At 37.7% G+C, this 120,156-nt stretch overlaps 1 protein-coding gene across 1 annotated transcript; it reads left to right on the forward strand.

The window, feature by feature from the left end:
* The first annotated feature begins 23,623 nt into the window (after nt 1–23,623).
* Nucleotides 23,624–100,353, forward strand: CCDC150 (coiled-coil domain containing 150). Its single transcript, XM_035726912.1, is given in 28 exon segments — nt 23,624–23,821; nt 30,521–30,684; nt 31,956–32,176; nt 32,298–32,476; nt 35,532–35,600; nt 40,355–40,471; nt 41,572–41,701; nt 44,329–44,372; nt 45,677–45,769; nt 49,381–49,488; nt 54,588–54,712; nt 54,976–55,153; nt 55,687–55,755; nt 70,374–70,487; nt 75,073–75,156; nt 80,747–80,854; nt 86,673–86,801; nt 87,451–87,620; nt 89,208–89,301; nt 90,125–90,294; nt 91,266–91,302; nt 91,304–91,399; nt 95,830–96,018; nt 96,462–96,530; nt 96,621–96,782; nt 97,460–97,546; nt 99,570–99,689; nt 99,977–100,353. Coding segments are annotated over 28 exon segments (3,255 nt in total). The 5' UTR covers nt 23,624–23,809; the 3' UTR covers nt 100,094–100,353.
* Nucleotides 100,354–120,156: the final 19,803 nt, after the last annotated feature.

A 120,156-nucleotide genomic window follows, 5' to 3' on the forward strand; every position in this document is an offset into this window, starting at 1 on the left:
TTTATAGAGAAACAATGAAGAAAGAAATGTAAATATGGATTTTTCTATTTGTTGAGAGCCAGAGGAGAAAAAATTCTACTTTGTAATGTAATCTTATTAAATGTTCTATAAAGATTAAGCCTTTTACCACCCAACAATTGTTGTACCAAGACATATAAGTGATACCTTAAGCTCAACCGAGCATTTTTAATGGAATATGTATATATATATATTAATATTCTGTAAGGGGTTACCACTATTGTAAGAATAAGGTACCAATTGCATTCAAATATAATTAAGAAGGATCTACAAAGATCTACAGAAAACCTTAGAAATAAAGAAATAGATCCTGAGAAATAAGATTTATAAATTGGTTGTTTAGAATTCAATGTCTGGGTGAAATGTTATGTTAATTTTCACTTTTTCACCTACCTGATACTTTCTATATTTTGGATGAGACACATTTCTGTTGTAGTGTTGATCCATAGCCTTGTTCCCTCAGAGCCTTGTATTTTGAAGGGCTGGACTAATCTTTGATGACTATAACCAGGAGCATTCTTATTCTTTTCGGGAATACTTATCGAAATGCATTACTTGCATTTAACTCATCAAATCAGTTCTTTTATTTTTAAGATTTTATTTATTTATTTGAGAGAGAACACAAGTGGGGGAAGGGGCACAGGCAGAGGGAGAAGCAGGGAGCCCAAAATGGGGCTCGATCCCAGGACTCTGGGATCATGACCTGAGCTGAAGGCAGACGTTTAACCAACTGAGCCATCCAGGCGCCCCTCATCAAATCGGTTCTTTAATGTATGTATGTATGTGTATATTTTTAATGAGCTTTTAAGAGAGAGATGTGATTTTTCCCAAACCACAGAAAAATAAATAATGTTATCCTTTTCACTCCATAAATAAAACAATTTTAGGTTATTCATCTGATTTATTGACTCATGGAATTCAAGGACGTACTCAATATCTTAGAATGTAACTAAATCTCGGAAACAATTGAACCAAGGTCCTGACTACAGTTACGATAACATTTCACCCAGACATTGAATTCTAAACAACCCTTTATAGATCTTATTTTTCATCAGTTTTCCCACTATTGCATAAGTTCTCTTGACCAAAAATCATGTGGAAGAGAATTCTATACTGGGGATATACATACAGAACCATGTATGAAAATGGAAATCCCCATAGTCACCATGGGGATGGGGCATAGGTTGTGAGGAAAAGGAGCAGAGCTGGGGAGACCCTCAGTGGGCCGATCAGTGATATCCTTTACCTTCCCTCTGATTTACTAAAGCAAGTTGCAGTTTACCCTTTCTTTGTATGTAAAATGGCACAAATTAATTGGAAAATAGGCAAAAAAAAAAAAAGAGATATAAATAAAAAAGCCCAAATAACTATGTGAGGATAATAGTTATGTTCCCAAGCCTGCAGGTTAGGCATACAGAGCAAATCAATCATTCAATTCTGATGCATATGTTGTTGACATTTAGAGTTAACTATATAATAATTATCCCATTTTCTCCAATAAAACTCAGGTAATCCCCAGTGCTTATGGATTGACTCATTCATTTATTCAACTGTGTACATTGAGATTTTACTATATGCCGGGAATTTTACCAGATTATGAAGTACAGTAGAAGTACATTAGAGAAGTACATTTATTTTATTTTGTGAATAGATCATACAACCAAATGATTTAGAATCAAGGGGCGCCTGGGTGGCTCAGTCGGTTAAGCGACTGCCTTCGGCTCAGGTCATGATCCTGGAGTCCTGGGATCGAGTCCCGCATCAGGCTCCCTGCTCAGTGGGGAGTCTGCTTCTCCCTCTGACCCTCCTCCCTCTCGTGCTCTCTGTCTCTCATTCGCTCTCTCTCAAATAAATAAATAAAATCTTTAAAAAAAAAAGAATCAAAATAATAAGAGATATGCACTGTAAAGTTTTGTTCACAAAGAAGTTCCCCTTTTGTGCTTTTTGTCTTGGTTTTATTATTAATAGTGTCCCCTTTATTTTCAAAAGTGTTTTGGTTTAAATAATAAACACAAGAGAAAAAAATCTATAAACTTGAAAACAGAAAATAATAGAGAAAATCAATGAACCCAAAAGCAAGTCCTTTGAAAAAAAATCAATAAAATTGATAACTTTTACCCAGATTGACCAGAAAAAAAGAAAGAAGACAAAAATTACCAATATTAGGAATGAAAGAGAAACTATCATGACAGATCCACACAGAGAGTGAAAGGATAATAAAACAAGACCACCACCAACTCTCAGCCCATAAATCAACTTAGATAAAATGGACAAATCATTAAAAGATGGAAACTACAAGGGACACCTGGGTGGCTCAGTCAGTTAAGCATTTGACTCTTGATTTTGGGTCAGGTCATGATCTCAGGGTGATGAGACTGAACCCTGAATTGGGTTCCGCACTGCGCGTGGAGTCTGCATGAGATTCTCTCTCTCCCTCTGCCCCTCCCCCCACTCATGCACTCTATCTCTCTCTCTCTCTCAAAAAAAAAGACGTAAACTACCTAAACTCATTCAAACAAAACAAAACAAAACCCAAACAAAATTGCAATAGTCCTAGAACTATTAAAGAAATTGAATTTGTAGTTAAAAAACGTTTCAACAAAGGCTGTTTCAAGCCTAGATGCTTCACTGGCAAATCCTAAGAAATATTTAAGAAAAACTAATGTCAATTCTATACAATCTCTTTTAGAAAATATAAGAAGAGGAAACACCCATACATTTTATGAGGATGGAATTATCCTACTATCACAGCCAAACACATTATTATAAAAGAAAAATAAAAACCAATATCCCTCCACAAACACAGACACAAAAATTCTCAACAAACTATTAGCAAATCAAATCTGGGAATATATAAAAAGGATAATACAGATTGACCAAGTGCGGCTTATCCTAAGAATGCAATTGGTTAAACTTGTGAAAAATCAATGTAATTCATCAGATTACCAGACTAAAGAAGAAAAAAAATATGATTATCTCAATAGTACTTGATAAAGTTTAATATCTCTTCACAATAAAAACTCTCAGCAAACTAGGAATGGACAGAAACTTACTTAACCCGATAAAGGACAACTATAATAACCCTACAACTAAAATCAAATTTAGTGGGAACAAGGCAAGGATATCTTTCTTTCACCACTCCTATTCATCATCAGAGTAAAAATCCTAGCCAATGCAAGAAGTGAGAAAAATAAAGTTATTCAGATTATAAGGGGGAAAAATATTTGTAGATGACAGGATTGTTTATGTAGAAAATCCCAAAGAATAGGTAAAAAAAAAAAAAGTTCCTAAAACTGATAAATGAGTTTTGCAAGGCCATAGGATAAAATATCAAAATACAAAAGTCAACTATATTTCTATACAGTATTTCCATATTCTATATATTTCTCTATTATAAGAATAAACACTCAGATTTGAAATTTTTAAAAATGCTAGTTTAAATAATATCCCAGGGTGCCTTGGTGGCTCAGTCGGTTAAGCGTTCAACTCTTGGTTTCTGCTCAGGTCATGATCTCAGGATTGTGAGATCAAGATTGAGCCTTGTGTCGTGTTCTGCACTCACTCATCAGGGAGTCTGCTTAAGATTCTTTCTCTCGTGATGCCTAGGTGGCTCAGTCAGTTAAGCGTCTGCCTTCAGCTCAGATCATGATCCCAGGGTCCTAGGGTAGAGCCTCACATCTGGCTCCTTGCTCAGTGGGGAGCCTGCTTCTCCCTCTGCCTGCCACTCCCCCTGTTTGTGTTCTCTCTCTCTGACAAATAAATAAATAAAATCTTTAAAAAAAGAAAAGATTCTCTCTCTCTCTCCCTTTCCCTTTCCCTCTGCCCCTCCCCCTACTTGTGCACACACACTCTCTCTCAAATAAATAAATAATCTTAAAAAATAAAAATAAAATCTTACAAACTATGTACAGGACCTATATGCTGAAAACTCCAAAATACTGATTAAAGAAGTCAAAGAAGACCTAAAGAAGTAAAGAGATGTATCATATTCATGGATTGATAGACTCAATAATATTAATGTTAAATTCTCCCAAATTTGATATATAGATTCAGCATATTCCCAGTCAAAACCCTAGCAGAATTTTGTGTAGGTATTAACAAGTTGATTGATTGATTGATTGATTTTACTTCGAATAATTTTCTTTGTTGTTAAAATATGGAATTCTGAAATAGTTTTTTTTAAGTTTTCTTTTTTCATTTAAATTCCAGTTAGTTAACATAGTGTAATATTAGTTTCAGGTGATTCAGCACTTTCATACATCACCCAGTGCTCATTACAACAGTGCACTCCTTAATTCCCATCACCTATTTAACCCACCCCTCCACCCACCTCCCCTCTGGTAACCATCAGTTTGTTCTCTATTATAGTGTCTGTTTCTTGGTTTCCCTCCTCTCTCTCTTTTTTTTTTTCCCCTTTGCTCATTTGTTTTGTCTCTTAAATTCCATGTATGAGTGAAATCATATGGATTTGTCTTTCTCTAACTTATTTTGCTTAGCATAATCCTCTCTAGCTCCATACATATCTTTGCAAATGGCAAGATTTCATTCTTTTTTATGGCTAATATCCCACTGTATATAAGTATACATACAACATCCTCTTTATCCATTCATCAGTTGTTGGATACTTGGGCTGTTTCCATAATTTGACTATTGTAGATAATGCTGCTACAAACATCAGGGTACATATATCCCTTTGAATTGGTATTTTTGTAATCTTTGGGCAAATACCTAATAGTGCAATTGCTGGATCATAGGGTAGTTCTATTTTTAACTTTTTGATGAACCTCCAAACTGTTTTCCACAGTGGCTGCATCATTTGCATTCCCACCAACAGTACAGGAGGGTTCCCCTTTCTCTGCATCCTTGCCAACACCTGTTGTTTCTCATGTTGTTGATTTTAGCCATTCTGACAGGTGTGAGGTGATATCTCATTGCAGTTTTGATTTGTATTTCCCTGATGATCAGTGATGTTGAGCATCCTTTCATGTGTCTGTTGGCCATTTGTATGTCTTCTTTGGAAAAATGTGTTGTCATGTCTTCTGCTGATTTTTTAATTAGATTATTCATTTTTGGGGTGTTGAGTTTTATAAGTTCTTTACATATTTTGGATACTAACCCTTTATCATATACGTCATTTGCAAATATCTTCTCCCATTCTGTAGGTTAACTTTTAGTTTTGTTGATTGTTTCTTTTGCTGTGCAGAAGCTTTTTATTTTTATGAAGTCCCAGTAGTTTATTTTTGCTTTTATTTCCTTGCCTCAGGAGACATATCTAGTAAGAAGTTGTTACAGCCTGTGTTCTCTAAGATTTTGATGGTTTCAAGTCTCACATTTAGGTCTTTAATCCATTTTGAGTTTATCCTTGTGTATGCTGTAAGAAAGTGATCCAGTTTCATTCTTCTGCATGTTGCTGTACTGTTTTCCCAACACCATTTGTTGAAGAGACTTTTTTATTTTAAGATTTTATTTATTTATCTGACAGAGAGAGACACAGCGAGAGAGGGAACACAAGCAGGGGGAGTGGACGAGGGAGAAGCAGGCTCTCCGCGGAGCAGGGAGCCTGATGCGGGACTCGATCCCAGGATGGTCTTGGGATCATGACCTGAGCCAAGGGCAGATGCTTAACGACTGAGTCATCCAGGCACCCCAAAGAGACTGTCTTTTCTCACTGGATATTCTTTCCTGCTTTGTCAAAGATTAGTTGACCATAGAGTGTGGGTTCATTTCTGGGTTTTCTATTCTGTTCTATTGATCTATGTGTCTATTTTTGTGCCACTACCATATTTTGATCACTACAGCTTTGTAATAGGACTTGAAGTCCAGAATTGTGATGCCTCTAGCTTTGCTTCTCTTTTTCAAGTTGCTTTGACTCTTCAGGGTCTTTTGTGGTTCCATGCAAAATTTAGGATTGTTTGTTCTAGCACTGAAAATGCTAGTGGTATTTTGATAGGGATTGCATTAAATGTGTAGATTGCTTTGCGTAGTAAAGACATTTTAACAATGTTTCTTCTTCCAATCCATGAGCATGGAATGTTTTTCCATTTCCTTGTGTCATCTTCAATTTCTTTCATAAGTGTTTTATAGTTTTCAGAGTATGGGTCTTTCACTTCTTTGATTGGGTGTATTCCTAAATGTCTTAATGTTTTTGGTGCAATTAGAAATGCGATTGATTCCTTAAATTCACTTTCTGCTGCTTCATTATTAGTGTATAGAAATGCAACACATTCCTGTATGTTGATTTTGTATCCTGCGACTTTACTGAATTCATTTATCAGTTCTAGCACTTTTTGTGTGGAGTCTCTTGGGCTTTCTATATAGAGTACCATGTAATTGTAAATAGTGAAAGTTTGACTTCTTCCCTGCTGATTTGGATGCCTTTATTTCTTTTTGTTGTCTGATGGCTGAGACCAGTTCTTCCAGTACTACACAAAATAACAGTGGTGAGAGTGGACATCCCTGTCTTATTCCTGACTATAGAGGAAATGCTCGGTTTTTCCTGTTTGAGGATGATATTAGCTGTGAGTTTTTCATCTACAGTCTTTATTATGTTGGGTTATGTTCCCTCTAAATCTACTTTGTTAAGGGTTTTTATCATGAATAGATGTTGATGCTTTTGCTGCATCTATTGAAATGATCATATGGTTCTTCTCCTTTCTTTTATTAACGTGGTGTATCACTGATTGATTTACAAATATCAAATCACCCTTGCAATCCAAGAATAAATCCCATTTGATCATGGTGAATGATTTTTTAATGTACTGTTGGATTCAGTTTGCTAGTATTTTGTTGAGAATTTTTGCATCCGTGTTCATCAGGGATATTGTCCTATAGTTCTCTTTTTTAGTGAAGTCTATCTGTTTTTGGTATCAGGGCAATGCTGGTCTTATAGAATGAATTTGGAAGTTTTCCTTCCTTTTCCATTTTTGGAATAGTTTGAGAAGAATACGTATTAACTCTCCTTTGAATGTTTGGTAGAATTCTCTTGTGAAGCCATCTGGCCCTGGATTTTTATTTGTTGGAAGTTTTTTGGTTACTGATTTTCTTTGCTGGCTATCGATCTGTTCAAGTTTTCTATTTCTTCCTGTTTCAGTTTTGGTAGTTTATATGTTTGTTGGACTTTTTTCCATTTCTTCCAGGCTGTCCAATTTGTTGGCATACAGTTTTTCATAATATTCTCATGTAATTGTTTGTATTTCTGTGGTGCTGGTGTGTTATTTGTGATTCTCTCATTTGTGATTTTATTTATTTGGGTCCTCTCTCTTTTTTTTTTGATAAGTCTGGTTAGAGGTTTATCAATTTTAATTATCAATTAATTGAAAAAATAATTAAAATAAGATAAATTAATTAAATAAATGGAGAGATGTATCATGTTCATGGATTGATAGACTCAATATTAATGTTAAATTCTCACCATTTTGATATATAGTTTTGGCATATTCCCAATCAACACCCTGGGAGAATTTTATGTAGGTATCAACAAGCTGATTTAATTTCTAAGGAAAGGCAAAGGAACTAGAATAGCCAAAAATTTTTGAAAAAGAAGAACAAAGTTGGAGGACTACACCTCCTGATTTCAAGAATTACTATAAACTACACTAACTGAAGACAGTGTAGCACTGATGGAGAGAGAGACACAAAGATCAACAAAACATAGTTGAGAGCCTGGAAACAGACTTGTGATTTTTAGATAGATTAATTGATTTTTGACAAAGATGCAAAGGCAATTCAGTGGAGGAATGATGCATAATTTATTCCAACAATAGTGTGAGAATAATTAAATGTCCATAAGAAAAAACAAAAACAAAACCCCCACAACCTATACCTCATACCTTCTTTTTAAAAATCTACTTTAAATGGATCATAGACGTAAAGATAAAACAGAAAATGATACAACTTTTAGGAGAAAATGTAAGAAAAAAATCTGCATGGCCTAGGATTAGGGTAGGAGTTTTTAGGTATGACCTCCAAAACCACTGTTCATAAAAGAAAAAACTGATAAGTTGTACTCTATCAAAATTAAAAACTTCTGCTCTGCAAAAAACAGTGCGCAGAGAATGAAAAGACAAGCCACAGATGGGGAGAAAATGTGGTCAAAAAATATTTTGATAAAGGACTTGTGTCTCAAAACATTTATTTGAGAAATAAATCACACTTTATTTAAGAAAAGAAACCACTCGATTTTAAAAGTGGGCAAAAGATATATATGTGTGAAAATATGTTCAACATCATTAGTCATCAAGGAAATCGAAATTAAACTGCAGCAAGATACCACTACACACTTACTAAAATGACTTAAAAAATGCTAACAATATCACGTGTGGACAAGGATGAGGAGCAACTAAGAATGTCATACATTTTTGATGGATATGCAAAATGATAGAGCCACTCAGGAAAGCAGTTCAGCAGTCTCTTACAAATTTACCTAGTATATAATGTGGCAATCCCACTCACAGGTGTTTATCCAAGAGAAATGAAAAATTATTTTCTCACAAAAACCTCTATGTAAATATGGATAGCAGCTTTATTAATGATCACCAAAAACTGGAAACAACCCAAATGTCCTTCAACCAGGGAATGAATAAGCAAACTGTGATGTATCCATAGAGTGGAATGTTAGTCAGCTACAAAAGTGAGTCATTATTTTTTTTTAAACAACTACAAAAACCCACTAATTTCTCACAGTTCTGGAGGCTGGGAAATCCAAGATCAAGAGGCTAGCAGATTCAGTGTCTGGTGAGGACCCTCTACCTAGTTTTCTGTTGGTTGCCCTGCTGTATCCTCACATGGAGGGGAGGGTGGGAGAGATCTTGTGTCTTTCCCTTTTTCTAAGAGCATTAATCCCACTCTAAAGGCCCCACCCTCAGGATTTAGTCTAACACTAATCACCTCTCAACAGTCCCACCTCAAAACACTATTATGTTGGGGATTAGGGCATCAATATATGAAATCTTGGGGGAGATCCTCAGTCCACAGAACATTCTCTCTGCTACATTATGTTGTCTTAAGGTTTGTCAGTGAGAGAATGAGGGAGATATTGGTAGGCTGTTAGGGAAGCAGTGTCAAGTCAATGTGTTTTTTAGGATGGTAGAGACTTTGAGTCTAGTTTTAGGCCTATGAGAAGGAGCCAAGTGGAGGGTGAAGGTGGGTAAGTGATGGAGTAAGGTCCCTGAGGAGGTAGTGGGAATTAGAGTATGCCTGTGTCTCTATAGGACTAAGCAATTCTGGGACGCCTGGGTGGCTCAGTTGGTTAAGCATCTGCCTTTGGCTCAGGTCATGATCCCAGGGTCCTAGGATCAAGCCCCTCATCGGGCTCCCTGATCAGCGGGGAGCCTGCTTCTCCCTCTCCCACTCCCCCTGCTTGTGCTCTCTCTCGCTCTCTCTCTCTCTGCCAAAAAAAAAAAGAAAGAAATGTTAGGAATAAGTAATTCTATGTACGAGTAATTATTGATTCAATTTGCTCTTCCCTGGGGCCTTCTTGTGACATCATTATCAATCTTTCAGTAACCTTATTCATTTAAAGAAGTAGGATGCTTTAAGTAATCTCCAAGACCATGTTTTATCTTTATAGCTTTTTCTATAAAGTCTACCATCCCAGAACTGAAAAGAATTTTCTGTTAAAAAATGAATTATTGATTCATATAACAACATGGATGAATCTTAAATGCATCTGGTCACTGAAAGAGTTTAGACCCCAAAGTGCTATGACTCCATTAGTATGACATTTTAGAACAACAAAAGCATAGGTATGGAAAACAAATCAGTGGTTTCCAGTGGCCAGGAGGTGAGGGGTGGGGTTGACTGTAAAGGGGAAGTGTGATGGCATTTTGAGAGTGAAGAAACTGTTGTGTAAACAACTATGGTGAGAGAATAAGTCTCTAATAATTTGCCAAAAGCCATAGAACTGTACACCACAAAAAGTGAATTTTACTGTATGTAGATTAAATAAAATCAACCAGGATGTAGGCAGAACACAAGATGCATGCAGACTGGCCCACGTGAATCTAACTGTATTACAAATAAATCAAATAGCCACACTGAAGCAGGTGGAGAACAAAAGGAGCTGATCTAAGTCACTTTGGAGAACAGTGTTTTGACTGGATACTCTAAGGCTAAAGCAAAAAGAACAGTGCTAAAGCAATATACTCTAGTTTTCTTGTTTTTAAAGAATTATTTATTTATTTTAGAGAGAGAGTGAGCAATAGAGGGTGAGAGAGCGGAGGGCAAGAAGGAGAGGGAGAAAGAGAGAACCCTCAAGCAGAACCCCCCAACCCTGGGGCTCAATCCCAGGACCCCAAGATCATGACCTGAGCCAAAATCAGGAGTCAGCCACTAAACCAACTGAATCACCCAGGCACACCCATATATGCTCTAGTTTTAAATTTGTTTCTCTTTGGGTATGGCTTAGCGATTTTAAAAACTACTTTATATGTATACTAGGATTGAACAAATAATATATTGTGGATAATGAGAGTCAGGATTCCTACAGTCATGGAAGTTAAAAGTCATGAAAGACAAAGGTTAGAATAAGCTGTGGTGCTGGATTTGAGTGGCAGTATTGGTAGGAACTCATGTTTTGTTTATGTATATATATATGCAAATACATAAATAAATAGATATAGAACTATAGATATGTATGTATATGCATGGGTTGATATATAAATGTGTGTTTCCTATCTCTATCTTTTGAGAGGAACTATCAGCACTGATTTTAAATATCATTACTTCATAAAACGGAACAGGTCTCCTTGGAGAAATGGTTGAATCTAGGGCTGAGCAGGGAAAATACAAGATGAGCATGGAAATCTTGCAGTGACAGAAAGTAAGGAAGTGCTCAAGAAAATTTTTTTTAAAAAGGAAGAGGGGACACAGCAGCTCCTTCATGATCTCTGAATGGCCAAAGCTAGAACAATTTTATTGCTAGAGCAATAAAATGATGATCATATTGAATTATAATCCAAAGAACAAAACAAATATCCATAAGCCCACACTGATATAAAGAAACAACTGAATAAATCTGAATAAATCAATGCGAGAAAATATACAAGTCCTCTCTACAAAAGAATTCCAATTAATAAATGAGGAACATGGAAAGTTGCTCTTAGCACACCATAGTAATAACTGCTCTTGGCAAGATAAACCAACTATCTTACTGTCAGTAAGAGTAAGATTTTACTGGAGAAATCTAGTAGACATCACCTAAGCGAGTGATGGACCTTAACTTTAACAGTAATAAGACATATGCGTTACATACCCCCAGGCATCAGGCACCAAGAAGTGCACATCACTTCTGTGGTATTCATCTCAAAATGCATAATCTTGTTCTAACCATGAGAAATTATTACGAACCCAAACTAAGGGACATTTACAAAATAACTGCCCAGCAGTCTTCGAAAATCCCAAGGTCATGAAAGACAAAGACTGAGGATATTTGGCAAGATGGAGGAGGAGTAGGAGACCTGGATTCCGTCTGGTCTCAGGAATTCAGCTGAATAGGGATCATACCATTCTGAACACCTACAAACTCAACAGGAGATCGAAGAAGAGAGTAGAAACAACTCTCTGAACAGAGAAGCGATCACTTTCTGGAAGGTAGGACATGCGGAGAAGTGAATCCGAGGTGATATTCTGGAGGATAGACGGCAGGGGAGGGGGCCTCCGTCAGCTGCTTCTAGCAAGTGATAGAGCTGGGGAGCACAAAATCGGAACTTTTAGAAGTCGGCTCCGCTGAGGGACGTCACTCCAGTGGCTAAGCGGGGGTGGAACCCTTGCGGGACAGTGTGGTCCCAGGATCCTCGGGGTCACAGAAAGACCGGGGCTGCCTGAGTGCGGCAGAGCTCCCAGGTATCGGAGCGGGGAAGCTGGCTGCAGAGACGGAGCCGAGGCGCAGGCTCTCAGCTCCGGGTGGCCATAAACTGTGATCCGCGGCCCAGTAGGGCCACTGCTCCTCCAGCAGGAACCCAACAAGTGGCAGATCCGGGGAGACTCCCCTTCCTCCCTCAGGAGGGGTGGCGCGGGAGCTCACCGCAGGGATCTGCTGGGTTTGGAGACTCCACACGGGGTCGGGTGCCAGAGATAGAAACGCTCGGTCACAGGCCGGGTGAGCACGGAGTGCGGCCGGAGACCCGGGAGACGGGAGTGACTGACTGCTTTTCTCTGGGGGCGCACTGAGGACCCGGGCCCTGAGTTCTCGGCTCCTCCGGGTGGAGAGTGGGAGGCCACCATTTTCACCCTGGTCCTCCAAAGCTGTACTGAGAGCTTGCAGGGAACAAAAGCTCCTGAGAGCAAACCCGAGCAGCTTGCTCAGCCCAGACCTACAAGGGCGGGGCAATTCAGCCTCAGACAAAGACATTTGGGAACCATGGCAGCAGGCCCCTCCCCCAGAAGATCAGCACGAACACCCAGCAAGCCAAGACCAAGTTTACTGATCAAGGAGAACGGGAGAACTCCAGTGCTAGGGGAATACTGCACATAGAATTATGGCTTTTTTACCATGATTCATTAGTTTTTCAAAGTTAATTTTTTTCTACCTTTTTTTGAATTTTTTTTCCCTTTTTCAACCAACATCTTATCAATCCCTTTTTTTAAAAAAACATTTTTTATTTTTCATTTTTAGAGTCATATTTTATCCCTTCATAGTAGTTACCCTTATTTTTGGCATATATATATAAGTTGTTCTCTCTTTTAAAATTTTGAGGTACAGTTTCTTCTAACAGATCAGAATATACCCTACATCACTAGTGTATGGCTTTGTCCTAGTCTCCTGCCTGATCACATTCTCTCCCTTTTTTTTCTTTTTTTTTTTTAAATCTTCTTCTTTCTTATTTCAAACAACTTCTTATCTTATCGATTCCCTTTATAAAATCTTTTATAATTTTCATCTTTATAGTCATCTTCCATCCCTTCATTGTATCAACCCTTATTTTGTACATATATAAGTTGTTCTTTCTTTAAAATTTTAGGAGGCACTTTCTTCTAACAGACCCAAATACACCCAAAATCTAGTGTATGGCACTGATCTATGCACTAGCCTGATCATATTTGATCATATTCTGGTTTTTTTTGTTTTGTTCTGTTTTTGTTTGTTTTTATCTTTTTCTTTTTTTTTTTCTCTTTCTTTTTTCTTTCTTTCCCTTTCTTTTCCCCTGGTTTCAGGTCTTTTCTGATTTGTATAGAGTATATTTGCTGGGAACGTTGTTAACCTGTTACCATTTTGTTCTCTCATTCATCTATTCTCCTCTGGACAAAATGACAAGATGAAAAAAATCACCTCAGCAAAAAGAACAAGAGGTAGTACTGTCTGCCAGGGACCTACTCAAAACAGACATTAGTACGATGTAGGACCTAGAGTTCAGAATCATGGCTTTAAAGATACTAGCTGGGCTTGAAAAAAGCATGGACGTTATTAGAGAAACCCTTTCTGGAGAAATAAAAGAACTAAAATCTAACGAAGTTGAAATCAAAAAGGCTATTAATGAGGTGCAATCAAAAATGGGGGCACTAACTGTTAGGATAAATGAGGCAGAAGAGAGAATCAGTGATATAGAAGACCAAATGATGGAAAGTAAAGAGGCTGAGAAAAAGAGAGATAAACAACTACAGGATCACGAGGGCAGAATTCGAGAGATAAGCAATATGATAAGACAAAACAACATTAGAATAATTGGGATCCCAGAAGAAGAAGAAAGAGAGAGGGGGCAGAAGGTATATTGGAGCAAATAATAGCAGAGAACTTCCCTAATTTGGGGAAGGAAACAGGCATCAAAATCCAGGAGGCACAGAGCACCCCTCTCAAAATCAATAAAAATAGGTCAACACCCTGACATCTAATAGTAAAACTTATGAGTCTCAGAGACAAAGAGAAAATCCTGAAAGCAGCTCGGGAGAAGAGATATATAACCTACAATGGTAGAAACATTAGATTGGCAACAGACCTATCCACAGAGACCTGGCAGGCCAGAAAGGACTGGCAAGATATCTTCAGAGCACTAAATGAAAAAAAGTATGCAGCCAAGAATACTATATCCAGCTAGGCTGTCATTGAAAATAGAAGGAGAGATAAAAAGCTTCCAGGACAAACAAAAACTAAAGGAATTTGCAAACATGAAACCAGCCCTACAAGAAATATTGAAAGGGGTCCTCCAAGCAAAGAGAGAGCCTAAAAGCAGCATAGATCAGAAAGGAACACAGACAATATACAGTAACAGTCAACTTACAGGCAATACAATGGCATTAAATTCATACCTTTCAATAGTTACCCTGAATGTAAATGGGCTAAATGCCCCAATCAAAAGACACAGGCTATCAGATTGGATAAAAAAACAAGACCCATTGATATGCTATCTGCAAGAGACTCATTTTAGACCCAAAGACACCCCCAGACTGAAAGTGAGGGGGTGGAAAACAATTGACCATGCTAATGGACACCAAAAGAAAGCTGGGGTGGCAATCCTTATATCAGACAAATTGGATTTTAAAACAAAGACTGTAATAAGAGATGAAGAAGGACACTATATCCTACTCAAAGGGTCTATCCAACAAGAAGATCTAACAATTGTAAATATCTATGCCCCTAACATGGGAGCAGCCAATTATATAAGGCAATTAATAACAAAAGCAAAGAAACACATTGACAACAATACAATAATAGTGGGGGACTTTAACACCCCCGTGACTGAAATGGACAGATCATCTAAGCAAAAGATCAACAAGGAAATAAAGACTTTAAATGAAACACTGGACCAAATGGACTTCACAGACATATTCAGAACATTCCATCCCAAGGCAACGGAATACACATTCTTCTCTAGTGCCCACGGAACATTCTCCAGAATTGATCAAATCCTAGGTCGCAAATCAGGTCTCAACCAGTACCAAAAGACTGGGATTATTCCCTGCATATTTTCAGACCACAATGCTTTGAAACTAGAACTCAATCACAAGAGGAAAGTCAGAAAGAACTCAAATACATGGAGGCTGAAGAGCATCCTACTAAAGAATGAATGGGTCAACCAGGAAATTAAAGAAGAATTTAAAAAATTCATGGAAAACAATGAAAATGAAAACACAACTGTTCAAAATCTTTGGGATACAGCAAAGGCAGTCCTAAGAGGAAAGTGTATAGCAATACAAGCCTTTCTCAAGAAACAAGAAAGGTCTCAAATACACAACCTAACCCTACACCTAAGGGAGCTAGAGAAAAAACAGCAAATAAAGCCTAAACCCAGCAGGGGAAGAGAAATAATAAAGATCAGAGCAGAAATTAATGAAATAGAAACCAAAAGAACAGTGGAACAGATCAACAAAACTAGGAGCTGGTTCTTTGAAAGAATTAACAAGAGTGATAAACCCCTGGCCAGACTTATCAAAAAGAAAAGAGAAATGACCCAAATCAACAAAATCATGAATGAAAGAGGAGAGATCACAACCAACACCAAAGAAATACAAACAATTATGAGACCATATTATGAGCAACTCCATGCCAGCAAATTAGATAATCTGGAAGAAATGGGTGCATTCCTAGAGATGTAGCAACTACCAAAACTGAACCAGGAAGAAATAGAAAACTGAACAGACCTATAACCACTAAGGAAATTGAAGCAGTCATCAAAAATCTCCCAACAAACAAGAGCCCAGGGCCAGATGGCTTCCCGGGGGAATTCTATCAAACATTTAAAGAAGAATTAATACCTATTCTTCTGAAACTGTTCCAAAAAATAGAAATAGAAGGAAAACTTCCAAACTCATTTTATGAGGCCACAATTACCTTGATCCCAGAACCAGACAAAGACCCCTTCAAAAAGGAGAATTACAAACCAATATCCTTGGTGAACCTGGATGCAAAAATTCTCACCAAAATACTAGCCAATAGGATCCAACAGTACATTAAAAGGATTATTCACCATGACCAAGTGGGATTTATCCCTGGGCTGCAAGGTTGGTTCAACATCCGCAAATCAATCAACGTGATACAATACATTAACAAAAGAAAGAACAAGAACCATATGATCCTCTCAATAGATGCAGAAAAAGCATTTGACAAAGTACAGCATCCTTTCTTGATCAAAACTCTTCAGAGTATAGGGATAGAGAGTACATACCTCAATATCATAAAAGCCATCTATGAAAAACCTACAGCAAATATCATTCTCAATGGGGAAAAGCTCTCCTAAGGTCAGGAACGTGGCAGGGATGTCCACTATCACCACTGCTATTCAACATAGTATTAGAAGTCCTAGCCACAGCAATCAGACAACAAAAGGAAATCAAAGGCATCCAAATCGGCAAAGAGGAAGTCAAACTCTCACTCTTTGCAGATGATATGATACTGTATGTGGAAAACCCAAAAGATTCCACCCCAAAATTGCTAGAACTCATACAGGAATTCAGTAAAGTAGCAGGATATAAAATCAATGCACAGAAATCAGTGGCATTCCTATACACCAACAACAAGACAGAAGAGAGACAAATCAAGGAGTCTATCCCATTTACAATTGGACCCCAAACCATAAGATACCTAGGAATAAATTTAACCAAAGAGGCAAAGGATCTGTACTCAGAAAAGTATAAAATACTAATGAAAGAAATTGAAAAAGACACAAAGAAATGGAAAAACGTTCCATGATCATGGATTGGAAGAACAAATATTGTGAAGATGTCAATGCTACCTAGAGCAATCTACACATTCAATGCAATCCCCATCAAAATACCATCCACTTTTTTCAAAGAAATGGAACAAATTATCCTAAAATTTGTATGGAACCAGAAGAGACCCCGAATAGCCAGAGGAATGTTGAAAAAGAAAAGCAAAGCTGGCGGCATCACAATTCCGGACTTCAAGCTCTATTACAAAGCTGTCATCATCAAGACAGTATGGTACTGGCAGAAAAACAGACACATAGATCAATGGAACAGAATCGAGAGCCCAGAAATGGACCCTCAACTCTATGGTCAACTCATCTTTGACAAAGCAGGAAGGAATGTTCAATGGAAAAAAGACAGCCTCTTCAACAAATGGTGTTGGGAAAATTGGACAGCCACATGCAGAAGAATGAAACTGGACCATTTCCTTACACCACACACAAAAATAGACTCCAAATGGTTGAAAGACCTAAACGTGAGACAGGAGTCCATCAAAATCCTAAAGGAGAACACAGGCAGCAACCTCTTCGACCTCAGCCGCAGCAACTTCTTCCTGGAAACATCACCAAAGGCAAGGGAAACAAGGGCAAAAATGAACTATTGGGACTTCATCAAGATAAAAAGCTTTTGCACAGCAAAAGAAACAGTCCACAAAACCAAAAGACAACCGACAGAATGGGAGAAAATATTTGCAAGTGACATATCAGATAACGGGCTAGTATCCAAAATCTATAAAGAACTTATCAAACTGAACACCCAAAGAACAAATAATCCAATCAAGAAATGGGCAGAAGACATGAACAGACATTTTTCCAAAGAAGACATCCAAATGGCCAACAGACACATGAAAAAGTGCTCAACATCACTCGGCATCAGGGAAATCCAAATCAAAACCTCAATGAGATATCACCTCACACCCGTCAGAATGGCTAAAATTAACAAGCCAGGAAATGACAGATGTTGGCGGGGATGCGGAGAAAGAGGAACCGTCCTACACTGTTGGTGGGAATGCAAGCTGGTGCAGCCACTCTGGAAAACAGTATGGAGGTTCCTCAAACAGTTGAAAATAGAGTTACCATACGATCCAGCAATTGCACTACTGGGTATTTACCACAAAGATACAAATGTAGGGATCCGAAGGGGTACATGCACCCCAATGTTTATAGCAGCAATGTCCACAATAGCCAAACTGTGGAAAGAGCCAAGATGTCCATCGACAGATGAATGGATAAAGAAGATGTGGTATATACACACAATGGAATATTATACAGCCATCAAAAGGAATGAGATCTTGCCATTTGCAACGACGTGTATGGATCTGGAGGGTGTTATGCTGAGTGAAATAAGTCAATCAGAGAAAGACATGTATCATATGACCTTACTGATATGAGGAATTCTTAATATCAGGAAACAAACTGAGGGTTGCTGGAGTGGTGGGGGCTGGGAGTGTTGGGGTGGCTGGGTGATAGACATTGGCGAGGGTATGTGCTATGGTGAGCGCTGTGAATTGTGCAAGACTGTTGAATCACAGATCTGTACACCTGAAACATAATGCAATATATGTTAAGAAAAAAAATAAAGAAGAAGAAGTTAGCAGGAGGGGAAGAATGAAGCGGAGTAAGTCGGAGGGAGAGATGAACCATGGGAGACGATGGACTCTGAAAAACAAACTGAGGGTTCTAGAGGGGAGGGGCGTGGGGGGATGGGTTAGCCTGGTGATGGGTATTAAACCCACGTTCTGCGTGGAGCACTGGGTGTTATGCACAAACAATGAATCATGGAACACTACATCAAAAACTAATGATGTAATGTATGGTGATTAATATAACAATAAAAAATTTTTTAAAAAAGACAAAGACTGAGGAAGGAGTCAGGACAAGTAAAAGCAATGTAAAATCCTGAATTATATCTTGGCTTCAAAAATCCCAAGGTCATGGGGGCGCCTGGGTGGCTCAGTTGGTTGAGCGACTGCCTTCGGCTCAGGTCATGATCTTGGAGTCCCAGGATCGAGTCCCGCATTGGGCTCCTTGCTCAGCAGGGAGTCTGCTTCTCCCTCTGACCCTCCCCCCCTCATGTTCTCTCTCTCTCTCTCTCTCAAATAAATAAAATCTTTAAAAAAAAAATCCCAAGATCATGAAAGACAAAGACTGGGGAAGGAGTCAGGACAAGTAAAAGCAATGTAAAATCTTGAATCATATCTTGGAACAGAAAAAGGACATGACTGGGCAAACTGATGAAATCCAAATGAAATTTGTCATTTAGTTAATTGTATCATACCAGTATTAATTTCTTTGTTTTGATCATTGTATCGTGATTATGCAAGATGTTAACATTAAAGGAAGCTGGATAAAGGGTCTACAGGAATTCTCTGTGCTGTTTTGCAGCTCTCCTGTAAATCTAAAATTATTTCATAATACAAAGTTTGTAAGAATTAGATAAGATGGAAAATTATATGGCTACCCTACCTGCAGAGGTAATAAAAGGTATTATTTTATTGGTTTCTTGGATATCCTTTCAGTGATTATTCATACAAATACAAAATTCTTATCTCTCCTATTTCCACACACCTTGCTTTTTTCATTTAAAATATATCTTAGAAACTTTTCATATACATACACAGACTTGCCTCATTTTCTTTTCATATTTTGTATTATGAAAAAATTTTAAGACATACAGAAAATTGGTATGGCTTGGCACAAACACCCACATGCTACCACCTATATTTCCTCACTTTCTTTCATAAATGTATGGTATTCCATTGTGTGGAGTTAATGTACATGTATTTTTTTAAGTGGGTTCCATGTCCAGCATGGACCCGAATGGGGGGCTCTGAGATCAAGACCCTGAGATCAAGACCAAGATCAAGAGTCAGACCACTTAACCAACTGAGCCACCCAGGCACACCAACTCACATGTATTTCTCATCTCATACTTAAATGCTGAAATTTCTGTCTTGACTGTTGTCAAAATGGAGTGGAGAATTGGTAGGAGATGGAATCAAATTGAAGAGCAAGACTTTGAAACCACATAGAGCTTAGTCCAGATAACCATTCTGTCGCTTACTGGCTGCAGAGCCCCAGGCAAGTTACTTAACTTCCCAAATCTCAGCTGCCTCATATGGGAGGATCATGTGAGATGGTATATATAAAGCACCAATTCATCAGATGATACACATTGTTATTGCTATTATTCAATCAGAAAACTTCATAAATATCAGGCAGTTGATCTGTGTGAGCCAATTTAAAGAACACTCATGTTTCTTATTTTTTTATTTGACAGAGACACAGTGAGAGAGGGAACACGAGCAGGAGGAGTGGGAGAGGGAGAAGCATGCTTCTGGCTGAGCAGGGAGCCCGATGCGGGGCTCGATCCCAGGACTCTGGGATCATGACCTGAGCTGAAGGCAGACACTTAACGACTGAGCCACCCAGGCACCCCTGTGATTCATCAGTCGTACACAATTCACAGAGCTCACCATTTTACATACCCTCCCCAGTGTCCATCACCCAGCCACCCCATCCCTCCCACCCCATTCCACTCCAGCAACCCTCAGTTTGTTTCCTGAGATTAAGAGTCTCTTATGGTTTGTCTCCCTCTCTGGTTTTGTCTTGTTTCATTTTCCCTCCCTTCCCCTATGATCCTCTGTCTTGTTTCTCAAATTCCTCATATCAGTGAGATCATATCATACTTGTCTTTCTCTGATTGACTTATTTTGCTTAGCATAATACCCTCTAGAAGAACACTCATGTTTCTTCCTCTTGCTGATTATGTATCAACCTATCAAGACAAAAAGAGTAATCTTAGGAAACATAAAATAGAGCTGTAGCAATATCACCATGTCCTTGATTGTTCTTAAATTCGGTCAATAGAACAATGTGAAAAATCTACTTGGCCACAAAATTTAGTTGGTAAAACTAAGTGACAGAGACCTTATAAGAAGTGTTGTTACTCTCAGCTGATTCAAATAACAGATTTATCTTCCCAGCCCTGGGCCAAAGCACCAGTTCATTAAAAAGTCTGAGACTCCTCCAAATTTTAATCTCTATACCGAGAGCCAATACTTTACCAAAAGGTCTGGACTGCCTACAAAAGTTGTTGGACCAGTTAGTGAACTTGCCATTTTTATTTCTCCATTGTACCAACAAGATAAGAAAACTTTGAGTTTTTGTGTTTGCATTTCTCTATCCACAGAACACATTTCCAACCCCAAGGGGAAGTGGTTGCAGGTAACTTTGCTATCACTTTTGTAATTGCAATGGCAAATCATTGCCAGGTCTGGAAGAAAGCAGATGCCTTTTTTATTTTTTTGGCCTACAAATAGAATGTGTATATAAATAATCAAGAGAGTGAGAAATAGCCTCTGTCAGAAGATTTCAAAATTTATTTATTCATTAATTCACTCACTTAACAAGGAGGACTTAACCAAGCTTCTATTGTGTGCCAGGCACTGTGCTTGGTGTTGAAAACAATAAGCTCAAAATAAGAACAAAACTCTTGTCTTCAAGTTACTTACAGCCTAATTAAGGGGCGATAAGACAAACTGATAATTATAATGCAGTGCAGTAAGTACTTTGGGAGGTAATAGAATGGCATCACTGAAGAGGTTAAATTTCTGTTAGGTTCACTAGACAGACAAGAGAAAGGGCGTGCCTGGCAGAGGATGCAGAACCTGCAGGCACAGACATGCTGGTAGGCTTGAATTCACAGTTCCCTTGGGCTACTAGGTGCAGACTGGCTGGTAGATTAAGCTGAAATCATAAGCAGTTTCGGTTTCATCCTGTTCAGTGGAAAACTACTAGTTCAAAGGGAGAACTATGTTTTTTTTTACATTTCCCAACTAGATTGTATTTTTTTGTTTTTTAAATTTTTTATTATTTTATTTTATTTTATTATGTTATGTTAATCACCATACATTACATAATTAGTTTTTGAGGTAGTGTTCCATGATTCATTGTTTGCGTATAACACCCAGTGCTCCATTTAGTATGTGCCCTCTTTAATACCCATCACCAGGCTAACCCATCCCCCTACCCCCCTCAAAGGGAGAACTATTAAATGTTTTTAAGCAAGGGACTGAAATGATTGGATTTACAGTTGACTTGAACAACATGGGTTTGAATTGCGTGGGTCCACTTATATGTGGATTTTTTAAAAATAAATACAATACTGTAAATGTATTTTCTCTTCCTTATGATTTTCTTAACATTTTTTCTCTAGCATACTTTATTGTAAAAACAGAAAATATGTGTTAATCAACTCTGCATTATCAGTGAGTCTTCAACAGTAGAGTATTAAGGTTTCTGGGGCGTCAAAAGTTATACATGAATTTTTGAATGCAGGGGGTGTCAGTGCCTTTAACCACCATGTTGTTGACAGGTCATCTGTACTTTTTAAGATCATTTTAGTAGCTTTAGTAGCTGTATCATGTAGTAGCTGCATTGGGAAGGGTGATCAGAAAACCAATTAGAAGGCTACTGTGGTATTCTAGTGAGAGAGGAGATGGTTTTCATGGAATCTTGAGATTTCCATGACTAAAAAGACTTTATCATGGGTCAAGGAGTATAAAAACCATTTATCAATCGAAAATTAACAGTGAAATCAGAAAAAAAATCAACATGTTTACGCACTTAAAAAATAAAAACAGACCGTTTATGTAATGAATTCTCAGGTATCCAGGACTGATTCTCTAGCAGATGAATTAGTTTATCGAAGAATTCAGATTCTTTTTTCTAACTTTGTAATTGCTTGATTTAAGTTCTTATACGGTTTGCCAGGTGGTCGAAAGACAAAAGGAAATGAAAAACAGTAAATTTAATCAATTTGGCTCCCTGACTGCTGCTTAAAATGGAGATTCAGGAAGGTGAAATGCTCATTACGTTGAAGTGTGTGGGTATCTGTGGAGAGCAAACACATATCTCTCATCTCCACAGATAAATCAGAGATCATTGAAAGAGAAAGTGTACATACTGAGAGAATAATTGGCTGTTCGTGTTGACGCTCTAAAGTACTCTCCCACTTTTCCTATTAAAAGCTTTATTTGGTCCCTTCACCTGAATAATGTAGGCAGCACTCATTTCTCTTTCACCAGATGGGCTTACAGTTTAATGAATACATCTTACAGCTGTGGTTTGATAGACACTATCTCGTGTGGAGGATTGGCTAGCAGAAGAATCAGAACAGCCAGATCATTTCAATCACTTGCTTAGCAAATGAGGACTCATCTGGAATCTGACTCCATTCATCTGAGGGCTAAAGTTATTCTCAGCTGTGCCCCCAAGGAAAGGAGAGAAACGCATTAATCGCCCTGATGGTGGTAACAGGTGTTCTCTTCAGCTACCTAAATGCAAAGCCGTTTTGTCTTTTCACTGCAGAAGGCTTCTCGTCTTTAAGTGTGAATTCCCACTCTTAGAGCAAAACAACTCTGAAACGACTGCACTATTATTTTCAATGCTTTCTTGTTTCTTAGCTATTTGCAGGCATATTTAGAAATACCTATTCACTTCCCTGTCGAGAAGGCAAGAAATATATTATGCTGATGAGACAAAAGACAAGAGAGCAGAAAACATGTGTTTTACTCTCCACCTGGCCATCATGGACGAGGATGAAGAGGCTCTTGGCTTTTCCTTCAAAGAAAAGAATGTTTGAACTTTGTATTTTTACCATTTCTTATGCTCATTAATGAAATCTGTTATTTTCCTATCGTTCAAAAGTTACCTGATACTTTAGTCCTCCTAAAACTAAAAACATTTTCTAATCATGGACTCTCTCCCGTTGCGGGGTTTGTTTGCCAAATTCCCCAAACGCCACACGTCCACCCAGGTGAGACCTGTAACCGCAAAGCGGACAAGACCATCTGGGAGGCGAGCGGGAGGAAACTACATATCCCGCCATGCCTCGCTCATGAGCACAATGGAGCCCTGTCGTCATCCGGGTCACGGGGTTGCGCGTTCCGTGCGCGCCGCCGGATTCCGGCCTGGGTGCCGCCCCGGGCGGAGGGCCCTCCTGGGCCGGGAAAACTGCAATTCCCGGCATGCGCTGCCACGGCTGCGCCTGCGTACAGGAGCTACCGCGCCGGAGCGGGTTGGTTTAAAGCGCTGTGTTAGTTCCATGGAAACCGGCCTGCCTGCTGAGGGGTAGAGCTACCCGCGGACAGATGGAGTGTGAGGTAAGGCTACCGGCGGTGGACGGGGTGCCGGTCCTGCGGGGGAAGTTGGCGACTCAGCCAAAACCACCATGATCTCCTCCTGCCGCCCTCTCTTTCTCTTGGCGGTGCTTAGTCTCGCTCTCCCCACCCCAGGATCCTGATTTATGGCGCTTCTGCGCTGGACGCAGGTGAAAACCGTTTAGGAGCTAAGTTTGCGTTGGACTGGCTGCAGCTGAGGGACGGAGGATAGCCACCAGGGAAGGCCTTCAGTTAAGCCCCAATACCACCTTTTCTTTATATGTTAGGTTGGAGGTTATAGGTTCTTAGGAAAGCCATTTCGACGCGTTGGTTGGTTTTGTTTTGTTTTGTTTTAATTTTTGTCACCAGTTATATTCCCCGATCTGCTTTTTAGAATGCATTCGTCCTTTGAAGTTTTCCCATTACCTGACACTTGTGCTAGAACAGAATAGATGTTCGTTAAATTTTTGTTGAGTTTTCCTTTTGTTTGCCAGCCACAGTGCCCCATTCACTGTGCTAGGCTCTGAAGATAGGGAGAGATTAACCTGGCCGTACTTCGGAGAACTCAGTCTAGCTCGAACACCCACACACTCCTCATGTACCCAACTTGTTAATAGTGGAGCACCCAGGGACACTCAGTTCCCTGAATCCTTTCTGTTCTCCGTTAAGACAGTCTTGTGGCTTTACAAGTGGCGTGTGCGTTGACAACTCCAAAATTTATACCGCCAGCCCACACTTCTTCCCTGAACTCCGAATTAACAAGTTCAGTCTTGTATTGGTCATCTTTTCTGTTTTAAATTTAACATTTCCAAAACAACTCAATCTTTGCTCTAGAACTAATTCTCCTGACAGGCTTCCATTGTCTCAATTAATGGCAACACCATCCTTCCAATTATTTCCTTGTTCTCATATTTCATATCTAATCCATCAGCAAAGCCAAATCTTTAAAACACATTTGGACTCTGACCACTTCTTACTATTCTTTTGCTATCACCCCGGTCCTAGCCAGTGGCACCTCCTGCCTGGATTATTGTAGCAACTTCCCAACTGGTCTTTCTACCTCTGTGGTTCTCGTCCTACCCTCCTGGGAGGGTATCCAGAGTGATCCAGTTAAAAGGTAAAGTTACATCCCAGCACTCCTCCGCTCTACACAGTCCAATGATTCTGAGAGTCACTGAGAGTAAAAGCCAAAACTTTACAATAGCCTTTAAGACCTAATGTGATCTGGTCCCTTTATTACTTTCTGACCTCACCTTCTATAGTTCTCTCCTTCACTTACTCCTCTCCAGCCAGACTGACCTCTAAGGAGTTTGTAAGGATCTTTGTACTCACTGATCTTTCTACTCACTGTTTATTCTTTCTGGACTATTCAGTCACCTGACTTTTACTAGTATTATTACTTAAGACATTGGTCTTATTCATGCCATCCTTTCAGTGAGGTAGAAATACTCTCCCTAAATGCAGAAACAGAATTGTATTAATTTGATGATACATTTATGAAAGTAGTTATGAATGCACTTTTTTAAAACTAAATTTTATATCTTAGTATTTTTATTATTGTTACGATCAAGCATCAGGCCTTGGGTTCAAGACTACGTTCAATGATATTTGCATCTTTTCAAAAACTGCAAAGCACACATAAGACAAGCCATAGCCTCTTTGCTGCAATATTAGCAATTAGAGCTAGATTCTTTTCTTGTAAGATTGTACTTCTTAGACTACGATCTTTTGAGCTATGGCTTCTGAGGATATGCCACGTGGCCAGTGGACTGTGTGTGGGGCCTGCCAGATGAGGGAGGACAGGCAAGGGTATACTGCAGTGAAAATGAGAATCTCTCCCGACTCAGCAGATTTACTGGATCCCAGGTACTTACCTCACTCTTCCTTTAACAGGCTCCCAAGTATTCCAGGACTCTCCCTGGTGGATATTAAGGCTGTCTTAGTCTTGCTATTCATCTACCATTGCTTCCTTCCTTGCTTCCTCCGGTCTCCTGACCTTGACCTTTTTTCTTTTTCTTTTTTTTCCCATTGCAGGGGAGGTTTGTGGAGGAATGGTTTTCAGTTAATCCTGGGACCTGTTTTTAATCTCCAAAGGGTAGATTGGCTTGTTTAGTTTTCCAATCAACTTCTTGGATGATTTGCACATATTCATCCGTGATTCACTAAGAGGATATTTCAAGAACACCACCATGTTCACTTAGAAGCTTTATCCCCTGCCCAACATCAGTCTGTCCCAAGCATCTCACTCTTTCCTTCCTTAGGGTGAATTTTCTTTCCAGAAACCTGAATTGGCTCCAGTGTAGATCAGGTTCAGGTAGGCATGAGTGATGATGGGAATCAAATTCTTACTCAAACATATATAAACTTTCTCTTTAAAAAAAAAAAAGAATGTAATTGGTTTTAAATTTTGTTTTTATGGCCAAAAGTGCACACAATACTGTAAAGTAAGTATGAGCACCTTATACATATCATAGGTACCTTAGGAAAATATCAGCAAAACTGTGACATTTCAACAATACATGAAAAAATTTTATTTTATTTTATTTATTATTTGACAGAGAGAGAGACACAGCGAGAGAGGGAACAAAAGCAGGGGGAGTGGGAGAGGGAGAAGCAGACTTCCCGCTGAGCAGGGAGCCCCACTGTGGGGCTGGATCCCAGGACCCTGGGATCACGACCTGAGCTGAAGGCAGATGCTTAACGACTGAGCCACCCAGGCGCCCCTACATGAAAAAATTTTAGATGGGAATCTGTATCCCATTCAAAATATGTGGGAAACTTGTATTCCATTTTCTGTATTTTTTCCCCAAAATGGACTAATGTTTGTATTAGTATTTTATGCTTGGCTTTTGATATAAATTAATAGAGGCCATCCTTTATATTATAATCAGCCTAACAAGTTGCCAGGGAAATTGTCCTCCCTCACATCTCCGGTAGTATTTGTCCTTTCTTTTACCAACCCTTCTACTTGTTTCTCCACCAACTATTGCCTGGGGTTACTGTGTTTCAGGAATGTTTTTGCTGCAAGCAACAGAAAAACATGACTAACACAAAAGGCAAAAGCTTATTTTTCTCAAGTAAGCAGAGGTTGGATGTTGCTAGTTTTGGGCTCCCCCCCCCCCCCAAAAAAAATCAGGTTAATCTGAACTTCTCTGGCCTTTTCCTTGTATTTCTCAGATGCTGGTGATCCCTGGCTCTCTGTATCTAAAAGTGAGGCACTGCATGGCTGACTAAAAGAGAACTCTCAGAGCTCTGGGCCTCATACGGGGAAGTAAAGACCAGCGCCATCATTTCAGTTTTTTCTATCAGAAAAACAAAAGCCTTCTCAGAAGCTCCTTGCAGACTTTTTGCCTAAAGTCTCATTGGCCAGAATGTGTCACATGGCTGTGCCAGCTGCAAGGGAGGCTGGGGACATGAACTCTTCAGCTTCTTTTATAGAGAGAATAAAGGAGTCAACTCTGTCTACCCCAAACCTTGTTAAACACTTTACATTTTCTCCCCACTTCAAGCCTGTTTTATTTCTAGGTGGCAGTAACAAGACAGCAGGTGATAGAAAATGGAATGGAGGGTAAATCCATGTGGTGTTTCTCTGTTGTTACCCTTCCATTTTCTCCCCACCCACACTATTGGTGGTTCCCCCAACCCTAACCCTGGTTTCACGGAGGTTCTTCCCTCTATTACCTGAGGAACACTATGCTGGTACATGTGGTAACACGAGCAGGAGTCTCCAAATCTGGCTTTTTTTTTCAGAAACATGGTTGAAACTTACTTCAAATCTTTGTAGATCCAAAGACTCTGTTACTGTCTATATATACCTTTGTCTTTCTCTTCAGGAAATTTTAAAAGCATGGAAGGAAATTAATAATAGCTTCTTTGCCCCCATGTCCTTAAGCTGATCATTAACAGAAAATCTTTTAACAAATTCAAATTATATGGGTCAGAAATGCTTTCTGTTTCATAGAATAAAAGAGAGAAATCCTGGTCAGAAGCACTAACATAAGAGTAAAAAGAAAATTTGTACTCTTTGATCTACATCATTCAATTTCCCCTTCCCTCCACCTCATTCTATTCTGTTTCTATGAAATCAACCTTTTTTTTTAATTCCACATATAAATGATATCAGACAATATTTTTCTTGCTCTGTGTGGTTCATCTCACATAGTATAATGCCCTCTAGATTCATCAATGTTGTCAGTGGCAGAATTTTCTTTCTTTTTATGGCTGAATAATATATTTTATTATATATATTATATATATGTATATATATATAATATATGTATATATATATAAATCACTTTTTATCCATTCATCTGGTGAATGACATTTAGGTTGTTTATATTGGCTATGGTGAATAATGATGCACTGAACATGAGTGAGCAGATACTTCTTCAAAATCCTGTCTTTGATTCCTTTGTATATATACAAAGGAGTGGGATTGCTGGATCATATGATAGTTATATTTTTAATTTTTTGAAGAACTTCCATACTGTTTTCCATAAATGGCTGTACCATTTTATATTCCCACCAACAGTGTATGAGGGTTCACTTTTCTCCACATCTTCACCAACATTTGCTATCTTTTTGATAATAGCTATCCTAACAGGTGTGAGGTGATATTTCTTTTTTTTTTTTTTTAAAGATTTTATTTATTTGAGAGAGAGAATGAGAGAGAGAGAGCACATGAGAGGGGGAAAGGTCAGAGGGAGAAGCAGACTCCCTGCTGAGCAGGAAGCCTGATGCAGGACTCGATCCCGGGACTCCAGGATCATGACCTGAGCCAAAGGCAGTCACTCAACCAACTAAGCCACCCAGGCACCATGTGAGGTGATATTTCATTGTGGTTTTGATTTGCATTTCCCTGGTGATTAGTGATGTTGAGCACCTTTTAATTTATCTATTGGCCATCTCTTTGTCGTCTTTGGAGAAAATGTTAAGATCCTCTGCTTATTTTTTTTTTAATTAGTTTCTTTGCATTTTTGCTATTGAGTTATATGAGTTCTTTATATATTTTGGACATTAATTGCTTATCAAATCTGTGGTATGCAATTATTTACTACGATTCTGTAGGTTACCTTTTCAAATAAGTTCTGAGGATCTAATGTACAGCATGGTAACATAGTAATATGTTGTATAGTTGAAAGTTGTGAGAGTAGATCACACACACAACACACACAAAGTTAACTATGTTATCTATGTGGGGTGATGAATGTGTTAATTATCTTGATCTTGGTAACCATTCTACAGTGTATATGTATATCAAATCATCACATTGTACACTTTAAATAAAATTATAATCAATTACTCCTCAGTAAAGTTAAAAAAAAAAAGACTAGACCATTCTCTGGGAATGGGGAGATAAAAGGTGATTGGAGAGCTATTTCAAGATGAAGAAATGTTCGGGGTGCCTGGGTGGCTCAGTCGTTAAGCATCTGCCTTCGGCTCAGGTCATGGTCTCAGGGTCCTGGGATTGAGCCCCGCATTGGGCTCCCTGCTTGGCGGGCCGCCTGCTTGTGTTGCCTCTCTCGCTGTGTCTGTCTGTCAAAGAAATAAGTAAATCTTAAAAAAAAAAAAGGTAAAGAAATGTTCTTGATATTGGCAAGAAACTCAGTCTTTTCACTGCCCCCCATCATGCTTCTTACCCCCTTAAATCCTGCCATCAGTGTTCCCACTTCTTTAATTCTTGCCTTGAGTGATGGAGACTATCAATTACTTGGACCTGAGGTAGTCACCACTTCCACTGCCTGGGAGGCGAGGGGAAGAGAGATTCTGATTACACAGCAAGGGGGGAGGGAGAAAAGATGTGTTCCTAATATCCAAAGTGGGATCTTTGTGAACATTTCCATGGGATCACTGTTGATAGTAATTGTTAAGGTTTACAGTCTGGTTAGTATAGAAATGTCTATACAGGTTGGAGTTGCAGGAAAATGTCCTTAAAATTTCTTTCCCCAATGACCTTGTCATTGAACTTTGAGTCCATGATTCATCTATATGTTGGGACTGCTTCTATGCTAATTCTGCCTAATTCTGTCACTAATATTTCAAAATATTAGGAAAGAAGAGAAGTCTGGAAATTTTATGTCCATAGCTATAGAAGAGTCTTTGCTAGGCTATGAAGTTAAGTTTGCAAATTATTTTTTAAAATCACCGTTTCAATGTAGTTGGTAAATTTATCTTATAACAAGTGCTCAGAAATCTAAGTATAGAATGTTTTTCTGAAAGGTTGGTTATAATATGTTAAAATGATGATGGCTAGTAATGAAAGAAGTAATAATTCCCTTAGCCAAGTCATAGGTCCTAGTATGTGTCTAATATTAGCAGATAGATAGACTAGATTATGATGAAATAACAAAACTACTCAACAATCTCAGTGGCTTATAGCAACATAAGTTTATTGCCCACTCACACTGGATGTCATGGACAAGCCATAGCTCTGCTTCATGTCTTCTTCACTGTGGGATTCTTGGCACACTAAGCCAGCCCTATCTGGGTTGTTGCTCATCTCATGGAGGGGAGAAAGAAGGAGATGATGAATGACAAGTTGGCTCTTAAAGTTTCCACCCACATTAAATTGACCAAAGCAAGACACATGGCTATTCCTGATCTCAACAGAACAGGGATGTGTAATTCTCCCACAAGAAAGGACAGTGATTATTTTGAACCATAATAGAACCTACTATACCAATATTGTGACTTTAATCTCAGGTGCATATGGAAACTACAGTGTCCAGACCGGTCCTCTCTCCAACCCACATCAATGCTACAGCTTCTGAAACATTCACGGTACTTCAGGAAAGGATGAGAATAGTTGAGGAACAGACCAGTTCTCTGAGGGATGACCTAATAATGTTGGACTTTGGTGAAAAAAGGTAACAAATGGAAAATGAACTAGATCTTTGTAAGAATTCTTAGGAGTCGTAATACAGGCGGTTTGGCAGATGAAATATAGGTATTTATAAAAGAATTGAGAAGAAAGTTTCCATTTGGACATTAATTAGAAAATATTTGCGAGATAGAGTTGTCCTCCTGTAATAGAGCTACTACCACTATTCCCCTGAACAGATATTTATTTAAAGTGAGGAGGTGGGTCGGGGTTGGGGTAACTGGATGATAGGCATTAAGGAGAATCCGTGATATAATGAGCACTGGTTCTTATAGGTAACTGAATCCCTGAACTCTACCTCTGAAACTAATAATACACTATATGTTAATTAACTGAATTCAAATAAAATAAAATAAAATTTTAAAAATGTGCTAATTAGGTGCACAAACTGTTCACCTTCAAAACTTGATTGAAAACAAATATGGAATTTTTGTATAATTAGAAAAAATTTAGTTTGTATTTTTTAAATCAAAAATAGACTTTGATATTAGTTAAGGTGAACATCTAAACTTGATTCATGCCATTGATATGGTCTTCATTTTCTTTCCCCAGACTTATTGTAAATTAAAAGAAAGGTTTTAAATCTTAAAAGAAATTTCATAATTTAGAATGAGGTACTCAAAAAAAAAACAACCCACCTTTTTTTTCCCTTGGCTAAAGAAGGTATTGCCACTAAAAGTTGGATTATTAATGGCCTATGGAATCTGGGTGCTTAAGCAGCCAATATTAAATTTGCTGGTGTGATTTTCTTTAAGATTACAATATATTTCTTTAGTGTCTCTCATGAAAACCTAAAATTATTATAGTTGGTATTATAGCACCCATAGAATGAATAATTCTTCAGTAGTTAGAGATTAAATTTGTATAGATGCTGAGTAAGTTAGAATAAAGTAGGAATGTTTTTATTATGACCTTGTTTAAAAATTTTCTAAAAATATGTGAATATATTTACTCCATGCTAACTTTAATTCTTTATAATTATAGATTTAGCATTTAACATGTTTTATGTACCACATAAAACTTTACAAAAAATTCACATTAAAAGAAAAAACCGTTATAAAGTCAGTGGTCTTTATCCATCTGACATTAGTCTCATTCTCTTTACCTAATGGTGCTCTCTATATTTAAATTTGGAGAACTAACAGATGCTTAACTAAGGAATCTAATTTTTATTCTTGGTAGAAATGACCTGATGGTTGGGATTACCGTAGTACACATTGCATTGCATAATGTTGTTAAATTGGAATCTTTGTCCAGAGGCCAACTGGAGACTCCAAAATGTTTAGAAGAGCCTGTGAACCAGAATATCATTAGTCCCATCCAGAATGAAATGTTTTGTTCAGGAAAACCAGATATTCTATGGAAGAACTGTGAGTTTCTGGTAAATCGAATGTGCCATCTGGAAAGCCTCATCCAGTCCTTGAAGATGAACATCTTTCGTCTGCAAACCGAAAAGGATTTGAATCCACAGAAAACAGGTACAGAGAGAAGAGAATCATCAGAAATTTGGTCCTATATGGGTGCTTAATGAGTTTATGATTCTTTTCCTTTCCTGACCTTCTTTCAACTGCTCCATGACCCTCCTGTGCTGTTGGGTAGCTTTTCTGAAGGATCGACTGAATGCAATACAGGAGGAGCATTCCAAGGACCTGAAGCTGTTGCATCTTGAAGTGATGAATTTGCGCCAGCAACTAAGAGATGTAAAAGAGGAAGAAGACAAGGCACAAGAAGAAGTGCAAAGGTTGACTGCCACCCTGGAGATTGCCTCAGAGACAAAGGTTTGAATCCAGATTTCTGAAATACAGATTCACTGTTATCTGTTAACTGGAGGAGGCAACAGACCCATAAAATTGACTTTTAAAATTGGGTGATATGATGTGAGGATTCTTGACATTTCAAAGTTACCTACATTGATAACCTAAACTATTGTGTACTCTCAGTAATGTGGTGTTATAGAGCCCTTACCCTGTATGCATGAGAGTGGGAGTCCAAAGGTATAAGGTAGAGTCTCTGCTCTTCCAAGAGCTTATATGCTAGCTGGGGGAACAAGGGATAGCATGAAAAACTGAACAGAGAAAACAAGGGCGTGGGAAGTGCTAAAGAACAGTGTAGGACAGTAAGGGAGTATTGATGAGTGTTTTGTGTTCAGGTGGGTTTGAGAGGGTGCGTATGCTCTATCTACCTAGAGTAGATTAGGGTAGGCATCAAGAAAGAGATAAGACATGAGCTGAATTTTGTAGAAGGCGAAGTAGAGAGGTGAGGACATTTCAAGGAGTACACACAGAGGCAGGAAAGAATATAGAGTAGAATAATAAACTGACAATTTCATTCTCCCTTCAAGGGCCAGGCAGTATAATAGATGGTCAACATGTTATTTTGTTTAATTTTTGAAAAACCTCATGACAGGATGATACTGTCCCCATTTTAGTAATAAGAGCATTGGGCCCCAGAGAGAACTGATTTCTCTAAGATGACACTTCCCCTGTTTTCTTCCTGTTACCCAGCTTTGAACTTAGATCTTTCCACTGATACCGTTAGAGGAAATGCCTAAACTAGCCTGAGAGGAGTGAGGATTTTGGGGACTGTGGGGGCAAATAAATTGGACATTAGTGAGGGATCACATTATAGAGGATTTCAAAATCAAGAATAATCAGTAGTTAGGCTTGATACTTTGGGGGTGATTATCATTTTTGATAAGGAACTGACATAACGAAAATAAGAAAATTAATCTGGCAGTGGTGTAGAGTTTGGGGAAACCAATTAGGAGTCCATTGCATGATTTGAGCCACAAGCCTTATTAGGTCTGACTTAGGGTGGCATTTTGAAAAGAAAGAGGGATGTTTTATGAAGAAAGATATGCTAGAATATGCTACTGGACAGGAGCTGAGTATAGGAAAGAAGGCAAAGATGACTGAGGCTTTACATCTTGGATTGGGGTGCCGTTAACAGTGATAGAAAAGAGAATAAATAGTGAAAGCTGTATTTTTGATCCTCAGCTCCTAAGCATGGATAATATTTGAGGCAAGAAGAGATTGAATACTTAAATATATATATATATATATATATATATATATATATATATATACACACATATACACACTCTGTAAGAAAAAGTTCTGTCAATTACCAGGTTCTCTCATTGAACTTTACTTACAAAATGAATGTGTTTGGGGTCCCTTGGTGGCTCAGTCAAGTGTCTGACTCTTGGTTTCAGCTCAGGTCATGATCTCATGGGTTGTGAGATTGAGCCCTGCCTGGGGTTCTGTGCTGGGGTAGGGGGGTGGTTTGCTTGAAGATTCTCTCGCTCTGCCCCTCCACCAACTTGCACATTCATTCTCTCTCTCTCTCTCATCTTTTTTCCTTTTTTTTCTTTTTTAATATAAATTCAATTAATTAACATATAGTGTATTATTAGTTTCAGAGGTAGAGTTCAGTGATTCGTCAGTTGTATGTAACACCCAGTGCATCACCCTACCCATCTTCCCTCCAGCAACCCTCAGTTTGTTTCCTATAGCTAAGAGTCTCTTATGGTTTGTCTCCCTCTCTGATTTCATCTTACTTTATTTTTCCCTCCCTTCCCTTACGTTCATCTGTTTTGTTTCTTAAATTACGCATATGAGTGAGATCATATGATTGTCTTTCTCTGACTTATTTCGCTTAGCATAATACCCTCTAGTTCCATCCTCTTCATTGCATATGGCAAGACTTCACTTTTTTGAAGGCTGTGTAATATTCCATTGTGTGTGTGTGTGTGTGTGTGTGTGTGTGTGTGTGTGTGTGTGTGTGTAGCACATTTTTTTTTTTAAGATTTTATTTATTTGACAGACACGGCAAGAGAGAGAGAACACAGCAGGGGGAATGGGAGAGGGAGAAGCAGGTTTCCCGCAGAGCAGGGAGCCCAACCCAGGGCTCAATCTCAGGACCCTAGGATCATGACCTGAGCTGAAGGCAGACACTTAACGACTGAGCCACACAGGCGCCCCTATAGCACATCTTTATCCATTCATCTGTTGATGGACATCTGGGCTCTTTCCATAGTTTGGCTATTGTGGACATTGTTGCTATAAACATTGGAGTGCAGGTACTCCTTTGGATCACTACATTTGTATCTTTTGGCATAAATACCTAGTAGTGTAATTGCTGGGTCGTAGGGTAGCTCTAGTGTTAACATTATGAGGAACCTCCATACTGTTTTCCACAGTGGCTGCAGCAGTTTGCATTCCCACCAACAGTGTAAGAGGGTTCCCATCTGGCAAGGTTCTCCACATCCTTGCCAATATTTGTTGTTTCCTGACTTGTTAATTTTAGCCATTCTGACTGGTGTGAGGTGATATCTCATTATGGTTTTGATTTGTAGTTCCCTGATGCTGGGTGATGTTGAGCATCTTTTCATGTGTCTGTGGGCCATTTGTATGTCTTTGGAAAAATGTCTGTTCGTGTCTTCTGCCCATTTCTTGACTGGATTATTTGATTTTTGTGTGTTTGGCAGATATCTTCTCCCATTCTGTCGGTTGCCTTTTGGTTTTGTTGACTGTTTTTGCTGTGCAAAGGCTTTTTGTCTTGACGAAGTCGCAATAGTTCCTTAAAATAAATCTTTTTAAAAAAAGAAAAATGGAAAATAATAGAAGTCATGAATCAAAGTGGTAAAATAACTTTCTTTTTAAATATCTCATTGTAATAATTATTTTAGACACAATAAGAAGTATTTATAACCATATTCATAATAGCATATATAGGTTGCTAGAAAAAAGTCTAGATTTAGACTGATGTGCCTATAGACAGTTTCTTCCTTCATTTCAGATTATTTAGAACCTTCTCCCCTTGTACTTTTAGAATAATGCAGCCATTATTGAAGAGGAATTGAAGACCACAAAACGTAAAATGAACCTGAAAATTCAGGAGGTAAGATAAAAAGAGGTTCTGGAGGGGGCACTGGAATTGCTGAGGGGAAGTCAAGAAAGTAGAAAGAGTGAAAAACTTTCAAGAAAAAATATGTTACTGTGGAGTAGGAAGATTTTAAAAATATGCCATGTGAAATTCAAGTGGAAGTGGCTACGCTTATTTGACATTAAGAGTTCCTTTTGCCTCAGTATGGCCCTACAACCAGAAATAAACTAAGTGCTTTGTGAGCCAAGAAGGAAAATAGGTACCACGAAATTCATATGCTAGAGCTAAGTGAACACATTCATCCAAAGACCTTTTAAACTAAAGTTGTGTTTAAGTTTCAGCCTAAGTTTTAGTAGATAACAGATTGGGATTTGTGAAGTAGGTGGCTACTAAAAGTTGCTGGACTAAAAATTGGCAGCTGAAAACAGTGTAAGAGTCAGGAGAATTAGTAATCCAACACACTCTGACCTAAAAACCTCAATATTCCCTGACAGAGTAATCATTGATGTTTATCCAAATCAAAAGGATCCAAATTATATTTAAAATACCAAGAAATAGATATACTTTTAAAGAAAATTCTCATGCAAAATTACTTCTTTAAGTTACAATTTTTAGTGCTTAAGGTGTTAAGTATAGCTATCTGGAAAATTCTCTCATGTACTTATTTGCCAGTAGCTACTGATAAAAGCATGATTTTTCATAGTTAGAATGTATTACATTTCATGTATTTTTTTAGTAGACTATTTTTTTTTAGAGAAGTTTTGCATTTATAGAAAAATTGCACAGAAAACAGTTCTCCTAAACCTGCTCTCCCCATCCCTCCAGTTTCCCCTATTATATTAGTGTGGTACATTTGTTAAATTTGATGAACTAGTATTGTTCATAAATAAATTGATAAATCATTATTAGCTAAAGTCCACAGTTTATATTAAGATTCACCCTTTGTTCATTACATTATCTTACAGAATAGTATCACTGCCCTAAAAATGCTCTGTGCTCCATATACCCATCCCCCCTCCCTTCCTGAGCCCCTGGCAACCACTGATCTTTTCACTCTGTAGTTTTGTTATAGTTGGAATGATTCAGTGTGTGGTTGTTTTGGACTGGCTTCTTTCACTTAGCATATGCATTTAACATACCTCCAAGCCTTGTCATGGTGTGGTAACTCATTTTATTGCTAAACAATATTCCAGTTGTATGGATGTACCACAGTTTGTTTATCCATTCATCTACTGAAGAACATCTTGGTTGCTTCTGAGTTTTGGCAATTGTGAATAAAGCTGCTATAAACATTCATATGCAGGTTTTTGTGTGGACATGTTATCTACTCATTTGGATAAATACCTAGAGCACAATTGCTGGATCATCTGGTAAGCTTTTGTTTACCTTTGTAAGAAACTGCCAACCTGTCTTAAAAAATGGCTGTACCATTTTGCATTCATACCAACAATGAATGAGTTCCTGTTGCTCCACATTCTCATCACCATGGTGTCTTGTCATTGTTTTGAATTTTTGCCATTCTAATATGTGTGTAGTGGTATCTTGTTTTAATTATAATTCCCTAATGACATGATATTGAATATCTTTTTATATGCTTATTTACCATCTGTATATCTCATTTGGTGAGGTGTCTGTTAGATCTTATGCTTATTTTGTAATTGGATTGTTTGTTTTCTTATGTTGAGTTGTAAGAGTTCTTTGTATATTTTTGGATACTAGTCCTTAATCAAATATGTGTTTTGCAATTTCTTTCTCCATTCTGTAGCTTATCGTTTGCAGAGCAGAAGCTTTTAATTTTAATGAAGTCCAACTTACTAATTTTTTCTTTCAGGAATTGTACTTTTGGTGTTATAAGTCATCACCAAACCCAACATCACCGAGATTTTTCTCCTGTGTTATTTTTAGAAGCCTTATAGTTTTGCATTTTAAATTTAAATGATACATTTCAAATTAATGATGTGAGGTCTGTATCTAGATTCTTTGTGTGTGTGTGTGTGTGTGTGTGTCCAGTTGTTTCAGCACCATTTGTTTAAAAGACTATCAGTGATTACCATTTATCATTAATCTTTATTAGGAAAGTCTTAATTCTGAGTGCTGTGATAAAATCTTGAATTTTTTATTTAACCCTGTCAAGGATCCTTAGAAGGACTGTCCTTGTCAAAATGCATTTTGGTATTCAAGCAGGAAGGATGTATTAGTTTGCTAGGGCTACAGTAACAAAGTACCACAGACTGGGTGGCTTAAATAACATAAACTTCTTATATTTCTGGTGATTTGAAGTCCAAGATCAAGATGTCAGCAGATTTTTTTCTCCTGAGGCTTCTCTACTTGACTTGTAGATGGCTGCTTTCACATGGTCCTCACGTGGTCTTTGCTTTGTGTGTTGCACATCCCTGGTATCTTCGTGTATCCCTGTTTCCTTCTCTTACAAGGACACCATTCGGGTTGGGTTAGGACCCACCCCAACAGCATCCTTACCGTTTATTACCTCTTTAAAGGCCCTATCTCCAAATACAGTCATATTTTGAGATACTGGGGTTAGAGCTTCAGCGTAATATTTTTGGGGAATACAATTCAGCCCATATAGGGGGCTGTATAAAAACAGAATAAATGTGGTATACATCTTCCTAAGAGGTAAGAAATATATGTAGAATCTGGTTCTGATAAACATAAAACATAAACTGGTTGCTTTTAATAATACTTCAGAATTAATACCTCAGGAGTATAATTATCAAAGATTCCTCTATAAAGGACTTAAATAGTATCTCGAATACATTATACTATATAATTTGATCCAGAGCTTAGAAAAATATAGTAAGCTACTCTGTATTACAAAGTAATTATAATCTGATGGGGTGCCTGGGTGGCTCAGTCGTAAAGCATCTGCCTTCAGCTCAGGTCATTCGGTCCTCGAGGACCGAATCAGGCTCCCTGCTCCGCGGGAAGCCTGCTTCTCCCTCTCTCACTCCTCCTGCTTGTGTTCCCTCTCTCACTGTGTTTCTCTCTGTCAAATAAAATCTTTAAAAAAAAATAATTATAATCTGATACTGTAGTTAGTATTAGCCAAAAGTAAAAACTGTGGTTCATCCTTAAATAAGATTGTAATACTTAAAATGATGAGGAAGAATGAGGAAGGAATTTCTAAACTTGAAATGAAGGAATAGAATTATAAAAAGTTCAATAGATTTGAACACATAAGAATTAAAAATCCTACATGTAAAGAAAGGGGGGGCAAAAAGCAAAACTAGTAAAACCTAGCAAAACTAGATAGAGTTAACAATCTTTCCTTTTAAAGAACTTAAAATTGACTAAAAACAAAAAACAACCTCCCCCCAAAAAACAGTGGTCAACTAACATTTCAAAAAATATATAATAGCTCAGAAAATATACAGAGCTAATAACCATATGAGAAAATGTTGAATCTCACTAGTAACCAAAGAAATGAAAAGCTGTCAAGATGTTATTTTTAATTTATTAGATTAGCAAAGATTTAAGAAAACAACAATACATAGTACTGATGGGATTTATTCTAATACTACTGATAGGCTAAAATTGGAAGGAAAATTATATAACAAATTTATCAAAAGTCTAAACATTATTAAACCTTTAACCTAATGATTCCTCTTGTAGGAATCTATCCTAAGGAAATAGAAATGCAAAGAAAGATTTATTCACAGGCATGTTCAGCAGAACAATATTTAGAATAGTCAAAAATTGGAAAAACCTAAATGTTTGTTATTAGGGGTATGATTAAGAATACTATAGAACATTTGCAAAATGGGCTGTCATGTAACAGTTTCATGCCAACACACTTTTCATGTCTTTCAATGTTTTAAAAAGTATTTAAACATAAAATAAATCATCCAGAGAAGACACATGTAAAACATATATGTACAATTTAGGAAAAGAGCTATAAAGTGTACTCTTAGGTCATCTTCACTGGGGCTTAAAAAGCAGAATTTCTTTCAACTTAACATCACTTCATAAAAGGAATAGCATTCTGCAATTCCCATGTAAGTTTGAAAGGATCTCTTTACCGCATGAGAAAAGAGATTCTTTTTTATATCTTTATCTAACTCATCATCATTTATTGAGAGAAACAAGGTTAGTGTACCCCAATTCTTGAGTGGTAGTTTTATTGACTACTTAACAGTTGCTTCATTATTTCTTTAGACCTTTAAATTCCAAAACAGAATTGGAACAGCTTTCAAGGGTATGTTTATAATCCTATGGGATAAAAAATATTTAAAAAAAAATAGGGAGATGAAGTAATCAAATATGGAAAAAGTTAAAAGTAAAAGTCAGAAAATTCAGAAAGTATATACTAAGGTGTGATATTAGTGTTTTTCAACCTTCTTTTTGACAAGTCTATTGAGACATACATTTTATACTGTAACACCATACATAAATAATATACACAAACATTTCATGAAGCCTTACTTACCTACTTCTTTATTACATGCTCTGTGCTCTGATATTTTTTTTCCCCTTTTGAAAGTGCTGCTTGCAACTTACTAACACATCTTGACCCACAATTTGGAAAAAAAGAATTACACAATGGGAAGACAAGGGCAACAGATTTGACTCTTCGTTTCTTAGTAGTTTATCCCTTAGGGAGAAACACAAGCTTGTTTCTGAGTAGTCATTAATGAATGAAGAACGTTTGGGAGTGAGATGGCATGTCTGGTAAAGTTTTCATGGTGAGTTTGATCTTTGGCAAACTGCTGTGATGTTCCCTTGGTCTTGCCTAACTGCAATTTGTTCTGTAGCTAAGGAGACAACTGTCTCAGGAGAAGCACCTGAAGGAATCTCTTGAGAAATCTGCATCAGCCATGCTGTTCAAAATACAAGAAATGGAATCAACAGTGGAGGTGGAACGGAAACAGGTAGATTTTTCTTTCCTTATGTCAAGGAAGTGAAACCAAAAAGAAAGCTGATATTTTACCTATAAGTCTTTAGTTTTGCTAATTTTCTCTAGATTTATTAAATTTTTGCCTGTAGTATTATTTGAAATACCTACATGTAACTTAGACTATTCAGTTCTAAGTATTCAAGGCAATTAGTAGTTCCAAATTCTAATACCTGTATTTGGATTACATAATCTTTATTTTAACCAATGGCTGTCCTTCATAATAAAATTATAAAAAAGATTTTACTTAAGGACTTTTTTTTTTAAGACTTTATTTATTTGACAGAGAGCACAAGCAGGGGGAGCTGCAGGCAGAGGGCGAGGGAGAAGCAGGTTTCCCACCAAGCGGGGAGCCCGATGTGGGGCTCAATCCCAGGACCCTGGGATCATGACCTGAGCTAAAAGCAGCTGCTTAAGCACCTGAGCCACCCAGGTGTCCCCCCCCCCCACTTTTTTATTATAAAAATTTTTTTTAAATTTATACAACTGCTGTTTTTTAACCTCTTTCCATTCTTTTTTTTTTTTTTTTCAGATTTTATTTATTAGAGAGCACAAGCAGGGGGAGCAGCAGAGGGAGAAGGAGAAGCAGGCTCCCCACTGAGCAGGGAGCCCGATGCAGGGCTCGATCCCAGGACTCTGGGATCATGACCTGAGCCAAAGGCAGCCATTTAACCTACTGAGCCACCCAGATGCCCCTACTTGAGGAATTTGTAAATGATCCTTTATTGCTATAACTTGCACTACCAATATAGTGGCTACTAGCCACATATAGCTATTTAAATTTAAATTAGTTAAAATTAAATAAAATTAAAAATTCAATTTCTCACCCACTCTGGACACACTTCAAGTGCTCAGCAGTTACTTGTGCCTGGTGCATGTTGTGTTGGAGAGTGTATAGAAAGTTCTGTCGGACAGCCCTACTGTAAAACACTGCACCCTGCTGAAATCTTTAACATAGAAACTCCCCTTCTCCCTTCAGTGATGTTAAGATCAGAAAATCTGCCTTACACCTGTGCTCTGAGGTAGTTTGGTAGAAATCTTTACCTTACAGAAAGGAATTTTTCTTACACATTTCAGGTGCAGATCTTGCAGCAAAACTGCATTGCCCTACGCAGGTCTATGCAGACCACCCAAGAACTACTGGCACAGGAGCAACAGAAAAAAGGAGATTTGGAGACTTCTATCTCACAGCTCAAGTCTGATCTAAGTATGAAAATAGATGCTAGAAATTACATTTCTGTTAGTTTTTTTGAGATTTCATGCAAAAACTCTTAAGATCCGAAGTTCTTGAAGAGGTTATTGTTACTGAGATTTACCACAGGACCAAATGTAAAAAATTGTTGATTGCCTTTTTGTCTGTGGCACTGAAAAAAAAAAGTAATAAAATAGAATTTGATCCTCTTAACTGTAAACTATTCTGTATTTAAATTTTTTCTCAGGTTTATTTAAGTGTTCATGGACTTGGGAACATTGGGTTTCTAGAAATCTAGATTGAATATTGGATAATAGAATATTAATAAGGAAATAAGTCCTTTAATAGTTGCTAACCTGATTCTAACCGTTGATCATGTCAGACTCCCATTTTTCAGGTTACCATTCTATTGACCTGTATTTGTAGCAATGGGTGGTTGTAAGTTATCTTAGAGTTTAATGTCCTCATTTTACAGATGAGTATACAGAGTCCTTACAGGTGATTGAGCTAGGAAATGGATGAGTCTAGTCATGATCCCATGTTGTTCAGTCGTGGTTCTTCCAACCCATCAGCCCTTGTCGTATTTACTGTTGTTAATATATAAGTGGAAAGCAGTTTCAGCCAGTATCAAATATAGGGATCACAGTGCAGTGCTTCACATGAGTAACACTTTATGGTTTACATAGAGCTTTCACATAAACGATCGCATGTAACACGCTAAACTATCCATACTTCCCAAAGTTAAAGCGATGCCTGAGCCTGTATCTTCTACCTCTGGTGTTCCTGCCAGTGTGCCTTCTATGCTCTCTGGCTGTAGTGAGAGCAGGGAATACCAAAAGGGAGATGAAAATTATAAAAAGCATGGAGCAAAGAGTAATCTGTCAGTGTTTTGTTCTGCTTTTAACAGAAAGTAGTTTTTCCTTCTAGTTGTTGAGTAGTGAATTATCTGTGGAGTTCTCACTGATAATGCCTCAAGATAATTTTCCATCTTCCTGTGATTGTGTGGCTACAAAAAATACACGTTATATTTTATGGTGCTGCCACATTATCTCATTTGACCTTATAATCTTGTGAGCAAGATAAGAAAATATACCCCATTCTATAGAAGAATAAAAAGGTCTGTATCCAAGGACCTACGGCAAATAGGATAGCTGGGACTAAAACACAGATCTTTCTACTATAGTAGTAATTTTTTTCAATGTCACTTTCTGATTGGATTAATGCTTTAGTTTTGAATTTTGTAAAGAATATATGGAAGACTATTTAAAAGATGAAAATTACACATTTATTAAAATTAACATAAGGAAAAGGAAGCCTGTCTGAATACCAACTATATGCTTCATATTGAGTAACAGACTCTTTACATGCATGCAGTTTGATTACTTTAAGGTACAACAGTTAGGCTAACTAGATTAATAAAAGGAATGCCTCTAGATATTTGCTTTAATGAATTTAAAAATGTAATTATTAGCAATAAACTTTTGTACACACACACTAAAGTGATGAAATTGTTCTCCTAAGTAAGATAAACACTCTCCTTTCATTCTTACTTTGATTACTGGAATTTTTAGAATAGATCACATAATTATCTTTTATCCTTCACATATTTTAAATTAGCGTTTATTCTATTTGAAATGAGTCTTGGACTTAATATACTCAAAAAGTATAGTTTTTCTGACTATATCCTACATAAAGTGTGAGTTTTTATGTGTTTTGTAATTTTCTGGCTTTAGAATGTTTAAGTGAAACAAAACTAATAAATCTTTATGCATTTTTCATGAAGCCAAAACGTTACTCTCAGAAAAGTTTACTTTAGGCTATTGGTATACAATGCCAAACTGTTCCCTGTTTCTATCTTTGGTTTTATTTTCACTGTATATACTCTCTGGGTGGTTTCAAATCTTTTTTTTTTTTCCACATAAAATCATCTTTCTGAGCTCCAGATGGTATCTTACTGCCAACTAAACATCTATATATGGATGCCTTACAGATACCTCAAAACACACGGTGAATACTTAAATATTGCAATCATTCTTACTCATTCTATCCCCCAAGCCTGCTCCCCGTCCTGTGTTCCCTATTTAGTTGAAGAGTCTGCCACCCACTCCATTGCTTAAATCTGGACCCTAGATATTCTCCTTGACTCATCTCTTGCCTTTAACCCAGCAGCCAGCCACCAAGTCCTGACAGTTCTCCCTTCTTGTTATTTCTGGAGTGTGTTTTCCCTCTGCATCTTCAGTGTCCTTCCCTTAGAGCCAGCTTTCATTGGTTTATACTTTGGTTACTGCACAGCTACTAAACTGATATCCCCTTCCTTACTGAGCCTCTGTTATTCTAACAAAAAGCTTTTGATCAGGTGCCTCTCCACTTTAAAATCCCTCAGATGCATCAGCCTCTATGCCTGGAGTAAAATATGTCTCATTGACAATTGCACGTGACTGTGGACTATTTTCTTGATAATTTCATAACTTAATTTCCAGTCTATAAAAATATGGTAGAAATACTTGCATTCTCCTTATTTACACAACATACAGACTGGGGAAAAAAAGAAAACAAGCTACTCCGGGAGAAGATACTGTGTGATTTCAATGTCGCTGTAGTAAGTTATTATTACCATAGTTATGTGGACTCTTTGTTTTTAGTTTCTAGAGATGAACTCATTTCCAAGTTGGTTGAAGAAAATAAGGTAAGTTTTGAGGCTGTAGAGTTCAGAGATGTTCTTTCCTCTCTCACTAAGTAATATTTCCTCACTCGTGTTGGTTTACAATTGTTCTTATTCTCCTGGAGCCTTTATTAGGAAAAAGTTGCAGTGTAAATGAGTTGTATATTCAGACCTGTTGTCAACTGGGTATTAGGAAATCATTTCAGGCAGGTTATTGTGGTTTGAAAAAAAGATGAATTAGCAAAAATTATGAGACTTAATTTGCATTTTATCCTTATTGCAAAATAATTGTTATAAAAAAGTTTTTATGAAATATAAGAAATAACTACTTTTTGGTAGTGATGGTTGCACAACAATGTGAATATACTTAGTGCCACTGAACTTAACACTTAAATATTCTTAAGTGAACTGTACACATAGAAATGATTAAAATGGGAAATTTCATGTTTATATTTTACCACAATAAAAAATGAAAAAAAGAACTATTACCACATTTATATCTTAATACATTTCTAAATCAACCTTAATGTGTAGATCCTGTTTGGAATAATTTTTCTGGGTTCTATCTAATCCTGTAGTAGGTGATGTTTACTTTAAGCCTTGAGATGCTTCTCCTGGAAAAATAAAAGTCCTCTCTCCATAGGGAGAGGACTTGCACTTTGCCCTTCCCCATTTCAATAACTACCTGTTAGGGAAAACCTAACCCACAACTCACATCCCTGTCACCTGTTTGTTTGTTTGTTTTTAGAGCAAAGGTGTTTTCTTTTGCTTCACACCCAGGTATTCCTTGATGAAAACATCTTCACGTACTTAAAACTTTAAAAGATCTTTGAATGTGTTTCTTTGAAATCACAAAAAATCTTAACTGCTTAGGGAAAATAATGTGTATATAATATAAACTGACAACTATTCATCTTAGCAGAACTTTCTTGACTTGATGCTAGTTAAATATTTACATTATGGTTTTAGGCAAATTCTTTCCAGTTTGAAACTCCATATAAGAACATTTTTAATAAACAGTTTTTATAATTTATTTAAAAAGAGAAGTTTGAGAGTTGAAGATACCAAGATTTTTAAAAATTCTTTACAAGACACTATATATATCATTAGTACTAGAGCACTGGGTGTTATACACAACTAATGAATCTTTGAACACAACATCAAAATCTAATTATGTACTATATGTTGGCTAATTGAACATAATACAAAAAAAAGAAAAAAAACTTGAACTCCTAGTAGCCAAAATACAGAACAGGTATTTTGATAGAGATATTCATAATAGCTCTTACATGTAAGAAAGGAGAGAACTTATGTTTTTGCTCTTATAGAATGTGCAGAGGTCTTTCAACAAGGAACACGAAGAAAATGCATATTTGAGGTCTGAAATAGTATCCCTTCATGAAACATCAGAAAAAGCACAGGTAAGATCTTATCATTTCTATAGTTTTTAGATGTTACTTTATTTTGTTTAATTAAGGAACCAAGAACAAATTAATCCTGATTATATTAATTCATACCATCATGATAGGTATAATTGGCATATAACATTATATTTCAGGTGTACAACATAGTGATTCAGTATTTGTATACATTGCAAAATGATCACAATAATTCTAGTTAACGTCCATCACTATATATAGTTAAAAATTTTTTTTCTTGTGACGAGTACTTTTAAGATTCAATCTCTTAACAACTTTCAAAAATGCAGTACAATGTTATTAACTATAGTCATCATGCTGCACAGTATATCCCCATGACTCAATTATTTTCTAATGAGAAGTTTATACCTTTTGACCCCTCTTACCAGTTTCTCCCATCCCTTATACCTCCTTCCTCTGGCATCCACCTGTGTGAACTTGGTATTTTGTTTTTCATTTTTTTAAAGATTCCACATATAAGTGAGATTATATGGTATTTTCTTCCTCTGGTTGACATATTTCATTTAGTATACATTCAAGGTCCATCCATGTTGTTGCAAATGGCAAGAGTAAATTCTTTTTTGTGGCTGAATAATATCTGTACCTATCTATATACACACATACCATATTTTCTTTATCCATTCATCTATCAATGGACACTTAGGTTATTTCCATATCTTGTCTATTGTAAATAATGCTGCAGTTAATGTAGGGTTGCAGATATCTTTTTGAGTTAGTATTTTTGTTTTCTTCAGATAAATACCCTGAAGTGGAATTGCTGGGTCATATGGTGGTTCTAGTTTTAAGTTTTCGAGAAACCTCTGTACTGTTTTCCACGGTGGCTGTATCAATTTACATTCCCTTCCACAGTGCCCAAGGATTCCTTTTTCTCCACAGTCTCTCCAATACTTGTTATTTCTTGTCTTTTTGGTAATAACCATTCTCATGTGAGGTGATATCTCATTCTCTTGTGAGGTGATATCTCATTGTGGTTTTGATTTGCATTTCCCTGATGATTAGTGATGTTGAACATCTTTTCATGTACCTGTTGGCCATCTGTATGTCTTCTTTGAAAAATGTCTGTTCAGATCTTTGGCCCATTTTTTAATCAGGTTTTTTTAAGCTACTGAGTTTTATAAGTTCTTTATATATTTTGGATATTAATCCCTTATTATATATATGATATTGATGTATGATTGCCAATATTTTCTCCCATTCAGTAGGTTGCCTTCTCATTTTGTTGATGGTTTCCTTTGCTGTGCAGAAGCACAGCATTTTTAGTTTGATATAGTTCCACTTGTTTATTTTTGCTTTTGGTATGAGACCAAGAAAATTACCTATGTTTTCTTCTAGAAATTTTACGGTTTCGGGTCTTATGTTCAAGTCTTTGATCCATTTTGAATTAATTTTTATGTATGGTACAAGGTAGTGGTCTAGTTTCATTCTTTTGCATGTGCCTGTCCAGTTTTTCCAACACCATTTATTGAAGAAATTGTCCTTTCCCCATCACAAAAGCACAGGTAAATCTTTCCATTTTTGTGTTTACATGTTGCATAATTTTGTTCAATTAAAAAACCAAGAACAAAGATTGATTCTAATTGTATAAATTCATACCATTGCCATCATCCAAATTTTTTATTTTCTTAAAATCTATTTCATCTATGAACCATTATCACATAAACTACATTTCCCATTTCACCAAATCTCCTATGACACATAAGTATATGAGATACACTGCTAAATCATGCACTAATTTACATTTTGTCTTTGTTTGCTTTATAATTTACTCATTAAATATATAACTTTCATCTACACCTATGAACTAAGCAGTTCAGTGCCACTGGCTATGCTTACACTTTCTTTGTATCTTTTATAACAAACAGCACAGTAGGAACATAATAAATGCTTGCCGGATTTTAGAGTTATGTGTAACTGTTTTCTGTGGGATGGTGATTGCCAAATTTAGCTGATTGTGTGTGTGTGTGTGTGTGTGTGTGTGTGTGTGTGTGTGTGTGCGCGCGCGCGCGCGCATGCATGCAGACAAAGAAGTTAATTCTCATAGGGTCAGTGAAATGGTATTAATCACTTAAAAAACTTTTTGTTAGTACAATTTGATTACTTCAGTGTTGGGATCATAATGTTGCTATACTCTCTTTATGATAAAATAGAAAATAAATGTGTTATTTTATAAAATAATGAAAATAACTACTCTTGCTCTGGTAGTAGTAATTAACATTTACCAAACCCATTCTATGTTCCAGGCATAATTATAAGCACCTTATGTTACTAACAAATTGTAATGCTTGTAATAGCAGTACTATAGAAGCTTATTATTCTCATTTTAATGATAAGGAAGTTGATATACAAAGAAGTTCAATAACATAGGTAATAAATGGCAGAGTTAGAATTTGAGCTTAGGCCTTCTGGCTCCAAAGAAAATTATTCTTTTCAAGGATCAGGAGTTCATCTCTGTCTTACCTCTAGGTATTCCTTGGTGAATAGTTTGTACATCTGGTTATAATTTTAAAATGCCCTGAACGTGTTCCTTACTTCTTTACTATACTACCACTTATGCTTCCCAGATAGTTTTTCATTTCTTTACTTTCTTGTTATCATTTTTTGAGTGTTTTTTTAAATTGATCCTATAGAGTTATTTGTCCCCATCCTTGAAGAACTTGTTCATTAAAAGATAAGATCTGGGGCACCTGGGTGGCTCAGTCATTAAGCGTCTGCCTTTGGCTTGGGTCATGATCCCAGGGTCCTGGGATCGAGCCCTGCCATCGGGCTCCCTGCTCAGTGGGGAGCCTGTTTCTCCCTCTCCCACTCCCACTGCTTGTGCTCTCTCTCTCTCGCTATCTCTCTCTGTCAAATAAATAAATAAAATCTTTTAAAAAATAATAACAAAAGATAAGGTCCTTGGGGTGCCTGGGTGGCTCATTCTGTTGAGCATCTGACTCTTGATCTTAGCTCAGGTCTTGATCTCAGGGTCATGAGTTCAAGCCCTCTTAAACTTAAAAAAAAATCCTTGGCAAATACACTTTGCTAAAACAACTGATGAATAAATGTTTTCTTCAGGAATAAAAATTTCAAATATCAAAAAGACAACAGAATTATCTGATAAATTTGTTGCACAAAAGATTTTTAATTTTGGATGATCTGTCTTGTGAAAAGGTACAATTATCTATATTTTGCTCTTATGGATACTGTAATTGGTGGTGAAAGAGCTTAGACAGTTTGTATTATTAGCTAAACAATTCTGAATGCTCATCTAATTTTGGGAATGAATTTCTGTAATCTTGGCTAGGCATCTACATTGTAAAGTCCATTCTGTAGATATCTTGCTCTGTCTCACCAGTGTTCAAAATTGTGAACAGGAGATCAGTAAACCGTTGAATGCTTCAGTTGCTCTACCAGATGAACGTTTTGATTTAGAATTATGTGGGGTATTGACTCCAAATATTTGAAAGTATTACCTAATGAAATATCAATTGGAGATAAGTTAAATAAATTAGATTCACATACAGAATGAAATACTATACCATCATTAAAAATATGTTAAGTAAAAATAATTATTTACTGGAGAGATCTATGACTTGCTGTACATATCGTCTTAGGTTTCGAATGACCAGCTGACTAGAAAGTGTTCAGAGCTGAACAGCATGCTTGAGACTGTTAGTATGGAAAATGCCAGAATTATTGCTGACCACCAAGCCATTCTGCAGGTATTCATTTAATACTAGTCAATTTCTGATAGAATCACAAGAAAACTCCTTGGCTAAGAAACTAGGAAATGTGTATGACCAAGTGGGTAAATAAAATACTTTAACAGTTCCAAGAAATTTACTGAATTATTTTATTTTTTGATTAGTGGTTTTCAGTTTTCATCAGGGGGTCATTTAGCCTTATACTCAGTCCTAATGGTTTCTTCTCAAATACCATTACTTTAAGAAAAGTAATTACCTGTCCCAAATACCATTTCCTCAAACACCTGTGGTTTCCCATTTTGCTTATGCCATTCCCTCTACTGAGAATGGTCTTTATTTCATCTTCAGCTATTTGAAATTCTGTTTTTTCTTTAAGACTCAAATCAGGAAGCTTGCTCACTCAAACAAGAGGGAATGAGTTTTCTCTGTTAACTCCTACTCCTAGGACATTAAACAGACTCTCATAATAATAGTTGTCACTTTTTTGGGAGCATACTTAGTATATACCATGCATTATACTAATGATTTTACATATATTACCTCCTTTAATTCTTGCAGCCAGTATGTAAAGGAATATTTATTATCCTCATCTTATAAATAAGGAAAATGAGGTTTAGAGAAGTATATCAACTTGCCTGAAGTCACATACCTAGTAAGGGGTAGAGCTGGATTGAAACCAAGGTCTGACTGCAGAGTCAATGCTTTTAATTGTTACATTATGCTGCCTCTCTATTTTGCATTCCGTAGCAGTTTATATGCATGGCTCATTTCCTGGATAACATTGTGAGCTTCCTAGAACTGGAGGCATCATCTTATACATCTTTGCTATTTCCCATAGTGCTTACCACTGCATATAACAGATAATAAATATTTTTCATTAATTCAACAAGCACTTAGTGTTTACTCTGTGCAGGTATGATGCTAGGTCTAGATGGGATTATAGTGGTGAACAAGACAAAATCTCTACTTTCATGGACTTAACAGTTTAGTAGAATAATGTGACATGTCTTCACACTTTCACAAACATTTTTTAACTTGTTACACAAATGGGATTTTATTTTCCAAAGGTGTGAAGGTTTGCTTTGCAGTCAAGTATTAAGATAAAAGTGTTTTAAAATATGTTTACAGAAGTAATTGTTAATTGTATACTTGCAAAAGGTTTATAAGTTGTAGGTAGAAGGGATGTGTCTAAAAATGTTATGTTTTGAGGGACACCTGGATGGCTCGTCGTTAAGCATCTGCCTTCAGCTCAGGTCATGATCCCAGGGTCCTGGGATCGAGCCCCACATCGGGCTCCCCGCTCAGTGGGAAGCCTGCTTCTCCCTCTCCCACTCCTGCTGCTTGTGTTCCCTCTCTCGCTGTGTCTCTCTCTGTCAAATAAAATCTTTAAAAAATAAAAAATAAAAATGTTATGTTTTGAGAAGTCCAAAATGGTGAGCCAGAGGAAATAAATTGTGCAAAACAATTACAGGCATATGTTGTTTTATTGTGCTTTGCGGACAATTGCATTTTTTACAACTTGAATGTTTGTGGCAATCCTGCATCTAGTAGGTCTGTTGGTGCCATTTGTCAATAGCATTTGCTCATTTTGTGCCTCTTTGTCACATTATGGCACTTCTCATGGCATTTCAAACTTTTTCATTATTATTTTTCTTCTGGTGATCTCTGATCTTTGATATATTATTGTAATTGTTTTGAGGCACCACAAACCATGCCCATTTAAGATGGTAAACTTAAAAAATGTGTGTGTTCTGGCTGCTTTGACTGGCTCTTCCCCATACCTCTCCCTCTTCTTAGACCTCCTATTTCCTGAGACCCAACAATATTGAAATTAGGCCAGTTAATAACCCCTACAATGGTCTCTAAGTATTCACATGAAGTGTTTCACATCTCTTATTATAAATCAAAAACTAGAAATGATTAAGCTTAGTGACGAAGGCATGTCAAAAGCCAAGATAGGCCTCTTGCATCAAACATTTAGCCAAGTTGTGAAGGCAAAGGAAAAGCTGTTGAAGGAAATTAAAAATGCTACTCCAGTGAACACATGAATGATAAGAAAGTGAAACAGCCTTATTGCTGATATGGCGAAAGTTTTAGTGATCTGGATAGAAGATCAATCCATCTACAACATTCCCTTAGACTAAAGCCAAAACCAGAGCAAGAGCCTTACTCTCTTCAATTCCATGAAGGCTGAGAGAGGTGAGGAAGCTGCAGAAGAAGAGTTGGAAGCTAGCAGGGTAGTTCATGAGGTTTAAGGACAGAAGCGGTCTCCATAACATAAAAGTGCAAGGTGAAGCAAGTGCTGATGTAGAAGCTGCAGCAAGTTCTCCAGAAGATCTAGAAGATAATTAATGAAGGTGGCTACATTAAACAACAGATGCCATTGGAAGATGCCTTTAGGGTTTTCAGCGCTAGAGAGGAAGTCAATGCCTGGCTTCAAAACAGGCTTTTTGTTGTTGTTTTTTTTTCTCCCACTCAATGTAAGGGAAACTTTATTGAAGCTACAGGCAATGGGGCTTGGGCAGGAGGCTGCCCTGTGGGCGAAGGAAAAGCTGATGGAAGGGCCTTAGTTGACCATCCTGTTGGGGCACAGGTTGTTGGTGTGGCTGCGCTTCTTGCAGCAACTGACAGCGCGGGGCTGCAGGCAAGCATAACATTTGGAGCAGGTAATCATGTCCCAGTTGTGACAGGGTGAGCTAGAGGACGGAAGGTTCGATGATGTGATGATGCAGCCCCACAGACAAAGCACCCACTACAGGGTGAACTCTTTCTGGATATTGTAGTCTCAGAGAGTGCAGCCATCCTCTAGCTGTTTGCCTGCAAAAATCAGATACTGCCAATTGGGGGATGCCCTCCTTGTCTTGGATTTTGGCTTTGACTTTTTTTTTTTTTTTTTTTTTTTTTAGAGCAGGGAAAGGAGAGAGGGAGAGAGAATTTTTTTTTTTTTTTTTTAAGATTTTATTTGAGAGAGAGTGAGTGAGTGAGAGAGAGCAGAAATGAGGGGAGGGGCAGAAGAAGAGGGAGAAGCAGACTCCCTGCTGAGCAGGGAGCCCGAAGTGGGGTGTCATCCTGGGACTCCAGGATCATGACCTGAGCTAAAGGCAGATACTTAACCGACTGAGCCACCCAGGCATCCCAGAGAGAGAGAGAGATTCTTAAGCAGGCTCCACGCTCAGTGCAGAGCCCTGACACGGGTCCTCAATCTCACGACCCTGAGACATGACTTGAGGTGAAATCAGGAACCAGACACTTAACCAACTGAGCCACCAAGGCACCTCTTGGCGTTGACATTCTAAATGGTGTCACTGGGTACAATCTGCAGGGTCAGAGTGGGGGTCAGATTCTTCACAAAAATCTGCATCTGTGCATCTGCTGCTTGGCCAACTCGTTGAAGAGAAAGAGCGAAGCTGGCCCTTTGTTTGTGGCTAACACAGCTGGTGACTTTAAGTCGAAGCCAGTGTTCCTTGACCATTCCGAAAATCCTAAGACCCTTAAGAATTGTGCTAAATCTACTCTGCCTATGCTCTATAAATGGAACAACAAAGCCTGGATGACAGCACATCTGGTTACAACATGATTTACTGAAAATTTTAAGCCCCCTGCTGAGACCTAATCCTCAGAAAAAAAGATTCGTTTCAAAATATTACTACTCATTGACAATGTACTTGGTCACCCAAGAGTTCTGATAGAGATGGACAAAATTAATGTTTTCATGCCTGCTAACGCAACATCTATTCTTCAGTCCATGAACCAAGGAGTAATTTCAATTTTCTAGTCTTATTGTTTAAGAAATCTATTTCACAAAGCTATAGCTGCCATAAATAGGAACATTCGTGATTCATGGTAAGAGGCCAAAACATCAACACTCACAGGAATTTTGAAGAAATGGATTTCAACCCTCACTGATGCCTTTGAGGGCTTCAAGACTTCAGTGGAGGAAGTACCTGCTGATATAGTGGAAATAGTAAGAGAACTAGAAATAGAAGAGCTTGAAGATGTGACTGAATTGGTACAATCTCATGATAAAACCTGAATGAATGATGAGCAAAGAAAGTGGTTTCTTAACCTACTCCAGGTGAAGATGCTGTGATTGTTGAAATGACAACAGAGCATTTAGAATATTATATAAGCTTAGTCAATAAAGCAGCAGCAGGGTTTGAGAGGATTGACTCCCATTTTGAAGGAAGTTCTCCTGTGGATAAAATGCTTTCCAAACAGCATCACATGCTATAGAGAAATCGCTCATGAAAGGGAGAGTCAATCAATGTGGCAAACTTCACTGTTGTCTTGTTTTAAGAAACTGCCACAACTACCCTAACCTTCAGCGGCCACCACCCTGATAAGTCAGCAGCCATCAACACCAAGGCAAGACCCTCCACCAGCAAAAAGATTATGACTCACTGAGACTTCAGATGATGGTTAGCATTTTTATGAAAAAAGTATTTTTAAATTATGTACATTGTTTAAGACATAATGCTACTACACAGCTAATAGACTATGACTTGTATATGCAATGGGAAATAAAAAATTAGACTAGCTTTATTGTACTGTTCACTTTATTGTGGTGGTCTGGAAGTGAACCCACAATATCTCCTAGGTATTGCCATATAGTTCTTCTTCTGTAACAGTATCTGAGTGCAATTTCAAATATTTTCAAAAGAATTCATACCAAATTATTAACATGATTGTCCCTGGAGAGTGGGATTATTTTAAGGAGGGGGAGTATAAGTGAAGAGATCTTTTCACTTTATACGTATTGATGTTTTTTAAAAATAAAATATGTATCATATTGAAATTTCAAAGTACCAAAATATTCCTAGTAGAATTTTATATCTAAAAATATGTTCATGTTAAGAGTTTTATAAATTTCGCAACAGGCTGGGTAAATAATGCATCTTCACTGTTGGCTGGTAGAGCTGTAAAATGATAGAATTGTGGTCAGGTCAGAGTGGGGACAAAGAGAAAGCTGAACATTAAATTCTTTAAAAAGAGGTTTTATTTATATAAAATTTTTTCTTTCATAAGCTAATTCAGTATATTTGATCAGTTATTTTCATTGGTACCCTATTAAATGACTTTCTGGCATCTCAGCTTTTAATATTACTTCCAAAACTCAGGTAGAGCAGAAAATGATGACACAGACATTTCAAGAACAGAACTTACTCCTGGATGCAGCCCATGCCAGTATCGCTACTGAGCTACAGACTGTTCAGAATGAGAAAATCCAACTCCAAGCACATCTGTAAGTAAATTATAGGCAACTTCTGTATCTTTTGTTCTTGCATTTGTATTTCTTATCTTTAATGGAAACGTTTAATTCTGCTTTTCTTGGGCCAGACACAAAGATAAAATAAAGACTTTGCCCCCAAGGAACTAGTCTTGTTAGAACATTTTGGTAACTGCTCTTGGCCAATATGTTCTTGGAGAACATGAACTTTAGTTCATGTTTTAGTTAGTTAAAGAACTCTCGTTTAACTCTCACATCTCCTCCTTGTCTTCTTCCAGAGACCGTGTAATCCTTGAGCATAATCAGTGTATCCAGAAAGCACAGGATGCTGAGAAGAGGACAGCCTTGCAGAAAGAGCTGCTAGAAACAACTATTGCAAGATTGCGAGGTGAATTGGAAACATCAATCCAAGAGAAGAAGTCTCTGCTAGAGGAGAAAGAAAGATTTCAGGGAGAGGTAGGTAGAAGCAGATTTATGTTACCTCCTGGTTGTGGCGGTGATCTTGCTTTAAAACTATTTTAAGTGCAAAAGATAAGAAATACAGCCCAGATGCAGTTTGTCTGAGTTTCCCATTAAAGAAATCTTTAGGTGGCTAATCTCTGTCTTTTAGCATGTGAAGTAGACTGTGCCAAACAGGGTACCCTTTTATAGCATTAACTAATAGCTCACACATCCTCATGATAGCTAAGGGGTCAGATTATAAAAAGCTGATTTCCCCTGAAGGCATGGGACAATGGAGGTTAAGGGGGAACAGCTCTGTCTTCCTCTTTAGGAAGGAAGCAGCAGTCTGACATGCAGACGTGTCTTTCTAATTTCAGGGCTATTTGTGAAGTCTGCTCTGCCTCAAAGACTGCCTGAGTGGCCCCTTTTCTGAGAGGATGTGCTATCTCTGCAGTGTAGGTATTAACTAACATGCAGGGTGTGTCTGCTACTGTAGAGCCTGCCAGCTGCTTTAAAATGGACCCATTTCTTTTCCCCTCCTTGGGCAGGTTAATAAAACAGAGAAAGAAATAGCGCAAGAAAAATGCAATTTGGAAAAGGATTTAGCTAAAAACAAGGTATTCCACATTTTCTTTGTTGATATTTCACTGTATTTCCTTCTGTATTTCTGCCTCCGGTATCAGCTTATCTTACTGAGGAGATGGGTTATTTTGTCGAATACCAGGCTGTGGGAGGATAAAGGAGCCATTGAGGTGGGTGCAACACCGAGCACTCCAGTCACGGCAGCACGGGGCTGCTTCTGGGCAGCGTTCTCTTGTTGAGCATCTGGTGTGGGCCAGAGTCATGACTGGCTCTGGCCCTAGTGTTCACTGAGTATTTTAGCCAGGAAGTCCCTTGAGAGTGAGCTGATGGCCCTGTGGGAGGCAAAGAGATCATTGCTGACAATGCTGTTTTGTTTTGTTTTAAAGACTTCCTAAGTACCTGTTAGCATCTGTCACTTCATCTGCAATATACTCTTTTCTGGGTTCTAAAAAGATAGAATGGCCAGAGACACAAATACAATTCTTTTTTTTTTATTTAAAGATTTATTTATTTATTTAAGAGAGAGAGAATGAGAGAGAGAGAGAGAGTACATGAGAGGGGGGAGGGTTAGAGGGAGAAGCAGGCTCCTCGCTGAGCAGGGAACCCGATGTGGGACTTGATCCCGGGACTCCAGGATCATGACCTGAGCCGAAGGCAGTCGTTTAACCAACTGAGCCATCCAAGCGCCCTTCACCAATACAATTCTTATTAAAATAAAACAAAAGCCAGTCTTTAAAACATTGCTGTTTGTGTTTCAAATTTTGAAGAGCGTAAAGATTATGTTATCTGGAATTATCTGGACTGTCAAGGAGAATTAGCCTACCCCAGACAGTAAATTCTGCAACACATGTCAATATAACAATCAATCCTTGATTGCTTCTTGGCCTCTGGCCCAATTAAATAGTATTCATATTACCATCACCATATTACCATGTATGTGTGAACTTGTAATTTAAGAATTGGAGAGAGAAGAAAAGATAAATTCTGAGCCCAAGCTCTAATACAGTTCACCACTCTGGCAGGCAATCTGTGGTTTAGTGACTAAACCCTAGTGATTTGAAAAATAGTCTAACCTAAGAATCTTTTTAAAAAGCTCACTTCCTATGATAAGGACTTACTGGTGTCAGTTTGTCCTCCACTATGCTTTTTAAAATTTGGAAAATTGGTGGATACTATTCATGAATGCTTTTTGCTTAAAATGTAGGGAATGTTACATGGCTAAGGCAAATGCTGTATGTCTGTGATTAAAACAGTTTGCTTGTCTGATTTTATTTGTCTGAACGTAGGCTAAGTGTAAGTTGATGGGGCTGAAAGATACTGGCTCATTAGAGAGGTTCTATTAGGCCAAATGATAATGCTTATACAGAGTCCCATTTTTTTCTTAGGTCTAATTTGATATTTTTCAAATGTGTATTCATTGTAAAGCTATGTTTTTCTGAAGTCAGGCTTATTAAGTTATAATATACATAGTGAAATACACCCTTTTTTTACTGTACAGTTCTGTGAGTTTTGACCAACACAATTATGTAACCACCACCACAATCAAAATACAGAACACTTCTATCACCTCAGGAAGGTCCCTTGTGCCTCTTTATCATTAACCTCTTCCTCTGCCTCCATCCCTTGGCAACCACTGACCTGTTCTTCTGTTCCTATAGTTACGTCTTTACCAGAATATCCCAGAAATGGAATCATACAACATGCAACATTTTAAGTCTGGCTTCTTTTATTTAGCATAAGGCATTTGAAGTTCATCCAAGTTCTTGTTGTGTGTATCAGTTGTTTATGTTCCATTATATGGATATATCACAATTTCTTTACCTATTTGCCACTTGAAGGACATTTGAGTTGGTAAATTTTGGCAATTATGAATAAAGCCTATATAATATTCACATATGAACGTGTATTTTTATTTCTCTTGGCTAATTATCAGGAGTTGGAATTCTAGATCCTATGGGAAATAAATATTTGACATAGTAAACTATTCAGCAGCTGTTTTCCAAAGAATCTTGCCTTCCATCAATAGTATAAAAGAGCTCCACTTTCTCTGCATTCTCACCAGTGCTTGGTATTGTTGGTCCTTTTGGTCTTAGCCATTCTAACTGGTGTATACTGGCATATCATTGTGGCTATAATTTGCATTTCTCTAGTGATTAATAATATTGAGCATCTTTTCATCTGTTTATTGGTTATCCACAAGTTTAAGTATCTCTTCAAATATTTTAACCATTTTAATTCAGTTTTCTTATTATTGATTTTTCAGAGATTTTAAAATAGTCTCATGTTGATTCTTACATAAAAAATTCATACTTTTTGTATATGTGCAAATCTTCTAAGTGCTTAACATATTTTTTCTTCCATTTTATGCCTTGTTTTTAATGCTCTTTCAAAGAGCAGAAGTTTCACATTTTGATGAAATCCAACTTGTCAGTTTTTTAATTTTTGGATCATACCCTTTGTGTCATATCTGAGAAATTTTTGCCCAGCCTAAAATCACAAAGATTTTCCTTTTAGTTCTCTAGAACTTTTATAGTTTTAGGTCTTACATGGGTCAATGATTCATTTTTAGTTAATTTTCATATATCATGCAAGGTTCATTTTATTTTTAGATGGATTGTCTGATCTAGTACCTTTTATTATTGAGATATAATTAATATACTGTCAATTCACCTTCTTAAAATATACAATTTTATGGTTTCTTAGTTTATTCACAAGTCTGTGCCAACATCACCACTATCTAATTCTAGAACCTTTTTATCACCAAGAAGAAACCTGATACCCATTAACAGTCACTCCCCATTCTGTTCTGCCCCCAGCCCCTGGCAACCACTGTTCTACTTTCTATCTCCATGGATGTCTCTATTCCCACATTTCATATAAATAGAATAAAACAGTATGTGGCCTTTTGTCTCTGGCCTCTTTGCTAGGTTAATGTTTTCAAGGTTTATCCATACTGTAATGTATGTCAGTATCTCATTCCTTTTTATGGTTGAATAATATTATATTGTGTGACTGTACCACACTTCATTTAGCCATTCATCAGTTGATAGACATTCAGGTTGTTCCCACTATTTTGGCTGTTTAATAATGCTATGAACATTTGTATACATTTTTTTTGTATGTGAGCATATGTTTTCGATTCTGTAGGAGTAAAACTGGGTCATAGGATAACTCTTTTTCATTTTGAGAAACTACCAAAGTGTTTTTACAAAGTAGCTGTGCCATTTTGCAATCCCACCAGCAGTGTATGAGGATTCAAATATCTCCACATCTTCACCTACATCTGTTACTGTCTGCTTTTTTTTTTTAAAGATTTTATTTATTTATTTGAGAGAGAGAGAATGAGAGATAGAGAACATGAGAGGGAAGAGGGTCAGAGGGAGAAGCAGACTCCCTGCGGAGAAGGGAGTCCGATGCGGGACTCGATCCCGGGACTCCAGGATCATGACCTGAGCCGAAGGCAGTCGCTTAACCAACTGAGCCACCCAGGCGCCCCTGTTACTGTCTGCTTTTTAAAAAAATTAATATACTCATCCAAGTGGGTATGAAGTATCTCATTTTGTTTTTTCAATTAAGGTGAAATTCACATAATAGAAAATCAAACACTTTAAATTGAACAATTCGGTAGCATTTTGTATATTTACAAGTGTTGTATAACCACTAACTCTTCTAGTTCCAAAACCTTTTTATCACCCCAAAGGGAAACCCTGTTCCCATTAAGCAATCACTCCCTATTCCCTCCTTCCCCTGACTTCTGACAGCCACTAATCTGCATTCCATCTGTGTAGATTTACCTATTCTGGATATTTCATATAATCATACAATATGTGATCTTTTGTGTCTGGCTTCTTAGCATAACATTTTTGAGGTTCATCCATGTTGTTGTACATAGCAGAACTTCATTCCCTTTTACTCCTTTTACAGATGAGTAAGAATTCACTGTGTATGTGTCTTTGTATGTGGTATGTATATATATATACACACACACCACAGTTTGTCTTGTTCATCTTTTCATCTATTGATAGACATTGCATTGTTTGCACCTTTCAGCTGTTGTGATTAGTGTTGCTATAAATATGTGTGTTATACATGTATTTACTTGAGATACGTATGTAGGAGTGGAATTGCTGCGTCATATGTAATTTTGTTTAACTTTATGAGGAACCACCAGACTCTTGTCCACAGTACCAAACCTTTTTTTTTTTTTTTAAGATTTTATTTATTTGACAGAGAGAGACACAGTGAGAGAGGGAACACAAGCAAGAGGACTAGGGGAGGGAGAAGCAGGCTTCCCGCAGAGCAGGAGGCTGATGCGGGGCTCGATCCCAGGACCCCGGGATCATGACCTGAGCTGAAAGCAGATGCTTAATGACTGAGCCACCCAGGCGCCCCACAGTGCCAGACCATTTTACCTTCCCACCAGCAATGTACATAGGTTCCAGTTTCTCTACATCCTCACCAACACTGTTGGTTTTTTTGATTTTTAATAATAGCCATCCTAGTAGATGTGAAAAGTGGTACCTTGTGATTTTGATTTGGATCTCCCTAAAGACTAATGTTGAGCGTCTTTTCATGTGCTTATTGGCCATTTGTATATCTTTTTTGAGAAATGTCTATTCAAATCTGTAGCCCATTGTAAACTGGTTTGTCTTTTAATTGTTGAGTTGTAAGAGTTCTTTATATATTCTAGATAGTAGACCCTTATCAGATACGTGATTTGCAGATATTTTTCTCCCATTCTATGGGTTCTGTTTTTAAATTTTTAGATTTTTATTAGGTTCAGTTTACCTTTTTTTTTTGGTTGCTTATGCCTTAGATGTTACATCTAAGAAACTGTTGCCTAATCCAGGGCCACAAAAATTAACACTTTTTTATTCTAAGAATTTTATAGTTTTTTTTGAAGTTTTATTTATTTTTTTAAATTTTATTATGTTAATCACCATACATTACATCATTAGTTTTTGATGTAGTGTTCCATGATTCGTTGTTTGCATATAACACCGAGTGCTCCATTCAGTACCAACCCTCTTTAATACCCATCACCAGGCTAACCCATCCCCCCCAACCCCCTCCCCTCTAAAACCCTCAGTTTGTTTCTCAGAGTCCATAGTCTCTCATGTTTCGTCTCCCCCTCTGATTTCCCCCCATTCATTTTTTCCTTCCTGCTATATTCTTCTTTTTTTTTTTTTTAACATGTAATGTAATATTTGTTTCAGAGGTACAGGTCTGTGATTCAACAGTCTTACACAATTCACAGTGCTCACCATAGCACATACCCTCCCCAATATCTGTCACCCAGCACCCCATCCCTCCTACCCCCACCACGCCAGCAACTCTCAGTTTGTTTCCTGAGATTAAGAATTCCTCATATCAGTGAGGTCATATGATACATGTCTTTCTCTGATTGACTTATATCGCTCAGCATAATACCCTCCAGTTCCATCCATGTCATTGCAAATGGCAAGATATCATTCCTTTTGATGGCTGCATAATATTCCATTTGTGTGTGTGTGTGTGTGTGTGTGTGTGTGTGTGTGTACACACATACATACACCACATCTTTATCCATTCATCTGTCAATGGACATCTTGGCTCTTTCCATAGTTTGGCTACTGTGGACATTGCTGCTGTAAACATAGGGTGCTTATATCCTTTTGGATCACTACATTTGTATCTTTGGGGTAAATACTCAGTAGTGCAATTTCTGGGTCATATGGTAGCTCTATTTTCAACTTTTTGAGGAACCCCATACTTTTTTCCAGAGTGGCTGCACCAGCTTGCATTCCCACCAACAGTGTAGGAGGGTTCCCCTTTCTCCGCATCCCCGCCAACATCTGTCGTTTCCTGGCTTGTTAATTTTAGCCATTCTGACTGGTGTGAGGTGGTGTCTCATTAGGTTTTGATTTGGATTTCCATGATGCTGAGTGATGTTGAGCATTTTTCATGTGTCTGTTGGCCATTTGGATGTCTTCTTTGTTAAAATGTCTGTTCATGTCTTCTGCCCATTTCTTGATTGGATCATTTGTTCTTTGGGTGTTGAGTTTAAGAAGTTCTTTATAGATTTTGGATACTAGCCCTTTATCTGTATGTCATTTGCAAATATCTTCTCCCATTCTGTTGGTTGTCTTTTAGTTTTGTGGACTGTTTCTTTTGCTGTGCAAAAGCTTTTAACTTGATGAAGTCCCAATAATTCATTTTTGCCCTTGCTTCCCTTGCCTTTGGCGATGTTTCTAGGAAGAAGTTGCTGTGGCTGAGGCCAAAGAGGTTGCTGCCTGTGTTCTCCTTTAGGATTTTGATGGATTCCTGTCTCACATTTAGGTCTTTCAACCATTTTGAGTCTGTTTTTGTGTGTGGTGTAAGGAAGTGGTCCAGTTTCATTCTTCTGCATGTGGCTGTCCAATTTTCCCAACACCATTTGTTGAAGAGGCTGTCTTTTTGCCATTGGACATTCTTTCCTGCTTTGTCAAAGATGAGTTGACCATAGAGTTGAGGGTCCATTTCTGGGCTCTCTATTCTGTTCCATTGATCTATGTGTCTGTGTTTGTGCCAGTACCATACTGTCTGGATGATGACAGCTTTGTAGTAGAGCTTGAAGTCCGGAATTGGGATGCCACCGGCTTTGCTTTTCTTTTTCAACATTCCTCTGGCTATTCAGGGTCTTTTCTGGTTCCATACAAATTTTAGGATTATTTGTTCCATTTCTTTGAAAAAAGTGGATGGTATTTTGATAGGGATTGCACTGAATGTATAGATTGCTCTAGGTAGTATTGACATCTTGACGATATTTGTTCTTCCAGTCATGAGCATGGAACGTTTTTCCATTGCTTTGTGTCTTCCTCAATTTCTTTCATGAGTATTCTATAGTTTCCTGTGTACAGATTCTTTGCCTCTTTGGTTAGATTTATTCCTAGGTATCTTATGGTTTTGGGTGCAATTGTAAATGGGATCGACTCCTTAATTTCTCTTTCTTCTATCTTTTTGTTGGTGTATAGGAATACCACTGATTTCTATACATTGAGTTTATATCCTGCCACTTTACTGAATTCCTGTATGAGTTCTAGCAGTTTTGGGGTGGAGTCTTTTGGGTTTTCCACATAAAATATATCATCTGCAAAGAGTGAGAGTTTGACTTCTTTGCCAATTCGGATGCCTTTTATTTCTTTTTGTTGTCTGATTGCTGTGGCTAGGACTTCTAATACTATGTTGAATAGCAGTGGTGATAGTGGACATCCCTGCCGTGTTCCTGACCTTAGGGAGGAAGCTCTCAGTTTTCCCCATTGAGAATGATATTTGCTGTAGGTTTTTCATAGATGGCTTTTATGATATTGAGGTATGTACCATCTATCGCCACATTCTGAAGAGTTTTGATCAAGAAAGGATGCTGTACTTTGTCAAATGCTTTTTCTGCATCTATTGAGAGGATCATATGGTTCTTGTTCTTTCTTTTGTTAATGTATTGTATCACGTTGATTGATTTGCGGATGTTGAACCAACCTTGCAGGCCAGGGATAAATCCCCCTTGGTTGTGGTGAATAATCCTTTTAATGTACTGTTGGATCCTACTGGCTAGTATTTTGGTGAGAATTTCTGCATCCATGTTCATCAAGGATATTGGTCTGTAATTCTCCTTTTTGATGGGGTCTTTGTCTGGTTTGGGGATCGGGGTAATGGTGGCCTCATAAAACAAGTTTGGAAGTTTTCCTTCCATTTCTATTTTTTGGAACAGTTTCAGAAGAATAGGTATTATTTCTTCTTTAAATGTTTGGCAGAATTCCCCTGGGAAGCTATCTGGCCCTGGGCTTTTGTTGGGAGATTTTTGATTACTGCTTCAATTTCCTTAGTGGTTATAGGTCTGTTCAGTTGCTCTATTTCTTCCTGGTTCAGTTTTGGTAGTTGATACATCTCTAGGAATGCACCCATTTCTTCCAGATTATCTAATTTGCTGGCATAGAGTTGCTCATAATATGTTCTTGTAATTGTTTGTATTTCTTTGGTGTTGGTTGTGATCTCTCCTCTTTCATTCATGACTTTATTTATTTGGGTCCTTTCTCTTTTCTTTTTGATAAGTCTGGCCAGGGGTTTATCAGTCTTGTTAATTCTTTCAAAGAACCAGTTCCTAGTTTCATTGACCTGTTCCACTGTTCTTTTGGTTTCTATTTCATTAATTTCTGCTCTGATCTTTATTATTTCTCTTCCCCTGCTGGGTTTAGGCTTTATTTGCTGTTCTTTCTCCAGCTCCTTTAGGTGTAGGATTAGGTTGTGTATTTGAGACCTTTCTCGTTTCTTGAGAAAGGCTTGTATTGCTATATACTTTCCTCTTAGGACTGCCTTTGCTACATCCCAAAGATTTTGAACAGTTGTGTTTTCATTTTCATTTGTTTTCATGAATTTTTTAAATTCTTCTTTAATTTCCTGGTTGACCCTTTCATTCTTTAGTAGGATGCTCTTTAGCTTCCATGTATTTGAGTTCTTTCTGACTTTCCTCTTGTGATTGAGTTCTAGTTTCAAAGCATTGAGGTCTGAAAATATTCAGGGAATGATTCGAATCTTTTGGTACCAGTTGAGACCTGATTTGTGACTTAGGATATGATCTGTTCTGGAGAATGTTCAATGGGCACCAGAGAAGAATGTGTATTCTGTTGCTTTGGGATGGAATGTTCTGAATATATCTGTGAAGTCCCTTTGGTCCAATGTGTCATTTAAAGTCTTTATTTCCTTGTTGATCTTTTGCTTAGATGATCTGTCCATTTCTGCGAGGGGCTGTTAAAGTCCCCCACTATTATTGTATTGTTTTCTTTGTGTTTCTTTGCTTTCGTTATTAATTGCCTTATATAATTGGCTGTTCCCATGTTAGGGGCATAGATATTTACAATTGTTAGAGTGAGGGGGTGGAAAACCATTTACCATGCTAATGGACACCAAAAGAAAGCTGGGGTGGCAATCCTTATATCGGACAAGTTAGATTTTAAACCAAAGACTATAATAAGAGATGAGGAAGGACACTATATCATACTTAAAGGGTCTATCCAACAAGAATTTTATAGTTTTACATATTTAGGTCTTTGTTCCATTTTGAGTTAATTTTATATATGGGTTGAGGTAGAGGTTCAACTTGATTATTTTGTCTGTGGTTATCCAGTTGTCCGAGCACCATTTGTTGAAAGGCTGTTCATTCTTTTGAATAGTCTTGGCTCCCTTGTCAAAACCCAATTAACCATAGATGTATGGGTTTATTCTAGACTCTCAATTCTGTTCCACTGGTCTATATGTCTTTCCTATACCAGAACCACACAGTCTTGATTACTGTAGCTTCATAGTAAGTTTTGAAATCAAGATGCAAGAGTCCTCCTACTTTGTCTTTTTTTTTTCCAAGATTGTTCTGATAATTCTGGATGCTTATGTTTCTATATGAATCTTAGAGTCAGCTTTTCCATTTCTGCAAAAAAAAAAAAAGGAAGCTGTAATTTGATAGAGTTTGCCTTGAATCTGTAGGTCAGTTAGGGGAGTTTTGCAATCATGACAATATCTTATATTTTTTCTATATAAGAATGTATCATCTTGGGGCGCCTGGGTGGCTCAGTTGTTAAGCGTCTGCCTTCAGCTCAGGTTATGATCCTAACGTCCTGGGATCGAGCCCCGCATTGGGCTCCCTGATCAGCGGGGAACCTGCTTCTCCCTCTCCAGCTCCCCCATTCTTGTGTTCCCTCTCTCTCTCTCTCTCCCTCAAATAAATAAATAAAATCTTTAATAAAAAAAAAGAATGTATCATCTGAAAATAGAGATAGTTTTATTTCTTCCTTTCACGTTTTGCTGCCCTTTCTTTTCCTTGTGTAATTGCCTTGGCTAGAATCTCCAGTATAATGCTGGATATAGAATCCAATATAATAGAATGTTGAGAGCAGACAGACATCCTTGTCTTGTTCCTGATCTTAGGGGGAAAGCTTGCAGTCTGTCACTATTAAGTACGATATTAGCTCTGGCCTTTTTCTAAATGCCCTTTAACAGGATGAGAAGATTCCCTTCTATTCCTAATTTGGAGAGTTTTTATCATGAAAGTATGTTGGATTTTGTCAATTGCATTTTCTATGCTATCAAGATAATCTTGTAGATTTTGTCCTTTATTACTATGGTATATTACACTGTTTGATTTCAAGTGTTGAACCAAGCTTTCATTTTGGGGATAAATTTTACTTGCTCATGAGTATAATCCTTTTTATATGTTGTTTCATTTGGCTTGCTAATATCTTGTTGAGGATTTTTGAATTGTTATAAATAAGGGATATTTTTTATAGTTTTCTTGTGATGTCTTTGGTTTTGGTATCAAGGTAATACTGGCCTCTTAAAATGATTTGGTAAGTAACTTTTGGGAAGAGTTTTTGAGGGATTACTGTTAATTCATCTTTAAATGTTTGTAGAATTCACCATAGTTCTAAGTTTTTCTTTGTGGGGAATTTTTTGTTTTATTTGTTTTTAATTTTTATTATTGATTAAATCTCTTTACTTATTAAAGATCTATTCACATTTTCTCCTTTTTTTAAGTCAGTTTCAGTAGTTTTGGTGTTTTCCCATTTCACCTAGGCTTTCTAATTTATTGACTTACGATTGTTCAGAGTAGCGCCTTTTCTTCACTTCTTTATGTTCAGTGTAATGTTCCTTCTTTCATTCCTAATTTTAGTAATTTGTGTCTTTTTTATTGTTGTTAATATAGCTAAAGGTTTGTCCATTTTGTTCATCTTGTCAAAGAACCAACTTTTGGTTTTAGTGATCATGTCTATTGTTTTTCTATTCTGTCTTTTGTTTCTGCCCTAATCCTTATTATTTTCTTCCTTCTTGCTTGGGTTTAATTTGTTGTTTTTCTGGTTTCTTAAGAGAGCAGGTTAGGTTGTTGGTTTATTTCTTCTTTTTTAACATAGGTGTCTACAGCTATAAATTTCCCTGTAAGCACTGCTTTAGCTTCATACCATACATTTTTTTTTTTACGAGTTTGCAAGATTTACTTTAATCATTTTTTTCTCCTAGTCATTGTAGGTTTCTTTTTTCTTTTTTTAATTATTGTTACGTTAATCACCATACATTACATCATTAGTTTTTGATGTAGTGTTCCATGATTCATTGTTTGCTTATAACACCCAGTGCTCCATGCAGTACGTGCCCTCTTTAATACCCATGCTAACCTATCCCCCCACCCCCCTCCCCTCTAGAACCCTCAGTTTGTTTCTCAGAGTCCATAGTCTCTCATGGTTCGTCTTCCCCTCTGATTCCCACCCCCATTCTTCCTTTCCTGCTATCTTCTTCTTTTTCTTTTCTTTTTTAACATATAATGTATTATTTGTTTCAGAGGTACATATTTCTGAAAAAACATACACTTTCTCCATATTATCTTAACTCAGTGATTGAGTTTTTAAATTAATAGGGTGTATTTAAAAATTTAAAATTTATTTCAACACTACAGCAGTTAAGTCAATGACATTTTGTTATATTTTTCCCATGCAATAGCTTCATACCATACATTTTGTCATGTTTTCATTTTCATTCAACTCAAAGTATTAACTTCCCTTGTGATTTTCTTTTTGACTCGTTTGTTGTTTAATTTTCTCATATATGTGACTTTCCCAAATTTCCTTCTTTCATTAATTTCCAATTTTACTTCATTGTGGCTGGAGAACATACTTTGTATTATTCCAGTCCTTCAAATGTATTAAGAGTTGTTTATGGCCTAACATACGGAACATTCTGGAGAATGTTGCATATGCTCTTGAGAAAAATGGTATTCTGCTGTTGTTGGGAGGAGTGTTCTATAGATGTCCAGTTCTTTATAGTGTTGTTCAAGTCATGTCTCCTCATTGATTTTCTAATTGTTCTATTCATTACTGGAAGTGGGATATTAAAATTTCCAACTATGTTGAATCATTTCTCTCTCCCTTCAATTCTGTTAGTTTTTGCTTCATTTATACTGGGACTCTATTATTGTTAGAGGCACATATATTTATAAATGTTATATTTTCTTGATAGATTGACCCTTTTTTCAGTATATAATGTCTCTTTTAGGTTCCTGGACCCAATTACAACATGTCAGAGGGTTCCCACACACACAACACCAAGAATTTTTGGAAACCAGAAAGGTGTCCAAGAATTCTATTCAATTCTTACACTACTACCTAGAGCTAGCATTTAGTCCTACAAGACTGCCCCCACTCCTGAACTCCTACTTCAGACACCAGTGGCACACTCCAGATTGTTACACCAGGCTCTTGTGCTTCTGACCTGTTGGCTATAGATTGGAGGTTCCAACAACCTCCTCCTTAGATTCTTTTAATTTGCTAAAGTGGCTCACAGTACTTAGGGAAATACATTTACCAGTTTATGAAAGGATATGATAAATGATACAAATCAACAGCCAGATAAAGAGATATATAGGATGAAGTATGGGGAAACAGCAGTGAGCTTCCATGCCCTCTCCAGGGGCACCACTCTTCCTAATTTCCATGTGTTCACCAACCCAGAAGCTCATGGAACCCAGTCCTTGGCAGGGGTGGTTTAGGGAGGCTTCATTGCATAGTCATGATGGACTAAGTCATTGACCACTGGATGATTCAGTATTCAGTCCCTCTTCCCTCCCTGGAGGTTAAGGGCTAGGACTGAAAGTTCCAACCCTCTAATCACATGGTTGGTTCTCCTGGCGGTCAGCCCCTACCCTTGGGTGGGTTCCAGAAGTCACCTACATTAATAACAAGACACCCATTTCACCTTTATGGCTCTGAAATGTTTTCAGGAACTGTGGACGAAGGCCACATATATCTGAGACATATATTTTGGTTGTCTGAATGACCAAATATATTTCTTATAAACCATTATGATAAAAGGTCTTCTTTATCTCATGCATTTTTGTCTTAATGTTTATTTTGTCTAATGTTAGTACAGCCACTCCAGCTCTTTTCAGGTTACTGTTTACATGATATATCTTTTTCCATTTTTTTACTTTCAACCCATTTGTGTCTTTGAATCTAAAATGTGTCTTTTATAAACAGCATACAGTTGGATCTTTTAAAAAATTCATTCTGCCTTTCTCTGCTTTTTTTTTGGTGGAGTGTTTAATCCATTTATATTTGTCATAATGACTGATAAGGTAGGATTTACATCTGCCACTTTTGCTCTTTATTTTTTTTGTCTTATATGCTTTTTATTCCTCTCTCTCTCTCTCTCTCTCCATTACTGCTGCCTTCTGTGTTAAGATACTTCTAGTGTACTTTTTAAATTCCCTTATTCTTTCTTTTACTATATAATTTTGAGTTATGGGTAATAAAGAGAGTTACAAACATAAACACCTTTTATATGTACTCATGTTGCTACCTTTACTATAGTAGCTATATTCTTTATGTGAATTCCAGTTATTGTCTAATACCCTTTTATTTCAGCCTGAAGAACTTCCTTTAGTCTTTCTTCTTAGGGCATATTTTTCTAGCCCTAAGTCCAGGCCCCACCAAAGAGTGGACCCTGGTCCAGGCCCACACAATTTTAATTGGGATTAGAGAGAATTTACATTTTAGCAATTGATCTTATACATGAACATGATATCTCTCTCCATTTTATTTAGGTTTTTAATTTCTCTTACCAGTATTTTATAATTTTGAGCATATTGAATATTGGACATATTTTTTTTTAGATTTGTACCAGAGAATTTCATGGGTTTTGATACTATTACAAAAGGCATACTTTTAAGAAATTTCCAATTATTTATTGCTAGTATATAGAAATACAGTTGAGTTGCATCCCTTGTATCCTTCAGCCTTACTAAAGTCACTTATTCTGGTATCTTTTTTGTACACTTTTGTGGGATTTCCTATGCAGATCATACCTATTGTAAGTAGAGATATTTTTATTTCTCCATTTCCAATCTTTAGGTCTATTGTACTTTTTCTTGCCTTATTGCATCAGCTATAGCCTTCTGTATGATAATGAACAGGAATAGTGAGAGTAAATATCCTTGCTTTTTTCCCAGTGTTAGGGGGAAATATTCAAGTCTTTTACTATTAAGATTGATATTAGTTGTAGGTTCTTTGTAGATACACTTCATCAGGTAAAGATGGTTCCCTTTCATTTCCAGATTGCTGAGTTTTTATCATGAAGTAATGAATTTTGTGAAATGCTTTTTCTCCATCTATTGAGATGGTCATACATTTTTTCTTCTCTAATCTATTGATGGTAGTGAATTATACTAATTAATTTTGAATGTTCAACAAGCTTTGTATTGCTGGGATAAACTTAGTCCTGGCTTGCTATCCTTTTTATATATTGCTGAAATCATTTTACTACTATTTGATGGAGGCTTTCTGCATCTATGTTCATAAGCTTAAATTAATATTTAAGTAAATACCAAGTACCAGAAGGTCTTCTACTTCTAGTAAATGTAAACAATGTAATTTGTCATAGCCCTCCTGCTGAAGACAACTAGAGAAGCTGAAAATTTTTAAAAGAAAAGAAAAAAGTTTACAAAATCATCAGAGCTATCAGACTACAAATCCCTGCATTTAGAGACAGGAGGACATGTTCATACAATAACTTCTAAATTACAGTTAAAAGTGTCATTTTTAAAACAAGATAATATTTTTGGATCTAGCATAAATAGATTTCTTTTCTCCTTTGTGTTTCAAAGGTAGATATAAATGCATTAACCCACAACCTGCAGACTCTAGAGGAAAAGAATAAGCACCTGGCAGAACAAATGGCTTCCCTAGAACTTCAGCAAGTCACTTCTGATTATAATGGGGTGGGTATAAAAAGGTCAGTCTAAATTAGGAGTTAATGCCTGATGAGTTTTTAAAAAATCAGAAGTCAGAAGATGGGTTTTCTTCATTTGTTTGCATTTTAATAATTATTATTAAGTCCTGAATAACTCAGGCTAAATATAGCAGAGAGCCTTATGAGTTCTCAAACAATAAAAGATTTAAGAAAACAAGAATTTAAGGCAGCTATTAAACATCTGCCTCTACAGATGATCTATAATACTGAAAAGCACAAATATTTATAATGTTTTAAAATATTTCCTCTTCCATAAATTATGAGGAAGAAACTTACATGTTTTTCTTTTCCTTGTCTGACAGTTCTGTTAGGCAATCAGTAATAAGTACAATTTCTAAAAGCTGTTTGACAAGGTCAGTGCAAAACAAATAAATGGTAGAGTTTGTAAAACATCTCTCAGGGAAGGGTATTTAAAGAGATGGTCATTCTGTTAAGCAGCTAATGAGTTTTCCTTTGTGCTTTTGAGTACTTGAAAAAAAAATTGTTTCTATAGAATGCAGATCACCTTTGAAAATTGCATAGAAGGCTCCGATGTGAGTCTGTCTTAATCTGAGTTAAATTCTTTCAACCTCTGTCATAAGCTGCTCATTACTTCAACTATGAAAACCTGGAGAGTAAGTCTAAATCCATTACATTTTCATAGCTTTAGAGCCAGACTGCCTGTGTTTCAATTTTGGCTGTGACCTCTCTGAGCTTCAGTTTCTTAATCTGTCAAAGTGGGGAAAATAATACCATTATTAGGAAGTTGTCTGAGGATTAAGTATGTTAATACATGTAAAGCATGTAGCATATAACTACCATTTATTGAACTTTTAGTATCTGAACCATCCCGGAAAAAAGGCCTTTAAGTTGCTATTAGAGCAACAAGATACTTTAGCTCTAATTCCTGGTACTATCTCAGACCAATACTCCCTCCCCCAAGATTAAAGTTTATCCATGTCCTCTACTTGCTCGTTGGCCATGCATCAGCTGGGCTTATCAACCCACCTGCTTCTGGTCCCTCTGGAAGACCACATCTCAGTCTGCCTGATTCTTTCATCCCCCTCTGCCCGTGAGTAGGCCTGTAGCCTCATCCTAATAGTGATTTTGACAGATCCTGCCAATGATTTGATCAGTGTTGATTCTTGCCTGCTCATAGCACCTCTTAAGGTCTCTCAGTGATAAAACAAACCTAGTTCCATCTTGCAGTTCTGTGTTTCCACATAGAATTTTCTCTGACCACGCCTGCCTGGAAGCCCTCCTGTGGGCTGTATGAGTCTTGAGAAATGCGGTTGAGGTGTCAGGATTTGGGTTTTTTTTTTTTTTTTTAATCTCAGCAATATCATTAAACCTATCACCATTCAATGTTGGCAGTGTATTTTTGTTCTTTTGGAATTAACACTTGAAATTCTCAATAAGAACTACCTTCTAAAATAACCTCTTACTGGATTTTGGAGATAATGCTTATGAGTGTGTGTTGTATATGCCACACCACAGATTTGAATTCAGACAGACCTGGTTTTAACCCTTGGTTCCATTTACTGTGTGACTTGTGCAGGCCTTAACCTCTATGGACTTTGGGACTGAGGAGATCCCCCCTAACCATGGGGTTCCCACAGCATACTGTGCATATACATATCAAAATAATAATTTCATTGATTAGAAATTGATTAGAATTGATTATGTATCTGCCTTCTCTCTTCTAATGCAAGAACTGTAGTTACTTATCTTTATACTCCCTTACCTAACATAGCACTCAATACATAATAGGTATTTGAGAAAGATTGATTCAGTGGAACATAAGGAGGGTCATGTCTATCTTGCCAGGATATGAGGATTAAATGTCATATTGTGTGTAAAGTGCTCATCACAGGGCCTAGCTTACTTTATCCATGTTTAAACAGTATTCTTTTTTTCTTCTTGACACTGATTTTGGGGTTATTTTTATTTTGGCCTTTAATGATGGTATAATTTAAGTCTCTCACCACAGGCAGTCATTCAGGGAACCATAGTGAGGAATGATGAAAATGGGGGAAGCTTACTATTCCTGAGTTCAAGTTAAATACTCTCCTCACTTCTCTTTTGGATTTCAAATGATAGCACTAGACAGAAATACAGTTCCCTACACAACTAGGACTTTAATGATTTGAAATCATTAAAAAATGAATTAACTGTATTTCTTCTCTCTCAAATAAAATCTTAAGAATAAATAAATAAATGTATTTCTTAAAACTAGGATGACATTCAGTCAGTGTACACTTGGGCAGGTGTCAAAGTTGGTTCTGTTTGCTGTGGCCCATGCAAACTAGTTGTTAAATATTTTTTTTAAAAGATTATTTGAGAGCAAGGGACAGAGATAGCAAGTGAGAACATTGAGCGGAGAAGGGAGGGAGAAGCAGGCTTCTCCCTGAGCAGGGAGCCCGATGTGGGGCTCAATCCCAGGACGCCGGGATCATGACCCTAAGACAAGGCAGACACTTAACCAACTGAGCCACCAGGCACCCCTAGTTGTTAAATATTTTGAATAAAGTCCCTGCTTACAGGAGCGCCTGGCTGCTCAGTCAGTAGAGCATGCAACTCTTGATCTCGGGGTTGTGAGTTCAAGCCCCATGTTGGGTGTAGAGATTACATGAAAATAAAATCTTAAAAAAAAAAAAAAATCCCTGCTTACAATCTGCCTATAAAATAGCTTTACCAAGATGCTAGTGTCTGTCGGCTTTATGTATTCTAACAGCTTCTGCTAACTTTCACAGCTTACCTAAATTTTTTTTTGAAGATTTTATTAGAGAGAGAGAGCAAGGACGAGCAGGGGGAGAGGGAGAAGCAGAGTCCCCGCTGAGTAGGGTCAGCTCACCTAAAATTTAAAAATGATTTTAGAAATCATTCTGTGGCTTTCGGTTGATTCCTTGTCAACCTTTCTTTCATATCTTAAGATAATTCTGTTTGCTTCCTGCTTTTTCCAAGTAGTGATATTTTTGAATCAGTTAAAATGCATATTTTAACCATTAGCATTTTTCTTTGTATGGTAATTCTCAAATGATTCTCCAGTTTCTATTTTGCTTTGCATATTAATAATCTTTATAGTATATTGACAAGATTATTTAAGCAAAGGTTAATCTCTGGCCTTCCACAACTCAGAATCCGAGATATTCACTCATTCAAGTGCTCTCTAATTTCTGGTCTTCCACTGATTCTCTTTAACATAAGGCCTATTTAAATAATCTGGAAACAATAATTTAAATTACTGCCTTAATATCTGCTTTCCTTTAGCAACGAGAACAATTTCTTTGTTGTGAATTTAAATAAGTGACTTTGTGTCAAATATTAACTTAGACACTTTACACTTACCACTGCATTAGCATTCTTTTAGGTGACCAAAAAAGGGAAAATTATTTTTAAAGTATACTTAAAAGATTAATAGAATTTCTTTATGCCTTTGCTTAAAAGAGGGAATTTTATTGAGGTAAAAGTGCCATTATTTAAAAAATTCCTGAACACCTTTTATAAGAGACCCAGATCATCTAAGTTACTGCAAAAAAAACCCTTTTCATATTCCAAAACTGCAAGCAGTTATCTCTGTTTGTTACAGCTAGCATATTTTAGGTTAAATCTAGCTCTTGGTGTTTTATACACTGAATCTGCACTTTATAGTACATTGGGCACCTCAGTTTATAGACTTTAGAATTGAATTTTAAATAACTAAGTTTTTATGGTTATGGTATAGCTTTGTTTTTGTAGCATCATTGGCCACCCTTGTCATTTATTTTTGCTGAAGACTTAGTCAAAACATAATCCCAAATGTTGTGTTCATGGAATGTTTTTACCTCAGTTTCCAAAATAGAAAGTATTGTGGGAAAGGGGGATTTCCACTGACAGAAAATTAATTGATGATTAACTTTATGATAATATATTGTTATTAGCCGCCTGTTTATTGATAACAGCCTATATTTCTCTTAGGTTATTTTGAAACCAATACTTTTTTGGTCTGAATTCTTCTAAAAAATATTTTCCTTTGCCTTAGTGGGAACCACACATAGTGATTAAAAGTGAAACTTTAATGGGGCACCTGGATGGCTCAGTCAGTTAAGCGTCCGACTTGATTTCGGCTCAGGTCATGGTCTCAGGATCTTGAGATCAAGCCCCATGTTGGGCTCTGCACAGAGCCGACTTAAGATTCTCTCTCTCCCTCTCCCCTGCCCAGTCCCCCCTTGCACTCTGTCCTGTGCTGTCTCTCTTAAAAAAAAAAAAAGAAACTTTGAGAAACAATGTCTGAATATGTATAATTAATGTATGAAATAAATACTGCTGTGATAGGACAAATACTCAGATGGCCATAATAGTTAACCTACTGATGCTTAGTATTGGATATAAATTTTTATATTGAATGTGCATAATTTTGGGGTAGGTTGTATAGAAAGACTAGTCACTCTAGGGAAAAACTAAGAGGCAGCAGAGGCAAATAAATATGAATCCTGGTTTTGTCACTGTAGAAATGATAAGGGTATGAATACTTGCTCAGAAAATGGTTATTCCGTTCTATGCCTAGGTACTGATACCTGTGTTTGCTTTGTCAGCTTGCCCAACAGCAAGTGGAAAAGGCCTTGGGAAAAATTACTGAGAGTAAAAATAAACTGGCCTATGAAAAGGGAAAACTCCAGGTATGAGATTTTATTTTCTGATTTGTGTTGTGTAATATTTTAATCACAGTTGTCAAGTTAAATATTGCCAGGTTTTGAGAAATTCTGTAACTTTGGACCAAAGTTTTTGAACCCCCCCAAGTTTGTTGCCTTATTAATTAAAATCCAGGTGACTTCTATTCACATATCTGTAATATAATACTGAAAGTTAAAATTATGAAACCAAAGCCCTTTCTGTGACTGCTTAAAGTTGTATTATAATTGTTTTATGCATGGTCATTCGCTGAGAATATAGACAGCCCATGCTCTCATTTTTTGCTGAAATTTTGTAACATTCTTAAAAAGAACCCTGGAAATTGGGACTCAAAGGCAATAGACTTGAGTGAATGGGATACTGTTTTGCTTCCTGTGGGCTTTATCCCTATAGTACCTACAGAGCAGGAAACTTGCCACTGATAACCAACTCCAGCGGAAATGCTGCAGTCCGAATAAATGGGTCACAGCCTTAGCTACACATTACAATTTGAGGAATTTTTTAAACACCTCATTCTGGGAAGTGTATGATGTCTGCCATTTACTTTGAAATGAATCAGAAAAAAAGAAAAAACAGTTTGGTGGATCAATAGAGGAAATTGATAGATGAATTGGTATGTGATAAGCAGGTATAAAAAAATTAATGGTAGAATTTGTGGTGAGGGTATTCACATTCACAGTAAAATTCTTTCAATTTTTCTGTTTATCTATAAAATACAAGGGGAAAAATCTCCATGACAAGGCTTGCCCCCCAGAACAATTAGATCAGAATCTCAGGGAATAGGTCCTAGGCTTCAGTGCTTTTTAAGCTCCCCAGTGATTCTAATATGCAACCATATTTGAAGACCACTGGATTAAATGATATGAAGTGTAGTCCAGTTAGGCTTGAAAACCATAGAGCTGATTTGATTAAGTAATCTCACTACAGACATGTAAAGCATGTCAGTGTTAATCTCATCTCATTTGCTCCAGGAGCTTGTTATAGGATTAGCACACAAGATCAGCCCAGATATGTAAAAGGCAGTTGGTAAACCATGGTTGTGAAATAATAGGTTGTCCACTGAAAAATAAGGCTATTTGGCCACTATCTGTGTGCTCTTAATATTTTCTGGAGTCAGTGATATATTTAAATATAATCATTTATATTTGTTTAACCTTGGGCAAATCTTAATTTTCTTGAATTTCATATTTTTTTAAAAAATTCAATTCCTGGGATATCTGGGTGGCCCAGTTGGTTAAACTTTGGACTCTTGATTTCGGCTTAGGTCATGATCCTTAGGGTCGTGAGATCAAGCCTTATGTCGGGCTCCATGCTGGGCATGGAGCTTGCTGAAGATTCTCTCTTTTCAGGGACGCCTGGGTGGCTCAGTTGGTTAAGCATCGGCTCAGGGTCCTGGGATCAAGCCACAGGTCTGGCTGCCTACTCAGCGGGGAGCCTGCTTCTCCCTTTCCCTCTGCCACTTCCCCTGTTTTTGCTCTTTCTCTCTTTCAAATAAATAAATAAATAAATAAAATCTTTAAAAAAAAAAAATCCTCTCTTCTCTCTCCCTCTGCCTCTCCACCCCACACCCCACTGTGCATTCTCTAAAAAAAAAAAAATTCAGTTCTTTTAAAATCTATTTATCAACATACTCAAAAATAATTGATACTTTAATATTTGTTTCTTTTTTAATGCATTCAATAACAAGATCTAATAGTGTTTTTATAAACTATAATTTCAAACTAGTGATAAGCACAAACAGCTTTTCAAGATATTTGCAGTAACTGTTATGTGATATGAAAATATCTGTGATGTCTATTGGAAACAAAGTAAGAAATTCTGCTAATACTACTGTGGTGTACTGCCTACATTTTTTTATTTTTAATTGAAACGTAGTTGACATACAATATTATATAATTTTAGACATACAACATAGTGAATCAGTAATTATGTACATTACAAAATGCTTACCATAAGTGGAGTTACCATCTGTCACCATACAAAGTTATTATAACATTATTGACAATATTCCCAATGCTGTACTTTTCATCCCTGTCACTTATTTCATAACTGGAAGGTTGTACCTCTTAATCCCCTTCACCTAATTCACCTATCCATTCCCCCCCACCTCTGACAGCCATGTATTTATGAATCTGTTTCTGGTTTTTGTTCATTTGTTTTGTTTTAGATTCCACGTAGAAGTGAAATTATATGGTATTTGTTTTTCTCTGACTTATTTCACTTAGCATAATACCCTCTAAGTCCATCCATGTCATTCCAAATGGCAAGAGTTCATTCTTTTTCAATCTTCCCAAATATTCCAGAATATAGGAAGAGGAAGAAAAACTTCCAAAAATCAGAAACAGATTCATAAATACAGAGAACTTGTAGTTGTCAGGGGCGGGGGGTGGTGAAATAGGTGAAGGTACAAACTTCCAGTTATGAAATAAATAAATGACAGGGAAAATTATATAATATTGTATGTCAACTGTAATTAAGTTTTAATGTAGGCAGTAAACCACATTAGTATCAGCAGAACCTATTATTTTATTTATTTACTTATTTATTCATTTTAAGATTTTACTTATTTATTTGAGATAGAGAGCAAGAGCAGGGGGCAGAGGGAGAAGCAGGCTCCCTGCTCAGCAGAGAGCCCGATGCAGGGCTTGATCCCAGAACTCCAGGATCATGACCTGAGCTGAAAGCAGACACTCAACTGACTGAGCCACCCAGGTGCTCCAGAACCTGTTACTTTAAATGTTTGGTAGAAGTCACCTATGAAGTCATCTGATCCTTGACTTTTGTTTATTGGGATTTTTTTTTTATTACTGATTCAATTTCATTACTAGTAATCAGTCTGTTCAAATTTTCTATGCCTGATTCAGTCTGGGGAGATTGTATGTTTCTAGGAATTTATCCATGTTTTCTAGGTTGTCCAGTTTGTTGGCATATAATTTTTCATAATCTCTTATAATCCTTTGTATTTCTGTGATATTGTGTTTATTTCTCCTCCTTCATTTCTGATTTTATTTACTTGAGTCCTCTTTTTCTTGATGAGTTTGGCTAAAGGTTTATCAGTTTTATTTTTTCAAAGAACCAGCTTTTGGTTTCATTGACCTTTTCTATTTTTTCAGTCTATTTTGTTTATTTCTGCTCTAGTCTTTATTATTTCCTTCCTTCTGCTAACTTTGGGCTTTTTCTTTTTCTAACTCCTCTAGGTGTAAGGTTAGGTTGTTTATGTGAGATTTTTCTTTTGCCTTGCTGTACACTTCCCTCTTAAAAATGCTTGGGTTGCATCCTATGTTGTTTGATTGGAGCACTTAGTCCATTTACATTTAAAGCAATTCTTGATAGGTACTTACTGGCATTTTGCTAATCATTTTCTGATTGTGTTTGAGTTTCCCCATGAGGAGGGGAAAGCATACCTCTCATCTCCTTTTCACTAGGAAAGCTAGTCAACATTACAGGCTGGGTGTATAGATTACTATTTAACCTTTTATACCTCAATTACATACTTTAGAGGTTATCATCAGAATCTTAAGGAAAATACAACTTTTTTCTGCTCATATTCCTACAACAAGGGCTTAAGGTTTTTGATAGTCTTTGAAAGCTGAAGCACTTGAAACTATTGACTCATGGTGTTTTTTATGTCATACCTTGGGTTGGCACATTCCAAAGGGACTGACTTCACCAACCCAAGGGAGAGTGCTCTTATACCATAATACTCTTGCAAGATAATTTAAAGGAAGAGCTGCATACTAAACATCAAAATAATCTTCTGTGTTCTCTCTACATTGAATAATTGATTAAAATATTACCTATGAATCATTTGATAAGGGATTACATTTTAGAATTAACTTAATGATTGGTATAAAGAATGGGTTTTAGCAGCTAATGTAGACTGTCAGAAACTGCTGCCCCAGATTCAAACATGGTCTGAATTTTATTTTCAATGTAATGTACTATTCCATTTTATAAATATGCCAAAAGAGATATATCCTTTCTTCTATTGATGGACATTTAGGCAGTTTCCAATTGCTTACAAACAACACCGATGTGATGAATTATTGTACATGTCTTCTTGTACTCATATGTAAAAAATTCTCTAGACTAAGTATAAATCTCAAGAGGAGAATTCCTGGATTGTAGGATTACAGATCTTGAATTTTACTAGAGTTTATTAAATTATTCCTGAAAGTAGTTATACCAGTTTTGAAAGCAGTCTCTATAAAGAGTATAGAGACATGTGTTAACATGGATCAGTCTCATAAAATAATACTATATACTATTTAGGGATACCATTTATAGTAAAATTATTAAAAAGGATTAAGAATAATAAACAAAAGACCTTGACCTAAGATACTTCTGTTCCTGAGACTGGCTGATAAGCTAGTGTTGGAAGCTGCTTGGATTTCAATCCCCACCCAGATCTCTGTGGGGCAGCACAATGTATTTGTTCTGTGTTCTTTCCCCTATGAATGTCCTGAATTAAAAATCATGCCAAATAAGACAATACAAAAATTAAAGTGCTTATAAATGAGAACATGCCATCTGAAAAGTTTCAGGACATTTCACTGTGTACCTAGAGGTTGAGTTAAGCAAAGATAAAAGAAGAATCTGGCCTTGTGGAACAGGAGAGATATCCTGAGACAGAATGTGTTTTTATGCAGTCTTTGAAAAAAACTCAATATTAGCAATCACATTTTTAACAGTTCCTGAAAGTGTCCAGTAACTTATCAGCAAGAAGTGTTTATCCTCTACAGGTAGGAAACAAGACACCCAGAGAGGGAAAAGTTGATTTAGATAAAAAAATTTTGGATGAAATTTTTTCTGATTCAGGGATACGCTCGGTAATGTTAATTGTTGGTTTGTATGAAAGGGTGGGTAGGATGGGAAGAAAATGTGGGAAAAACACAGTTTTGGAGGTTAGTAAATATTAATGATTTCATTCCCCCAAATGATCATTTTCTTTAAAGAGAAAGATATGTCATCTTTCTCAGTTAATGTTAAAGTATAATTCATTGTATAAGAACTTCATTTATTCAACTTTTATAATTCTGTCAATAAAACAAGACTGTCATCTTGCATACTGACAATTCTAATTATCCATATTCAAAATGTTTTTTGAATGTTAGATATCACAATTTTTTAATTGAAATTATTACCCACAAAGTCTAACTTTTATATTCATGAGTCATGTTAATTTGGAGTTTCCATAAGCAATAGAAACCAAATTAGTTATCTCCGTACATGTAAATCGCTATAGCCTACTTTAAGCTATTGAAATAGCTATGTTAGTTGAAATAGCATTCTTTACATGATTAGAAAAACTTGGGATTGCTTTTATAACTTTTAAGGATTCTCTGTGATTTTTCCAAAGTCGTGACATCTTATTTTTCTTTTTAGAGTTGTGTATATGTGTGTATATATGTATAATATATATATATCCTTTTAGAGTATGTGTGTGTATATATGTATATATATGTATATGTGTATATATATAATATATCCTTTTAGAGTATATGTGTGTATATGTATTAATATATATACACATAAAATTAATAAGCCTTATTTTATTATTCTTCTGTTTTACCCTAGATAAAAGTTAAACAGCTAGAAGAACAACTACATTCTTTTACTGAAACCAGTTCACAGAATGACCATCTACGCAAGTTGAACAAGGCTCTAGAGAGCAAATATGCTCAGGTGTGATTAATAGCTACAAAACAGATTGCTGTTATATTGTTTTAATTAGATTTTAAGAAATTGATGCCTTTCTCCCCACCTTACCATATAGTCCCAGAAAGATGAATATTCTCTCATTTGACTCAATTCACAAATATTTTTTAAACACCCCCAATGTACAAGGTTTTGATGAACTGTGAGAAAAAAAGATGCCTGAAGCAGGATTGGGACATTCAACTTATTTATGCTCTAATTGGAGGCTTAGGAATGTACTCATAAACTTTATTATAGAATTAAAAGTTAAGTCTTTCAGAAGCAAAATAATGTTATGAGTGAGCATTCATAGGGAGCATCATTTTAATGAAAGAATCAAGAAACACTTTCACAGAGGAAGAGGTTTTATAATTATTGGCAAATTCAGAACTCTGCCAACAAGATACACCTGCACCAGACAGCTCACATGAAAGAGGCATTAGTATAAGTGCTTACTTGTCACCGTGGTGGCTGCTTGAAGCTGAAAACCTTTTGTAGTTCACATAAAATTTTAACACATGAATGGAGAAAGACAATGTAACAAAACATTTAGTGAAGAAAAATAATCAGAGTAATTACATGGAAGACAACTTCATGTAAGCTGCTTGTAGTAAATGGTCCTATTTTTTCTCCCCAAGATTCACATTCCCTCTTTCACAGAAATTTCTGAAATTGTTTTGAAAATTTCAATGAACGCTTCACAAAAATGTAAAATTATCATACCTTTTCAAAAAAATGCTAATATTATCAATTTGAATTCAAAATTCAGTAGTACAAAGCCACTTACTCAACAAAACAAAGATGACATAACCCAAAACATTTACACTATTATAGGCTACACTTCAGAATCATTATGGCAATAAATTAATGGTTGAAAAATAATTAAAGCCATTATTCCTATTAATAGGACACAATATAAAGCTAACTTTAAGAGCTGGTTAATTACTTAGGAGTCAGATATAGAACCTCAGGAAGAACTTTTGTCACCTCCACATACTCCCACAAAATAACTGTCCTCTCTTTTTTTTGTTTGTTGGCTTGCTTGCTTGCTTTTTCTTTCTTTTCTCCGTATTCTCCGGAATTACATCTAATTCAGTAGTTTCCAGACTTACAAATTTGGCCAACTATAAATATTATTTTTTGTTGAGAAAAACCTTCCCATGATTCTTTGTTCTTCTACATGCACCAGACAGCTCACACTTCTTCTTGTTTCAGACTCTTTTCAAGAATGAATATATATAGCAAATAGCCTTGTGGGACAGAGATGGCATCATCCCTCTCCTGACCAAAGGGCAGGCATGCTTATTGTCCATTATAGAAGATTCAAGTTCCATAAACTCTGGGTTCCTCTTTTCTAATGCTACTCATTGCGTGTGCTAGTGCCATCTGGCCCTCGTATTGCCCTTAGGACTCAGGGAGTGAATGAAAATATGCTGATGCCCATGCTGTTTGTTGTGCCATGAAAATAAAGTCTTTTGTCCCTAAAAAAAAAAAAAAAAAAAAAAGAGAAAAGAAAAAGGAAAAATAATCCAGGAATGTGTTGCCAAGAGAAAGTGATTCATTTCAACAATTTAGATTTACCATGTATGAAATTAAAAAAAAAAATCTTAAATACTCAGTATGGCTAACTTCTGTATCTATAATATTTTTGTTTGTATACCACTGGTAACCAAGGAGCTAGAATGTGTCTTCAAAGAGAATACTGTTAGGGTTCTAACCATCTGACTATACTGGAAAAGGGGGCCTCATTAGATACACTCTCCTACAGGGAATTCGATTTAAGGAAGGTCCGTTTCTTCACTAGGACAACTTTACAGTGTGATTTCTTCATCCTGAAAGCAAAGGAACACATTTTCAAGTATATTTTCCATCAGAGCTTCGTTGAGAGTATTGTGTTGTTCCTCTTCATAAAAGGAGCACTCATTGAAAAATAACTCTAGGTTTAGTCATTTTACTGTTTTTAATTGGTGATGCCTCCAAAAAGAAGGAAATCTCCAGAGAGGCCTGCGTCTTCGAAATTGTTTGAAAGCTATAGGCCCCATGTAAACAACGTAAGGGAAAGAACTTCGTCAGTTGGTTTGCCCAGTGTTCTTCCCAACTCTGCACGCCGTGTGACCTTTGCACCTACTCTGACTACTATGAGAGCTTCTCAGGAGATTGGAGACTCTAGAATCTCTCTAAAGACTCTTTTGAATGCTATTAAAACCATGGAGGGAAGACTGGAAGGTAAAATAGACATTCTTGCTTCAAGACCATTAATTAATGAATCACCAAATTTTCTTAAACGGGATTCGGTAAGTGAAGACCACAAATTAAGTCATAAGGAAATTTCAGATTTATACAACAATGAAGAAAAGTAGTAACAATCCAGAAAGATAATGTTTGGAGGTATGAGTAACAACAAAGAAGTTAGGTTCTTCACAAATAAGAAAAACTGACAATGTAGATTGAAACCATCATTTTGGCTAGTACATAACTAATTTTTAGACAGAAAGATTTGGATTAACAATAGCCATTGAGATTTTTTTAATCTGATTTTGATTTTTTAAAAATTCAAAACATCTTAATATTCATGGTAAAATGTTTAGATAAAGGCTGCTTTTAAAATAAAAGTACATTAATAAAAGCCCCAAGAACTTGAACATTGGAAAATATTTTCCAAAGAAAACTTTTAGAGTATCCATCTTTGCTTGATATTTAAAAACAAATTACTATATAGTTTGTCTTCTAGAGTTGACTACTATTTAGATCTTTTCTGTAAACATTTCTGCTAGTGGCCTTTTCATATGTATCTTAAAAAATTGGTAAAATTATAAAAACTGTATTCTTCCTTGAGTCCCTTTCTAGAACAAAATCAAGTAGGTTTTCAGAGTCTGTGAATTGACATCTTTTGTAATATTCTTGGAACCTTCAAAAGTATTTCAGATGTTACAGGTGAAAAGTTTTAAGGGAGTGTAATAATGTTGAAGAAGATGTAGAGAAAAGATACTGTTTTTTGTTGCTGTTGGAAGTGTAAAACGTTACTACTTCATGTGGAGGACAATTTAGTATCATTTCACCTCACAGTTATACTTCTAGGACTTTCTCCTACAGATATACCAGCTTATACATATGACATGTTTACAAGATTATTTATTGAAGTACTGTTTGTTAATAGCAAAAGACTGGAAGCAACCAAAATTTCATCAGTAAGAGACTAGCTAAATAAATCATGGTATATTCATGGTTTGGAATACTGTTTGAACATATGTATGTATATACTGTATATGTATATAGTATATATGTATTATATTAAAACAGTCAAGGTTCAGAAGAGTATACATAGTATTTTACTATTTGTGTAGTAAAAGGGGTAGGAGGATAAAAAATATATACATATGTGTGTGTGTGTGTGTATATATGTATACACTTTTAATGCGTAGTATAGTTCCACAATGCATCATAAATTGGCAACATTATTTTTGAGGAAGAAAACTGGATGGCAGGGAAATTTTTCACTTTACCCTTTTGTATCTTAATGTGACACCTATTCAAAGTAATTTTATGAACATTTCATTTTCAACAAAAGTGAAGGTAGAGAAAGAATGGTCTTTTCAACAAATGGTGCTGGAGCAGTTGGATATCCATATGCAAGAACAAAAAGCCTATGATCCATACCTCACACCATATGTAAAAATTAACTCAGGGGCACCTGGGTAGCTCATTCAGTTAAGCGCCGGACTCTTGATTTTGGCTCAGGTCATGATCTCAGGGTCATGAGATTGCCCCTTTCCCTCTGTTCCTCCTTGTGTGCTCACTCTCTCTCTCAAATAAATAAAATCTTAAAAAAAAAAAAAACTCAAAATGGATCAGTCTTAAATATAAAACCTAAAACTGTAAAACTTCTAGAAGAAAACATAGGAGGAAATCTTTGTGATCTTGGATTACTCAGAGATATCTTAGATTTGACATCAAAAGCATGATCCATAAAGGGGAAAAAAGATACGACAGTTTATGCTCTTCGGCGATATTAATAGAATGAGATATAAGCTGTAGACTGGGAGAAAATAGTTGCAAATCACATATCTTTAAGGGCTTGTCTCCAGAATGTATTAAACTATCAAAACTTATTAAGAAGAAAACAATGAAAAGAAGATATGGATGATAACTAAGTACCTGAAAAGATGTTAAACATCAGGCATTAGGGAAAATTTTAAAATTAAAACCACAGTGAGATAGTACGACACACCTATTAGAATGTATAAAACTGAAAAACTGATCATACCAAATGTTGTGAGGATGCAGAGCAACTGGGACTCACACTGCTGAAGGGAATGTCAAATGGTAGAACCACTTTGAAAAATAGTTTGGTATTTTCTTTAAAAACGAAACACTACTGTATAACCCAGCCATTCCTCTGCTAAGTATCTACTAAAGATAAAGCATAAATCTATACAAAGTCTTGTACACAACTATTCACAGTGGCTTTATTTGTAATAGCTTAAAGCTGGAAGCAACGCAAGTGTCCAGAAGGTGAATGGATGAGTAAATTGTGGTATAACCTACAATAGAATACTGTTGAGCAACAGAAAGGATCGAACTATTGATACATGAAAAAGATGGAATGAATCTCAAAATAATTATGCTGAGTGAAAGCCATTCAAAAAAGAGTACATACAATATAATTCTATCTATATAGAATTCTAGAAAATAAAAACTATCATGACAGAAAACAGACTAGTTGCCTTGTGTGGAGGTGGGGGAACAAGGAGAAACAGAAGGGGGAGATTACAAAGAGGCATGAGAGAACTTTTGAGATGTCAAAACTGTATGCTTGAGATATACACAGCTTATTGTAGGTCATTCCTACCTCAGTCATGCTGTTTAAAAAAGGATAATGTGAACGTATTACCTATACAAAAGTTAATTACATTAAAATGTTCAACATTCTTGAAATGACAAAACTACGGAGTTCTAGAACAAATTATTGCTTGCCCCGGGACAGGGGATGGGTTTGGGAGAGTGTGTGTACACAAAGAAGTAGCACAGGTGGATTCTTTGGCGGGATGGGGCAGTTCTGTATCTTGATTGTGATGGTGTTCATGTGAATAACGTGCATGCACACACACACACACACAGATGAATGCAGATTTTAAAAAAATGGGGAAAATGGAGTAAGTTCTGTAGTCCATTTAATCTGCTAGTTAACAATAATGTACCAAAGTCTTTGATGTTGAACTACAGTAGTGTAAGATGTCACCATTAGAAGCAGGGTGAAGAATACATAAGACTCTGCTACTTTTGCAACATCCTATGAATCTAGTTATTTCAACACTTTTTAAAAAAATAATATCTCAAATAGTGTGATCATTTAAAATGATTGTGTAGATATACTAAAAGTATTTCAGGGATGTAAAATACTAATACTTCTAATTAGGTTGCACTCTAACACCATTTTCTTGACACTACATGGTATTTATTTGTCTTTGCTTTTGTTATAGTCTGCAAATGTTACACTCTCAAATTCCATGATAATCCATTTCTCCCCCATTTTACATCTGACCTTCATAGTCTTATCTCCCTTATCACTTAGCCTCTACTTTCCTGGAGATTGACATCTATTAGGTTTCCTCATGTTTATTCACACAGATTTTTTTTTTTTTTTTTTTTTTTGCTTTGTAGTTTTCTTTAAAGGGAAAAATAGCTAATAAAGCTTGTGGATTTATTATAGTGGATAAGCATATTTAATTAAACATTTTAAGTTTGGTTTCCAACATGCTGTGTCTTGTTCTAACTGCTGATTTACAGTGCTTTGTTCTCTACTAAGGTGAAATCCATTCTTGAAAAGAATGAAGAGGAGCTCTCACAAGCCAGGAAGTGTCGGGATGCAGCCCTGAAAGAGAGCCAGAGGTTGAAAGGGGACCTCGAAGCTTTGGAGGACAGAGAGAACAAGAAGGCAAGGCCTCAGTGCTCTGTGCGGGTTTGTTACACGAGGTGCCTCAGAAATCCTTCACGAGTCCCATTCCTTCATTTCTTGTTCCCTTGAGTAAGAATGAGGATTGATCAGAGGGGGATTATTTTTCCTAAAGATAACTTTAGAAGAGCTGCGAAGTATTTGCCTTAAAAACACATCACTTAACTCCCAATCTTAAAAGAAAAAGTCCTGATTTTTTTCTGTTGAAACACGTCAGACCTTGGTAACAAAAACCTGTCGACTTCAGTGTTATTAAGACGTCGCTCATCCCGACGGCTCTCCAGTGTGTTCTCTTCTGGCCCCATCGTGAGCTCACCGAGCAGACCAGCCTGGGACCCGCACATGGAGAACCGGGAAATCGTGGATGCTCTTGCCTCTGGTTGATACACACGCTGTGACGGGGCCACTGTGGGGAAGCACTGCAGTTCCCCACAGGGTGTGGGGTCTCGTGTTCCTTTTTCTCGAAGTCACAATAACTTCAGATCTTAACAAGATAAACATGCTTCCGTTGTTCCCCTTAGCATTCTACCATGCTTGCTTTCCATACTCCTGCCTAGAAGTAATGGGACTCAGCAACAGCAGAAGAACCAGAAAGGATCAAATATCTTTGTCTTGTTTCATTTTCTCTTAGGTGGGAAACTTTCAGCGACAACTGGCAGAGGCTAAAGAAGACAACTGCAAGGTTACAATTATGTTGGAGAATGTGCTGGCTTCTCACAGTAAGATGCAAGGTGCTCTGGAAAAAGTACAAATAGAGCTTGGGCGGAGGGATTCAGAGATTGCAGGCCTCAAGAAAGAAAGGTACTGGAGATTAATTTTCTGTCTTTGTGCGTGTAGCTGTCCACTGCATTATAGTAAGGACCAGCGTAAAGTCAAGGAACAGTCACTCTAAACTACAGACCTAGGCCCTGTTTGAGGAAAACATCCTAGGAACTTGACCGGAAAGCAAGATCTTTTGGTGAATGCACTAACCTCGGCCTCTCGACTTCCCAAGCTGCTCTTACCTACACGCCTGGGCCCGGAGCCACAGCCTCCACCGGGGTGGAGGTCCCCGCCTCCTGCCGGGCCGTGCCTGATGCACACTGGCTGCCCCCGCAGCCTGCACCCTTCAATCCTGGCCATTCCTCCTGCCCAGTAGGGTTTTGTGCAATGCAGCGTTCTTTGTAAACCAACGTGCTTATTTGGATAGTCTTTAGTCAAGGGGAGATTTTTGTTTGGAACCAAGGACCTCCCTTCAGTCCTGAACAGGTTTTTCCTCCAATTCTGACATAGTTCCCTCTCCCTGTTTTACTACTCACTAAATGTATGAATATGACCATTCATCCCCTTTACTATACTACACTCGTAAAGTCCTCTATTTTAGCTTTACATTTCAGAAATGGTGAAATGTAGACCTGGTCAATAAAATGCAATATTATAAAACATAAAGACCTAGAAAATTAGGGAGAATCTGGAATTAGAAATGAACATGATTTTCAAAGACTGAAAATTCCCGTACTTTGTAGTGATGTAAAGGAGTTGTGTTCTAGAAGTTTGTGTGTGATATTGCTGCTTTACCTGTCCGGTTTCTACACCACTTAAACCTACTCTTGGGTCTACAGAATTATAATTGTCTAGTCTAGATAACTAAAGCTAAGTGCCTACTTGAGTTTGAATTATCTATATATTAGTGTCCTATTTAAAGATTAATAATTATTTTAGAGGAATCATTCTGAGAACGAGTTCTAGCCATGTTTTATGAGTAAACTCCTTCTTTGAATGTTTCAAATTGCATAAAAGTTTCCCCTTGAGGTTACTAAACAAATGGTTTGAGTTTAATAAGTTCTCTGAAATATATTGTAATGTGTATATTAATGGTGCACATACCCTCTGTGTTATGGGGGAACAGACGCCAGTTTTATATTCTCCATTGTACTTATCTTTATTTTTTACATATTATAAATGTATATTACCCCTGAACTTAAAAAGTTAAGGGATGGTATTGAAAATCGCTTGCCATTCACAATAAAATTCTAGGTAGTTGTATTTAGAAGCAAAATGTCAACAACGGGCCCATCCATCTAGAGGGGATATATTTTTGTGCTAGTGATTTGTATATATGTATAAAATTACTAGCCCATAAGTTAGTCATTAACAAGTATTGACAGCTTAATGTATCAAGCCAAACTGAATCATAGCTGGGACAAATTTTTAATCTCTGGGAGCCTTAATTCCTTAACCTGAAGCTGAAGCTACTAATTGGCACTTGCCAACTCTTATATACTCTGAGCATCTCTACTACATATGCTCTTTGAGCTTCTTGGAAGAAGAGTGCCCCATAACTCCCAGTGGTATCATTCCTACATGGTTCTTTTCTGCAATCATTCTTCCTGCGCTTTCCATTTTTAGGGCTCTAAATCAACAGAGGGTGCAGAAGTTGGAGGCAGAAGTGGACCAGTGGCAGGCCAGGATGCTGGTTGTAGATGCCCAGCACAACAGTGAGGTAAAGGCCACTTTTTTCTATAGGTGATAATGTTGATATATTTGGTTTTTTGGGGATATTGCTCTTTTAGGAAAATGGAGCAAAATAATCAGTAAAAAAAAGAAATAATTCTTTGTTCATCCAAGTCTGAGTTTTGGTTACAAATGGGAAGTGGGCCTGCTGGAGCCTTCCAGGGAGTCATTTACTGGCAAACCAGGACCACAGTTATGCCTAATTTTCCCTTTCTTATATGGTTTACTTCTTTTTATTTATTAATGCATAAATAACTGCAGAAGTTAAAGTCTCAGAAAGTAACTTGTAACTTCAGTCAAAAGTCGTTGGAGTGATCCCACTATGAATAAGGAGACATATTTACATGTGTGTGCTCATGGGTATATGCACTTATGAATGTAACTCTACATAAATGCACATATATTAAAAAGCCAGGGGTATTTCATATAAATAAGCTTTTTCTGGAAGGACATACAAAGAACAAGTGCCTATTCTTATCTATCTAGGCAGTGACCCCTGAAGGTTATAGGATCAGAAAGGGGAATTTAACTAGTTTAAAATTTTAAAAATAAAAATAAAGTTGGCTCAGTTTTTCAAAGCTCACTGGTTATCAGTGGAGCATACTTTTCCTATTGCCTTCTGAGCATCTCCTAAGCAATGTCTGTAGTAAGTTCTCACATATATATCCCAGGCAGCTGCAATCTTTGGTTCTGGTTCCATCTAATTATTGTTGCAATGGCACTTGATGGTAAGGTGTAAGGAGTGAATATATAGTGTTACGGACTTCTTGCATCTGTGATAGTGGAATTAAAAAGAGCCTTCTCTCTTTCAGATGGAGCCTCTACAGAAAGCTCTAGATGTAGCTAGGGAAGACAACAGGAAACTGGCTTTGAGCCTGGAACAATCTCTCCAGACAAATAATCATCTACAAACAAAGCTCGATCATGTTCAAGAGAAATTGGAAAACAATGAACTTGAGCGACAAAATTTGGAAAGCTTCAAGTAAGGGCAGGATAGTCACAGTGAAATTAGGGAAGAGCCTCTGGGAGAGAAAGTTCGGCCCAATCACATAAGCCAGTTCGCACCAGTCTTCAGCTTGGAACTGGTACTCCCAGCAGAGCCATGTTAAGGAACCAGACATACCTGATCAGCAGCAGACACTAGCTGGCTGTGGTGTGCTCATTCGGATCTCCTTTTCAGCTCTTCCCTCATCTAGTGTCAAGCTACTTCTCCACATGAAGGTTAAACCAAAACTTAAAGAATATTGCATGTTTCTGCCAACCCTTTCTTATCAAAAGCTGATGTGTCCTTAAGAAGCATGATTTGGGAAAGGAAGAGCAACAGCCTGGGTAGGAATAACCCATTCTAGGAGTGGGATGACTCCACCCAGGCAAATCTAAACCATCGTTTTCCCTTGGGGCCTAAAATTAGTTAGGTCAAACCCATCAAGTTCAGGTCAAGCCCTCATTTTTTTTGTAAACTGCATCTAGGTAAATAGATTTGGATATAAAATTCCATGAAAACTTTTAACCAAGGGAAATGCAGTGTGCACATAGATCTTTATGCCTTTCGGCTAGTGAACATACTGATATGTGAAAGGCATAAAACTAAAGGCTATGTTTTCCAATTATGATCTGTGCAAATTCAATAATGTAGTAAAACGTTGCTAGCTCAAGAATGAGCAGAAACTTGCTGGCCTTGTTTATTGGTTGAAACAAAGAGTATGTTTGACTCTTTGAGTTGGATATCTTTATATTGTGAATGACTTTTTGGTTTTTAATACTACAGGTAAATGCTTTCCTCCCCCCCCGCCTTCTGTTAATGGGCTCCAGACCAGTGAAGTTCACCTGGTGCCTGATCTGCTTCTTGTTTGTAAATGACACCTTTTGGACAGTTGCACGTTCCTCTCCAGACCTTCCTTACCTCCTAAAGATGATTTCTAAGGCTGACTTCTTTTTTTTCCCCCGAAACAGAGAACGGATGACTGAGGAATCTAAAATGGAAGCGGAAAATGCATGCTGAACGCATAGAAGCTCTAAGAAAGCAGTTTCAAACTGAGTGAGAAACGGCCAAGAAGGCAGCACAACGGAAATGACTGAGGTATGGAGTCAAGTGACAAGAAGTATCTCTCTAGATGAGTGCCTTTTAAGAGCAGAACCAGTTACAGGATTTCCAAGCATGGCTGCAGTTGTTGTTCTAGTCCCTCTGTGATCAATAAGCCCAATGTGATCAAGCCATCTCTGTGCTCTTCATAAATCAAAACACAAAATGAACAGGACGTGTGAGCAAATGACTAGGATTTCTTTCTCCCAATCAGAGCAGAGATTTGGGGAAATGTCTGAGAAAGAGTTGGTAGCTGAGAAGGTACCAGCTGGCAGCTGACCTTGACTGTCAGAAGGTTAGAGGTGAACTTTCAGGTCAAAGTGGAGTTCTGTGGCTTTCTAAGAAATGGGTGGTATGATGTAACCACCGTTTTAGGAAGGGGAGTCTGGTGGTAGTGGGGAGTAGGCAAGCATGAAGAGAAACGGGAGGCATGTAGACCCAAGGAAACGAGGACAGTTACTTTGGGCTTTTGAAGATTAGGGCCAAGCAACATAGTTAAGTTGAAAATAGAGAACAATTCAATCAAAAAAGTATTTTAATAGAAAAATCATCTAACAGACACTGAATGTTGTATCATGAACAAAGGGGAGGGAGAAATTAAAATAACTCCAAGACTTGCTTGGAGTGGCTGGTCTGTAGGTCTGTATTTTGCCAAATTTGGTATATTTAGCAATTGCAATTTATAGAGACCATTTAGAAAATTTGTAAATTACAAAACACTATTTAAACATTAAAACTTTATAAAGGGAAACAAAAAGGTACACTAAAATTAAAGGCACCTTTAATCAGAGATAGTTGTCAGAATACTTATAAAATTTAAATCCTTTTAACAAGGATCACTGAAGATTGTGAACTTGTGGGAAGACCAAGGGAAGAGTGAGAGTTGATGTTGGGGGGAGGTGGTTAGCAGCAGGGTGGGCTCAGGGCGCACCACTCAAGAGTCCTGGCTCTGCCTCTTATTAACGGGGTGTTAATTAACTGCAAATAATTTCAGAGGTCTCTATTTCTCAGTCATAAAATGGAAATCATCATAACTACTTTCCAGGGTTTTTGTTTTTGTTTTTGTTTTTATTTTTTTTAAGTTGGAAAATATATGTAATTATCACAGTGCCTGACATAATAAGTACAAAGTAAGTGATCATTGTTAGGGCTTACCCAGTTTGACAAAGCTGTGATTGACGGGTAATGGTAGAATATAAATAAAAAGGCCAGCACTGTGGAATGGAGGTCAGGATCTGAAGGAGCGAGCCAGTGTAGAAAGAAAATGTACAAATAACCTTAGCATGTCAAACACTACCAGCCGTCCCGAGTACTGCATTCTTCTCCCTTGTCTGCTGCCACCTCTTCCTAAAAACCAAGCGGCACTAATGTAAGGGTACTGGAGGAGGAAAGGAGCTCTGTAAAATTATTTAAGTCATGTTAAAAGGTAAACTGAGGCATATTAAACATTTTAAAAGTTTATTTGAGCAAAACTCAGTTCAAATCAGGCAGTATCCAATCTGGCAGATAAAAAGGAGCTTCAAGGAGTGGTACAAGATGAAAGGCTTTCAGAGGCAGCCAGGAGCCAGGAACAAGATATATTAGGCAAAAAAGCAGGTTGGTTATAGAAAAAGTACTTTCCTTTAGGGGATGGCAGGGGTCTTATCAGGCAGATTACCCAACTGTCTTAGATTGCTTGGTGGTTAGCAACAGTGAACATGCATTTCAAGGTTTTGAGAGAATACAGCACACTAGGGAGACTGCTATGATTATTATAAGGAGGATAATTCCCAATGTCTAGAGTGTCCTTTGGAGACATGGTCCCCAAAACCCAAATAAGGGAAGGACTCTGTTGAAGGAGTCACTTTCTTAAGCCAGCTAGCTTGTTCAGTAACCTTATGTAGCTGAGTCTCAGCTTCCCCAGAAGTGTCAGTCTAAGTGCAGCATGTGGTGTTGGCCCCAGCACAAACACCTCCTTACTCAGCTAAAAGATAATCGATAATATCCTATTATCCAGAACAAGATCAGGCAGAGAGTCTAGGGGTTTTTGTTGGGCAGCTATTTATCAGCAGATTCTGCAGTACCTTTAAGAGTTAAGGAGAGGTTTCTGATTGTAGCCCCATTTGCACATACTGCTAGCCCAGGCACTAGGGGTCTGCCAAAGGAAGCTAATTTTGAATCATGAATGCCTCCTGGTAAGTACTGTTTTCAGTCTGTGGCTCAGGACTGGAAAGGTGACAACAGTGGAGGCCAGTAAAATTTAAGTCTGTAGACCACACCAATTTTATTCTAGTTCCCTTTGCCTATGTCCCTTTTTTTGTACAGTACCTGGATGCAAGATTCCCCGGGCTTAGAGTTTTTAACCAGAAGCAGAGAAATTGACCCTTGGGTGTAGGGAGTATGATACAATGGGGAGGGGGAAGAGTTTGGTCCAGAGAAACTGAAGCATTGGAAATCAGGGAGAAGTGTGTGATGGGCAGAATTACAGGATCACCAACATCCTGGCAAATCCACCAGTTGTTTGAAGGTTGGATTACACCCTTTGCAATGGCATCATTTTTGCAGGCCAGAGCAAGGCAAAAGGTGGGCAAAAGAATCCTAAAGACCTTCATGGTGTAAGAATTGGGAAAATGACGGTCATAGAGAAAAGGAAGAATGGAAAGAAACATTCTTGATCTGACATCTTAGGCGGAAACAGTCTACCCCAATGTCAGCTACTTCTCTTCTTAGTCAATTTGATTTTGAGGCCTCCACAGCTCATATTTACATAGGACCGGATGTCAGATGGAGCCTTCTTCAGTTGTGAAATGTGCACCAAAGGTTTGATACCTTCTAATTTGGCAGGGATGTCAGTGCTCAAGAATACTTAGTAGGGTCCTTTCCAGGAATCTCCCTTTTGCAAAAGTATCCACGTGTAACAAGAGCTGACTTTAATATGCTCATGTTTAAAGATCTGATGAGAGTTCACTCTAATAGAATTGACAAGGATATTGGGTTATATCTGTGATATACACCATTTTAAGATAATAACTGGAATTATGATTGATAAAAGAACATATCAGATTTTTAGGAATTTCCTACAATTGCTAGAACACATATTAATAACACACATTGTACAAATATAAGGCTTATCATCACTTATTTGACAATGCTTCCCATGTAATTTAGCATACCAAATAAACCCAATTAGTTTAACATTTCTCTTTTACATGGTGAGACACAAATCCTTTGAGATTTTTCAGGGACTGTCTGGGAAATCTCAAAGTTACTTTGAGATCAAAAAGACTCCATTTAGAATTTGATTTGGGGAAGTTGTCAAAACATTTGAACATTTGACTATGATCACAAATTATTATGAAATATTATTTAAACAAAGTGACAATAGAAGTTTTAAAGGCAAATACAGAAAGTTATATAGTTGTGAACAAAAGTTAGCTCTTAAGAAAACCCAGTCTTCTCGGGCACCTGGGTGGCTCAGTTGGTTAAGCGACTGCCTTCAGCTCAGGTCATGATCCTGGAGTCCCGGGATCGAGTCCCGCATCAGGCTCCCTGCTCGGCAGGGAGTCTGTTTCTCCCTCTGACCCTCCCCCCTCTCATGTGCTCGCTCGCTCTCTCATTCTCTCTCTCAAATAAATAAATAAAATCTTAAAAAAAAAAAAAGAAAACCCAGTCTTCTCAATGTTAAGTAATAAAAGACAATATGACGCACAGTAAGTTATTTTGCTAGGATGTAAAATCTTTGTTTTTCAGGGAGATTACCCAAAAGATTAAAAAAAAAAAAACAAAACCTTTCAGAGACTCTATCAAGAACAGACCAATAGCCCAAGAAAGCTCTGTCTCTTTAATGAAGAGAAAAACCAAATTCTAATTTTACACCAAATTCATTCTTTAAAAACAGCCACCTTGACCACACATAAAACTCCTTTCTCAAGACTTCTTTTCCACAAACCAACTCTTTTCTTTTATCCATTCAGACTTTGTCCTGTGTCTTTTTCTCTTTCTCATTCTGGAGCAGTCAGTCATTTTACTTCCCTTACTACTTTTCATAGTTATTATTTTGAAGTAACTTTAATTACACATATTGACTAGAATCCTTAACCCTTAGAACCCTTAGTCTAGGTCATTTGCATACTTGGCTAATAAGTGCTACAGCTGAGATCTGAACTTAGGTTGGACTCCAAACAATGCTCTTTAAAAGCAAATGATGAATATATATTGTTTATCTGTTCTAGGAAAGATTGTGTTTAGTGTTAAAAATTAAAACAAAAGGATGAAAACCACTTAGAATTTTGCTCCACAATTCTTAATGAGACATCATTATTGCCTCGCTTACCCTCCTCTTTAAAAGAAAGGTCCAAAGAGAACTAAATACGGGGACAGGCCTAATCATAAGCTTCTTTTCCAGAATGGAAGCTTAAAATGATCAAATTTTCCCTTTGTGTTCCACAGGTGAAGAAAGCCCTTGACGAAGCCAACTTCCGATCAGTGGAGGTAACCCGGACCAACCGAGAGCTGCGGCAGAAACTGACAGAGCTGGAGAAGATCCTGAACAGTAGCAAGGAGAAAATAAAGAATCAAAAGGCCCAAATTAAGCTCCACTTGTCGACCAAGGCGAATAACACTCAGAATGTAGAGAGGATGAAGGTTGTATGAGAAACGCTAAGTCTCCCCTTACTTCTTTAGTATCTGATGAGGATCCAGGCAGGTGGTGGGGTCCGGTGAAGATGGTTCCAGAGTCCTAACAGCAGCTGTGTTCTCTGGGAATTAGAGCTATACCTGGGGTATGGGCAGATTGCCGAGGAGCCTGGGGGGGTTACTATCTCTTTTTCCAGCAGCGATACTGCTGTGTAAATGTGTGGTTTCTCATTAACTGCCGTGTCACCTTCTGGCTCCCCAACTGCCTCTTCCCCAGTGGTTGCATACGACTTTGCTCTTTTAGCGTAGTGGGACAGACAGGAAGGAGGACCCAGGAGGAGCTATTAACTGTGGGTCTCATATGGGATTCTTTCTGTCATCCTATAGGCAAAAAGAGCAAGCCAGTTTTTCCACTGATCATCTTTCTATGTTATTTCCACATTTACTTTCAGCAAATAGAAACAGAATTGAGGCAAATGGAGCTAATTAAGGATCAATATCAGAAAAAAAATTATGAACAGGTAGGTGATTCTCACAAACTGCATGTTTACCATTCACATAAAATCTCAGACTCAGGTTCACCAACTGCTTCCCTCTTTGTGCCCCACCAGTCACTGAGTATCCAGAAGTTCGTATCCGAAATGACTAACTTACAGAAGGAGATGCAGCTGTTGGCCAGGAGCCAATATGAGACGTCAGCACGGAACAAACAGCAAGAGCTGCGACTTGAGGCAGAGCGGAAAATAAGGCAGGAACTGGAGAGCCGGTGCCAGGTGAGAGGCTTCCTCAGAGTCCTCTGAGATGAGCAGCAAATGACATGTACTGAAACCCAGCATCAGAGCACCTAGATTTTCTAGATTCTAAAGAAGAAACATAAACCTGCAAGAGGAAGAAGCCTATAGCTGTGAATATGGCACGTGTTCTCAATTTTCAACTTATAAAGTATTCATTCTTAACAACTGAAGCTCACATATGCAAAATACTGGTTCCTAAGACTTCAGAACTGAATTTCTTGTCTTTCAGGAACTTTATAGCCTTTGGTCCTTCCCTGAAGCTCAGCTATCCCTGCTGCTGTGATAGGACTTGCAGCTATACCCAGCCTTCTGAAAAGCATAACATTCTGTCACTGAATAGGGACTTCAAGGGATCATCAAGCTCTTGCCTTCTAGCAGACGGTGTCTCCTGTGAAAAAGTATTCCTTCAGTTCTGGAAAGAGATGTTAATCTCTTCCTCCTCAGGAGAATACATAAAATCAAAATCTGTGATTATATGCATTATGTATACTACTGAGAGTAATAGTTTTTATCTTGTATTTTGGTAGCACCTGAAGTTAGAAAGTATAACCTCATCATACTTTCATAATTTGGTTGCCCATTTATTACAATATGGAAGCTTCTTTTTCCGTATGGTATATTGGGAATTTGTAAAAATCTTTGTATCACATTTTCAGGAATTGGAAGAAACTATCAGACACCTAAAGAAATGTAAAGAGGCAACAGAGCATAAACTGAAAGAAGCCAGTGTGGAATCCGAACAGGTAAGCCACGGACCTAAAGACTTAGACAGTCAAGGCAAAATCCTTCATTATCATAGTTGTCAGGAGTGTAACAGGCAAGAACCAGTAACTTAACTAAGCCTAATATCTACTATGAAGAATAATTTTTAGATTGAGATTCTGTGTCCTAATAAAAGAATGTTGAAATACTGACTAAACCAAGTCCAAGTCTCTACCCCTAAATATAAGGAAGACCAGCATGTGTGTAAATTTTAATGCATTACTGCTTGACATCACTAATAAAAATGGAAGTTCTTTGTTCAGTCAATAACTAGAAATGTAAAGTAGGCCCTCTTTTTTTTTTAAGTTTTATTTTTCTGAAGTAATCTCTCCACCCAACATGGGCTCAAACTCACAACGCTGAGATTAAGAGTTGCTTGCTCTTCTGACTGAGGCAGCCAGGCACCCCTCATAGGCCCTTTTAATTTTTGGGAATTTGCTTTCTCTAATCTTAAATTGGCCTTTTTGAAGGTATTTAAAAGCATACATTTTTTAGAGCTGGAAAGGATCTTTGAAATCATTGTCTGACACAACCACTCTTCATTTTCCAGATAAGAAAAGAGATTCTTAAGGTATCATAGTGATGATGTCATTAGCTGGTCATGATTTGTCCTTTTTATAGCCATTAAATGACAGGACAATAGGACTATCAGAATGGTGTATTAAAAGGAATATGGACTCTGACACACACGAGTTTGAACACCAGCTGTGACACTTGCTGTGCCCTTGAGGAAGTTATATTTACATTAACTCATCAGTTACAACATCCCAGAAAGTCGGGATGGTAAGACTTACTAAGCTGTTATGCTGTTAGATGACTCAGAGTACGTCTCAATAAGTAGTACCTCCCTTCTCAGTCACAAGAGGAGACATGATGTACAGGGCCATTTCAAGCATCTTTCCCTCCACCCCTGGTTAAGAGTGCTGGAGAAAGGTGGGGTTGGGTTTGACAGCGGGGGGGGGGGGGCGGGGGCGGGGGAGAGTATCCCTGGCATTAGGATATACAAACAGCCCTGGAAAGTACATGAGCTTTGTAGCTTTCTAAAGGTTAAATGCCAAGGGGAGCTTTATTTTCTTACCTCACTATTTTGTACCCACACAAGGACCTGGCTGATCTGGGACAAATACTTAGTCGCACATATTGACTGTGGACGCCCCTGCTTTCATGGAACTTGCCTTCTCCCAGGCAAGAGAGAAGTACCTGACTTCAGAATCAAAAAAATGAAAATGCTGTCCATGAAACAAATAATCACCTGGGGAAAACAATCATTTTACTTTTTATTCTAGAGGATATGTTCTGGAGCTGTTTTGAAGCAACCTTTATATAACCTAAAAGCATGTCAGCTTTACCTTAAAATACTGAAGTATACCAAATACATACAAAAGTGCCAGGCACATATAGGCACTCCGTAAATAGTTGTTAAATAAATGAATACTGATTTCAGGTCATCTTCAAAGGCAGACTACTAGAAGGACCATGTAAGTCTAACAAAGGTAATTTGGAAGTTTGTGCTTGGGAGCTAAAGTATACAATATTTTGAGGATAAAGGAAATAAAGAGAATGCCATTTACACTAAGCTAGTCCAGTCTTTTGCTAATTCAATTACTTTACTTTCATAAAGCCGAAAAGAAAGATCTAGTGTAGGGACTTTGGAGAACTATTTAGTCTTAGAGAACAGAACTCAAAAATTCACACTACGGCTTGAACTACCATATTTGTTTGCAGCGCCATCTTGTCTTTTTCTTTCTTATTTTCCTCCTGGGTCCTCTCACTTCCATTCACAGCCAGGAAATATGAATAAATGCCTGAAAGCAGCAGGCTTGCATGCATTCAGCTCTGCATTCAGAAATCGCTCCCGTCTATGGGAGTTGTGTTATGCAAAAGGTTGCAAGGATCTTGCACTCAGAATTTGGGTCTTTTAACATCTGGGTCAAAAAGTCTCCACAATACACAAAACATAACTTTCTTTGTTGTGATTTTTACTGATAACACTTATATGTCCAGATAACAGCTAACCTGGAAGAAGCTCATCGCTGGTTTAAGTGCAGGTTTGATGGCCTCCAACTTGAGCTGACCAAAAACCGGTTGCAGAGGCTTCCCCAAGAAGATAGGTGGCTGGAAGAGGTAGGGTATTTAGACATGGCTGTCTTCAGCAATTTTAGATTTGTTCCTTCTCATTTTCTCATTGCAGAAGTTCTCTCTTCATCCAGCTCCTCTCCCCACTAATCTTTAGACTTCTTTAAACTGCAAGGAAAACAAACTAAGTTTCTTCCTTAAAAGTTGCACATCTCCCAAACTGTCTGGATTAGAACCACTCACCTCGATGAATAGATTATATTCATAAAGCCAAAATAGGTCCTCAGCTCTGCAGGTAGTTTTGAACACTGTTAGGTCTGTTTTCTCTCCAACAGGACCAAGGTAACCAGCACAATGTTGCATCCAGCCAGTCTGCTCTACATCGATGGGAGAATAAACAGAATCTTAAACTTATGCCCAAGAAGTGTCATTCTGAACGAGAGAGAAAGTGATGTCCTTGACAGAGGCGCTTCTTCCTTTAGAGCTACACAGCCATGATTTCCTGAGCCCGGCGACCAGGGCTGGCCTTGTCCACCGTCATCAGAACATGAAGTCTTTGACGTGGGCTGAAGATTTTGGACTTGAGTTTATCGTTTTATGAGCTTGGTGATATCACTAGAGAACCACCCCATCTTTTTTGTCCTTTTCCCCATTTTCCACCCAATAAATTTATATTAATTTGTTGTATGATAGGTGATGCTGTTGCATGATACTTGGCTATTTTTCTAAGTACATTTTATCAAAAAGTACTTAGTAAGGTGCTAGATGATATGGCAACCAAATGATAAACGAGGGCATTTCATTGAAACAAAATATCCTAACATCCAGTAGATAATCCCTGGAACTGGAATCACCTGGAAAATGGTAAAACTCTTCCACAATCATACAAATGTATATCTTTTGTGCTAGGTAAATTACCAGCACATCTTTAACATCTTTAGTAAGATGCTATCTCTATTCTGTATTTTATTGCTTGTTTTAAGTAAGTTCTACCCCCAGTGTGGGGCTTGAACTCACCACCCTGAGGTCAAGAGTTGCATGCTCTACCGACTGAGCCAGCCAGGCACCCCCCATATCTATCTATTCTTATATAAGAGATTGTATTTACAGCTTCCTTGGACATATACAAAGCAAATTATTCTGTAAAGCAGTCTGCTCTGCTCCAGGAAACTATGCTTGACCATACATTGGTCAAGAGAGATGTTGAGGAATTGGAAGAAACTATCAGACACAAAAGCTACATGCTTTTCCTTACTATAGTAAGCAATAAATTCAGATTTTTAATTTCAGATACTGAGTGGTAGAGTATATACATTAAGTCTGGATTACCATAATAACTAGCTTAATTGATGCTCAAGCCATGGCAGCTACTGATACTATCAGGACCTAAATCAAGTAAGCAATTGTGAAACTGGAGAGAATATAAAAAATAAGATGACTCTCAGAGGTTGAAGAGCCCACCACTCTTTATCTTATATAAAGAGACAAAGCTGAGTTTAATGCTCTCTGGTAAGGAAGAGCTGTGTTGGTCAGGCAGAGTCCTCCCTGAGCTGAGCAGACTGCTGATCTTCTACAGGGTGTTGGGGACGCAAGGAGTTCAAGGATTTCAAGACTTTCAGAGGCTTATGAGGCCTCTGTAGAAGTGTAGTTAATGGGGGTGAACCTATTAATTGGCTTTCAGGGCCAAGGTTATTGGAGTGTGTCCATTCCTGTTGTCGGGCTTTCGGAGGTAAGGCTTCACTGATTGGCAGACTGGTAAAAGCTGCCTCAAGTTGTCTAACTCCCACAGGCTCTATCCCTTTGGACTCCTCATAAGATCTAAGATAAAGTCAGTTGAGGGTATCAGGGAGTCAGTGTTGAAATAGTTTAACCAAGAGCCCCACAAAAGAGTTGACTTTAGTCCTGAATTCTTTATAGCAAAAAAGATCCCAGTTACTGCATGGGAGAGATGACCACCCTTAATGGATTGTTAAACCTACCGTTTCTGAGTGTTGTCATGACGTTGACTGTTACTGGCCAAGAATATGTTTATCTTCATCCAGAACAAAGACATTTTTCTTCACTTGTGTATGGTCTTCAAAGAGTATCATTATTAAAGTCAGTGTAACATACCTTTTTATCATTTTTTAGGTTGGGTATACTAAACAAACATTAGCTTGAGAGAAGTGAATTAGAGAGTTGGGTCCGTGATCAGTTCTAGTAAAGCTTGTAGTGAGAACCGCCTGTTTAGAGCGATGAATTTGCACCAGTGTTTCTATAGTACCTTTGCACATGTCTATTGTATAGTACACTAGCTTCCACTGTGGGCCTCTACTTTCATCAGAAACAACCAAAAAACAAAATGTCAAACAGTGGTTTTTTAAGACACCAGACATCAACAAAAGTGATCCCTGAGAGAGAGGGCACAAATGAGGTAAACCCTACTATTGCCCCAGCTTACAGCCTTCAGAGTGTTCATGCTGCATTGCAAGGAGGGGAAATCAACAGGGACTCCCCAAATTAAGGAGCCAGAGCCCAGGGAGACATGACTGCTGGAGTCCAGGACCAAGTCCCAGAGAGGACAGAGCTGCACGGAGGGAGAACTTCAGAGAGGTCCCGAAGTTCCTCTGAGTATTCAGCCAAATACATGCATGGGAGGAAACCACCCAAGGCTGGAGAAAGAATCATCCAAAAGGGCCTGAGTTAACAGCACGCACCACACACAGTACCAGTTCCCACCAGCCAGAATCAGAAACCTCATGCTTTCCAGGACACTGAGGGGAGTATACTGAAGAGTATCGGTCTCAGATGTAGAGAGGAGTTAGCCCTACAGTGAACACTGCATCTACCTAACGAACCTTAAAAGCAAGACCCCAAATGACCCATTTCTAAGTAACTGCATTCCAAAACAGAGCTTAAGAATATTTAGAGGAATATAAAAATATATGGCGCCCATGAAGGTAAAAAAAAAAAACAATTTGTGGTATTCAATCCAAAATTATCAGACATACAAAGAAGCAGGATAATTTGACCCAGAACTAACATAGATGTCAGGAGTGACAAAGACACTAAAACAGTTACTGTAGCTATATGTTCAAAGAATATTACAACAATGGATGGTAATAGAAGATTGAAAATAATTCATAACTATTAAATGATGGGTGGTTTGCTTTAGCAGTAGAGACTTAACCACATGTGGTAACAGGCTTACAGGGGATTCTGATACAAGATCTGAAGATGCTTTGACTAATTTTTTTGACAACTGTAGTTCTGAAGCAAGGAGACTAAGCTGTGGCTACTGAATTAAGGGCTAGGCAATGGTAGTATGCTGTTTTAACACCTACCCAGCTTTTCATGTTAGTACAAAAAGATTTATGAAAATCTAGGAAGAATCAATCTGGATTCTGACCAGTGATCCCAAAGTATCAGATACGGGTTGAGACTTAGGAAAGGATTCAAAATTGCTGTAAGTTCTCATTTTTTAGAGTGGTTTTAGTAAACCAAAGCAAATATGTTCATTTCCTCTCAAACTTCTATAATTATTGCACATTTTCAAATTCATCTTTTATTACCATCTTTTGTCATAAAGTCACTTTTAAGACGAAACCACTCTCGGGGCGCCTGGGTGGCTCAGTTGGTTAAGCGACTGCCTTCGGCTCAGGTCATGATCCTGGAGTCCCGGGATCGAGTCCCACATCGGGCTCCCTGCTCAGCAGGGAGTCTGCTTCTCCCTCTGACCCTCTTCCCTCTTGTGCTCTCTGTCTCTCATTCTCTCCCTCTCAAATAAATAAATAAAATCTTTAAAAAAAAAAAAAAAAAAGACGAAACCACTCTCTCACACCGTAAGTCAATTTGCTTTTCTTTTTAGGCGACTTTTTTGTTGGGGGGGGAGGGGCAGAGGGGGAGAGAAAATCTTAAGCCAGGCTCCACACCCAGTGCAGGGCCCTGCATGGGGCTCGATCTCCCAACCCTGAGATCATGCCTTGAGCTGAAATCAAGAGTCAGATGCTTACCCGACTGAGCCACCCAGGCGCCCTGCTTTTTAGACTTTAAAATTTTGGCCTGAAGGAGCTGATGTTCTAGAGGAGTGGGATTAGTTGTAGCTAACACTTATATCAAGTGCTGTTCTGTTCCACTTGGGAGTTTAGAGGAAAGACAAGGAATTGTGGGCTCATCTCCCCCAGAGTGGCATCATTAGATTTCAGAGGGTTGTCCTTCAGTTTCTATTAGCCCAGTGACCTTTTTGCTTAGAATTTCTCCCAATCTCTTTATTGACAGACTTCCAATTCTTAACAGATCTTTTGGCCTCATTTTTATCTCAGGGGTCAGTTGTTTTATATAGACAGCCAGAGCTTGTTTACTCTAAGACTCTTCCAAAAACTTCTAGCTACAGATTACTGATTTTCTAAAACAGTTTCACATTTCAATGTTTTTTTCTTATTAAATTCCCTAGTTTAGATTTGAGTCCATTAACAAAAAGGACATAAGGCTCTTACTTCAGCTATTGGGTCTACCTCGGGTTACCATTTGACTGAGCCTGGGTGGCTCAGTCATTAAGCATCTGCCTTTGGCTCGGGTCATGATCCCGGGGTCCTGGGATTGGGCCCCACGTCGGGCTCCCTGCTTCTCCCTCTCCCTCTACCTGCATCTCTGCCTACTTGTGCTCTCTGTCAAATAAATAAAATCTTTAGAAAAAAAAAAGAGCAAAATATCTAAGAAATTTGACTATTGGATGGTATTTGGCATCGCCTCAAGAACATTTACTCTGGGCTCTTATCTCTGATCAATCACATTTCAGTAAGCAAGATGACTAGGTTCCACTATTCTACATCATCTGATGTTCTCCACTTTGGACTTCTTTGGGCAATAGGGACTCTAAACCATTTGCTAATATAAGCCATTTTGTAAGTGGTCAGAAACAATGTACAATATATAGAAGACTAGAACAGACTGGAACATTTTCTGCTTACCAACCCCAGCAGAAAGTTCATATAGCTCCAATAAATCCAGGATTGAGTCTCATTGGATGGGCTGATGACATGCCCACCCTCAATCAATCACTGTAACTTCAAAGATAAATTATATACTAATTGGCTAGGTCTAGAGGTGAGATGTATCCAACTGGAACTAAGAATAGTTCCCCAAAGGAAATCTCAGTGATGTTCCTAGAAGGGGAAATGGAGGTAAGTCAGATCAAAACCACAGATGTCTATCACAACCATCAAAAGATTGTAAGCAGAGAAAATAAACCAACGTGGTCACTACTGAACTTCATTAACACAGCCCCAGAGCTCTGAGTAGGTGCTAGGTTCCTTTCATATTGACACTCCGTTTCCTCCAAAGCATTTCTAGGAGATAGCCACAGGCTGTCAAGTTCTTCCTGGGCTTTTAAAACCGGTTCTTTAATAACCTAGAGAGTTTGAGGCAGCTGCTTAGCTACCTACCCCTCCTATTTCCTTCACAAGCAATAGGAAACAAAGGAAAAGTGAATTCTACATAAAACCACACTTAGTATAACTTGCAGACAATGTCAAATTGTTAAAAGTAAGTAAAAGAAAAATCAGCAAATCCCAGTGTGTGCACACTCACACTTCGGCCCCGCCTCACTACAAGGTTTAGAGCAGACAAAGGCAGATCAAGGTAGAAAAAGGAAGCTAGTGAAGGGATCTAAGGTGGATCTGACACTGCTGCCACAAGGACTAAATGCCCCCAGAACCTGGGAGTACTGAAGAAAGTGTCCAGGCAGATCAGAGGATGAACTACAGGAAAGGAACTTCCAGGTACACGATTTAAATGTGTGATTTCAAGTGGCATTCTGCAAAATGCATGTCTGCTGGAGGAGGAGAAAAAGGCAAAAGGGAGAAGCCCCCACTGGTAATTGGACTGCTAAGGGAACAGGAAAATGAAGTTTTAGGGTCAGTTAAAAAAAAGAAAAAGAAACAAACAAAAAATTGAAGGACTCTCAACCCCACAACACAAAAACCCCCTAACCAAAACACAAGAAACACCCTGAAAAGCACCTGGACTTTGCTATATGGCCAAATGAGGACTCAATAAATTAGAAATATTGCAAAACAACCCAATACCATACACATGAACAAGAGGGAAATTTAAGTCCTTAAGAGTCCTGCAGAAAGTCAGGAATGAAATTCCTTCCATATTAACGGAGGAAAATTGCCCGCAATAAAAACCCTCATAAAGGAGGAGAAACTCCAAAGTTAACAATCGAAACAAACTGTATTTCAGATGAACTTTTCAGGATAGGTGAACCACTGTGAAACAAATTTTAAACTAAGGACAGAAATGGACAAAAATCAGAGAAATAAAAAGACTTGTTTGCACTTAAGACAATGGAAAAGATAAAATTATCTCAGAAATGAGGAATAAGTTACAAGATGCCCAAGGGAGAACCAATTCAGATCAAAGTAAGAGTCATTGAAGAAAGGCAGGAGAACAAGGAAATGAAAATGGCATTAAGAAGTAAGAAAGGTCAGGGGTGCTTCACTGCCTCAGTCAGTGGACTGTGTAACTCTTGATCTTGTGGTTGTGAGTTTGAGCCCCATGTTGGGTGTTAAGAATACTTAAAAATAATAATAAAATCTAAAAAAAAATAAATAAAGTTCAGAGAAAAAGTAATGGAATGGAAGATGGGCAAAGAAGGAATAATATTTGTGTTATTGGGGTGCCTGAAGAAAAAACAGTAGATCAGAAGTAATATTTAAAACTACAGCCCAGGGGCACCTGGGTGGCTCAGTCAGGTAAGTGTCTAACTCTTGATTTCAGCTTAGGTCATGACCTCAGGGTTGTGAGATCCAGCCCCATGTCAGGCTCTGTGCTGGGTGTGGAGCCTGCTTAAGATTCTCTCCCTTTCCCTTTGCCCTTCCCCAACCTCTAAAATAAAAATAAAAATAAAAATAAAATTATGGCCCAAGAACATAGAAAATAGAAAAAAATATATCTGAATCTACATATTGAAAGAACTCACCAGGAAACTGAAAAAAAAATCAACTTCATGACATACTCTAATAAAACTACTAGATTTCAAAGATAAAATATTGTCAAAGTCTACAGGTAAAAAGATCAAATAATTTACAAAGGCAAAAGAAACTGGCATCACGTTTATAAACCAATGCACTAAGCAAGGTGACAGTGGAGCAATGGGGTCAGCTGAATTCTACAATAGGGCCTAAGATTTCCCACCTTCTAGAAGACATGCCTACATCATCTCTTAGATGGTGAAAATGATGAATTTCATGCTCATGATTAGATTACATGTCACAGTTGACTTGAAGGACAGAGTATCCCATAGATGGACCTAATCGCAGAAATCCTTTAAAAGACATTTTCTCCAACTGGTTGCAGAAGGGTAAGTCCGAGATTTGAAGCACAAGAAGATTTTGTGTTCTCCTGTTGGGTTGAAGATGGAGAAGGCTGCAAAGCAAGGAATGCAGGTGCACCTAGAAGCTGAGAGCAACCCCTGTCTAAAAGCCAGCAAGGAAATGGAGACCTCAGTCCTAAAACTGCCAGCAACTGAGTTCTGCTAACAACCAGAATAAGCTTTAAAGTAGATTCTTACCCCAGTCCTTCAGAAAGGAGCCCAGTTCTGCCAACCCCATGATTTCAGCCTGGGAAACCCTGAGATTTTAGCCCCACTCTGGATTCCTGACCCACAGAAACTGTGAGATAGTAAGTTTGTATTTTTTTAATTTTCTTATTTTTCATTTTTTAAAGTAAGCTCTATACCCAACATAGGGCTTTAACTCACAACCCCAAGATGAAGAGTTGCACGCTCCACCAACTGAGCCAGCCAGGAAGCCCAGGTTTGCATTGAAATTTGTATTATTTTAAACCCTCAAGTGTGTGGTAGAAGCAATAAAAAGTTAATACAGTGATAAGTAACCTTATTAAGAGTTCAAAGGAGTGATCATAAAGATGCTCACCAAAACTGGGAAAAGAATGAACAGTGAAAACTTAAAAAAGAGAAAATGTAAGAAAATACCAAAGAGAAGTCACAGGGCAAAAGAATACAATAACTGTACTGACATATACAGTAAAAGTGTTCAATAGCAGACTACATGGGCAGAAAAAAAAAAAGGATTAGTGAACTCTAAGACAGGGCAGTACAACTCACCCCATCAGAGCAACAAAAAGAAAAAAAAAAAGAAAAAAAGTAAAGATAGTTTTAAGGGACTTAGGGGCAACATCAAACATACTAACACTCACATTATAGACGTTCCAGAAGGAGAAGAGAGAAAGAGAAAATGGCAGGAAACTTATTTGGAGAAATAATGGCTGAAAACTTCCTAACCTGAGGAAGAAAATAGACATTAAGATCCAGAAGACCAGAGAGTTCCAAATAAGATGAACCCAAAGAGACCCACCCTGAGACACATTACAATTAAAATGTCAAAAGTTAAAGGAGAGAATCTTAAAAGCAAGAGAAAAACAAGTTGTTACATACAAGGGAATCCCCATAAAACTATCGGAGTTTTTAGAAGAAATTTTGCAGGCCAGAAGGGAGTGCCACAATATATTCAAAGAAATAAAATTTCTAAACAAGAATACTCTACCTGGCAAAGTTAATCAGAATTGAAGGAAAGATAAACTTCCACAGACAAGCAAAACTAAAAGAATTCACCACTAAATTAGCCTTATAAGATATGTCACACCACTTTAAGTTGAAAAAAAGGTGCTAATTAGTAACAAGAAAACATATGAAAGTGTAATTCACACTGGTAAAGTTAAAGGTGGGTGTGCTTGGGTGGCTCAGTCGGTTAAGCTCCACCTCTTGATCTCAGCTCAGGTCTCAGGGTCATGAATTCAAGCCACACATTGGGCTCCACACTGGTCATGGAGCCTACTTAAAAAAAGTTACTATATCTGTCTGTCTACATACACACACACACACAGTAAAGGTAGTAATCACTTATAAAGCTAATATGAAAATTAAAAAAAAGTAGTAAAAATAAACTAAACTTACAATAATTAGTTGAGTGATGTAAAGGATAAAAACATAAAATATGATATCAAAACCATAAAATGCAGTGGGGGGTGGATAAAAATGTAGAGCTTTAGAATGAGTTCAAACTTATCAACTTAAAATAGGCTGTCATAAATATATATGTAAGCCTCATAGTAACCACAAAACAAAAACATCAGGTAGATAATGAGAAAAAGGAATCTAAGTATACCACTAAAGAAAGTCATCAAACCACAAAGGAAGAAAGCAAGAGAAGAAAAAGGAACAGGGAGGAACTACACAACAGCCAGAAAACAAAAATGGAAATAAAAACGTACCTATCAATAATTACTTTAAATGTAAATGGACTAAATTCTCCAGTAAAAAAAAGAGCAGCTGAATTAAACAAACAAACAAGACCCATCTACATGCTGCCTACAAGATACTTCAGCTATAAGAACACACAAAGTGAGGGGATGGGAAAAGTCCATGTAAATGGAAGTGAAAAGAAGGTTGTGGTAGCTATACTTGTATTGGACAAAAGAGACTTTAAAACAAAGACTGTAATAGACAAAAGCATTATAAAATAAGGGGTCAAGCTCCCCCCACAAAAAAGATATAATGTGGAAATATATATGTACCTCATATAGGAGCACTAAATATATAAAGCAAATATTAAGAGCCAGGGGCATCTGGGTGGCTCCGCTGGTTAAGCATCTGCCTTCGGCTCAGGTCATAATCCAGGGTCCTGGGATTGAGCCCAGTGTCAGGCTTGTGCTCAGCATGGGAGCCTGCTTCTTCCGCTCCTGCTGCTGCTTCCCCTGCTTGTGCTCTCTGTCAAATAAATAAAATCTTTAAAAAAAATATTGAGACCAAAAGGAATGGACAACAGTACAATAATAGTAGGGGATTTTAATATCCCACTTACATCAATGGATATCAGAAAATCAGTCAGTAAATATTGGCCTCAAATGACACATTAGATGAAATGAACTTGATATTTACAGAACATTCCATCCAAAAACAACAGAATACACATTTTTCTAAAGTGCACATGGAACATTCTCCAGAATAGACCACAAAACAGGTCTTAATTTACTTAAGAGGATTAATACCATATCAAGCAGCTTTTCCACCAAATAGTATGACACTAGAAGTCATTACAAGAAGGAAACTGGAAAATTCACAAATATGTGGAGGTTAGTCAACATGTTATAGAATAACCAATGAGTCAACATAGAAATCAATAGAAATAAAATACCTTGAGAAAAATGAATATAACACACCAAAATTTATGGGATGCAGCGAAAGCAGTTCTAAAAAGGAAGTTCACAACAAATGCTTACCTCATGAAACAAAATCTCAAAAGAACATTATAACTCAAAGAGCTTTTTCTAGCTCATTTGCATTGACATGGACAGAACTGGAGGGGATTATGCTAAGTGAAATAAGTCAAGCAGAGAAAGACAATTATCATATGGTTTCACTCATATGTGGAACATAAGGAATAGAGTGGAGGACCACAGGGGAAGGGAGGGAAAACTGAATGGGAAGAAATCAGAGAGGGAGACAAACCATGAGAGACTCTGGATTCTGGGAACCAAACTGAGGATTACAAAAGGGAGGGGGTTGGGGGGATGGGATAACCAGGTGATGGGTATTAAGGAGGGCACGTGTGGTGATGAGCCCTGGGTGTTATACACAACTAATGAACTGTTGAACACTACATCAGAAACTAATGATGTACTATATGTTGGCTAATTGAACATAATAAAAAATATTTTAATTAATTTTTAAAAAGCTAGAAAAAGGAGAACAAACAAACCCAAAGTTCATAGAAGGAAGAAAATATAACAAAGATCAGAGCAAAAATAAATGAAACAGATTTTAAAAAGGACCAATGTAAAAGATCAATGAAAGAGCTGGTTCTTTGAAAAGATAAAGACTTAAAAAAATAATTTCAGAAATGAAAGAGGAGCTGATACCACAAATACACAGGATCCTAGGAAGCTACTATGAACAATTATATGCCAACAAATTAGACAAACTAGAAGAAATGAATAAATTCCAACATATAACCTACCAAGCCTAAATCATAAAGAAACAAAAATCTGAGTAGACCAATACTAGTAAGGAGATTGAATCAGCAATTGAATACCTTTCAACAAACAAGTCCAGGATCAGATGGTATCACTGGTGAATTCTACCAAACATTCAAGAAATTAATACTAATCCTTCTTAAACTCTTCCAAAAAAACAGAAGAGGAAGGAACTCTTCCAAACTCATTTTGTAGCGCCAGCATTACTCTGATACCAAACCCAGACAAGGATGCCACCAGAAAATTACAAGCCAGTATCCCTGCTGAACAAAGATGCAAAAATCCTCAACAAAATATTAGCAAACTGAATTCAACAATACATTAAAAAGATCACACCCATGATTAAGTGGGATTCATTCCAGGGATGCAAGGATGGTTCAATATCGGCAAATAAGTCAGTGTGATACACCACATTAAGAAATTAAGGATAAAAATCTTATGATCATCTCAATACGTGCAGAAAAATTTTTTGAGAAAATTCAACTTTCAATTATGATTTTAAAAACTCTCAAAAAAGACGGTATAGAAGGAATGCATCTCAACATAATAAAGGCCACATGTGACAAGTCCACAACTAACATACTGAACAGTGAAAAGCTGAAAGCTTTTCCTTAATTTAAGATATCTTAAATATCTATTCTTGCCACTTTTAATCAACATATTATTAGAAGTTCTAGCCAGAGCAATTAGGCAAGGAATAAAAGGCATCCAAATTGAAAAGGAAGGGGTAAAACTCACTATTTGCAGATGACACGTTATTATATGTAGAAACTCTAAAGATTCCACTAGAAATCTGGTAGAACTAATGAACAAATTCAGTAAAGTTGGATAAAAAAATTAATCTATAAATATCAAGAAGAGAAATTAAGACAATGATCCCATGGTGTGCCTGGGGGGCTCAGTCGGTTGGGCAGCTGCCTTCGGCTCAGGTCATGATCCTGGGGTCCTGGGATCAAGCCCCACGTCCAGCTCCCTGCTCAGCGGGGAGCCTGCTTCTCCCTCACCCTCTGCCTGCCACTCTGCCTACTTGTGTTTCTCCCTCACCCTCTGCCTGCCACTCTGCCTACTTGTGCTAAAATAAATAAAATCTTAAAAAAAATTAAAAAAAAGAAAATGATCCCATTTACAAGTGCATTAAAAAGAATAAAATACTTAGGAATAAACTTAACCAAGGAGGTGAAAGACCTGTATACTAAAAACCATAAGATGCTGATGAAAGAAATTGAAGAGGGCACAAATAAATAGAAAGATATTCCATGTCCACAGATTAGAAGAATTAATACTGTTAAAGTGTATAGTACACAAAGCAATCTATGGACCCAGTGCAATCCCTCTCAAAATATTCCAATGTCATTTTTCACAGAAATAGACATACAATCCTAAAATTTGCATGGAACCACAAAAGACCTCAAATAGCCAAAACAATCTTGAGAAAGAAGAACAAAGACACCATAAAATAAAGTGAAAAAGAAGCGACAAACAGGCATCATGCTCCCTGATTTCAAACTAGATTACAAAGCTAGAGTAATTAAAACAGTATGGTGTTGCCATAAAAACAGACATATAGATCAATGGAACAGAATACAGAGTCCAGAAATAAATCCATGCACCTATATGGTTAATTATTTTACAAGAGAAGTGACAAGAATGTACAATGGGGAAAACACAGTCTCTTCAATAACCAGTGCGGGGAAAATTAAACTGCCACATGCAAAAGAATGAAACTGGACTTTACACCACACACAAAAATTGACTTAATAGGATTTAAAGACGGGAATGTAAGACCTGAAACCATAAAACTTCTAGAAGAAAACATGGGGGGTAAGTTCCTTGACATCAGTCTCTGGTGATGATTTTTTTTTAATCTGACACTAAAAGCAAAGGCAACAACAGATGAATGGGTAAAGAAGATGTGGTATATATACACAATGGAATATTATGCAGCCATCAAAAGGAAGGAGATCTTGCCATTTGCAACGACATGGATGGAACTGGAGGGTGTTATGCTGAGTGAAATAAGTCAATCAGAGAAAGACATGTATCATATGACCTCACTGATATGAGGAATTCTTAATCTCAGGAAACAAACTGAGGGTAGCTGGAGTGGTGGGGGGTGGGAGGGACTGGGTGGCTGGGTGATAGACATTGGGGAGGGTATGTGCTATGGTGAGCACTGTGAATTGTGCAAGACTGTTGAATCACAGATCTGTACCTCTGAAACAAATAATGCAATATATGTTAAGAAAAAAGAAAAAGAAGAAGATAGCAGGAGGGTAAGAATGAAGGGGAGTAAATCGGAGGGGGAGACAAACCATGAGAGACAATGGACTCTGAAAAACAAACTGAGGGTTCTAGAGGGGAGGGGGGTGGGGGGATGGGTTAGCCTGGTGATGGGTATTAAAGAGGGCACGTTCTGCGTGGAGCACTGGGTGTTATGCACAAACAATGAATCATGGAACACTACATCAAAAACTAATGATGTAATGTATGGTGATTAACATAACAATAAAAAAATTTTAAAAAGGGCGCCTGGGTGGCTCAGTTGGTTAAGCGACTGCTTTTGGCTCAGGTCATGATCCTGGAGTCCCAGGATCGAGTCCCGCATTGGGCTCCCTGCTCAGCAGGGAGTCTGCTTCTCCCTCTGACTCTCTTCCCTCTCGTGCTCTCTATCTCTCATTCTCTCCTATCTCAAATAAATAAATAAAATCTTTAAAAAAAAAATTTGAAAAAAAGCAAAGGCAACGAAAGCACAAGTAAACAAGTGGGACTACATCAAACTAAAAATCTTCTGTACAGGGGCGCCTGGGTGGCTCAGTCGGTTAAGCGTCAGACTCTTGATTTCAGCTCTGGTCATGATCTCAGGTTCTGGGGATTGAGCCCTGTGTCAGGCTCCGTGCTCATCAGGGAGTCTGCTTAAGATTCTCTCTCTCCTCTCCCTCTGCCCCTCCCCTCCCCCCTGCTTGCACACTCTCTCAAAAAGAAGAAAAAACAAAAAAAGCTTCTGTACAGCAAAAGAAACCAACAGAATGAAAAGGTGACCTACAGAATGTTTGCAAATCATATATCTGAGAAGGGGTTGATATCCAAAATATAAAAAGAACTGAGAACTCAATAGTAAAAAATAAAAGCAAAAAAAATTCCATTAAAAATGGGCAGAAGCTCTTCATAGACATTTTTCCAAAGAAGACAGACAGATAGGTTGCCAACAGGTAAATGAAAAAATGCTCAACATCCCACTAATCATCAGGGAAATGCAAATCAAAACCGCCATGGGCTATCACACCTGTCAGATGACTGGAATAAAAAGAAATGAGTGTTGGCAAGGATGTGGAGAAAGGGGAACCCTTATGCACTGTTGGTGGGAATGCAAACTGGTGCAGCCACTATGGAAAATAGTATGGAGGTTTCTCAAAAAAATTAAAAATAGACCTACCATATGATCCAGCAATTCCACTTCTGCATATTTACCTAAAGAAAACAAAAACACTAATTTGAAAACATATACACCCCTATATTTATTGAGGCATTATTTACACTAGCCAAGATATGGAAACAACCTAAGTGTCCATCAATACATGGATAAAGACAATGTGATATACGATATGTGTATGTGTGTGTGTACGCACACACATATACACACACAGGAATAACATTCAGCCATCAAAAAGAACAAGACCTTGATGGCATTATGCTAAGTGAAATAAGTCAGAAAAAGATAAGCACTATATGATTTCTCTTACACATGGAATCTAAAAAACAGAACAAAGAAACAGACTCCTAGAGAACAGATTTGTGGTTGCCAGAGGCAGTAGGTGGACAGCGGGCAAAATTAATAAAACTGTTTTGGGTTTTTTTTTGGTTCTAATGAATTGAATTAAAAACCAAAACACATAGGAGAACACCAATACGATTTGGAGGTAAGCAAAGATTACATAAACAGGACACAAGAAGCACTAACGATCGAAGCTCCGTATCTGAAATAATATACATGTAATTTTTAAAGATTTTACTTTTAAGCAATCTCTACACCCAGTGTGGGGCTCGAACTCACAACCCCGAGACTGAGCTGCATGCTCTACCAATTGAGCCAGCCAGGCACCCCTGAAATAATACATTTTTTTTTAAATGAAAAATCTCAGGAGTTTCTTTTGCCTCTCGAGAGACCTCAAGTTGACCCACAGCTGCCAGTACTAACTTGACCCCTGCCAACCTCCACTGCCTTGAACAACACGTAACTCCTTGACTCTCCTGCAGAAGACTTCTGGCTTTGTGATGAAACTAGAATCGCTTGCGTTGTGCGGCAAAGTCAAAAATTTGCTATGAAGCCCTTAGGCAGTCAAGCACACGGCCCAGGTAGCCTCTCTGTATTTTCAGTTCTTACAGCGTCTCAAAGGAGAGACTTGTAAACCCTTCAAAATCCACCTCTGCCTCTGAGTGTATGGGAAGTACAGCCATACTTCTGCAGCTGCTTCTCTGCTCCCAGGACTTGTTAGCTTTCCCACCCAGACTGTCTCAAAGGTCCTACTCTTTGTCCCCAATGGGGATGCAGACAGTCTGCCTTCTCCTGGGATCTTCCTAAGAACTCCGCTGGCTTTTTCAGGATCCTCCTTACTTTCCTAAACTTTGTTGAAGTTTCATATTGGCCAAGAAAGAAAAGAAAATTGAGTTTTACAAAAAGACACCATAAAATAAAGTGAAAAAAGCGACAAAGACTTAATTCCAGATTAAATAGAGTGTCTACAATTCAATAATAGGACCCAGTATCTTTTAATATGGGCAAAGGATATAACAAAAGCAATTCAAAGAAGGCAAAACTCCAAAAGATCTATAAGCATGTGAGAAAATAGGTTTCAACGTTACCAGTATACAAATGCACCAACCATTCTCCACCTCCCAACTGGGGAAAAACGTTTGAATGGGGCACAGGGAAACAGGTATCCTCGCGTAATTGGTAAAACCATCTGGGAGAGCAGCTTGGTTCACCTGTTAAGGTGCTGGTGCCCTACAATCCAGTGATTCTGACTCCATGCAGAGAGGCACGCACAGAACCTCTTTTCACCTGAGAGGGTTAAATCAGATCCTACAAGTCTTATGCATGCTAGGAGGCAAACTTGAGGTCTTTTCACATGAATCACCTACAAGACAAACAGACCTATACGTTGTCAATAGTGACTGACCCAGCAAAACTTCAACTCGGTTACAAGCTATCCTGGTCTCTTAGGCTTACTAGAGACCCTCTAGAAAAACAGCGGGGAGAGGAAGGGAAAAGAAGAGACAAAAACCCATCCTGTTATTTAACACCGCTGAAGTGATCAGGATACTTTTAGGTTTTGGTCATCTCCTGGAAATAGAGTCAATGTGAACTGTTCTTGACTCACCCCAAAGCTGGCTTTAATCTACGCCTGGAGAGTGACTCAGAGGTAGTGCTTTCCAGCCTCTTCTATGCTGTGGCCCTCAGATCAAAGGGCCCTCTTTGTAGGGCTCACTGCGGCTCTCTCTCGGCTTTGCAGCCTCCCCCGGCCTGATGAGGAGGTGATCTCGATGCTCCCAACTGCAAGCTTTCGTGCGGCTGGAGGGTTCTGTGAATAGCATCCTCCCTCTTGTGGTCAGAGCGGCTACCTTTCTCCGCCTTTGGTCAGCGAACAGAAGCACCTGAGATGGAGAAGAGGCATATCAGCCTCACTCACACCATAAACTTACCCCGCGTCTCTGTCCAAACAAGATAGACCTAATTCTGTAAAGCAAGTTATTACAATACTTCTTTCATCAGTCTATAGGTATGTAGGTAAGCTTCGATGAGAAACACTACTTCTTTTGTTACAACACGAGCTTGAGAAGGAGGGATCTGACATCCTAGAACCTGCGGCATCAGAACTGACTTCCACCTGTCCTGTTGTAGGCAGCTGTGGGTCACTAAGCAAGAGGAACCTGTTTCTTGACTTTCCTCCCTTCATGTTTGAACTCCTTTTGCTGAACATAAACACCTGACTTTCTTTCCTAAAATGTCAAGCGGTCCTGCTAATTCTAATTCTAAGCTTGCTTACTTTGAGCCTGCAACAGGGTAAATGTCGGGTACGATCTTCAGGTATCGTTAGAAACTTTTAGCATGAAGAGGTTACCCTGATATCTGCCAGACACTTTTTTTGGTCAAGGGAGAAAAATGGGCAACGAGAAACACACGTTGGGGCTCCAGCTGTCCTTTCCATGCTGACAGCATGCAAAGGGACAGAGTTTTGGATGTGATTGCCAAAACATAGAGGATACTGATGTTTTTCTATCCAAATAAAAAATTTAAGCTTTTTGGAGGAAAATGTTAAAAGCTGGCATAACTGTATTAAGACAATGAAATGATGAAGTGTACTTCCGAGTTTATAGAAATATACTGCCATCTACAGCATATTAAAAAAAAATCATTGCAGGGGGCGCTGGCTGGCTTAGTTGATAGAGCATGCAACTCTTGATCTTGGGGTTGTGTTGGAGCCCCACATTGGGCATAGAGCCTACTTAAAAAAAATAAAAACTGTAAAAATCATTGCAAACGTTTTGTTCCTCCTACTGGAATTATAACCAAGCAATCAAGCACCTTGAAATTTATAAGCTCTGGTAACTGCCACAAAGAACTTCTCATTTAGGCTGTTTTGTAGCCTTTGATTTCCTCATCTGAAATTTCTTCATGTCTTAAATTTTCCATTTTTTTTTTCTAAACTTCAATTTTCCCAACCTTTCCATTGGATTAATTTCAGCAGTTACACTTTTGATGTCATAAAGCTCTTAATTTTTGAATATTTCTTTTTATATATGCCTCTTTCCATGTAGACAATATTTTCTCATCTGGGGATATCAATTACATTTTCTTTATTTCTCTATTTCCTGCATTATTTCTGTTTTCTTTGAGTTCCCCCTCTCCCCAACCTGTTTGCTCATCAGAATCTCTGTCACTAATGAGGCTTTCCTCAAATGCTTACTGCTCCCGAGCTGTTCGCCCCCTTGAATGGCAAGGTGCCACAGGCTGACTGGGGCTCGGTGGGGTGGGACGGGTTTGCCCATTGGCAGGCTCCCCTGGGCCAGGACCAAGTTGTTCCCCTGGAGACCTCCAGCCTATCAGTCTCTATAGGTCTCTTCTCTTGGGCCGGGTTTTCTCAGAAAGGAACCCTCTAATCCCCTGCTTGGAGGATATAACTTGGCTGCTCGTGTTCTGGGAGTTAAATAGGAGGCCAAGATCACTGTTCGGTGCGCAGACTTTCACTCTAATCCTTGCTTTCAACACTCCACCCTTCAGCTCCGCCTGGTACTTCCTGAATCCAGAGATCACTGGTAAGGCGCTCGATGACCCACCGGTTGTTCTGGAGGGGAGGGGGTGAAGTGGTAACGCGCTCTAGATGAAGAGGGTAACTAGGAGGGTCTCGCTGCTTCTTAGCCGACTTTCATCGGCTCCACCTGACCCTGCCCGTAGATACCCATTGTCTCTCATGCAGGAGCCTCTCAGGCTCGCATCAGCTTGCTTCTGGCTTGCTCCCATACCACCTGTGTTGCACTTAGCTTTCATTCTTCTCTGGTTTATTAAGTTACTTGCTAATTGCCCATTTGCTTTTTAGCTTCTAAAATTATTTTGTCATCTGCCTGTCATCTCTGCTTTGTTTTGGGTTTTTGGCAGTTTTTTGGTCTTGAAACCTCTGTGGTGTCTCTGTAAACAGGGATGTGGTTAGTTGACTGCCTTCAGCTGTTAGCAGCCTTAAGCTGTGCCCTCAGCTCCTGAGCAAGTCTGGAAACTAAGGACTGAGCTATGTCCGCGCCATCATGGGAACTCCTGCCAGGCAGTCTTCGCTCCACTGCTCCACGGCAGATCAACCAGCCACATTTCTCCATTTAATCCACAGGCATACCATGTAGGCTTCCGCAAGTACTCTGAAATCCAGATACACCAGAATTGTAGTAGTCCTCTGGGCTATCAAGTCCCCTTCCAAGGAAAGGAGTAGGTCTAAGGAATATCACTTCTACGTGCACACAACTAGAATCATGTCAGGAACATCATACTCAAGTGGTTTTCCAGAATCCACCTTTTTCCCACTTCAAATACTCAGTTCATTTGATCATTTTCTTCTTTAGAATGCCTCAAAAATTGTAATTTGCAGTTTCATAACAGCAATTGGATTTGGGACTTTGGACCCGGAGATCAAACATTTATAGTTCTCCCTTACCACAGCCTCAGGATTTAACTCCTTCTTTTCCAGGCTTTTCTACCTTGTTCCGTTTAAGTATTCTGCTTCTTAATAGTGTTAACTACCATTGTGCATGAAATTGGACAACTCTATGGTCTTACTGTCAACTTTACACCAACAGACAGTAGGCACATTCCTACTGTTCTTGCTCTGAAGTTTTTAAAAGCCTCTTTATTGTGGATTAGACTTGACAATACTTAAAACTCCAGGACATTGTCCTTGTTTGCTCTCTGCCCTTCCTTCTTGTGAAAATAGCTAGAAAGCATGAAAGCTAAATGAAAACAAAAATGGAAGGACAGTGTATCAGGACTATTTTTGGTGCAAATAACAGAAAAACTACAGCTAGTATAAATTTTACAGTGGAATTATAGAATTGGATATATCTTATACAAAGAACCCAGGGGTTAAAAACACAGCTTTAGAAAGGACGGGAATGGAAACTAGAAAATCTCTAGGAACCCACGGGGTTTCCTCTCCATCTCAGTTCTGCTTAACGCATACGTTCTACTTTTCTTGCTCAACAGAAGGGTTAACTGCTAGTTGGCCCACAGGGAAAGCAGAAATTGTCCTCATGTTCCAACCCTACAGAAAAACTCCATCTCAATTCTAAAATTCCCAGGGAAGGAGCGAGGAAACTCCTGATTGGCCCAGCTTGGCTTAGGAGACTCTCAGCTGAATCAACAGGAACCAGTAGAAAAAAATCTTACTGTATAAAGTGGCTATCAGGATCCCATGGCTGCAGGGAGGATGGTAGGTAAGAAAGTGAGCATCAGCTTTTAAAAGACACCTCCAAAGATGTTTTACTACAGGTTTTTAATAGGCTGAACACCTAGAGGACAGAAAAAATAACAGCCATTCTCATTTTTCTTTCTAAAATAAACTTATGCTCAATTGCTATGTTGCTGTTACTCTGAATTGGAATAAGTATATTCCTGTATATAAGACCTACCTTGCAGGTGATTCTCTGAGAGGAGCAGAGATAATGTATCTAGAGTATCCAGCACTGTACTTGGCATACAGTAGCATAGTAAACACTCAGCAAATGGTAGCTATGATTTTAAATGCTAAACAAATTCATGCAATGTCAACATTTTTTCTTAAAATACTGCTGGAGAGATTTATTGTTTCCTATAAAGCTGTTCAGCACTTCAACTGGAGTCATAGTCCAGTGAGTTTTTTTTTTTTTAAAGGTTTTATTTATATGAGATAGCAAGAGAGAGAGAGCACTAGCAGGAGGAAGAGGGGAGAAGCAGGCTCCC

This window comes from Zalophus californianus, chromosome 3 (assembly GCF_009762305.2).
Source record: "Zalophus californianus isolate mZalCal1 chromosome 3, mZalCal1.pri.v2, whole genome shotgun sequence".
Taxonomy (NCBI): Eukaryota; Metazoa; Chordata; class Mammalia; order Carnivora; family Otariidae; genus Zalophus; species Zalophus californianus.